Source organism: Phragmites australis, chromosome 4 (assembly GCF_958298935.1).
Source record: "Phragmites australis chromosome 4, lpPhrAust1.1, whole genome shotgun sequence".
Lineage (NCBI taxonomy): Eukaryota > Viridiplantae > Streptophyta > Magnoliopsida > Poales > Poaceae > Phragmites > Phragmites australis.
Window position 1 is genome coordinate 3,252,019 of NC_084924.1, and position 114,268 is coordinate 3,366,286.

General features: G+C 43.4%; 8 protein-coding genes and 3 pseudogenes across 12 annotated transcripts; 6 read left to right on the top strand and 5 right to left on the bottom strand.

The window, feature by feature from the left end:
* Positions 1–18,365: 18,365 nt before the first annotated feature.
* Positions 18,366–22,060, top strand: LOC133915250 (transcription factor MYB3R-4-like). 2 transcript variants are annotated; one of them, XM_062358338.1, is made up of 4 exons: positions 18,366–18,730; positions 19,556–19,914; positions 20,036–20,162; positions 21,095–22,060. In XM_062358338.1, exons 2-4 carry the CDS (start codon positions 19,631–19,633, stop codon positions 21,833–21,835), a joined length of 1,152 nt encoding a protein of 383 aa, XP_062214322.1. In that variant the 5' UTR covers positions 18,366–18,730; positions 19,556–19,630; the 3' UTR covers positions 21,836–22,060. The 2 variants fall into 2 exon arrangements, with proteins under 2 accessions (XP_062214322.1, XP_062214321.1); XM_062358337.1 differs by having other exon boundaries at positions 18,366–19,914.
* A 10,135-nt stretch (positions 22,061–32,195) lies between these two features.
* LOC133914076 (auxin-responsive protein IAA14-like) lies at positions 32,196–33,437 on the top strand. Its single transcript, XM_062357231.1, has 3 exons — positions 32,196–32,445; positions 32,580–32,876; positions 32,976–33,437. Exons 1-3 carry the CDS (start codon positions 32,288–32,290, stop codon positions 33,031–33,033), a joined length of 513 nt encoding a protein of 170 aa, XP_062213215.1. The 5' UTR covers positions 32,196–32,287; the 3' UTR covers positions 33,034–33,437.
* Positions 33,438–34,401: 964 nt separating this feature from the next.
* LOC133915251 (rRNA-processing protein EFG1-like) lies at positions 34,402–38,644 on the bottom strand. The gene is made up of 8 exons (XM_062358339.1): positions 38,358–38,644; positions 36,719–36,848; positions 36,505–36,617; positions 36,201–36,339; positions 35,983–36,091; positions 35,689–35,752; positions 35,349–35,588; positions 34,402–34,724 (listed from the first exon to the last, which is right to left on the bottom strand). The coding sequence occupies exons 1-8, from the start codon at positions 38,514–38,516 to the stop codon at positions 34,719–34,721; spliced, it is 960 nt and encodes a 319-aa protein (XP_062214323.1). The 5' UTR covers positions 38,517–38,644; the 3' UTR covers positions 34,402–34,718.
* A 2,149-nt stretch (positions 38,645–40,793) lies between these two features.
* On the bottom strand, positions 40,794–44,813 carry LOC133915252 (transcription factor UNE12-like). Of its 3 annotated transcripts, XR_009909313.1 has the most exons (8): positions 44,461–44,813; positions 44,258–44,350; positions 44,035–44,157; positions 43,329–43,394; positions 42,923–42,988; positions 42,762–42,836; positions 41,334–41,712; positions 40,794–41,029 (listed from the first exon to the last, which is right to left on the bottom strand). XR_009909313.1 is itself a non-coding variant. In XM_062358341.1 (7 exons), the coding sequence occupies exons 1-7, from the start codon at positions 44,668–44,670 to the stop codon at positions 41,482–41,484; spliced, it is 858 nt and encodes a 285-aa protein (XP_062214325.1). In that variant the 5' UTR covers positions 44,671–44,813; the 3' UTR covers positions 40,794–41,481. The 3 variants fall into 3 exon arrangements, 2 of the variants coding, with proteins under 2 accessions (XP_062214325.1, XP_062214324.1); XM_062358341.1 differs by having other exon boundaries at positions 40,794–41,712; positions 42,929–42,988; XM_062358340.1 differs by having other exon boundaries at positions 40,794–41,712.
* An 8,940-nt stretch (positions 44,814–53,753) lies between these two features.
* Positions 53,754–56,639, top strand: LOC133914077 (indole-3-glycerol phosphate lyase, chloroplastic-like; annotated as a pseudogene).
* A 2,516-nt stretch (positions 56,640–59,155) lies between these two features.
* On the top strand, positions 59,156–60,601 carry LOC133914078 (indole-3-glycerol phosphate lyase, chloroplastic-like; annotated as a pseudogene).
* A 2,145-nt stretch (positions 60,602–62,746) lies between these two features.
* Positions 62,747–67,767, top strand: LOC133915254 (bZIP transcription factor RISBZ2-like). The gene is made up of 6 exons (XM_062358342.1): positions 62,747–63,344; positions 65,136–65,229; positions 65,709–65,910; positions 66,607–66,682; positions 66,771–66,896; positions 67,101–67,767. The coding sequence occupies exons 1-6, from the start codon at positions 62,964–62,966 to the stop codon at positions 67,461–67,463; spliced, it is 1,242 nt and encodes a 413-aa protein (XP_062214326.1). The 5' UTR covers positions 62,747–62,963; the 3' UTR covers positions 67,464–67,767.
* Positions 67,768–68,029: 262 nt separating this feature from the next.
* On the bottom strand, positions 68,030–75,118 carry LOC133915255 (uncharacterized). The gene is made up of 16 exons (XM_062358343.1): positions 74,728–75,118; positions 73,544–73,646; positions 73,344–73,413; positions 73,214–73,252; positions 72,989–73,106; positions 72,770–72,892; positions 72,657–72,663; positions 72,513–72,573; positions 71,576–71,635; positions 71,447–71,466; positions 71,293–71,358; positions 70,909–71,076; positions 70,571–70,828; positions 69,947–70,159; positions 68,667–68,938; positions 68,030–68,586 (listed from the first exon to the last, which is right to left on the bottom strand). Exons 1-16 carry the CDS (start codon positions 74,883–74,885, stop codon positions 68,442–68,444), a joined length of 1,881 nt encoding a protein of 626 aa, XP_062214327.1. The 5' UTR covers positions 74,886–75,118; the 3' UTR covers positions 68,030–68,441.
* Positions 75,119–93,316: 18,198 nt separating this feature from the next.
* On the bottom strand, positions 93,317–95,438 carry LOC133915256 (uncharacterized). 2 transcript variants are annotated; one of them, XM_062358346.1, is made up of 3 exons: positions 94,769–95,437; positions 94,447–94,639; positions 93,317–94,365 (listed from the first exon to the last, which is right to left on the bottom strand). In XM_062358346.1, exons 1-3 carry the CDS (start codon positions 95,195–95,197, stop codon positions 93,827–93,829), a joined length of 1,161 nt encoding a protein of 386 aa, XP_062214330.1. In that variant the 5' UTR covers positions 95,198–95,437; the 3' UTR covers positions 93,317–93,826. The 2 variants fall into 2 exon arrangements, with proteins under 2 accessions (XP_062214330.1, XP_062214328.1); XM_062358344.1 differs by having other exon boundaries at positions 93,317–94,639; positions 94,769–95,438.
* A 13,818-nt stretch (positions 95,439–109,256) lies between these two features.
* LOC133914079 (pyruvate kinase isozyme A, chloroplastic-like) lies at positions 109,257–110,088 on the bottom strand (annotated as a pseudogene).
* A 264-nt stretch (positions 110,089–110,352) lies between these two features.
* Positions 110,353–113,885, top strand: LOC133915257 (large ribosomal subunit protein uL4z-like). Its single transcript, XM_062358347.1, has 2 exons — positions 110,353–111,520; positions 113,523–113,885. The coding sequence occupies exons 1-2, from the start codon at positions 110,420–110,422 to the stop codon at positions 113,634–113,636; spliced, it is 1,215 nt and encodes a 404-aa protein (XP_062214331.1). The 5' UTR covers positions 110,353–110,419; the 3' UTR covers positions 113,637–113,885.
* Positions 113,886–114,268: the final 383 nt, after the last annotated feature.

Here is a 114,268-nt window from a genome sequence, read left to right on the forward strand (position 1 = left end):
AGCAGGTTTTATGCAGGTATCAAGTTATATTCTCCACTGTTACCCTTTTGAAATAAACGCAACAAAGCTTTTGAAACAAAGGCAGGCATCTTCTGTTGGTACTGAGTATCACCTCAAGTCCCCAACGTATTAGAAGGTGACCTGGTAACAAGTTGTATCTGGGGGTTTTCAGTCCTGGGAGGGGCTATACCTCACTCCGCAGTCCCTTTTATCACATCTGGTGTACCTCTAGTACCACACAGCTTCTGGCGGATCGAGCCAGGAACCACATCACACGGACATCTAGTCCACACACTCACACATCAAGATGCACACACCCGGAGTCTATTCAAGTGAGGTCAATGCTTTGCATGTCCATGACCGTGGACACGGCTATTCGAATAGGTTTACACTCTGCAGAGGTTGTACAGCTTTACCCATACGATATGCTCAGCCTCCAACCGTTGCAAGCGGAGGAGCGAATCATACCGAGACTCTCCAAACACCTTTCCTGCCGGGCTTTTCCACGAGACACGCCAAGTTCCAGAGCTGCATGTTCCGAAGGCCAGCCTCCATTTTTAAGCCTAAGCCGGTCCCTGAACCTCCAAACAGCGGGACAGATAGACCCCTGGCTGCTCGTTGCTCTCAGCCTCCTGGTATGATGCCCAACTCAGTCTAGTGAAGGAAAATCAAGTCCTGCCCATACAGGACGCATGGTTGCACGGGGTGACTAAGCATGACGGCGCAAGACTCGGTCCTTAAGCGGCCGGGCTAGGCATCTTCATGGGCAATGAATACCATCATGTAACTCAAGCCCCCATGAGCATCCTCCCCGGAGGATCACTCTACCTGCCCGCGCCAAAACAGTTTTCACCCATTTTTACACATCACCTTCCATGTCCCACATGACATCAAGGATTTCTCGACCATCACGGAATTCACAACCATCAAGGAATCATGGTATATGAGTTATTGTTGATAATAGCAAATTGGTCTCTAAGAGAAGTGTTTTAAAAGCAATATCTCCGAGGAGACGTATTTTAAAAGCGACATCTCAGAGGAGATGTATTCAATCCTAAGCATGCTAGATATCAAGACGTCGTCCATCGTTAATATATTTAACAACAGGTATTCCTAGGGTGATATGTATTCTGGATGATGACATGTATGGCATGGCAGTGTTGATAGGGTTAACTACTACAAGTAGTTTGAAGGAAATGCAATATATAGCACATGCGATAATAAGTCCGATTTTAGTTGATCATGTATATTATTCGAAAACATAGGTTCAATATGATCAAGGAAATAGGACTTGCCTTCTCCGGAGTTTTCTTCAAAATCTTGGTTGTAATCGGGATCTTCTTCGCTTCTGATGCTTCCCGCGCAGCACTCACAGAATTCTGGCAGATCTGCAATTGCGACTAAGACCATTAACGAGCTATACTAGGGAAGAACCAATCACACCAATGGAAAACCAATGAGCCTTAACAAACATCATAATGCAACAGATAACTAGATCTCGATTTTAGATGAATTTTGGCGAAAGAATTGCCGAAATCGGAGCCAGAATGGAGTAGTTACGGCTCCCGGAAGATTTAATATAAAATTAAATCAGAAAATTATGAAATGACACTATTCATAGGTGGGACCCACATGAATAGTACCCAGTGGGCCTAATGGGCTCAGATTGGGCCGAATTTGGGCCTAGATGGGCCTGGGCTGGCTAGCTAACGGGCTAGAGGAGCTGGGCCGGCCCACGGTGCACGGCCTGCTGGCCAGGCCGGTCAGCCGGCCACTGGGCCGAGCCAGGCCGGCTGGCCAGGCCGAGGCATGGCCCAGTTGGCTTGCGCGAACGCGCCAGCGCGCGAACGCGCGCGAGCGGCGGAGCGGAGGGGAAACAAGCCGGCGGCGAGGAATCACGGCGGCGCAGCGCCGGAAAGCTCGCCGGGATCGAGTTTTCGCCGGAGTTTCACGACTATGAGTTAACGCCGGGCTTCTACGCGACATGGCGGACTCGGCAAGGATCATCTTGACGGCGACCGACGGAGAGAACGACGCCAGATCACCGCCGGAGAGGAGATGGCGGCGCGGCGCAACTGGGCAGCACCTCCCCCGCACGGAGAGGGGCCAATCCTGCAAGGAAAAGAGGCCTAATGCCTCTAGAGCATATGGCACGATGGTCGGATCACAGCACCGGGCAGAATCATGCCGGCGGCGAGCGCAACTGCGGCGGCGGAAACCAAAACACGGCGGCGCACGGTGAAAAGCTAAGGGAGAGCGCGAGGACACCTACACGCTATCTAGGAGGGGGGTGCTAGGGCTTGGGGTGCTCACCGAGCGCAGGAATGATGACGGGCGGGGTGGCGGCCGGCGATTCGTCAGAGAAATGGCGGCAGCGCAGCTCGGCTATCGGCACGGACGAGCTCCAGTCGAGCTTCCGGTGAACAAGCAGCGGCCCAGAGACGGCGGTAGTGTCCTGAAACTCCTTGACGGCACGTGGACGGTGAAGGGGTGACGGCGAGGTTGCAGCGGCGGAAATGGCGGTGGTGGTGGTACGGTGGCGCGGCGAAGGGGAGAAAAGGAGGGAGAGAGAAACGCAGGCTGCTCTACTTATAGACGGGAGGGAAGGCACGGGGAGGCGGTTCACGTGCTGGCGTCACAGGGACGTCGGTGGCGAGGTGGCGGCCGGCGCCCACCATTTTCCCCGGAGCATGGGCACTCTGCGCCGGCCAGCGCGTGGGCCGCGGAAATCACGGCGCAGAGGCATGGGTAGCAGGGAGAGAGAGAGAGAGCAGAGGGTGAGCGGGGACTGCGGAGAGTGGTCAGGCGTGCGCGAGATATTTCCCGGAGAGACGGCGACCGGCGATGTCGTCGTCGCGCTGGAGGGGAGAAGGAAGGAGAGGTGCGCGGACGCGTGCGGGCGGATCAGCGACGCGTGGCTCAGCGGACCGCCGAGGGCGTATGAGTGCGCGCGCGTGAGTGGGCCGATACGACGCAGCGAGCTGGGCCGGACGCAGCGCGTGGGAGAGAGGAGGCCGAGCTAGCCAGCTGGGCCAAGAAGGGAGAGGGAAGGGGAAAGCCGGCCCAGGGAGAAAAAGAAAAATGGAAGGAGGAAAAAGAAGGAGAGAAAGAAAAGGTTTTGGAATAATTCAAATTTGGAGAATTTGAATTTGGTTTTGACTTTGGATTCAACAACTCTATTTTGAATATTTGAACTTGGATCTCGAGATTTTCAAGACGATTTGAACCAAAGGATCCAACTAAATTTTTGGATTTGCGCTGAATAGAATCTAAAAGTATATTTTGAATTTGATCCTAGTGCACTTCGAATACTGCTGCAACTTAGCATAACTCACAACTACGAAAGTATACATATACTTGTATATATACATCCACACTCCTATTTTCTTAACCTTAATCAGCCTAATTTACCCTAAAAAGTTTCAATTTGGAGTGAGATTTGCACTAATTGGCAGGCTTAAACTCAGGATGTTACAAACCTACCCCACTTAAACGGAATCTCGACCCCGAGATTCGGAAAGCTCGTTAAATAGACTTGGGAACTCCTTCATTAGATCATCCTCGCGTTCCCATGTAGCTTCGGCTTCTGTGTGATTACTCCATTGTACTCGGCAGAATCTGATTGCGGTTCTTCTCGTTTGACGAGTCACTATGTCCAAGATCCGGATGGGTCTCTCTTTATACTGAAGATCTTGCTGCAAATCCACTACTTCCAAGGGAACTTGTTCTTCGGGAATCCTTAAACATTTCTTTAACTGTGATACATGGAACACACTGTGCACATCAGACATTTCCTCCGGTAGGGCTAACTCATATGCCGCCGCTCCAATCTTTTTCAATATTTCATACGGCCCCACATATCTGGGTGCCAATTTCCCATAAACTTGAAATCGTTGGGTGCCTCTTATTGGGGACACCTTAAGGTAGACATAGTCCCCGACCTTAAAAGTCAAGTCCCTTCTTCGGTTATTGGCATAACCTTTCTGCCTACTCTGAGCTGCTCTTAGATTTTCTCTGATTTTAGCAACTTGTTCTTCTGCGTCCTTGATTAACGCAGGTCCGAAGAGCGAACGCTCTCCTACTTCTGACCATAGTAGAGGTGTTCTACATTTCCTTCCATATAATGCCTCAAAAGGTGACATCTTCAGGCTAGCTTGAAAACTATTATTGTAGGAGAATTCTGCAAAGGATAGACTTTTCTCCCAGTCTTTTCCGTAGGTTATTACACAAGCTCTTAGAAGATCTTCCAGAATTTGGTTTACTCTTTCCGTCTGCCCATCAGTCTGTGGGTGGTAAGCAGAACTAAGGTCCAATTTAGTTCCAAGTGCGGTGTGGAGGCTTTTCCAAAACCTTGATGTGAACTGGGGTCCTCGATCAGAGACAATCCTGCTAGGAACTCCGTGAAGCCTCAGAATATTGTTAATATATAAATCTGCCAACTTATCTCCGCTATAAGTCGTCTTGACCGGTATGAAGTGGGCTACCTTGGTCAGGCGATCTACTATGACCCATATAGAGTTGTTACCCTTCTGAGTTCTGGGTAACCCAACTATGAAATCCATACCAATTTCATCCCATTTCCATGTCGGGACCTGCAATGGTTGCAGTAAACCTGCTGGTCTTTGGTGCTCTACTTTGACCCTTTGACATGTGTCACATCGAGCGACAAAACCTGCTATGTCCAAATTCATTCCCGTCCACCAGTATTTGGTCCTTATATCTGTGAACATCTTGGTACATCCAGGATGAATAGAATAAGAAGAGTTGTGGGCTTCATCCATGATTAATTCTCTAAGATTTTCCCGATCCGGTACGCATAACCGATCCTTGTACCACATAGTTCCTCGTGGATCTATTCTGAACCCTGGTGCTTTATTTAACCCGAGATTCTTCCTTAGTTCCAAAATCTCTTCGTCTTTTGACTGGGTCTCACGAATCTTATCCTCTAATGTTGGATGTACTACCAGAGTGTGAACTCGTTCTTGTGTTACGTGCAAGTTCAGACGTTGCATTTCGGCAATGAGTTCTGTCTTTAATTCCTGCACTTGTAGGTCATGACTGTAGACTTTCCTACTTAGGGCATCAGCCACCACATTAGCCTTACCTGGGTGATATTGGATACTTAGGTTGTAATCCTTTATCAACTCTAACCATCTTCGCTGCCTAAGATTTAGTTCAGACTGAGTGAAAATATACTTCAGGCTCTTGTGATCCGTATAGATTTCGCACTTATTCCCAAGAAGATAATGTCTCCAAATCTTAAGTGCATGTACCACTGCTGCTAATTCCAGGTCATGAGTTGGATAATTCTCCTCATGCGACTTCAGTTGCCTGGATGCATAAGCCACAACCTTGCCATCTTGCATTAGCACACATCCTAAACCTTGGCGTGATGCATCACAATATACTACAAAGTCATTTTGGATATCCGGCAATTTCAACACTGGGGCCGTAGTCAATCTCTTCTTTAGCTCTTGAAAACTCTCTTCGCAGGCTTCATTCCACACAAATCTAGCGTCTTTCTGGAGAAGCTTGGTCATTGGTTTAGCTATCTTCGAGAATCCCTCAATAAACTTACGGTAGTAACCTGCCAATCCAAGAAAACTTCTGATTTCTGAAACGTTGATTGGTTGAATCCAGTCAACTACCGCTTCAACCTTTGAAGGGTCCACTGATACTCCCTCTGCTGTTAGAACATGTCCAAGGAATGCCACTTCTTGAAGCCAAAATTCACATTTGCTAAACTTGGCGTATAGCTGATGTGCTCTTAACCTTTCCATAACCACCCTCAGATGTTGTTCGTGTTCTTCTGCACTCTTTGAGTATACAAGAATATCATCAATGAACACTATCACAAAATTATCTAATTCCTCCATAAATACCTTATTCATCAGATTCATGAAGTATGCTGGGGCATTTGTTAGTCCAAACGACATAACTGTAAACTCATACAACCCATACCTTGTTACAAAGGCAGTCTTCTGGATGTCACTTTTCCTAACCTTTAACTGATAGTATCCTGATCTCAAATCTATCTTGGAGAAGTACTTGGCTCCTCTTAACTGGTCGAATAAATCATCGATCCTTGGGAGTGGGTACTTGTTCTTAATAGTTACCTCATTTAGAGAACGGTAATCCACACACATCCTTTGACTTCCATCTTTCTTTTCCACAAATAGAACGGGTGATCCCCAAGGTGAAGAACTAGGTCTAATAAAACCGCTTGTTAGCAGCTCTTTAATTTGTTCCTTCAATAATTCTAGTTCATTGGCTGCCATCCTATAAGGTCTCTTGGCAATTGGGGCTGTTCCAGGTAAGAGATCAATAACGAACTCGATGTCACGGTCCGGTGGCATACCTGGTAACTCTTCTGGGAATACATCAAGGTATTCCTGTATTACTGGCACTTCCTCCACTGACTGGATAGACAAGTCGCAGGCCATTGGGTCAGACTTGGGTCCTTTGGGTTCAAACTCTATTTTGATTCCTTTATGATTAACCAGAGTAACTCTTCTACTAGCACATGCTATATTGCCTGTATGTTTGGTTAACCAATCCATTCCCAGAATGACATCTATTCCATTTGAATTCAGAACTACTAGGTTTGCTAGGAACTCTACCCCACTTAAACGGAGTTTGACCCGGGGGCATCCTAGACGACACAAGATATTTCCCGCAGGAGATCGAACCAACTTAGGATTCTTAAGTATCATAGTAGGTAGCTTATGTAGCGCAGCAAACTTTGAAGAAACAAATGAATGCGAAGCTCCAGAATCAAATAAAACTGTTGCAAGGGTTGAGTTGACGGGGAACTCACCGAGCACCACCTCCGGTGCTTCCTGAGCTTCCTGAGCGTCAATGTGGTTGACGCGGCCTCGTTCATAGTTCCGTGATTGCCCTGCTGATCGATTTCCTCCTCGACCTGCTCCTGCTACTGGAGCTGAACGAGCTGGTGCATTGTTCTGCTTGGCATTGGGGCAATCTTTCATGAAGTGCCCTGGCTGATGACAGATGAAGCACGTCTTCGGTGTTGCTACTGGAGTCTGAGCACTGCTCTGCTGAGACTGCCCTAGGTTGGAACTGCGAGAAGTAAATGTGGCTGCACGGGATGTGGATCCCGGAGTCGGGTATTGCATGGTGGACTGCTGTGGATACTGAATTTTCTGTCTTTGGTTGAATTTAGTCCCCTGGGATCTATTGCCATGCGGCCTTCGATCCGCGAACTTTCTCTTTCTTTCTGCCTCTATGGGTGCACGGGCTTCTTCTAGTAGGAGGGTCCTATTCATCAGGATATTGAAGTCGGGGTAGATAACAGGCACAAGCTGAACATATAAACTACGTTGCAGTCCCTTCTTGAAGCGATCCTGCTTCTTCTTATCCGTCGATACTTCCTCTGGCGCATAGCGGGAAAGGCGGATGAACTTCCGGATGTACTGGTTCACTGTCATTGACCCTTGTTTCAGCTCACGGAACTCGTCAGCCTTCATCTCCATAATCCCCGTTGGCACATGATACCTCCTGAATTCCTCACAGAATTCCTCCCAGGTAATGGCCTCGGCATCTGCCGATGCCTCGCAGTAATTTTCCCACCATTCTGCTGCTGACCCAGTGAGTTGGTGAGCGGCAAGCTTCACTCTGTCCTGGCCTTCACAGTTGATAACCTGCAGCTTCCTAGTGATTGCCCTGAGCCAATCATCAGCCTCAAGGGGATCATCAGTACTGTCGAAGCTTGGAGGTCTAACTCTCATGAATTCTCCTATCTTATTCTGAGGTCCATAACCTCTGTTATTGAATCCCGCTTGCGCGATTGCCTCCATCAGACGGGTCTGATTTGCCATTATTGCCACCAGATCATTCTCCGGTGGTGGGGGCAGCTGGGTCCTCTGACTGCTGTGGTGGCTCTGGAGAACTTCATGACTGGGCTGTGGACCAGCACTCCTATCTCTCCTTCTGTACTGTTCTCCTGAATTCCTCCCTCGGGATCCATCAGTACTACCCGAGCGAGATCCTCTCCTATGGACTTCACCAACAGGTACTATCTGGCGCTCCGCACGATGACGGGCAGATCCCTCAAACGAGTCCATCTGTTTCTGCGATAAGAGAGGGAGTAAAAGCTGAGATACAGCTATAAGGTAGGGGCAAGTAAGGTAGAAGCAAGGACATCCTTGCTAATCACACAATCAAAGATACAACAAGAAGCAACACCATATATCATATACAAGCAACATGTTCTAAACAAACCTAGGACTATCTCAACTAGGTCACTAGTACAAAAGCTCTCGATCCACAACGGTAAAAGCGTGCTTCGCAGAGCATCTGACTACATGGTTATCTACAACAAAAGCTATATCAGGGCCTATTCCTACTGCTAGCTGCACGTTATGCGACGCCCTCAAGTGTCGCTTGGGGACCTGTCAGCGGTACTACCAACGGCTGACTCAGTAGGCGAGTAAGTCCTGGCTGGTGTCGGGGTGGTGGCAAGGCCGGTGCCCCCGACTATGTCGAAGTCGTTGTCGTCATCAACGAGCTCACGCTCGCTGGGGTCCTCCTCCTCGGAGCCGTCGACTGGTAACTCTATGTCACCATCCTGGATCAGCTCCGCAGGCGCTAAACCTCCAGTGGCTGCTGGGACTGGGAAGGGTCCGACCCGGCCATCTGCTATGGCCTCTGCTATGCGAGCCGGTAAGAGGGGAACACCTGCGATGAAGACGTCCTGAGTCCGACTCACCGGTAGACGGTAGGTACTCTTCCTTGCGGTAGTCCTGGTCCGGGAGCCACTCATGGCGTGCCCTCTGTTGAGGTCCCGTGTGTGGGCCCTCACTGCTCTCTGCCAACCCTCGCGGTATCTCACTACGGTGTCCTCTGCGGCGGCTGCCTGGACCCTGGCCTCGTCTAGCAAGATACGGAGAGCTCGCTCCCGTATCTCCGACTCCACTGCCCTCTGATGGGCACCCTCAAACAGCCGGTAGTAGTCGTCGTACAGGTGCTCCTGAGCGTGGACGTACTGGGCTGTAACTACTGCAGTGGTGTCGTCCTCAACGTCTCCACGTTCGGAGTCCTCCATCGCTGACATACGCGCGCACCAGGCGACGTACTGGCCAGCACTCGCTGGAAGGTGCCTCATAGGTCCGCGAGTCACCTCCCGCACGTGACTCCCACAAAGGTGCTGGAGGGCCTGTCTGGCCGCCAACTGGTAGGTATCAGTGAACCGGACGCCTACGGTGTGGACGCGCCACGGCGGCAAACTGACGTCTCTCGAGCAGTCGAACACCTGTAGGTACACCTCACACATCTGGGAGCCATACTCCTCGTACTCGCGCCCAGTGTACTCGGGACGTTTGGTGTACCCCAAACGCATGCAGGCTTCCCACAACATCTTGGGAAAGTACGGCACCTGCTCACAACGGACTGTCGTCCAACCCTCGTCCTCCATCTGCCAGGAAAAAGGGCAGATCAAAACCAGAACAACAACTCCAATTAAACAGCCAGAAAGTATCGGAGAAGGGAGTTTTATAACATAGTTCTTTTTTTTTTTTTTGACAAGCACACCGACACGACAAAACTATCCTAAGGTCACGTCCTACAGCCAAGTATGGCTCTGATACCATGCCTGTCAGGACCCCGATCCCGGGTTCCCCTGTGCCTCCTGTATCAGTCCCTGGATCAAGTAGCTGATACGCACAGAATTCAACAGAATGATATCACAGTCAAACTTCGTGCATAATTAATATGGTTTAGAGTACAAAAGGTTACAACCCATACTGTATATTACATATCTGGCCTAGCGGCCATCAAAGCACACAGCGGAACAAAAGCTCAAGCCACAAGCAACGAGGGTGCGAACGCGACTTTAGATACTATTCTTCATTTCTGGCTTCTCCTCCGGCGAAGTCAGCATCGGCTTCTTCATCTGAATGACAGCAAGAGTGAGTACGGAAGGTACTCAACAAGTCCTATATTACTTCAAAGGGGTTGATAAATGCATAATGGATATTTTCAAGGATAAGGCTTTACGGCATAGTTTTAAGCGTAAAGCAGGTTTTATGCAGGTATCAAGTTATATTCTCCACTGTTACCCTTTTGAAATAAACGCAACAAAGCTTTTGAAACAAAGGCAGGCATCTTCTGTTGGTACTGAGTATCACCTCAAGTCCCCAACGTATTAGAAGGTGACCTGGTAACAAGTTGTATCTGGGGGTTTTCAGTCCTGGGAGGGGCTATACCTCACTCCGCAGTCCCTTTTATCACATCTGGTGTACCTCTAGTACCACACAGCTTCTGGCGGATCGAGCCAGGAACCACATCACACGGACATCTAGTCCACACACTCACACATCAAGATGCACACACCCGGAGTCTATTCAAGTGAGGTCAATGCTTTGCATGTCCATGACCGTGGACACGGCTATTCGAATAGGTTTACACTCTGCAGAGGTTGTACAGCTTTACCCATACGATATGCTCAGCCTCCAACCGTTGCAAGCGGAGGAGCGAATCATACCGAGACTCTCCAAACACCTTTCCTGCCGGGCTTTTCCACGAGACACGCCAAGTTCCAGAGCTGCATGTTCCGAAGGCCAGCCTCCATTTTTAAGCCTAAGCCGGTCCCTGAACCTCCAAACAGCGGGACAGATAGACCCCTGGCTGCTCGTTGCTCTCAGCCTCCTGGTATGATGCCCAACTCAGTCTAGTGAAGGAAAATCAAGTCCTGCCCATACAGGACGCATGGTTGCACGGGGTGACTAAGCATGACGGCGCAAGACTCGGTCCTTAAGCGGCCGGGCTAGGCATCTTCATGGGCAATGAATACCATCATGTAACTCAAGCCCCCATGAGCATCCTCCCCGGAGGATCACTCTACCTGCCCGCGCCAAAACAGTTTTCACCCATTTTTACACATCACCTTCCATGTCCCACATGACATCAAGGATTTCTCGACCATCACGGAATTCACAACCATCAAGGAATCATGGTATATGAGTTATTGTTGATAATAGCAAATTGGTCTCTAAGAGAAGTGTTTTAAAAGCAATATCTCCGAGGAGACGTATTTTAAAAGCGACATCTCAGAGGAGATGTATTCAATCCTAAGCATGCTAGATATCAAGACGTCGTCCATCGTTAATATATTTAACAACAGGTATTCCTAGGGTGATATGTATTCTGGATGATGACATGTATGGCATGGCAGTGTTGATAGGGTTAACTACTACAAGTAGTTTGAAGGAAATGCAATATATAGCACATGCGATAATAAGTCCGATTTTAGTTGATCATGTATATTATTCGAAAACATAGGTTCAATATGATCAAGGAAATAGGACTTGCCTTCTCCGGAGTTTTCTTCAAAATCTTGGTTGTAATCGGGATCTTCTTCGCTTCTGATGCTTCCCGCGCAGCACTCACAGAATTCTGGCAGATCTGCAATTGCGACTAAGACCATTAACGAGCTATACTAGGGAAGAACCAATCACACCAATGGAAAACCAATGAGCCTTAACAAACATCATAATGCAACAGATAACTAGATCTCGATTTTAGATGAATTTTGGCGAAAGAATTGCCGAAATCGGAGCCAGAATGGAGTAGTTACGGCTCCCGGAAGATTTAATATAAAATTAAATCAGAAAATTATGAAATGACACTATTCATAGGTGGGACCCACATGAATAGTACCCAGTGGGCCTAATGGGCTCAGATTGGGCCGAATTTGGGCCTAGATGGGCCTGGGCTGGCTAGCTAACGGGCTAGAGGAGCTGGGCCGGCCCACGGTGCACGGCCTGCTGGCCAGGCCGGTCAGCCGGCCACTGGGCCGAGCCAGGCCGGCTGGCCAGGCCGAGGCATGGCCCAGTTGGCTTGCGCGAACGCGCCAGCGCGCGAACGCGCGCGAGCGGCGGAGCGGAGGGGAAACAAGCCGGCGGCGAGGAATCACGGCGGCGCAGCGCCGGAAAGCTCGCCGGGATCGAGTTTTCGCCGGAGTTTCACGACTATGAGTTAACGCCGGGCTTCTACGCGACATGGCGGACTCAGCAAGGATCATCTTGACGGCGACCGGCGGAGAGAACGACGCCAGATCACTGCCGGAGAGGAGATGGCGGCACGGCGCAACTGGGCAGCACCTCCCCCGCACGGAGAGGGGCCAATCCTGCAAGGAAAAGAGGCCTAATGCCTCTAGAGCATATGGCACGATGGCCGGATCACAGCACCGGGCAGAATCATGCCGGCGGCGAGCGCAACTGCGGCGGCGGAAACCAAAACACGGCGGCGCACGGTGAAAAGCTAAGGGAGAGCGCGAGGACACCTACACGCTATCTAGGAGGGGGGTGCTAGGGCTTGGGGTGCTCACCGAGCGCAGGAATGATGACGGGCGGGGTGGCGGCTGGCGATTCGTCAGAGAAATGGCGGCAGCGCAGCTCGGCTATCGGCACGGACGAGCTCCAGTCGAGCTTCCGGTGAACAAGCAGCGGCCCAGAGACGGCGGTAGTGTCCTGAAACTCCTTGACGGCACGTGGACGGTGAAGGGGTGACGGCGAGGTTGCAGCGGCGGAAATGGCGGTGGTGGTGGTACGGTGGCGCGGCGAAGGGGAGAAAAGGAGGGAGAGAGAAACGCAGGCTGCTCTACTTATAGACGGGAGGGAAGGCACGGGGAGGCGGTTCACGTGCTGGCGTCACAGGGACGTCGGTGACGAGGTGGCGGCCGGCGCCCACCATTTTCCCCGGAGCATGGGCACTCTGCGCCGGCCAGCGCGTGGGCCGCGGAAATCACGGCGCAGAGGCATGGGTAGCAGGGAGAGAGAGAGAGAGAGCAGAGGGTGAGCGGGGACTGCGGAGAGTGGTCGGGCGTGCGCGAGATATTTCCCGGAGAGACGGCGACCGGCGATGTCGTCGTCGCGCTGGAGGGGAGAAGGAAGGAGAGGCGCGCGGACGCGTGCGGGCGGATCAGCGACGCGTGGCTCAGCGGACCGCCGAGGGCGTATGAGTGCGCGCGCGTGAGTGGGCCGATACGACGCAGCGAGCTGGGCCGGACGCAGCGCGTGGGAGAGAGGAGGCCGAGCTAGCCAGCTGGGCCAAGAAGGGAGAGGGAAGGGGAAAGCCGGCCCAGGGAGAAAAAGAAAAATGGAAGGAGAAAAAAGAAGGAGAGAAAGAAAAGGTTTTGGAATAATTCAAATTTGGAGAATTTGAATTTGGTTTTGACTTTGGATTCAACAACTCTATTTTGAATATTTGAACTTGGATCTCGAGATTTTCAAGACGATTTGAACCAAAGGATCCAACTAAATTTTTGGATTTGCGCTGAATAGAATCTAAAAGTATATTTTGAATTTGATCCTAGTGCACTTCGAATACTACTGCAACTTAGCATAACTCACAACTACGAAAGTATACATATACTTGTATATATACATCCACACTCCTATTTTCTTAACCTTAATCAGCCTAATTTACCCTAAAAAGTTTCAATTTGGAGTGAGATTTGCACTAATTGGCAGGCTTAAACTCAGGATGTTACAGTAAGATACCTGCATATGTAAAGAACAGGTGCTTTGATGCACATAAGTAATGCAAGCGTAAAGAAGATGAGTACTTCGGCAATTGTATGAAGAATAAACACTTCGATGCATATGTTATGCGAGTGTTTGAAAAAATAAACATACACGGAGAACAAATATCTCAATGCACTTATGCAATGCAAAACGTGCGGAGCGTATGCATCCCAAGTGATGATGCTATGCACACATATGAAAATTATGCGCTTCATCGCAAATGAGTAATATTGATATATAAATGCTTCGGCATTCATGTGAAGAATAGTTAGTTTGATGCACATATAATGCAAGTGTGCAAAAAATAAATACTTTGGCACGTAGATATGATGCACTCGTAGAGATAAATATTGCAACGCATAAGTGCAACGCATGCTTGTGAAAAGTAAATGCTCCGTGCGATGATGTGATGCATATTCATGAAAGGCGAAATTTATGTGGAAAGCAGCTTTAGTGTGGACTTATCTGCTATAGATTTCTTCCCAGTATGAAGGTCTACTGGTACGAAGCCCCTGCTGGTACGAAGTCCTGCTTGTACGAAGGCCCCTGCGGGTACGTTGCCCCTTCTAGTATGAAGGCCTACTTGTACGAAAGGGCCTGCTGGTACGAATCCCTTGTTGGTACGAAGGCCCTCTTGGTAGAAGCACCTATTGGTATGAAGCCCATGCTGGTACGAAGGCCTACTTATACAAAGGCCCCTGCTGGTATGAAGCCCCTACTGGTACAAAGGCCTACTTGTACGAAAGGCCCCCTGTTGGTACAAAGACCCTGCTTGTACGAATGCCCTTGCTTCTACGAAAGCCCTGCTGGTACGAAGGCCCCTGCTGGTATGAAGGCATGCTTGTACGAAGGGTTGTTCCCTGACGAAAGCTTGATGAATGGTTGTTTTTTTGAGGAAGGCCTGATGAATGGTTGTTCTTCAATGAAGGCCTGACGAAGTCCTTTTTCCTCGAAGAAGTCTTGATGAAGGGTTGCTCCTTGACGAAGGGTTGTTTTTTGATGAAGGCCTGACGAAGGGTTATTCCCTGACAAAGGGTTGCTCCCCGATGAAGGCTTGATGAATGGTTGTTTTTTTATGAAGGTCTAACGAAGGGTTGTTCTTTGACGAAGGCCTGATGAAGGGTTGCTCCCCAACGAAGGCTTGATGAAGGGTTGTTTTTTGATGAAGGCCTCACGAAGGGTTGTTCTTCGACGAAGGCCTAATGAAGTCATTTTTCCCTGATGAAGTCCTGACGAAGGGTTGCTCCCCGACGAAGGCTTGATGAATGGTTGTTTTTCAACAAAGGCCTAACGAAGGGTTGTTTGTCAACGAAGGCCTCATGAAGTCCTTTTTTCCCGATGAAGTCATGATGAAGGGTTGCTCCCCGACGAAGGCTTAACGAATGGTTGTTTTCGACAAAGGCCTGACGAAGGGTTGTTCTTCGATGAATGCCTAAAGAAGGGTTGTTTTCTGATGAAGTCCTGATGAAGGGTTGTTTTTCGATGAAGGTTTGATGAAGGGTTGCTCTTTGACAAAGGCCTGGCGAAGTCCTAATAAAGGGTTGCTCCTCGACGAAGGCTTGACGAAGGGTTGTTCTTCAACGAAGGCCTGATGAAGGGTTGTTTCCCTACGAAATCTTAATGAAGGGTTGTTTGTTGATGAAGGCCTAACGAAGGGTTGCTCTTCGATGAAGGCCTGACGAAGTCCTTTTTCCCCGATGAAGGGTTGCTCTCTGACAAAGGCTTGACGAAGGGTTGTTTTTTTATGAAGGCCTGATGAAGGGTTGTTCGTCGACAAATGCCTGATGAAGGGTTGTTCATCGACAAAGGTTTGACGAAGTTCTTTTTCCCCGACAAAGGGTTGCTTCCCGATGAAGGCTTGATGAATGGTTGTTTTTCAATGAAGGCATAACAAAGGGTTACTCTTCGACGAAGTCCTTTTTTCCCGACAAAGTCTTGACAAAGGGTTGCTCCCCGACGAAGGCTTGACAAAGTCATTTCCCCCCCCCCCCCCAACGAAGTCCTGACGAAGGGTTGTTCCCTGACGAAGGCTTGACGAAGGGTTGTTTTTCGATGAAGGTCTCCTCTGTACGAAGGGTCTTCTTTTATGAAGGCTCTTCTCTATACGAAGGGTCTTCTATGTACGAAGGGTCTTCTATGTACGAAGGGTTGAAACTTGTATGGTCTGAAGGTCTCCTCACTCTTTAGAACTAGATCCTTATGAATGGCGCCAATTGTTAGAACAATTTCCATCTATAGTAGTCGAATGAGTTCATTCCAAGTAAAAAGAAAGGAGTGGAGATGGAAAGAATTAACCTCCTCTGCCCTTGACTCTTGGGTCCTTTATATAGGTGGGGGAGAAAAGATAAATCTCTCTCTCTAGCTCTTGGTAGGGTACAAATATTACAAGAAGATTATTGGGCCTTTATATGGGCTGCTCAATTACATGGGCTTCTTTCTAAGCCTGAACCTTTTCCCAGCACCTGAAAAATGGTAGAATTGAGAATTTTAGGGTTTGAATAGGAAGATTAGTTCGAACACCCAATATTTAGTCATGTGGACATTCTGGAATTGATTTTGAGTACCATCTTATTCCACAGGTTTAGGGAGTGCCAATGCTAACAACGTGAAGCCGATTTCTCATAGGGATGACAACAGGTTAGTCGGATGAAGCAAAACCACGCCTAATCCGAAACTCACCAATATTAACCCGGCTTGAGCTCGAAATGAAAAACGGGTGAAAAATAGCACCCGAACCCGCACCCGCCGAGTGCCAGTCGGGTTTCGAAGTATCTCTGACAAATGCGGCCGGATCTGCGGCCATCGGGCGACGGGGAGGCCAGGTGGGGCGACGCCGTGGCGGGGAGGCTAGGATGGATCTGCGATAGTCGGGCGGGGCAGCACCACTGTAGGGACCGGGGACGCCAGATCTACGATCACCAGGCGACAAGGAGGCTGGGTGGGGCAGTAGAGGAGGTGCCATGGTGTGGCGCGGCTGGGCCTTGGGCGCATTAGGAATGGGGCGGTGTGAAGTAGAAGCTGGGTGGCGCTGCTGCATGAGTTGGCCACACGGTCCAAGTGAAATGGTGGATGGGGAAGGAAGACTGTAGGAAGAGAAATTGGGTTGAGTTGAGAGTTATTCTGGTGCCCACGGGTCATCCGCAGAGAAAATCCAAACCCGCACCCGCTACAGATCAGGTACCCGACCCGCTGGACCCTTGGGTGGGATTTAAAACTCGAACCCGCACCCACCAGATGCAGAACCCACGAGTCTGGCTACCATCCCTAATTTTTCACGATTAAAACAAGTGTGTAACAAACCTATTGATGTGTGTCGTATGCAGGGTTTACCAATTCGTCAAATACCAGTTACTATTTGTAAATTTTGGTCAATTCGCTGCGGTTCGATAACCAAAACCGGTGGGGAATTCTGTCAAATTCAATTGTTTGGCAAAATTTGTCTGAATTTTATCGGTTTTTGTCGGTTTTCGAGTGGTATTTGCAAAAATCGATGAAACCGCTGGGGATCGGTTTTCATCTAAGTTCGTTTTTTGAAACCCTGGCCGTATGGATTGGCTTCCTAGTTGTCAAATCTTCCATTTATGTGGTCCTGTAATAACATGATTCAAGTTTCCATGTGATGTTTTTTATATGTTTCATGATTCATGTCTTCGTGATGTCCATTCATATGCATGTGTGGACCGTAATCATTATATTCTTATTGGACTGTCCGCTTCTGACATGTTTTAATCTAATCTAGTACTATAACTTAAGTGTTTGTTTGTAATTCAGGAATCTTGCATAGGTTTATTGTCGAGAACTTGCAATTTACCTAAATGTTATCAAACAATCCAATTCCCATAATGTTGGTTTAAATTTTCCTTTTTCCGAACGATGCCTAACACTGACTAACCTCTTTCTGAACTTTTGCGGTTTATAGGCCCTGAACAAGCAAACATCCGAGAAATGGAATTTTAGGCTTAAATTTTTTTTCCCTGGAGAGGATTATGGGCTTTAGTTAGGCGTCTCAAGCATTAGATGGGCTAATTCGACTCGACCTGGCAAGCGTTTCGGGTTGGGGTTTGTGACGCGAAGCGAGCAATCAGCTCGAAATGCCCTGGCCCAACAATTAGTCAATTACCGATCGGGCCGACCCGACCTTGCAAAAAAAAAGTTTTTTTTAATTTTTAAAATTAGCAGTAATGTGTGTCTGTTTCCAAAAATTACAAAAATTAGTGTTTCTCCCTCGTTTACACGCGATCTATATTTCTCAATTGCTGAATGAGCGAGAAATGATGTGGCATATAAGTATCAGGTGTAGAGATACTTCTCAAACATATGGATGTCGTAAAATTGATCGTAGGTGCAACAGTTGAGAAGTGTTTATTTTATTACTTTACGAAATGGAGATATATTTTTGCTAATTTTGAAAATATAAAAATAAAGAACAATCCAAACTTGGGCCTGGGTAGTGGTTTGCGTCCCAAAATTAAGTTTTCATCGGCGTAGCCTGAAACTTCTGAAAGGTCATCCAGTTCCAAAGTTTTCGAGAGAAGAATTTAATTATATGTTCTAAAGTTGATCAATATTTATTAATATGTTCAAAATTAATCATCTTTTAATCATATATTTTATAGAAATTAATTTATAATAAAATTTCATATTGAGTAAGAGAAATATATAGTAAACTTTGTTACAAAGTACTTCCTATAAAACATAGAATCAAAAGACGATTAACTTTAAATATATTATTAAATATTAATTAACTTTGACAAATATAATCAAATTTCCCTTTCGAGACTCCTCCGATCGCCGTCGAACCTTCGCTGGCACGCCGGCAAAAAAGAAAAAACTTCACTGCCACGTCGGCATCCCTCGATCGAAAGGGTTTCCTTCTCGTCCCGTCGGCCGCGCTACCTCTTTTCTCGCCGCCCCGCTCCGATTCAATACTGCCGCCGCTCTCAGAGGCACATGCTCACACGGTCACGCCGGTGACCTCCAAGCATGATAGCGTCCGTGCAGATCGGCGGCGTGCACACACATGCATGGAAGTCGGACATCTCCACCAGCGCCGGAGGGTCTGGTGGCCGAGCCGCGCCTCTCCACCGCCGGATCGGCAACACCGCTCTTCTCCTCCGTTTGGTTGACGCTCGCCGCACCGTCCTCTCCGGGCTACAGCGTCGAACGGCCGCGGCACTTGAGTCCAGGTTTTTTTATTTCTTACCCCTTACTTTTTGCCAACAAACCTTGCTCTCAGCTCAAAAAAGAAAAAGAAAAAGAAACTTCCTCTCCTTTCTGGCCCAGCGATGGGATGAGTTTATCTCGTGCAGTTCAACTGTTCAAGCAAATGTTGCTACTAGTACGATGAGTCTGCCAGTCCATGGCACAATTAATAATTTGCTCGCTTGTCAGTGATCAACTCGGTGCATGTGGATACTGGTTTAACTCCGGAGTTTAGGGGCCAAGAAACGTTTCTTCTGTATTAACATACCTTGATCACAATAGCTTGAACGACGTTTGATTTTTCTTCTTCTTTTCCATGTGTGGATGCTCTCGAAGTTTGGGAATTGTACGATTCTGTTGCATCTACAAAATGCCGCATCTAAATTGCACTGTGTTATCACATGGCATTCACCTAGATATCGTACTAATGTATAAGATGTGTGTGTGTGTGTGTGTCAAGTTTGATATTAAAGGACACTTAATTACCTCTTACATGGAACTATGGAAGTCTAGAAGTCGTTTAGTATTAGCGATAGTAAAGAAGATTATTAATTATGCAATAAATAAATAAAACATTAAGCTTCATTAATTTGTTGTGTCGAAGGGAGCAAGTCTTGTCTAGAGCTCCATATATTATGGCATGCTGTGCCATTCTCTTTTCTGAGAGATGCAGGCGGATAACACAACTGTTACTATTCAATCTTTTTCTCTCTCTCCACCTATACAGCTTCTGAATCCCCATGGATTTCAGTTGCTTTCACCCCCATACAGGGAGCTGCAATTACATGCCATTTGATTCGTACATGCAGCCGAATGGACACTACGAGCTCCACCCTGTTGATCATTCATTTGAAGGCGTTGGAGAATATACACCTGCTGGTTCTATGGTACCCTCTGCAATCTTCAACGACTTTGGTCACCAGTACTACTCAGAAAGAGAAACCAAGATGACTGTCGTCAACCATGCTTCATCTATCGATCATAAAGTTGGATCTAACCTGCCTCTGCTGACGCCCAAAACTGAGGTTTCTCATCTCATTGAAAGTGACCTTGGATCATATAAGGCATTCGAGATGAATGGCAGGTTTGTGTCAAGAAAGAAAACCTCTTGTAATACATTGAAGAAAGCCAATGTTGTGAAAGGGCAATGGACACCAGTGGAAGACAGGTGAGTTCTGTTGATACTTCCTTGTTTTTTCCCCCTAAAAGTAAAAAATATTTCTACTTGAAGTCATGTCCTGTTCTCTCTTCAAGGGCTATCAATGAGTTCATTCTTGGAATTTTAACAGGAAGCTGGTAAAATTAGTGGAACAGTTTGGACTGAGGAAGTGGTCTTACATAGCACAAATGCTACCTGGAAGAGTGGGAAAGCAATGCAGAGAAAGATGGCACAACCATTTGAGACCTAACATCAAGGTGCATCCCCACTTCCTTTGGTTCAATGCTGATGGCACAATGGCACATAACCAATACTGTTTGTTCCTTCTCAATCTGTAGCGAAGTAAAAGTGTGGTGTTCATATCATTTATACTAGTATTTTCTATATTGCAGTGCTTGACATTTCTTCTTTGAGATCGCAGTGAAATTTTGATCTTAAATGGCAGAGGAACTGATCTCAACCATTCAGTAAAATTTGGCAAACATCATAGGATCAACATGCAATGCATTATGGGTGCACTAAATGCCGTGAGATACTAGTCAACCTTATTCTAAAGGCCAAATTTTTTGGCTGCGTATATATTAGATATTTAGATGAACTGGGTGCTTTTGTTTGCACTAAAGGCCAATTTTTTTGGTTGCACTAAATGCCGGGAGAAAAGTAGACAGAGAATCATACGTAGCGTAGTACTAACATGTTAATGCAATTTGGTTGTGCACACCCATTTTGTCCATTTACTGTCTCTTAGTACATAATTCGTCTTCAAATACAGGATAGTTTAATATGAATGTGTCAGTTCCATGCTTTTTTATATGTCCAGTAGTAAAAACTGAAGGATTCTTTTTAGCTTGACATGGAGCAGCCAAAAATATAAGAGGGACAGTTCGACAAATAGATGAAAGATTGTCACAAAATAGATGACAAACCCAAAAACAAAGCACAATTAAAGTCCATTACAATCAATGGGGGTTAGTAAAAGTTATTTATCTTTTTCCCTTAATGTGTTAATCAGCATTAGTAATCTATAAATTGTAGAGAATAGGAAAAAGACATGAAACTAATTGCCTAAAAATGGCCATTCAGATTTCTACAAAATAATTGGTATTTTATGATATAAAAACTTTCATGATATCTGAGTAGTACCATTCATGCATGGAGTAATCTCCTTTCTGTGGAACCACAAATGCAGAAAGATATTTGGAGTGATGAGGAAGACATGGTTCTAATACAAGCACACAAGGAAGTTGGCAACAGATGGGCAGAGATAGCTAAGCGCCTACCGGGTCGAACAGAAAACTCCATAAAAAATCATTGGAATGCAACAAAGAGAAGGCAATTTGCACGGAGACGGAGCCGTACTAGCTCCAAGGGCCCCAAGTCAGGTACTCTTCTACAAATCTACATCAAAGGCCTTGGAATTGGCCCAAGCAAGAACGCCGCACCTCTTGCTCAACCTGCATTGTCACCGTCCTCACTTGCACTTCCCAGAGCCACGTCAGCAAAGATGAATGATGAGAGGCTAGAACACAACCAATCCGACATACTGGTTACCCAAGGGATACACGAGAATAATTGTGGCGGAATTCACAAGAATAATTGGGGCCGAACTCACTCTTGTGAAGAACTTTTAGCTCCTATCTGTGATGATTTTTCAGTTGACATGTGTGACGGTCTGTTTGACACAAAGGAGGAGGCGTTCCAAGTTTACACTGTGGACGATGATGTCGACATGAACTATATCTTCAACCATCTCGACTATGCTATCAAGTGTGATCAGGAGATTGATGTGGACATGATGCAGGATGATGACGCCCTCGAATGTGTTGAACCAGGATCAGCTCAAAGCAAAACAATGCATGTGAAGGAGGAGATGGATCCGGTTGAGATGGTGGCAGCCACACAGAATTGCGCGGGGGCAGAGAGTAACTAAATATGTACATATATATGTTTTTTACAGATAACTCCACGACCTAAAGATGCAACTATATGATCTATAGATGACTGCACGACCTTTTGGATGTTTCCTTCCTGAGGATCCCTACAATAAGTAAATAAAGCCTGAAATGAAGCGCTTGGTTCGCATTTTATGGTGTCTGTCTGTGTATATATTTCAGTTGTTATTTAAAAAGTGCTTATATTGTTTGTCGAGAAATCTGGGCAGAGAAAGAAAGAAACACTTCGAATTCCAAGAATCCCATTTTCAAGGGAGCGTCACTCGGATAAGCACATAGATTGCTCTCCAACTTCTGAACAACACTTCTTTTTTGTGATCTTTGTAAACGAGCAGGAAATTCCAATTAATTATTCAACAACAATTTGTTTTCTATGTACACCTAATTTGAAAATAGTGGGCCCGCGGCTGTTCCTGAGGATCCCTACAATCAGTAAATAAAGCTTGAAATGAAGCGCTTGGTTCACATTTTATGGTGTGTGTATATATATTGCAGTTGTTATTTCAAACGTGCTTATATTGTCCTTTTTTGTGAATATATTTTTGTTATCTGTCCTCGTGGCTCATCAAGAACAATGTGAAGACGAATTACTAATTAATATCCTCCTTCCTGTTTCCTAACCACGTTAACCAACATTACGCACACCATCATTTCATATCACGAAATGCTGCCCATCCATCGATACTGACAGAGGTTGTGAACACTAGTCACAACTCGTAGATGATGGAGGAACGGTCCATGGCCTAGCCCAGCTATGAAGTACCAACCCAGGTCCGCCAGGAACACGCGCAGCAGAAGCTCGGCAGGCATTTGGGGCTTTGGGCAAGCAGTCCACCAAAGCAAACTACCCGGAAGCTGCAGCCTCGCGAGGTGCACACGGCGCGCTCGCGCGACCCGCAGGATCGAGCGAGCAGGGCGAGCCGGCGAACGGGCGAAGGCTCGGCTCAGTCACACATAAGAGTATTTGTTAGAGCTCTCCTTTATTTAAATTTTGAAAGAGAATATTTTTTAAGTAAAAAATATTTTACGGTTGAAAAATGATTTTATAGTGATTTTTAAGATAAACTCTATAGAGAAAATGATTTTAGGTGAGAAGTGAATCAGAGGAATCTACTTTTTTCAGCTCACAGAATCTAGTTCATTTCAGAGAATCACTCTCACAGATTCCACTCGAGGAGTTAAAAACTGAAAACAGCTGTTTGACAGACCTCTTCCTGATTCCACTCGAGGAGCTGCCCGAAAAGCTATGTAAAACATGCCCTAAAAGGGGCGGCGCGCGGCCGGGGCCCTTCGTAGTTCACGTCACCGAATACCGACGACGGTGCCATGTGGCAGTGCCAGCTAGCTCCTCTAGTCCCCCGCCCAAATACGCGGTGCACGCACGGACCAACGGTTCGGCCGGCATGAGCAGGCGGGAGGACGGATGTAGTACCATCAGTATCGGCTTATGCGAGGGCTGCACACGCACGTGATGTGACCTGTCGGCACTGGCGCTTGCACTGCTCTGCGGCCGTGCCACGCATCCCTCTGCATGCGTTGGGTTGGGTGGGTACGGCGTCATGTGCAGCTAGCGGTGCAGGGGATCGACAACTTGAGCTACCGGGGGACGGTGAATATATAGTACGCTCACCGACCATCGCGGTTTCACTTTTTATTGATCAAAACCTCGTGATTCCAAACATCACATCATGAGCAATTAGCTTCAACTAACATAGGCCAATCCTGATAAAATTTCGTGGCACTCCAATTACATTCATGTAACAATATGGGCTCGTGTATGGGGGCTGGCGAGCCAACAAGGGAGTAAAGAGGGCAGGTGTGCGTCAGCACACGAACAACCCAGCTGTGCGATAGTCATATCGACATGGTGCCAGCAGAGGCTTGCATGTGTTGTTCCACCCGCGTCCATGCTGCGGCTGGGTGGGGCTCGCAGCCGTGCACTGGACCCGCGGTTACGTTATGAACATGCAAGTGCATGCGCTCCCGTACGTGCATATGCTCGACCGACAATCGATTGTGTCAAGCCGCCTGGCTTCATGCATGCTGGAAGTACATGTCCACACACATCTTCCAAACCTTTTTACGATCGCGATGACATTAGCTTGCTATGGTGGGTATGGAGTGTTACATTCCCCAAGAGACATACTGCACCACACGTACGTCGTATATCCTGCACACACACCCAACATACACAACACCTCGTATGTAAGTGCAAGTGCAACCCCTCCCACATCACATATGCATTTACGTGTGGACATTTTGTCACGAAAAAAGAAACCATTGCTCGTATGACTTGGAAATTCCACACCAATCGTACTGAAGCTTCTCTTAGAATCTTTTGCATATATATGCAAGTGCAACCCCTCCCACATCACATATACATGCAGTGTTCGTGCTCGCATATCATTTCATAATGCCATCACTTGCGATGAATGGCCCTACTCCAACTTTCACGGATTGGCCAGATAGCAAGTACGTGGCTCGATCTCTCTCGCATGCATTGTTACCCAAGCATCTCAGCACACAGTTTCTCTCCACAATGTCGTGCGAGTAGCAGGGAGCCCCCTCGATCGACCATGCATGATGGACAGATTGCGCATGTCCCTCTCTTGCATGCACATGTCGAACAAACGACCGACCTACCGAACACTCAACATCGTGAACAACTGACACTGTGACTAACAATGCACACACAAGCATGTGCATGTTGGTTCGTTGTCACGAGGAGGGATAGGCACCAACTGGGCGATCGGGCAGGAAAAGCGTGCCTCGTCCGAGTCGTTCTTTGGGTTGGTGAATGCATGCAATTGATGCAAGCAAAACATGCATGATTTCGCTCGCGTGCTTGCTTGTTTGTTTTGTGTCTGTTGTAAAGAAGAAGAATCAAAGGGAGAAATAATTAAGGAATCCTGCACATCCAATCATGTGCATATTGCTAATTTATATAGACTGTCAGATGAGCCACAGTGACAACCAAAACATTCAGAGTCAGGCATTGAACTCCCTGCATGCCTGGGTTCAGTTAGTGCTATGACCGTTGTCGGAGGATGAACCCCTCAAGCGGGGATCCTGGGGGACCCCCTTTGAGATTCGGTAGGGGGGATGATTCTGAATCTACCTCGTACGTGAATTAAATGCGAGTATATGAGATGTAGGCGGGACAGATGATCGACTGCTAGTGAGAGTAAATGCTCAAGGGATTTTAGACAGGTTCGGGCCGCACGGAGCTTAATACCCTACTCCTGTGTGTATGCTATTATTGCTCTGGGAATGCCTCTATGTGGATCTCTTGTATTGCAAGATTTTCTGTCTAAGTCTAGAGCTTCGGTCTTGGTGAATCTCTGCTGGCTTCTCAGACTCGTGCTTGAGCTTCGGTGATCTTCTAAGACTTGTTAGCTTCGGTTCGGTTGTTAGACCTCAGAGCTTCTTCAACCTCTCTTTCTCCGGAGTGCACCCCCCCTCTTATACTGTCGGGGAGGCTTGGCGTGCCCAGAAAGGAGGGCACGAGTTCCCATGAGCCATAAATGGAAAGTAATCATCATGGGGCTGCAGCTTGATGTTACAGGGGGTGGAAAATCCGCCCTCGGCCGGTCTTGTCGCCCATTACGCCTATTTTTAGCCGGTGCAGTGGGGGGCCCATCCAGCAGCCGCCGAACAACCCCGCATGCCCGCTCGGTCAGAGCTAGTCTGACACAGCAGGGGGGCAGACGATATGCCTTGAGCCCAGCGACGACATATCCAAGCCGTTTCCTTCATGGGCCCCGCAGGGTGACGTGCGATGGGACCTGTCGCATTAAATGTCCCCACGCCCCTGCCAGACGGTGGTAGGGGCTGGCGTACTCAGTACGACAGGCGTGGGGGTGGTTGGAAGTGACAGGCCACACTCCCTCTTAAATGCAGCATCGGACCTTCCACCGATTGACACCTCACCGTTGAGCCCTTGTGGGGTCCACTGGCAAGGGGCTTCTTAGGTCCTCGGGGAACTGTGGGTGCTCGGGGACCACTGTTCATGGCCCCGAGCGCCCTCTCCCAGATATGTCTTTGCTCGGATCCTCGGGGAACTGTGGGTGCTCGGAGACCACTGTTCATGGCCCCGAGCGTCCTCTCCCGGAACTTGTACTTCTCGGGTCCTTGGGGAACTACGAGTACTCGGGGACCATTGTTCATGGCCCCGATTACCCCCTCCCGAAACTGGGTCTTCTCGGGCCTCAGGAAGATGATCCCCGAGCGAAGGCGCCACGTGGCATTCTGCTATCCTGGCCTTGGGACTCAGGGACTCCTGGTTCCCATGTCACCAACAACCGCATCATGATATCAACCAAGCTATATTCTAAGACCTATCTACGACGTGTTCACTTGTCTATTCAACGGATCAATCACCCAATCAGGTTTTGACTTCATCTCTTTTAACAACCTCCCTCAATCACAACCGTCTATTGTCATGTTGTGATGATTACACCTGAAGATAGTTAATTGTCCAGCAGTCAGCGACTTTGTGAACATACCTGCAACTTGATCTCGACTCAGTATAAACTGTATGTCCAATGCCTTCCTAGACACATGCTCTCGCACAAAATGGAAGTCAACTTCGATGTGCTTAGTTTGAGCATGAACCACCAAATTGGCAGATAGATAGGTTACCCCAAATTGTCGCACCACAAACATGACACCCTTCCTTAATAGACTTCGAGCTCGCCAAGGAGAGATTCAACCTAGATAAGCTCTAAAGTGGCATTTGCAAGGGCTTTATACTCTGATTCAGTGCTAGATCTTGAAACTGTATCTTGTTTCTGAGAGCTCCATGAAATGAGGTTGTTGCCAAAGTACACATTGAAGCAACTTGTTGATCTTCTGTCGTCGGGACACCCTGCCCAGCCAGCCTCCAGAAATGCTAAGAGCAAAGTGGAACTGGACTTAGTGAAGAGGAGCCCAGTTGTTGGAGTGAACTTGAGGTACCGAAGAATGTGTTTCATAGCCCCCCCCCCCCCATGAATCGTGGTTGGTGTCTGAAGAACTTGGCAGACACGATTCACTAAAAACGCTATATCTGGTCTTGTCAAAGTGAGGTATTGCAAGGCAACGATGCTGTGATATTTGAAGGTGTCTTCATGTGACAGTGATGTCCTTTCTATTTTGGTTAATTTCTCTGAAGCAGCCATAGGAAAAGTGATTGGTTTACATTATGTCATGTTGGATTTGTGTAATAGATATGAGAGATACCTAGTCTGAGTAAGAAGTAACCCATCAATTGTTTTAAAAACTTCAAGGTCCAGGAAGTAATTGAGTTCTCTCAAATCCTTGATGGCAAATTCTTACTGCAATTGATGAAGCAGATTGGCCATTGCTGCAGTAGAGGAAACTGTGACTATGATATCATCAACATAAACAAGCACATACATCACTGTTATAGCAGTTTTGAAGATGAACAATGAGGTATCAACTTGAGATGGCTTGATCCCCAATTCTTACAATTTGGAGCTGAGACGTGCATACCATGCACGAGGTTCCTGTTTAAGTCCATATAGTGCCTTTCTAAGTCGATAAACCAAATCTTTGTGAGTTGGATCAACATAGCCATGAGGTTGGTTCATATACACTTCTTCATCTAAGATGTCGTGAAGGAATGCATTCTGAACATCCAGCTGACGTAGGTTCCAACCTCGGGAGATAGCCAAGGAAAAGATAAGTTTGATGGTTGCAGGTTTGATTGCAGGACTAAATGTGTCCTCATAATCAATCTCATGTCTTTGCTTAAATCCTTTGGCTACTAATTGAGCTTTGAATATATCAATTGAATCATCAACTTTTCTTTTGATCTTGTAAACCCACTTAGAGTCAATGAGATTTATACCCATGGGTGGTTGAACTAGCTCCCATGTATCATTTTTCATCAATGATGTATATTTTGTATTCATTGCCTTCCTCCATCCTTCATGTTGAAGTGCTTCTTGGTGATCATAAGGTCCAGTCACAACAACACCTGCATATCTTACAGTTCCATCATGAAACTGTCTTGGCCTAGAAATATTGTCTCCAAGCCTTGTTCTCATGGGATGTTGTACAAATGTTGGTGAAGGTACTGAACTAGCAGTAGACTCAGATGGAGTGGAGAGATCAATTGGTGTTTGAGATTCTTCGGACTGGGTAGGAGTTTCAAAACTTGTGTGTGCTGGTTCAGGACTGGGTACAACAACAAAAGCTTGATTGTTATTGACAACAGCCTGACAGGGTTCAGATTTCTGCATGGGAGAGTTAGGCCACCTGAGATTCATAACTCCTCACTAGATGATCAGTAGAGACAGAGGGAATAAAGAGTTGAGATTCAGACATGATGAAGCTTGAATTTGGTGACAGTTCAGAAAAGGGAAAGAGTGTTTCATCAAATTTAACATTTCTTGAGATATACACTCTTCCTGCCTTAGGGTCTAGACATTTGTATCCCTTGTGAAGGCTATTGTATCCAATGAATACACATTGTGTGGATCTGAACTGGAGCTTATACTGGTTATATGGTCTGAGATTCGGTCAGCAAGCACAACCAAAGGTCCTTAGGAAGGAATAAGAGGGTTTGGTATTGAACAAGCGTTCTATAGGAGTAGAGGATTGAGTTGTTTTGCTGGGAAGTCTATTGATGAGATAGCAGGCTATTTGGAATGTTTCATCCCAAGATTTCAGTTGCATGTGAGCATGTGCAAGCAAAGACAAGCCTATTTCTACAATATGCATGTGCTTGCTTTCAGTAGTCTCATTCTGCTGATGGGTATGAGGGTAGGACACATGGCGGGATATACCAATTTGATTAAAGATAGAATGCAATTTTTGGTACTCCTCTCCCCAATCAGATTGAGCACATAGAATTTTTTTTTCAAAAGACGCTCAACATGACTCTGAAACTGAACAAATGTTCTCGCAACATTAGATTTCTTCTTTAAGAGATAAATCCAAGTGAATCTACGAAGTTCACTAGTCTATTAAACGGATCAATAACCTGATCAGACCTTGACTTCATCTCTTTTATCCTTCGTTAGACCATGGCATGCCGTGACGGACACAAACCCTGTGAGTAGGGGTCTCTATTCTTCCTTCTTCACCTCCACCTTCTTTTCTTCTCCTTCCTCCTTATACTTCACATCTAATCTTCAATGAAGTTGTAGTAGGTAGGAGAGAGGTGTAGTTCCGACCTTGATGCCCTGCCATGCTAGCATATATGCATGTGTGTATATATGATATACGCGAGATATGAGGAGCACTGCTGCATATCAGTTTGTTCTTTGCTGCAAGTATTATGTGGCTGGTTTATTATTGCTTAAGTGCTTTTGTTTAGCTTGATTCTAGGGATATTGTTCTTCCCAAGCTCAAACTAAATCAAATAATTGTGTTTGGAATCTAAGGATGTTGTTGGAATCTTGTGGAAATCAAATTGTTTTATGCGGAATTCTAAACACACTACCTCAGAATGGATTATCATAGATTGATGTTAAACCCTATCACAGACGAATATAAGTTTTGTCTATGCAAAAATATATATGATACAGAGCAGCCTAAGAACAGATTATCATATGCTTTAAGTTGTGTTTGGTTTGGCTTTTGCTGACTTCTACTTGTCATAAGCTAGAAACCCAATCAAGCAGTTGGCTGTTGAGTTGATTTTAAAAGGCTGAAAAACTAGTTTATGAGAAAATGACTAAAAGTTGATAAACAAACTGAAAAGAGCTTTTCTAACTTTTAAAGTGTTGAGAAGCTAAAAATTTATAAAAAAATTAAAAGCTAAAAACCTGAATCCAACTTAAAAAAAAAAAACTAAAAGCATCAGCCTAAACAAACATCTATTAATCTTTTGTTCATCTTGTCTCCCTCGAACGGCCACTAGGCCGTAGGCAACGTATTGTTAATCACTAGACACGTGTTCAAGGCCTGCGTAGAAATCTACTACAATGAGGCTGCACTGAGAGACCTCTTTTCTAAGTAGGAAAAAAACCTTTTTTGGAATGTGGAAGCAAGCCTGTTTGAATACGAAGGTTTAATTTGTTCTAAGATTTTCTAGAATTTAGTTCAGATTTAAAATCTCCAGACTGCCTCTGACACTCTTCCACGTAACTACCAGTAATCTACACTGTACTGTACCGTAAGCATCGGTAAACCTACACGTGTAACAAGTACGTGTCCGTAGAATCTGCTGTACCGTAGAATCGTTAACCCTACTGCGTCGACGTGGCCCATGAGCTGGCCCATGCCGATACATCCAAGCGAGGCCAGACTGGCCGAGCCGCGATACGTGTGAGCCCCGCGTGGTGGGCAGCAGCTCCTGGCCCACCGATCGCCGCGCCCACATGCGCTGCCCCCGATGCGCCACGCAACAGTCCCCGGGCATCGCGAGGAATCTATCCCCCGACCTGGTCCACCCTTCAGGCCTCACCTGTCGGCCGGGCCCCGGTCACATAACCCCCCGGCCCACGCCCGCCCGCCCTCTCTGTCTCAGGGCCCACCTGGCATAGCGGCTTGTCCTGACTACGGTTCACAAATGCGACGGTAACCGTCTAAAAATTATGGTTATCGAACTTTTCGGTCCGGTCTGGTTTCAGAAATCAAACGGTAACCGAATTTGAATTAAAAAATTCGAAAAAAAATTCAAAAATTCAAAAAAAATCAAAAATTCAAAAAAATCTTTAAAAAAACTAGACACAATTATAAGATATTCTGTGAATTTTTTTTCAAAAATAATATCGTTTGCATCATATTCTATAGGGAGGAAGTTTGAAAAAAATGAAAAAAATTGAAGCGTGCAGCTCAGTTATTAACTCATGTTAAGGAAAATTGTAACATGCAAACACATATTTTTTTGGTGTAAAATGTATTTTAAGAGAATCTTTAAAATTGATTTCACTTTATTTAGAGTTTTATTAATTTCTCTATGATTTTTACAAAGTTCACAAGCATAAAGTGAATATGTTAAGAAACAGTACTGTAATTAACTTTTTCATATCTACTATTATTTTTTCTACGTAAATCATAGTATAAATAAGCTAATGAAAGTGGTTTCACTAATTTTTGAGGTGTGATGGGTTAGTTATGAATTAATCTAGTCACAACATATTTACACAATCATGCATGTTACAATAACTAATTCATGAGTTCATGTATTTTTAAAAGACAGAGGATCATGTAAGAAGACTAACAAAATTAGTTTCATGATTTTTGGATTAGCAAAGAGTAAACTATGCAATTAACTTGGTTTAAAAAATACAATTTCTCACAGAAAATTTTGAACATTTTTATGAGTATAAATACTTTTATCATGTAGATCATGTCACAAGGAAACCAACAAAATTTATTTCACTTGATTTGAAGCTCAGATGAATTAGTTATTGATTTTAGAAGATTGAGATAATTTTTGGGTTTTTTGTTGAATTTCACTGAAAATCGAGAAAAACGCTCGATAAATCCAGAAAACCGAGCGGTTACCGAGAAAACCGAGCGGTTACCGACAATACGGAAAATTCGAGAAAACCGCTCGATAAATCGCAAAAACCGCGCGGTAACCGGTCCAAACCGACCAGTTACCGAACGGCTAAAATCACGATTTTTTTTCTAAATTTCAAATTTTGCCAAATGAATTTTCTCTGAATTTTTTGAATTTTTGACCGGTAACCGCGGTTATCGCGAATTTTCAGTTACTACCGAGTTCCGGTCGTTAAATTTAACCCTGGTCCTGGCACAGCACGAGCTGCTTGAACTGGACTCGAATAGCGGGAAAGGCAACTTCTTATGCCGCTGGCCAAGTATGATTTATCAGGTCTTTTATCTCTCATATAATATTTATTTATTTTTTTATTTTTTTATATATATTATGTTTTTTATTTTACTCTTATAATTATAAATCTTAACATAAATGAACAGTATTGATAAATCATACGTATGTTCAGAAACAACATAAGCTGCTTGAATTAGACTGGACTAGCCGGGAAAGTAACTCTGCATGTTTTTGCACATGCACAGTTTATCTTAGTCATGTATTTATTAATTGTCTTTTGTATCTTACAATTTTTTAATCTATTTTTTGACACGTGTCTCAACACAAATAAAGAATATTAATAAACTATGTGTCGGCATGTCGAGACAGTATGGTTATTTCATCGTTCTATTGATTAGAGGTAGTATTATTTTTTATTTTATTTTAGTATTTTTTGATTTATATGTAATAATAGACGTGAACAAAACAGAGTTGCTGCTTCATGGAGTTCTGTACTGGACTAGCGCACGCAACTGCTAGCTGCTAAGCAACCAACCGCCTCTATATATGCAAGGCGCCAAGGCACGGCAGGCACGCAACCGAAGCTCTCACGCTCTTCCCGTTTCTTCCCCTCTCTCTCTCTTATCTTGTGCGTCTCTGCGAGTTCGTTGGTGCATCCATTTTTTCTTCGCGATCGGCCATGGACATGATCGACGCGGAACTGCGGCTCGGCCCGCCCGGCAGCGCTGCCTTCGTCGTCGTGCAGCCGGCGGCGGCGAAACGGCGGCCGTCGTTGGCGGTGAAGAGTGAGGCGTCCGGGACAGATGACCATGATGCTGACGCCGCACCAGCCTCCAAGTAAGTTTTCCAGAGATTGCATATGCCTTTTCTTATCTGCTTCAAGCTTAATTTTCGTACACCGGTTGTGTCTCTGTGCGCAAGAGAATCCTACGTGGTCTGATGTTTTGCGGTTTCTGTACATGTCTGTGCAGGGTGCAGGTTGTGGGGTGGCCGCCGGTGAGGGCGTACCGGAAGAACGCGTTCCACTCGGCGGCGTCGACGAAGCCAAACGGCGAGCAGGGAGGTCTGTACGTGAAGGTGAGCATGGACGGGGCGCCCTACCTCCGGAAGGTCGACCTGCGGACGTACGGTGGGTACAGGGAGCTGAGGGACGCGCTGGACGCTCTTTTCGGCTGCTTCTCCTCCTCGGCCGACGGCGGCGCCCAGTTCACCGTCGCGTACGAGGACAAAGACGGCGACCTCATGCTCGCCGGCGACGTGCCCTGGGAGTAAGCACATATATACAACAATCTAAACTTTTGCGAGGAATGAAGGAAGAACGTACCAGCTGATCTGACGAGTTGCTGTCAACTTCTGTTGGTTTGCAGGATGTTCGTCTGTTCTTGCAAGAAGCTGAGAATCATGAGGGGGTCCGAAGCTAGATGATCAAGGAGACGTCCATTGCGAGCATGCAAGAAGTTGTTGGGCGCATGGAAATGGCCATATGACTCACGAGAGATCGATGGATCGAGACATGGGATCGAACGCGTTGCATACCTGCATGGGGAGGGCGGCCAGCCCATACGTGCGGACGTGCCCAGATGCATCGTGTTCTACGGCCAGCCGCCAGCCCATACACGCACAGACATATGGAGGTGATGGTTCGATCACGGCGAAGTACGCATGCTCTCGATCGTGTCGGATGGATGAGCTCCGCTGTGGCTGTACAGATCAGAGATTCAGCCAACAAGTAGCAGCTGGAGGAGTGTATATATATAAGCTGGAGCTTTTGTTTTGTACTCTAGGATTTCCCTTTCGTATGAATGAATGAAGAAGGCTGAGAAATGAGCGGAAAGAAAGAAAGAGGGGGAAATTTGACTCCAAACTTCTTTTTCTTGTCTCCTGATGACAAAAAGTCGCAGAAACTCGTGCCTCAACTGTTTGTCTGATAAAGCTGGAGTAGTTCTTTTCCGTTCTCTTAATCTCTACTCTTCTTTGTAAACGTTTTCGTTTCTTTTTCCAGTGGATGCCGTTGATCTCGTTACAGGAAAAAAGTCAATAGAAAAACATTGCAAGGCATCAGATCTGGGTATACTCGACAAGTCCTTTCTGGTAACTGATCACCCATCAATAATCACCGTCTATAATATGAGTACAACAAATTTGGTACGACATGGAGGTCGTCGTTAAGACAATGCCATACCTAATGAAGCACAACAAGATCACCGTCCATTCGTGCAACCATATACACCATACTGATATTAAAGATTCGTGCCAAAACTTGCGCAAGCAAGCGTTCAATTCTCCAAAAAGAAACATGCATGCATTCCCCGACCCTATTAGCCTTTTGTTCTGTTAAGAGTAAACTCAACTGCTCAAGACACATACTGATGGAGGTGCAAATAACAACAGAAGCATCCAAATGAACGCCACACATGCATGCTTATTATCGCATGAACATTTGAGGATGGCAGCACGTAACATGGAGCACAGCAGAAGATGCAAAGGAATCACTGGTGACTAGGTGAGTGATGATGATGGCACCAGGAGAGTTCCTTCAAGCATAATGTCACTGCAGCGCAGAGGCCATAGCCGGGACCTCCAGCTCCAGGGGCTATGCATGGCTGCACGAGAAACTCAGGCAGATGCATGACAACGAAATTTAACTGGCACTGTAACATCACTCGGCAAAGAAAAGAAAAAACAGAGCACTATAGCACACTAGTAAAAGTCCCCTTGCAACCGACGGTGAATGTTTCAGGTACGGACAACGTGCATAAGACCCACACAGTGATGCAAATCAGACAGCAGGGAGACAACGAAACATACGTATCATGCATCCAGGTCATGAAATCTCAGAGGCTGGCAGCAGACAACCAATTCATGGATCTGTCACTATTCCACCTTTTTCCAGTAACATAATTTCAAGAGAAAAATGAGCAAACATTCGTTCGACTGGCGAGCTCTAGGCACTGTAAATGGATGCAGAGTCATTTTACACCAGGAGAGAGCATACGAAATCATCAACTTGCTCAGGCACACATGCTTTGTTTTTGCTTTCCAAATTAACCAGGTCGAAAGTCAACCTTTGCTGGGAATCTCCGCCCCACGATTCACAGGCTTCGGAATATTCATGCCTGTTCAGATAGAGAAGTAGCACCGTGAGACTGCATATATTGATTAGTAGCATCAAGTACAAGTGACATTTCATCGCCAAAACTGTTTGGATATGGCAGACAAACTGTACACAACAAACCAACTGGCCATTACACCCAATGATATCATCACCAACTTGTGTAAAAATAAGTGAAGCATCCAACTTCCAGTCACACAAACATCATGTGACAAGATTTTCCTTCCTATTATTTTGGAAAAAAATGCTCAAGTTGTTTATATTTTATTACAACTACTGTTTATACAGATATCCACTTCAGATAAATGAATAGTACATACAACCTGAGTACACATCCTTAGGAGCGGACAGACAACAGATAAAGTTTAATAGTTTGGGCATACAGTGATAACAAAATACATAATTCACGGCAGCATCCAAGGGACCACAAGAATAATAGTATAATTTATGATTTATGCAAAAATACATATTCTGGTGATGGTGACATTAACAACTTGAATCTCATCGAGAAGTTTGAGAAAACAGGATGGATGCAAATTTTAGAAACAATCCATCATATGTTTTGTCAAATATGACCTCATTAAAAAGATACATGACAAAAGTCTATGGCGTGGATGCAAAGTTATACCAGCTTCTTTTTCTTCTTAGGCCTCCTTTTGCGACGTGGTTTATGAGCATCAGAATTTGAACTCAGATTGCTGTTATGATCTCCAGGATGATTTGGTACTCTTCTATTTTTGACCGAGTCACCGCTTGTGCTGTTTGAAGTATTGCTTGAGCTGTATATCACATGTTTATTTGCAGATCTAGCTCTATTTGGTGCTAATGAGCGAGGTGGTGGCATAAGAACTCGAGCATCTCTCTGACGCTGCAAAACATAATAAGTGGGGTTCAATACAAGGAAACAAAAACTGCAACAGCTTGCCATAACTCAGAAGAAACTTGAAGCGCTACTTATATATAAGTACCTGGTTCTTTTCATCGCTTGACATGCCAGATGCTGCCCTACCTGAAGCACTGGAAGCTGGTTCTCTGCAGAAAATTAGTACTAGTAACATTAGCACGCTGAGTAATGAAAATGAAAGAAAGAAAATTTGAACAGCAGCTGTAATGCACTTGCAGCACCAGAGCATAAAAGTTATTCGATTCGACTTTATATAAATAAGTATTAGCATTATAGCATAATAGCATGTTGCATGATATATCAGAGGGAACCTTAAAAGTATGTACAATAGCCAAGAGCTGTGGTTTGTGAGCCATACTTAGCACTTTTATCAGTCCACTCATCATCAGCCTCTTCATCACTTGAACTTCCAGACATAAAGAAATCATCATCACTCACATCCAAGGTATCATCGTCGCTTGCTGTCTCTGTTGGATGACAAGAATAAAGTTTAGTACTTAAGGTAGTAGATATCCAGTCCAAAAGGCAGTATAAATTTCAAAGGTCATCAAAAGAAACAGTAAAACAAACATGCACCTTCTAAATCTTTTCCGTTCGCTGCAGCAGCCATGAGATTTTCTTTGATCTGTTTACGCCACTTGTTCCTCTTCTCAACAATATCCAGGTTATTCCCTCCAGCAAACAACGATACATATTTCTCATTCTTTGGGAAAAACTACACATGAGTAAAGATATATAACCTTCAGCTGAAAAATCAAGCAGGTTCACATAAACAATGGTAGTTCAGACACGCCAATCTAATGCCAAGAGAACGATTCAGCAAGCAAAAGAAAGTTGTAATGATCCTTATATCATCAGGGAAGTACTGCAGTGAGCTTACTCTAACATATTCAAGATCTTCTCGTAATTTTGACAGCTTATTGCCGACATCATCAGCATTTGAACGTTGCTGCTTCTCAAGGCGCCTTATCATCCTCTCAATCTTTCGCCTCTCTTGTAGTTTGAACACCAACACCAAGAAAATGGTAAGTACAGGCAGGTAGAGAAAGAGCACTATGGATGAATATGAACAAAATAACTAAGTGATAACAGACCAAAGAATTTTATCTTTCTGTCTCTCAACTGTACTGTTCGTTGAACAGCCAGTTCATTCTGAAGCTCTTGCTGCCTCTTCAGATCTTCCAATTTCTTCTCTTGAGCAACCCTAATGTCATTAGGAAGGTCCTGAAAATTCAAATATACAGCATTTACATCTCAACAACATGGCTGAAAGAAAAGGGGGCTAATGATGTCTGTAGTCGGAAGAACAGAGAAAAATCTCGATTCACGAAAATCTCAAAGTGAAATGGCAACAATTACAGGAGAACCCAACAAGTGTATAACTTCTAAACATCGTCACTTTGGGAAAATTTTGAGCATGCAACTTAAAAGTGGGGCTAGTTTCACAATTGCTGTGAACATTCACAACGGGACAATCACCATGCAGAGTAAGGGCAGACAGCATGGCTTGAAGGACATTAGGATATTTTCAGGAGAGGTGCAGACATAAGACTAGGTAGAGTCGTAGAGAACAGTAGATGGGAGAGATTAAATTATCTTTTTTCTTGATTTCAACAGCGGAGAGGCCCTCCTGTTTGTATGGCAGACTGCACCTACCGAACTTGGCCTCTATGGAACTGACTCCAACTATAATTCTATCTGGACTCATAACTTATTACTTGAATAACTTCTGTACTCCAGCTCGAACATGACATGTGGCTCTTTTATCTTAACTACTTACTTCCCTAAGAGATCTAATATTCCTCCCGAACTCCAACTCAAATGCGACTGAACATGATGTATGCTTGCCACTGCACTGCTGCTGCTATTTCCATGATGTTCCTGCAGTCAGTGCCTTTCTCCACAACAACACAGATGGTTCAAGGTTTGATATATTTTTTCTTCCTAAGGGCGAATCCATCAAGCATATCAGACCAGTTTCTCACAGATAAGTGGACAGTACTATAGACATCATGCATCACGCATGCACAAGCAATGCCTCCAGTCATGAACATGGACACAATATCTTTTTCCTTATATAAGGCCTCACGAAAATCCCAGCTGACCTTGATTTAGAACAGTGCAGAACATGAATAAGCACAAGCCTCCTTGGATAGAAGTGACTTTATACAATCAGTTGTCATCTTAATCCTACTTATTTCCAATGTGAGTAAAGGTTTGGCCTACAATTGTATGTTGTCAATGCTAGGATAACAGACATATATCATTGAACAATCCCCACTTCTCCTTCGACAAGAACAAATGCAGACCTAACATTTTCTGATCGATCAAGTTTGGGCTGCACACTTAACGATATTTGAGTATTTGACATGATCGTTGTAAATGGCATCTACACAAGCTAACTGAACGAGCAGAAATCCAGCTATGCCATGAACTAATATACTGAACCGAATGCAACAAATGGAGGCCTCAGTTGAACCATCAATAAGCCCTATCCTAGCAACCAATGAACCAATACTCATGATTGAGTAATCCATCATCGCAGCTAAACTACTCTGCTCAAAGTCCAAGATACGATTGGCGAAATGTCCCAATTAACTAGATTACCGAGAAGGGTCCCAAACTAAAACCACCGCTCCACAGCCACGGCCAAACCCTATCCATGGGGACAGAACAACGAGCAGCGAGAGGGTCTCGAGCTCAGCCGAGGAGACCCCAGCGCTCAGTAAGTACCTTGCGGAGGAAGCGCTCAGTGGATCGGATCTGGTTCTTGAGGGTGGAGGTTTTGGAGGCGGCAGCCCGCTTACGCTTGCGGTCGGCAGCGGCGGCGGAGGCCGAGGACTTGGGGCGGCGGACGGCGGCGCCGCGGCGGGGATAGCCGCCGTGCGCCATCGCCGGAACCCTAGGCGGAGGCAGCAGGGGAGGGGGAGGGTTGCGTCCGCGCCTGCGAGGCGGGGGCTTGGACTGGGCCGGGTGGGATGTGTGGTTTCGCGCGTTTCCCTTCCGGTTCCAGTGGGGCTGCAATGGTTGGCGTCTAAAGTTATCGCGTCTAAAATAAATTATGTTATAATTTTTAATAACTATTTAATTGACTATTATAATTATAGCAAGTAATACTTTTTTGGTCTTGATCTACACGTTATACGCTTAGTTTTTTCACTAACTTTATCACATATATAATTAAGATCCACATTTTTTTATCAAGTCATACTGACTAATAGGCATGACAAACTTAGTCACGAACCAAACATACCTTTAATATGTCATGCATATCCAACTGAAATAGTCCACAGTAGTAAGACTATATTTGATAGAGTTTTAGCTCTAAAAATTTTAGAGCTGAATATTTCTAACTTCAGAAAATCATGGAGTTACAGTTATAGGTACATTAAGGATATTTTAAAAGAGCCATCTTATTTCTATTTTAAACTAAAAACTTATACTAAAATTACTTTATTTTAACCTATAATCTTAAAATCTAATGTAAAATTGAAATGTGAAGCTCTACCGAATATAGTCTAAGTGAAGATGATTTTCTCAAAATTTATGAAAGTTCATGTTAAAAAATTGTATGATTTTTTTTCAAACGCTCAATGGTGAATAGTGATGTTTTGGACGTGAGCATAGTTTTTGAAACAAAACTATTAACTATTGATGATCGAAAATGGAAGAGACGTGCCCAGTTTCATCTAAAGAATAGAAAAATGAAAAAAAAAAAAAAAAGGAAAGTCACCAAAGTTTGTTTCCCCACAAATATCTCATGTTTAGCAAAATCATCCCACACGCTCCACCACTATCGTCAGGTGTTTCACTCCATTTGATAGAACTAGATGACGCGAGAGTACATTGCCTGCGTAGCCAACTGGGTCGGGCCCGTGTCTCAAGAGCAACCTAGCGCAACAAATTACCTCTAAAAATATGTGAAATTTGAAGGGTTTAGAATGTTGCTCCTTGGCGTTTGCTCAATCTACCAAACACACGTATTTTCGAAGCTCAGGCATCTCATAATTTTACACCGAACCATCTTAACGAAGGTCAGAAACTCACCAGTCACCAGTAACCTCATCAACGGCGATGTATGAACACTGCAGCCCAACTGTTTCGTCCTTTGCCATGCACCATGCAGCAGAGAAACAAGCAAACCGTTTATACCATGAGCAGTTTCAATTTTCCACCCCGATCTTGCAGTTTCGAGTCAGGAATCGGTTCAGCAGTTTCAGAGCCCAATATGGAACCATTATGCCAAATAATGTGAGAAAGAAGAGCAAATGATGGCATGCCGTGAAATAGTCGCATCGCTGCCACTAAAAAGAACAGGATATTACAAAAACATCATCAGTTTCAGGCACATTAGAAGCTGTGTTAAGCATGGACCAACACTAGGTGTTGCAGAGCAGAATGATGTAATATCAGGATCAGGTTTCACACACAAACACACCAAAGAAATGTACTTCTAAGAAATACCAGATACAATTCTGTGAGAAATGAAAACACGAATGGTAAGTGATCCACATAAAAGGAATTTCCTGTGACTTTCAACTGAAGTCTCACCCTATCTTAGGCGGCCAAATTATGAACATCTGATATTGCTGAATAAATAAACAGAGAAGAATTTGGGAGAAATGATTGTAGTATAACATCACAGAGATAACGATGAATCCATTTGGACCACAGAAAACACCATACTAGAAACAGTTTTCGACAACACAGATCAAATAGGAACTGGCTGCAAACAGATGGCAGCAAATATACAGACCTCAGGCAGACATGAGGGCAACACTCTAATTTGTAAACCAACATTTCAAACTAGTAAAAATAAAAGAGGGGACTACCTCTTTCTTTAGTAAAAAGGCTCCCAGATAGCAGAGGCAATTCCACCAAACAACTTAACTTTTTCAATCAAGCAAGGGATAAAGTGCTTTGTGGAAATTTCTGAGGGGCATGTAGTCATAATAAAGCCCATGACCTACTGTCAACGAACAAACACACAATTCCGTGAACTATTTACAGAATCACGAAACAAACCATCAAGTCATGCAATCACTCATTTGCCCAGGTTGTAGATTCTCATAAGTAGTCCACAAACTCAGTAAACATGCCATTACAGGCAGTGAACAGTGCAAGAACAGCTGTTGTTCACAAATAAGTAGGCAAAACAATAACGGGGCAGACGATAACTCATCACAGAGGATGAGTACTTTTAAGGATTAATCTCATCCCAACTTTATATTGAAGTTCTTATCAAGAGTGTGTCTCAATAGAGATTAGGTAACACATGTAGATAGCAGACCCACTAGCAAGCTGATTAACGCATGCTCAGCCTCCATTGACCAAAGCCTCCGCCCTCCACTTTGGAAAAATGGAGAAGAACGAACATCAACATCAACATCATCTTCCATTTCATCCTGTATCCAGATTTTGTCAACCATTTGTGCAGGCCGCAGACACACACATACATCAATCCCTTTTGATTAGTCCATACACCCACTACCGAAAAAGCAGGCCCCACCACAAAGTGTATGGCTAGTGCACTACAGACCCGGAAAGAAACATTATGAGAGCATGACACTCTTTAGTAGCTCTCTCCATCGCTCACACTCATAGGGGCATTGAAAGATATAGGAGCATGATCAGGTTATTGCTTACCATATCCTTGCAATTAAAGCAACTTTGAACAAAAGATGGAAAGGGGGAAGTGACATGATATACCATTGGTACAACTTTAAGTGGAGAGGATCTTTTAGGTCTTTTCCTGCCTCCTTGTTAGTGAATCAAAACCAGAAGTTTTATCTTACACTTGATAGGTTGACACCTGCTAGTAGTTGTAAGGATGCATGTTACGGTTGTTGTTACTATACTAGGAAGGAGTGTTGGGTTCTGGCTTCACTGGTTGGCCATCCTGTGAATGTTGTGTGTCATAGATTGCCATGGCAAGCGAGATTGGCATCATGCAGAGTGCCTTGGATTGGAGAAATTGCATCGCTGCCCCAATGTCTTCTTCCATCAGCTTTGCAACTTGTCTTTCTGTGCCATCCGTTGACCACTTTTCCCAAATCTGCTGTTTGCTCCCACTATCACTTGTTTCCCCCTAAAGAAATTAAAGGAAGATACAATTCAACAACCAACAGATATGACAATATAGAGAAGGAAAAGGACACTCATATTCATTTTTCAAGTCAAGACACGATCATTCCAGAGAGAAATAAAGGTCATTATATTGCAGCTATTATGGAGCTAAGGCTGGGGATATGTGTGCCTTCAAAATTTGGACTTTGAAGCAGGGTATATGCCTATGATGAAGCGTACTGATAAAAAAACTTGATGACATAGAGATGGCAATGGCCAATCTAGAAAGTGTGTCTGAAATACTTCATCTAGCTGATGTTAGTAAAGATGGAATTATTCATTGGTTTGAACTGTAGAGCTACAGTGGTAGCCACTGAAAGCAAGGCGTATAAAAAGTTTGCAATGACATGGAAAAACATATCATAAAATGAATAAAAAGTTCAAATGAAACAAGATGATGAATTGTCACTGCCTTTCAACACCACTGCCTAGAAAAGAGGAAGTGAGAAATTTCAACAAGAGAAATATATATGTCAATGACAAATTTCTGAAGGCCTTTAGGAATTGGAACTGGAATTATTCTTGAAAGAAAAATGCACCCGAAATGCATATAGTATTCTGATAATAAGATACATAACATATATGAACCAAACCTGTTTTTAGTTGCAATACTAATAGTTATCAAGTGTAAGTAAAAAAATCACGATCAGAAATGTTTTGAGTTTGAACATCTGACTAAAGTACAAGGTTTATGTGTTCCCAATAAGCTGAACAGTCAGCAACTTCCACAAAACGAAAAAATACAAGCAAAGTGGCAATGGTTAGGAAAAAACTTTCAAGAATTATAATTAATGTTTTACAAAATCACACAAAAAGAGCAATTGCTTTAAGTTTTTACCAGTAATCGTGGTGATATAAATGATGATGCCTTGATTTTAATAAAACAGAACAAAAAAATCAAGAACTGGTGCTGCCTCATAATCCTATAGTAATCACAACATGGCAGTAAAAATGAAGTTGTCATAAGGTAATACTGCACAATCCTACATTAGTCATAGCTCACATGCTTACTTTAACTGAAAGTGGAATATCAGCAACCAGCTGTGCAACAGCACCAGCACCGCCCAGCCTGCTCATGCTTAGAACCTAACATCACAGAATCAAGGTCCCATCAAACAAGTAAAGACAACTGGTGGTTTATGCTTCATAAACAATAGCATAATGAACTGAACCTTAACTTGAAGCCTCAGAAACTTCACATAATCGAGGATCTCATCTAGCATAGCTGCCCTATCTGTCTGCATAGTATAAAAGGAAACATCATTTCAAAATTTCTTCTGGTTGTCATCTTTTGATGTTGCATGGCGACTGAAACTCTGGATCTGGGAATTACAAAATCATGAGTTGCCCCAAATATTTACATAATCCTAAGGATACATGCTTGCTTATCTCAAAGCAAAGGCATACTATGCTCACATAGTATTGTCAAATTGACAAGAAGCACATCAATAATATAATATTGTCAGCACATCATGACCCCAGACCACTTGCTGAAATTCTGTCAATGGCATGTGAACCATAGAACTATAGAAGTCTTTACCTTTATAATAACACCTACAAGTATAATAACATTGTTACCTTGTTTGTATTGGGGACCAATTCCTGCAGGTCCCTCATCCTTTCTGCTATTCTCTCTCTTCTTAGCTGCAGTAGAACAGATATGGTTCAAAATACTGCTGAATAAGCAGCTACAGGATTGTAAACGAAAAATGAAAAGTGAGGAAACGCAGCTTAAACTAAGGTTGGCATATATGCACCACAAAAAGCAGCACACATAATTCTACAGCTACCAGAAGCATGTTACTGAAGTTCAAAGCGAGCAGCCTACCCCAAATAAACCAAAAAAAATATGCATGGCAATTGTGAGACTTCAGAAAAAACACCATATGCTCCCCGCCAAACGGCCGCCATCATCTAGCTAATGCAACAGCCATCTTTAAAACCTGTGATTACTGATTGCTTGCACCGAAAGATAATGCACTGTATTCAATATGACCAGTTTTGATAACACAGCCGTTTCAGCACCAATTCGAAGCTGATTGCTCAATCGCAAAGTGCAAAGCAGGGCATGGGACGAATGATTGCCTGAGCATGTCGAACAAACACAACCTAAGAGCAAGCAACCCAATTCTGAACCATAAGAAACATCTCACAAAAATATAGCCCTTGATCCCCTTAGAAATGGCAGGTTACGACTTAAACAGATCAAAGATCACAACAACAAAATATTTCCGAAACAGAAGGCCCCAACCACACGATTTAACTGCAGAGATCGTTTCATTACCCTCTCTGCGATGCTGTGGGGGTCAGTTGCCTGCCCACGTCGCGCCCGCACCTTCGGCCTCGGTGCGGGCGGCTGCAGCCCGACAGCCGCCCCGCCCTGCTTCGGCTGCTGAGCGTGGAACACCTAAATACACCGCGAATACAGCACTATTAGCAAAAACCGGGCAAAAATCGCCACAAAAACATGCATAATTTGCACACCTGCGCTGCAGCATGCAAATTACCTGGGGAGACGGGCTGGGGCGGAGGTGCGGTGGCTGCACGCCGCCGCCGAACACCGGCGGGAAGAGCCCGGGGAGCTGCACGGCATCCCGATCCTACAGAGGCGAGCGAGAAGCTTAGCGCGTAGCGCGCGCGCACTAGTTTGTTTGGTGCAAAGGCGAAAGCCAGAAAGGGGAAAGCGTAGACGAGAGCCGGGGCCGCTCACCGCCTTGCCGCCGTCGGCGTCTCCGCCGAGGCGCTTCCCGCTGCCGGACGCCTCCGCTGCGGCGTCGAGGCTGAGCGCGAGGGAGAAGGGCTGGTCCCCCGCGGTGCGGCCGCCCCCCGCGGCCGCGGCGGAGTAGGAGCCGCCGGCCATGGAAAAGAACTGGTCGAGGAAGTCGTCCTCCGGGCCCTGCGGGGGCGGCTGCCCGGCCATGTCCCGCGACGTGGGACCCGTCCCGCCCGCCGGCGACGGCAAAAGCCTGCTTGCTGGCTCTCCAGCAGCCGCCGACGGCCCGGAACGGAAGCCGTTCACTCTGCGCGAGAGTGAAGTGGGGGGATCGAGGAGTGGTGGTCTGGTTGCTCGCTCGCTCGCCCGGCCCCCCTTTTATTCACTTTCTCGCCGGGAAAAATTAATTATATGTCTCAAACTTTCAACTTTGATAATAGGACCTATCAAAAACTGCAGATTTAGAATTATGATATTTACATCTATTTTAATAAAAATCTGAACATAAACATTTTATTTTATTTTTAGACTTATATATTTACATACACAACACTTATTTGTGATCAACTTCTATGCGTGAAAAAATAGAGAAAACGTTTAATAAAAAATCCATCTATTCATCTATTTTTTAAATGCAGTTACATAAGTAAATTTTTTGAAAATCATAAGCAAATTAGAATAGATTTGTGAGTCATTTAAAAAATAAGTTAAGATAATTCAAATCGGGTGTTTAAAAAATTTCATGAACAAAATAGAACTATTCAAAAGTAATATTAGATCTAGCTACTATATATTTTCAATAAAAAATAGAACAATTTGCGAACAATTTACTGCAAAGCAAATTTCAAAAAAGAAATTGGTTTAAACTCGCAAACAATTTTGTACTTTCAGAAGCAGAATATATGTGCATGCCATAAAACTAAAACATGCACGTATAATTTTTAGATTTTATCTTTATGATATATATAATGTTCATCATTCTTTGATCATATGCCTTAAAGAAATTTTATTATAAACTAGTATTTATAAGATATACGATCAAATGACCGTCAACCTCGAATATATTATAAAAATTGATCAGAATAATCAATTTTCACTCCTCGCGGTCCTACCATAGCAAGATGGGCCATGGGCCTCATGTGGGCTGAAACATGGGCCGATGGGCCTAGTTATGATGGTAATTTGAACGGGAGGGATGTGCTTCCTACATCAGAATTGACCCACAGTGAGACCCAAACCATGTGTATGTCAAATGGAAGCCCGGGGCGGGATAGAGAGCCCGATGGTGTTATAAGGCGTGAGTTTTTTTATTTTTATATTTTCTAATATTAATATTTAAATAAATAAAATTTAATGGAAAGAATTGTAAGAATAGACGTCTACCGTTCTTTTACCGTCGGTTAGACACTTAAGCAGTCCAGCGCACCGTGCATGGGCTAACAGACTCTTATAGGGTGAATAGTGTTTCGTAGAAATCATTTACAGTAGTGTTTTTCCCTCCCATATTCTTTATATAAAATTGTAGTCTTCTGCTGATCCAAAAATCCTAAAAAAATTTATACTTGTTTCATAATTTATGTGTGACCCATTTTAATTAGATTCACCTAAAAAGCATGTGTAGAATTTAAACTAAAATTCTCCAAAAAAAAGACTACTTTAATAACTTTTAACAATTTTTAGAGACTCAAATAAATTTCCAAAAATCTAAGAAAAATCAATAATATTCATCTTATGTGATGGACTAATTTTTAAAATTATTTCTAGCCCTAGGCTATATGGTTAAAAAGTGAGTTCCTTTGTAATGCTCTATTCACATGAAATGATAAAAATGCATAAAAAATAAAAAAAAATAAAAAAAAAACTCATAAGGCGTCACGGTCCATGATTAACCGCTAGCCGACGGTGACAATTTTCCATATTTTTCAAATAGGTCGGCATTAAGATGCACTAGGAAACACACAAAGTTGTTAAACTATAAGAAACAAAGACAAAGCAAACGGAGTACATAAAAAAGATGCACCACGCACATGTCACCTAGCATCAAAATTCATTTTGGCTGAATTTTGGTCCAAGACGGACGCCATAATTGCTACACCATGATAGATCGTTCTCACTTCACGCCATCCTTGACAATTAACATATTATTTGACATCAATAAAGGTATCATGATGATTTTCTCTAAAAAAGAGATATGGCAGGAAACCAAACTTTTAAATCACGACTTTTGCGGTTAGTCCCAAATAGCTATAGCAGTATGCAACCCAAATCCAGTCCAAAAACCAGCTATCGCAGACGAACCCAAAACAACCCATCAAGTTTTTTCGTCCAACCCAAATCTTTGAAATGGGTTCTAACCCATTCCTTCTCAACCTCCTTAATTGATGTTGCTCTTGCCCTTCCCTTGTACGTTCGCCTCCCTCCACCAGGGAGGAGCAGTGTGATGATGAGGAAGGTAACGATGAGGAATAAGGAGACGACGAGATCCGCTAGTGGAGAGAGAGAGAGAGAGAGAGAGAGAGAGAGAGAGAGAGAGAGAGAGCCAATTCCAACCCCTCCCTCTGTTGCATCGCGTGGCTGCCACCAATCATGGGATCCTCTTCCTCATCGCTGTAGAGTCGACTTGCGGCAGCTGGGGCTGGATCCCTCTGAGCTGCACAATCGTGATATTTATCACTGTGGAAACAAAGAGATTGACAATACAACTGGAAAAGAGAACTCAACTTTGGTACCAACCTTGCCTTGGAGCCATTGCTTCCTTTGGTGGCTTATATAGCAAAAGCAGAAGAAGTGTCACTAGGATCCTTGCTGTCAGCAAAACCTAAGACGCTAGCGAAACTAAAGACGTCATCAAACGGGAAGAAACTTCAATATCAAACTTGGAGCCATTTTTACCAAGAAAAGAAGAAGTGCGGAGCAAGACAATGAAATCAAACCTATTGATTGCAAGGATTCAGGGAGTAAGAACTCATTGAGATGTGTCACAACCCGACCGAAAATCGAGTTGGAAATCGAAAATCAAGCAAGAGCACGGGAAGAATTTGGGGGAACAATGAACTCAGACCGAGCCATCGCAATGAGTTTTTTTTCAGTATTTTTCTCCAGTATGTTCTGTTCCCACCTGTAACACCAGCTAAGTATCACATGGCGTGATTACAATCCTTTGTAATTAAGTATAAAGTGAGCTTAATTAAAGTAATTGGAGATTACAAGTCTTAATAACGGTAAAAATTGAATTAATTGTGTCTTATCTGGCACCAAGAACTCTTGGCGATAACTAGTAGCTGGAAGCCTTGGGTCTCAATTGAACCGGTATGCAATGCTTCTGAACCGTCTGATTGCTTGGTCTTGACAATTCTCCCTCCGTGAGACAACACTTGCCCTCAAGTGTTTCCTCCATTACCTGAATTAGATTGTACATCGCCAGGTATCGACTGTCGAGCCACCATTCCTTAATGATGGTCCAGTAGAAGCTCAGGAATGAAGATTTAATGAATGTTTTGTCTTCCCAAGTTGCTTCTTCAGGCGGCAATCCTTCCCATTGTACTAGCCATTAGGTCACCACAAAATGTCCTCGAGGCAGCATCCTTGGCTCCAGAACTACAACAGGAGTGAGTCAACCATTGGCAGATCTTCAGAAGGCATTGCATGAGCTCCCACATGTTTCTTAAGCTGGCTCACATGGAAGACCAGATGGATTTGGGCCTGAGATGGTAACTGGAGCTTGTATGCCACTGACCCAATTCTCTCAAGCACCAAAAAAGGACCATAATATTTAGTTGACATCTTGAATGAATTCCTTAACCCAAAAGTTGTTTGTCTATATGGCTGCATTTTCAAATAAATGATATCTCCCACATTGAGTTCCCTTTTTGTTATATTGAGATCAACATATCTTTTCATCCTTGCTTGTGCTTGTGACAAGTTCTCCTTCAGCTTAATGATCATATCTTGTTTCTCAGCTAAGAATGTGCTGGCTAGAGACTCAGGGCATGGAATGGATACCTCATTGATTACTAGTGGCTGGTATCCATAGAGTGCCTAAAATGGTGTGCATTTCAATGACGTATGGTAGTTTCTATTGTACCACCACTCAGCATGCACCTTAGGTAAGACTCAAGGCACTGGTTGACTCTCTTTGTCTGTACATCGCTTTGAGGATGATATGTTGTACTGAATTTGAGTGAAACTTTCCACGATTTGAACAGGGCTGGCCACAAGTCACTTGTAAATATCCTGTTCCTATCTGAAACAATAGCTGTTTGGCATTCCATGAAGCTTGAGTATGTTATCCAAGAAGACTTGTGCCACACCTACAGTAGTAATAGGATGAGATAGAGGAAGAAAGTGAGCATACTTTGTCAATCTATCAACTACCACCAAAATGATGTCCTTGCCATTTGATTTGGGCAATCCTTCAATGAAATCCATTGAGATATGTGCCCATGCCATATCTAGAACTGGCAATGGCTCAAGGAGTCTAGAGTAGTGACATTGTTCCCCTTTTGCTCTCTGATAGATTGGGCAGGATGTGACAAAATTCTCCACTGACTTATTCATTCTAGCCTAGTGGAACAATTCTCCACTGTCTAGATCCCACCACCACCATGCGCGCTCTACCACCATGCCTGCTCGACCCCCGTCGCCATTCCCCTCGCCTAGATCCACCCGCCACCGCCGTCATCCCCTCGCCTGGATCCATCTGCCCATGCCCCTCGCCTGGATCCCGCCCTGCACAAGAAAACACGGCGGCACAAAGGCTGTCGCCACAGCACACACGAAGGTTGACAACGAGCTCCCTGATGCAGCAGTGGTGCCCTTAGCTTCTCCAGCTCACGCCCTCCACCTCCTCCTTAAGCCCGCCGCCCTAGGGAGATCCATGCCCGAATCTTGCCGTGGATCTCGTGAGGGGAGGATGCTGGTGGGGAGAGGCGAGGGGAGTTTGTCGGCGAGGAGAGGAGGGTGCGACGATGGAGGAGTAGCACAACAAAGAGCGAGAGAGGCGACGGACTTCGGTGATAGGGACAACAGAGAGTGAGAAAGAGCAAGAGAGAGTGGGAAGGGGATGAAGAGAGAGAGAGAGAGAGAGAGAGAGAGAGAGAGAGAGAGAGATGCAAACAAATAAGGGAGAGGGAGAGAGCCAGACACGATCGAACGTGAGCCAAAACTCGATTCAAGTGGAATTTTGGGTCCAGACATGGCATCACTGCCGATTTTTATTACTAACCGGTAGTGATATTACTTATCAATGTCGGTTTTTATCTTAATGCACGGATGGATACCTGTTTTTGCTACGAACTGGCAATGATACCCTATCATGTCTATTTTAGCCGACCGATACTAATGAGCCGACATTTATAACTAGATCTATAGTAGTATAACCAACTAACTAACTACATAACATGATTAGAATCCTAATAATCATCTTGATGGAGTCAACAATCGTGGAGAGAAGAGGATGATGATTATAGCTTCTTACGGGTGCATGTGCCGTTGCCGATGAGGACATTACGGAGGGTGTCGTCGAGTCTAGTAGACGTCATATACCCAAAGAAGATCTACGATAGATAACCTCATCATCCGACTAGCACTACTACAGAAATAAGTTTATATACCGATCCATCACTGTCGGTTCCTTATGAGCCAACAGTGATGGAGTATCACTGATGGTTTGTATCAAGGACCGACACTAAAAAGTTATTCGAAAAGAACCGGTAGTGAAACTTGATTATCATTGTCGGTTGGTGGCTAGAGCCGGTAGTGATAGTCAAGGTTTTACTGCCGGCTCTAGTTACGAGCCGGCAGTGATAGTATTACTGCCGTTTTGTGGCTAGAGTCAGCAGCAATAGTGAATGACAGCTTATTTAAAAAAATTCATAATATTTTCATATGAAATTGGATGGGAACAAACTTTATATCAAAACTGTAGCCCTCAACGAGATCTACAACTTTATAGTTAAAACTTTTTCATTTGATGTCATTTAGATATCCAAATAATCATTTGAAGTTTCAGACAGAAGATGTCAAAACGATTGCATATGCTAATGGTATCACTAGTACTTCTATGGTGGGATGGTAATGACATATCGCGCGAGCTGAGAGTTTCCGGGTTCGAGTGCCACGAACCGCATGTGCGCATATTTCACGCGAAAAATCGCATGACTTGTGACTTGTGACGACGTGAGGGTTCCTCGGGTGCATTTTTTTTCAAATTTTTTGCCTCAAAAACATGGATTTAGCGCCCGACTATCACTGCCGACTGAAGCCTTCAACCGACAGTGATAGTCGATTATCACTGCCGACTGAAGCTTTCAGCCGGCAGTGATAACCCTTTCACTGTCGATCCCTGAGCCGGCAGTGATAGTCGGGAACTATCACTGTCCGTTGCCCACTACCGACTCTAAAACCGATAGTAAAATCCTTTTATGAACTGACAGTGAAGGATTTTTTTAGTGCAGGGCTAGAACCAAGAACACGACATAGTTCGTGTGTACTCTTAGGACTAGACACATCCACCCCTATGTTGTTGTAATATTTGTTCTAAAATAGTTAAAGCAAAAACATGACATTGAGTTGTTATCTTTAGAGATATCTGAATATGTATAAATTTGTGTCTCTTATGTGATACTAATTCTACGATATACATGTATTTATATTCTTTACAAATAAATCTATCAACAGTCGTTCACATATCATCGACAGCAGTAGTATGTGTTGTAGACTGCTCTATTGCTTTCATTGCGGTTGCTCTGATATATTGTTCTGACTCCACGCCAGCGCCATCCTTGGCAAACAGATGTGCCACGTAAAGAGCCCAAGGCTCAGGTCTTCGCTGAGATTATAAATGTCACGGCCCTCGTGGTTCTCGTGATTAAGCACGGTCTGGCTGTCGTGACAATTTCGCTGTAAGTAAATTATGAGCACTATTTCGTTCAAGAAAATAAATTACGAGCACTAAGGCGTCAAAAAAATTTATGGGCAATAACACATGTGTAATTCCATTATATGAAAACCAAGAAAACTCGGTGGGCGCCAGGTGCGTGTATTATTTAATTTCAATCGCAACTTATTATATTTTCTCTAGAACATGTGCAATTAAGCTTCTCGTGTCTTTGCATTCTTAATTTGCGCTAAGGACAAAAGATCGGTAGTACAATAGCACAGCATAGATCGCCACTGATCGAACGGGATGCGCCATGATACGATGTTCCATGGAAGCACTCTCTAGAGGCTAAGCATGCGGCAGGTGACCAACTGAACCGGTCAATCCTGCACATGTTGTTCACGGCGAGTAGTTGAGTAAAAATGCATGCTTTCGAAAATAAAAGAAATGGCGTCCAATCTATAAGTAAGTTATGCTGCTGATGAATATGGGCCGTTATTATATGATCTATGCTGGCATTACTGAACTATTTGATCGATTACAAATTAACTGCTGCAGTTGATTACATATCACAACTATAGATCGGACTAACACTGTCAGTTACAAATTGATCTTCACTGCCAGTTTTGCTTCCGGCAATGAATACTCGATAGTAAAAATCAAGTGCTATCGCTGCCGGTTGTGAACCAGTAATGAAACCATTTTCTAGAAGAAGAAAAATATGAGCTCAAGCGGGCACTCAAGCCGAAGCCACTCGAGCCCGCCGTCATGCCACTGGTCGTTGTAGAGCTCGGGTCGCTGGTGTGGACCTCGTCGAACACACCGCCTCGCATGAACCCCCCACTGTCGCCCGTGCCAGCTCGACGTCCCACACTGTGGTGCCCATGATGCGCGGGGAGCGGTCTTCGATGGTGGCGAGCTTGGCAAGCCCAAAGTCAGAGAGCCTGAGGCAAAGGGCGATGTCGAGGAGGGTGTTGGAGGACTTGAGGTCGTGGTAGATGACTGGCGGGTTGGTCGTCTCATGCAGGTACTAGAGGCCCCAGGCGGCGCCCAGCACAACGCGCATATGTGTCTCCCACATTACGTAAGAAATCAACAAAGGAGACACCATATTACTGACAATTGCTCAATACGCGTCACTAATGTGCTTTATGATCGGGACCGGATATTGATCCGACACTAATGAGTGGTCATTAGTGATAGGTCGTAACATGATAATAGTGATAGGTCAAGTTGTGATTCGTCACTAATGACTAACCATCAGTGATGAATCGTCCTAGGACAGTTATTAGTGACAGATCGCTCTAGGTTAGTCATTAATGATGAGTCATAACTTGACCTATCACTAATAATCCACTCATCAGTGACGAGTCGTCCTATGCCAGTCATTAGTGATATATCAACTTATAATCTGTTACTAATGACTAACTCTAATCATTAATTAAGTTATTCGTACATATTTTTATTTTTATTTTTTTTCTCTTATTTTTTCCCACCTCAGCAGCACTAGAATAGAAACCATTATATATTTCTGGTCAAATTTGATGTAAGGTGTGGTGGCTATGGACATAAACATGTGTTTTGAAAACGGTGCAGAAATTTTCTGAGGCGAGAACTCAATCTTTCAAGCCATTTTTGGCCTCAAAAATTCTCTAAACCCAATAAAATGGGGGGAGAAACGGATGTAACTTTTTATTGTAGATATTCGTAGAGTCAAAAAATATCGATATCGAAGTTCGTATGCAAAAATTATACATGTTTTACCTAATACACTCTGGATCACCTATCAAATTATAACTCTCGATGAAATTTAGCAAAATTAATCATTAGTGACGGATCATGGTTATGACGCATAACTAATGATCTTTGGCAAATAATGTTAAAATGATAAAATATCCTGTTTCTATCGTAACTATGTGATAGTAGAGGTGTTAAGGTGGCTACATGTGAGGTCGCGGATTCGATTCCTATAGAACACAAACTTGAAAATGATATAAAAAATATAGCTTGTGAGGCATATGAGATGGAATTACGTTGGGTGGCTCGGGTGAAAAAATATTTTTTAACTTTTTTTATTAAAAAATACGAAAAATATTTATCTGTCATCAGTGACGGGTCAAGATTACAATATATCACTAATATTCAGTTAATAGTGACATATCACGATTACGACCTATCACTAATGACTGAATATTAATGACAAATCATCATCCATCATTAATAACATATCATTAATAACATGATAAAAATAACGGTTACATAACCCATCACTAATATTGATTATCATCCATCACTAATATTTTTTTTTATAGTGTCAGCTGAGCGCACGCTGCTACTGCTACTAGGGGTGTTGTCCAGCTGCAGTTGTCGGCGAGGGAGCCCAGCGCCATGTACTCGTAGACGAGCAGACGTTGCTCGCCGTCGGCGCAGCAGTCTACTGTATGGCACAGCAGTCTACTGTTTTCCACGTGAATCATCCCATCTCAATAATCGACGCACGCGCACGTACACCATCTCTTCCACGCTGGCAAATTCAACCCAGGCCGCTGCCGCTGTATAAACGTGGGCACAAGCACCCCATCCCTGCACCAAGAACTCAAGAAAGGCCAAGCATTGAGTGCTCGAGAAAGAAGCACGACCACAGTAGCTAGGAGCAAGCCACAGTGATCAGGTGCCCGACCCACGAGATCGCGCGATTGATCAGGCCACGGTTGCGCACCAGCTACCGATCGCGATAACAGGTAGCTAGCTAGCTGCTGGCGACATGGCTTTCACGATCAAGGCATCTCCCTCTTGCTGCGCGTCGTCTTCCCCGGCTCCGTTGCCGCTCCCGGGGCGAGCGGCAACGGTGGTGACGACGCCGGGGCGGAGGAGGGCTGTGGCGGCCGTCCCGGCGGTTGCAGCGCCGGCCAAGCCCGCCGGTGCCGGCGAGCGCTGCCTGCCGGTGTCGCAGACCCTGTCCAGGCTCAGGGCAAAGGGCAAGGTACGCGTGCGTGTGTCGCCTGGTTTGCGTGTACGCACGGTATGATACGTACGGAATTCTGACTGGAGCTTTGGTGTGCCGTGATCGCAGACGGCGCTCATCCCGTACATCACCGCCGGCGACCCCGACCTGGCGACGACGGCGGCGGCGCTGCGGCTCCTGGATGCCTGCGGTGCAGACGTCATCGAGCTCGGCGTGCCCTTCTCCGACCCCCACGCCGACGGGCCGGTCATCCAGGCACGCAGGCACAACTAGCAAGCTACACGATCGCTCTCTCGCCTGCGCGTGCATGAGCTTATTAGTTTGACGATGCACAAGTGCTCTAACTGGTCTGCAGGCTTCGACGGCGCGGGCGCTGGCGGGCGGCGTTACCCCGGACGGCGTGCTGGCGATGCTCAAGGAGGTGACGCCGGAGCTGTCCTGCCCGGTGGTGCTCTTCTCCTACTTCAACCAAATCGTGCGGCGAGGGCTGGCCAACTTCGCCGCCGCCGTCAAAGAAGCCGGTGCAGACGGTAACTAACCCGACTTCCCCGTACGGGATGGATTTCTTCACTTGGCATGTTGCATCCATGGCCTAGTTTCATGTCCATATTAATTTCAGAAACTGATATCTAGATTCTGAAGCTATATATATACATGCTTGCACTTTCTTCACTTCAAGATCTTTTGTATCATGTCATTCCGAAAAATGATTCATTTTTAATCATTGTGAGTTGTGACAATGGAGTTTTGTTGACTCGGTTTTTGTAATGTTCCAGGTCTTATAGTGCCTGATCTTCCTTACGTGGCTACATGTGTTATGAGGAGTGAAGCCATGAAGAACAACCTAGAGCTGGTAGGCCCATTCATCAATTCAATTAGAGCTCACAAAGTGTCTACTATTCCTTCATATTGTCTGGCTATATATTGCACTGCTGAAATTTAAATTAAAAAACAAGTACTGTACCGGCTACTAGCAATTAAGCTCCGTCTGAAATGAACAATGGCTGCACGCAGGTGCTGCTCACAACACCAGCCACACCAGCAGAGAGGATGAAGGAGATCACAAAAGCTTCAGAAGGATTTGTTTATCTGGTAAGTGCCAGTATATAGGAGAGAAACCCTAACTGTTTGTTGAAAGATTAGCTTGTGCCTTGACTTGATAATATAAGATTTCCTTCTCCTGATTAATCGTATTACGTAGGTGAGCGTCAATGGAGTTACAGGTCCCCGTGCTGCCGTGCATACGTGAACACACGTGTCGAGTCTCTTATCCAGGAGGTTAAACAGGTATACATTTTACAAAAAGAAATAAAAATGGGAATGCTTTTCTTATCAGCAAGCAGGAATACTATTACAATGGAAGTGCTAATTAAGTCATCTTGTGCTGAACAAGTGAAAAGTCAAGAGTAACCAGAGCTTGTGTTGCTGTTTGCAGGTCACTGACAAACCTGTGGCTGTTGGCTTTGGCATATCCAAACCTGAGCATGTAAAACAGGTAAAAAAACGTCTTGTGAAATCAAATTACCAGCTAAAATTCTTGTGTATTGCAAATTTAACTTTTTTTTTTTCTAAATCAATTGTAAACGGACACAGATTGCAGAGTGGGGTGCAGACGGAGTAATCATGGGCAGTGCAATGGTGAGGCAGTTAGGTGAAGCAGCTTCCCCCAAAGAAGGGTTGAGAAGGCTAGAGAAATATGTTAGGAGCATGAAAAACGCACTGTCATGATATGTAGGTACACGACCAGTAAATTATTCGTTGCTAGACAAATAAAGAGGACAGGAAGAACTGAAGCGGCCTTTTCGTTTGTTCTGGCAGGGAATTGGAGTACTACTGCTCCAGTCAGGAACTCGGAATCATCATTTGCATCTTACTACTCTACGGTTAGATCATTACTAGGTTATTAGCGTGTACATTAGAAATAATCAACCTGGCAGGATCAAGATCATATAAAGCTAGCTAGTTTTCTTGTAAGCTGTAACTGTAATAACTAGTCAACGCTATAATATATACAAGATTCATGACGCTGCAAATGGTGCTGATGCTTCTGCTGACAGTCCACCACTCCGATACATGTGGTCTCAGGGTGGCTGCTTCCTGACAAACAGTGACTTATGCTCCTCCTTGCAGTTAATTTCTTCCGATATCTCCATCATTTTCACAGTGCCTAATCGCCAATTAACCACCGGTCTTTGTCCGTTAATTAAGCTCGACTACTTCTCCTTCCTCGCAAAAATAAATAAATAAAGTATTGGCTTCTCCTTCATCCTGTCGTCGTCGATTGGACGGGAATAACCAGCAGGTCCTCTTCGCAAACCAAACTCGAAATATACATCGTCGCGCCATTGCTTTAAAGATGCTAGCTGCGAATAATAATAAATCCCCGTAAGAATCCATGAAAAACATGTAGCCAAAAACACCGTTCGACTGGCCAGCCAGCGTCGATCAAGCAATGTCCGGCAAGACAAATTATAGGTAATCCCAGCTCCGGATTTCTCCCCGGCCAGCGGCTTCCGGAGAGCGAGGAACCGGAGCTGCTGCACTGCGTGCGTTTGGAGTCGATCACACAGCCACACAGGGCATGGCAATGTTGGGCAGGCCACAGGAACTGATGGGTAAGTTTGTTGTTGATAGGATCGCAGGCGTCCGTCCCTACCGTTCTGTTGTGGCCATGTCCTTCTCAGCAAGCAAGCCAAAAGGTGTGAGGGAGCAGCTCTGACAGATTTGGAACCGCATGCGTGGAAGGGGACGGCGGTGTGCACATGTTTCACGCGCATGCAACCTGTAACGATGAAGTTAAATTTCAGTATATAAGTACTTCCGACATGTTCCGTCGTACTCTGATTCATTTGTATTTTTTTTTTCATCATGTAGCTTAAGTATTCTGACGTGAGAAATTTAAGTATCACTTTGATACTTTGAAGTCAGCTTATAAGTTTTGCGCTCCAAATATATTACCTCTAGGTCAATCATTTTACACGAAGCGATAACAAAAATGTAATAGATGTGCTATACATATATGGTTTCACTCTACAAGTGGATTGAACTATAAGTAAATTTTAGAGACTGTGTTACATATGATATTAGAACCAACTCTTATTACACGAGTGTATGCGTGTCAATCTATGAAGGGGTCATAATATGATTGTGATATTGAGGGGAGATATTATATTTATCTATCGTGTACATAGTAAGCTGCCGAGGGCGTCAGCCCTGAAGGGAGAGAGTGTAATACACTATTAGTGTTTCTGATTTCGGCTCGTATACTCCAAGTGTTACGGTGTGATATGTTTAATATAACTTTGATAGTTTAAATAAGTTAGGACACACTTATAAGCCTTACCGCTGCAAACATAGCACATTTGAGTTATCTCTTTTTATACAAAGTGATGATGAAAGTGTAAGAGATATGTTATGTGTATGCAGGCCTGCCTCATATGTGAGCTGAGATGTAAGCTAATTTTGGAGGTGGGGTGCTATATGTTCGCTCGGCAGAACTTACATGGCACATCAACATCTTTATATCTTAAATTTATAATTAATGTTATTATATTTAATATTTATATTTATATTATAATATATAGGTATTTAGCTAGTTTTCATTTGAATTGATGGTTAAACCGTTGACCCAATGGTCTGACTAGAGAACCGTTGAACCAGTGTGTTCACCAGTCCGTTTTTCCGTTATATGCACGTCGCAAGTCCACTATGCACTTGCTTAGTCCGGCCCGTGAATGCTAATCTTCTTTTGGAGTTTATTATTGGCACATAGTTTGACACATTTAAAGGTAGTAAGGTTTGATCAGTTTAGATATATGTTTGTTTATAATTATAATTATGATAATATTCTATTTCAGCTGCTATAGTTTCGCATGTCAATGACTTAAAAAAGTGTGCTAAGATTCTCTTAATCTTATCAAAATATGACGAAGATTTTGACCGACTAACCTTAGATAAGTATAACAAATAATAGCAAGATTAGTATGCGAACTAAATAGACCCAAACTAAATTCGAAGGATTTTGACTAAGGCAAGTTACTTTGGACAGATGTGATTCTATAGATACTTTTAGAGCTTAGTTCATCTGAACCAAATTCAAATGATTTTTATCCATACTCTCTGCCAAGCATATGCACTAGTAGGGCCTCTTCTACAAATTCATCGATTTTTTTTAAAGGATTTGTATCCATACTCTCTCTCAAGCGTATGCACGGGAAGGAGTTTATTTGTTACGAAAGAAACTAGTTCTTTAAATAATTCTCAATTATTATAAAATAATAAATTATTTTAAAGATAAAAAACTAACAAAACACATATATATATACATTAAAATTTATTTATTAATATTAATTTCTCATTCTCTTTTCTCTTAAACATCACTGGGAACAAAATATTAGGGTAACCTCAGATGCTATTCCTTTGTGGCAAGTAGTGTTTTTGGGTGAGGAATTTAGTTTAAACTGCCTGTCTAACCCTTGAAAATTTCAGATTGCGTTCATCCCGTTCATCACCGCGGGTGATCCTGACTTGGCAACAACATCGTAAGCATTGAAGATCCTTGATTCCTGCGGTTCGGATGTGATTGAGGTCGGTGTTCCATACTCGGATCCATTGGCTGGCTGATGGGCCGGTTATTCAGGTATGTGTGTGATTGTGTGAACGTCTTTTCTTTCACCAGCTGAAACATATGTGGCTTGCTACAGCTTGTAACACATCATTTCAGGCTTCTGCAACACGGGCACTTAAGAAAGGCACTACACTCGATTCTCTCATAGAGATGCTGAAAGGGGGTTATACATGAGCTGTCTTGCCCTATAGTTCTCTTCACATACTACAATCCTAGCGTGGGGTGCAAAACTTCATGGCTACTATCAAACAATCTAGCGTACATGGTAAGTTTCCTTACATAGTGAGTCGTACAAAGTTTGGTTGTTCCGTACTTTCTATTACTACAAGAGATTAAGAGGTTTCTGGGTCTTTCATCTTCTGTTTAGCATAAATATGATTGACACTTGATTCACGAGTTTGTGGTTTAGTCATGATGGTGGACTGATAAACATACGAGATATCATGAGTTTCAGCCATTTAGCAATATAGATTTTGCATGATTTGCTCGCAAGTGCTTCTTACAATGCCAACCACACCAATAGAAAGGATGAAGGAAATCACAAAAGTTTCAGAAGGATTTGTTTATCTTGTGAGTATCTGGAATATCCCAACTATTTGTTCGAAGTTTGTCACCAGTTCCAGGCATCTTTCATTTATTTCCTAGTTAAAAAAAAAATTCGTCCTGAACTAGTGCATAGTACATAGGGAGGAATCGTGAAGTAGTACATGACTGCATTAATGAAACACCATACAAATAGTCATCTCAGGATTGCTCTGAAGTTCATTTCACTGCCATGTTTATACAGAAAAATACAAAGGAAAGTAGAGAGAATCGAGGTTTTGGGGGAAATTATGGCATCTCAAACACCATATTCTTCCTTTGCACTTGAATTTGCTTTAGTGATTAGTGACACTGACTTGTATGTGTCATTACTAAGTTGTATGTTATCTAGGTGAGTGCTGTTGGAGTTACAGGTGCACGCTCAAATTGTAAACTCACGCGTAGAACATCTTCAGGAGATCAAGCAGGTTAGAAAACTGTAACCTATTTCTCATCAGCAAAGTAGTATACAGTGAAGTAGTTCAAGTACACAAACATCGCTGTAGAAATTTGTGTTCATTCAAGAATGCTTTTTCTTCCTGACTCTACAGGTTACAAGCAAACCTGTGGCTGTTGGCTTTGGCGTATCGACTCCAGAGCATGTGAAACAGGTGAATTAGACTCAAGCAACATTCTACTCAAAAAGAAAAAGACTCAAGCAACATTCTTTTAAGCATGAGTTACACTATTATCTGTGTTGCATATTTTCAACAACTTCACTATTTACAATACAGATCACAGACTGGGGAGCAGATGGTGTGATCATTGGCATCACAATTGTTAGACAGTTGTGTGAAGCTTCTACTCCTGAAGAAGGACTGAATAGGCTAGAGGAGTACAGCAAGAATATAAAGGCCGCTATCCCATGAGATGATCACTCCCATAGTCTGGTCAAGGGTTTAGCATCCATTTTTCATCTAGTGTTCTTTGGTATTTTCCGGTGTTGATAACAACTCTATCCTTGCCTAGAACGCACAAATGAATAAAGGTGGTAGTTATTGCTTGCTTGCTTGTTTTGGTGTTGAGGAAAACGATTGTGAAATACTGTGTTAATAATTCATAACCAGATCCTATTTGTCTGAAAGATGGAATATTGGAATGATTTTGTCCTGACTCCTGAGAGGATAGGAACAAGAGGATAAGGTCATGATCATTTATATGGCTGGCTTGTGGTCTGTGATTTGAACCCAACAGTTGGTGTCCATGGATGAGGCAGCACAATGGCTGCGCCGAAAATGACATTGCCTCCAGACTATTCTTCTTGCTCTCTTCTGGAGGGATCCAAGGTCCACGTCCTTCAGGCTGGGGCACATAATGATCATTGATCCTGATCTCAATGGTCCCAGATGCAGGAACCTTTTTGTTGTCTATCTATGAAAATCTTTTATGAATCAACTATGTAGCTTGCCATGTCAACATGAAAGAGCAGAAGCATATCTGGATGTGAAGAAGCAGTGTAAATATTGAATCGTCCATGTACAAGTTGCTGCATATGGCTTACTCCTATAGCATCTTTGCAGCTGTGCATTGACGAGGAACAAGTGAAATTGGATGTGTTACCCATGAAAAAAAAAGGTCAATTGCTTGTGCCAAGACGTATCCGGCAAATGGCATGCTGCCATGATCTCGCGTTCAAGTGGATCCCAAAACCCAGCTTTAAAGGGAAAGAAAGACGATGAACATGTAGGATCATCATGTGAGTTCGACTAGGGCGTTTACTTGGATTGGTAGAAACTTGTATTGTTTGTGATATCGAAACATAAGGCTTCAAAGGTAGCACATGTTTGGGCAGGCACACAAGAAGCATTCACTCGCAACAATAGAGAAATAGTGTCCATTGATGTATTCTTGAGCTAAAAAAAATGGAGAATCTAGCGGAAACTCAATTTTGGGTGGAACTATGAGCTGTTGTGGTTTAGGCAGCCACATAGTCTATGGACTGTTTCATCACCAGTTAAAGTTATATAGCTATGAATTTGCTGGCAATTTACATAAAGGTGATTAAATTGAAAAACACATGTATACGCATTTATTTATTTTTTGTTGATCTGATGTCTAAATTCAAACCAATAAGAAAAAAGAGGACCGAGAGTGCGCAAATGGAGACATAAATAAGTCTTTATCTGTGGAAAGAATTCGATGGCTTTTGCTTTTTGGATGAGACTAAATTCTCAAACAGGCAATAACAAGGATATCCCTCCATTCGGAAACGGGAAAGGGAGGATTCAAGAATCTGTGCCTGCACTTTGGTCATGTCAGTAGTGCTGCAGAAAAGGGGATAAGCATGGGGGATAAGCATGGATCGCGTAGTGATTGAGCTTGTCCACGTTGCGTTATAATCGATCGTGATTCGCGTATATCGACACCATGTCACCACCGCAGTATACATTGAGCTAAAACTTATATAGCTGCGGTCTATTTCTTGTTTCAGTTCAAGAGATCGTATGAAAAAAAAAATGCAAACGCTACTTGTTAGTACAACGGCAACGGTTCAATTTATGATGTTACATTTCCCGCGCGAAAATAAACAATTACGATGCCACCTAAGTTTTATGGTTAAGCGGACAGATAAGGAGCTCAGTAACAAAGCTCAGTGGTAGAGTTAAGCCCGTTAGAGTTCGATCTCCTGGCGTCGTATCCCCTTTTAGCCTCCAATGAAGACTCCAGGTAAAAGGAGATTCGGTGTAAAAAAAAAGTTTTATGTTAATTCCTAAGCTGGTGTTCGGATGTAGGTTGGAACGGGAAAGGATCAAAGGAATATGATCATGTGGGTTCTGGATTGGGAAATAAAAATCTTTTCCATTCCCATGTTTGACTGCATTAGATTATGAACGATGGGAAATAAGCCTATGATATTCCTATCCTAGATTTTACTTTTTTCCCAAACCTATAATCCAAACGTTGGGAAAAAAAACTTATCCTTACAACTATTTCCCATTCCCACCCCTTGTTTCCCAAAGTCCAAACGCCATCTAATATCATGAGTCCTATTTCCCACGTGAAAACAAACACATATAATGGTTTTAAAAAATAAACACAAAATATGGGTGTAAGAAAATCTCACAAAGAAATATATGTAAGAAAATAAAAAGTTCATGTCCACGAGACGTAGGAATAAAATCACTGAATAATTATTCAGTTGTCACTAATAATTACTGTTGAATAAGATATACGAGTCATCTCGAACCTATATATACAGGACAGAGTGATAAATGGATGGGTTGCCGGTGGAAAAAAAAAACGAATGCTCGCAAAATCGCGTGCGTAGAGCCGTGAACCACCTTCCAATCCTCCTCTCTTCTTCTTCCATTTCTCTTCCCTTCCCTCCCTCCAAACCCAGCCGAATTTCTTTCCAAAATTTCCAGATCAAGCCCTCGAATCCTCCGAACCCTGGCGAATCCGCCCGGAATTCGCACCCCCCGCGTCGCGATCCCGGTCGATCCCGCATGGAGCGCGTCTTCTCCGTGGAGGAGATCCCCAGCCCCTACTGGGCCCCGCCGCAGCCTCAAGCGCCGGCCACCGGCGCCGTTGCTGCGCCAGGAGGAGGAGGAGGAGCGGGGGGAGCTGGCGGTGGCGGCGCGGCGGGCGCGATGAACAGGTGCCCTTCGGAGTGGTACTTCCAGAAGTTCCTGGAGGAGGCCGTGCTCGACAGCCCGAGGCCCGGCGTGGGCGTGGGGAGGGGCTTGGGCGGAGTGGAGGCGGCGGAGAGCAAGCCGCCGGTGGGGGCGCAAGGGGCAGCGTCGAGCGCGGTGGTGGACCCGGTGGAGTACAACGCGATGCTGAAGCAGAAGCTGGAGAAGGACCTCGCTGCCGTCGCCATGTGGATGGTACGAGCACTTGTCTTTAGCTCTCGACCGCTGTCCACCTGCAATGCTCTTTGATCTGAATGTTTAGGGCGCTTATTGCTTGCTTGTGTTCTTTTGAGGGGAAATACAGCAAGGGAAGCCCCTGCTGTGGTAAATATATTAGAGAAACAGAGGTAAAAACACTGTACAGGAGAGAGAACTTACAGCCGGCTAGAAAGCCACGAAGAGGTGTTAAGTAAGACTAAGGGGATGCTTCATCCTATGTACATGTAAATTTACATTATGAACAAAACGGTCCTTCCAAGAAGAAAAGGAGTGAGCCTCTCCTTGAAAGATGCAGTTATTTCTTTGTTTCCAAGTTTCCCAATTTGATGATGAAAATCTCCATGAGGAATTGATGATGAAAATCAGTTCTTGCTTTCTGCATGTGTCAAAGAAATTGATGGAGTGATCCCAAGTAATGCCAACAAAATTCCAACATCTTACACTGAAGGGGCACTCAAAGAAAAGGTGATATGTGGTTTCCTCCAAGCTGAGGTTGCGAAGAGCACAGTTGTAATTATTCCCTTCAATTCTGTAATTTTTCGTTTTAAGAAGGTTTATAGAGTTGAGCCCATCTTTGTAAAGTAGCCAAGTGAAAATTTTCAGCTTCTTGCAGCACTTTGATTTCCAAATCCAAATGAAGGGAGTTGGTGGTGTAATCGATCTGAAAGCAATCAGATAAAATTTTCTTGAGGAATAGGAGGCATTGTCCCAACAGTATTGCCAAGAATAATTCTGATTACTATTATGTTGCATCTGCTCCATCTTTGTTTGTAAAAGATGCAATTCCTCCAGGGCTTGCTGAGTCAAAGGAGTGTGAAAGTGGACCTGAGGAGTGCTGTCTGCCAGAAACTGAGCCAGGGACACATTTTCATTTTTAGCGAAAGAGAAAAGCCTAGGACATTGATCCCTTAAGTAGCAACCATTCCAAACATCATTCCAAAGCAAAATTGTTTTTCCATTTCCTGCGGTGGCTGCTGCAATTCCTCTATAATGATCACAAAAACTCATAATGTTTCTCCACCAAAAGGAACCTCTATCTGTAGAAGCATGATGAATCCGACCATAGCCATAATGAGTGTTCCAAATCAGATTGGCCCATGGAATATCCATCTTATTGTAGAACTTATGCAGATGCTTGAGTAGAAGAGCTTCAATTTGAATGCGCATAGTGCTGTGCTGCTCTGCCCAGTTTTTTTGGGGATCTGTAGATGATACAAAACATCCATTCATATTTATAGCCCTTTGCGATGCGATGGTGGTGTTAGCGACCAGCATGTAGGAAATGTGTAATTCGTGGAGCATCCCTGTGTTTAGGGTATTGGGTAGTTGCATAGATGCTAGATTGTGTTGTACATTTGCTATCGTGTCATTTTATGTGTGGTTGGGTGTTAAATGCGACTATGCTGTCGTGTATCATTTCATAGGTGCTTGTGCTTTAGTAAGTACATGAATGATATCAGCTTGATTTGTCTGCTGTACATTATTCTCGTTTCTGTGATAAATGAATTAGCTTTACACACTTCGGCATTATATAATCCTGTGCTGAGTGCTCTTTCATGATATTATTTTGCGACCCGGTATGTTGATCAGAAGCGAGTTTTCTATCCCAAACATTTGTAGTTGAATCATGTCATGTTTCGCGCTTAGCAATTAAGTTCTACTGTAAAATGAACTGGGAGTACAACATGCATTGCTTCATTTTTCTCTTGTAGCTCTTTCTGGATGTATGTTGGTTTATAATATTTCCCATACCATTTTCATCGGCAGGCCTCTGGTCCAATGCCTCCAGAACATTCTTCAGCCGGTTCATCCTTGACAAATATGGATGTTTCGCATGCGGGCCCTCTTAATTCCATTGGAGGTACTCATATCCTCTTGCCACATCTTTCAACTAGCTGTGAAACTGGGCTCTAATGTAAGTCCCAATCTCCATGTTTGCATAATGATTGTTGGACCTTCAGTTTGTCACATTTCTTTCTCTGTATTCTTGTAAACATCATAATACTTTTTTTAGATTAAGAATATCTTTTTCAATACTCTTGTTATGTAGCAGCCATGTTTTGGTGCTTTAGTTAAGTGTGGAGAACTTAATATCCTGGTTTGAATGCTCAAAGGAAATCAACCTGTTATGATTGGTAAAACCTGCATGGCTGTATCCTTAGGGCCTTGCTTCAGAATTGGACCAAGTAGCCGAAGTCATTATTCCACTATCATCATGTTATGTGGTTTGGTTTAACATGCACAGAACTGTAAATGCTGGTTTTGACTTCTTAATGACATGTTTGGCTGAATGGCTGTACTGTGCTCTGACTTGGATCATGTACACATATCACTAATCAGGTAATGGGATTCCGGCTGTTCAAACCAAGATAGCTGGTGGCTCAAGAGGGGGATCAGGTCCACAGTTGGTACAAAATCCCGATGTTCTTGTTAAGCAAGCCACTAGCTCTTCCTCACGGGAGCAATCAGACGATGATGACATGGAAGGAGAAGCTGAGACTACTGGAAATGCAAACCCTGTTCAACAAAGACTGCAGAGGAGGTGATTTTTTTTACCTGAATGTGAAATGTATATGCATCATTACTCATTATCTTGCAATTGTGATGTATGCATAGCCCCCTATCCTCAAGTTTAACACTTTCTCTAGGATTTTTACCCCTCATTTCGTTGCTCCTCCAACTTCTTACAATGTTAGTTTTCTGTATGGCAGACATTGTAGATTTGTAGTTGAGTACCACTACAAGTATATTTTGTATGGCTTTTTTTTTCTTGTTGATGGACATAGGTCAGATTGTTCTTTCCTTATAGGATCTAGTATTAGTTAGTGCCCTAATTCTTTGGATTGATTAATTCAGGATTCAAAGCACGTTTCTTAGAAGCTCAAGTTGTTTGAAGCTGATATAATCGAGTCTAATCACCAAAAGTCATAATAGTGGTTTGTTTATTTTGAAATTGGCAATTCTCTTAGCTTGCCAGTCCTGCCAGCCAAAATTGTGTTGGCATAGTGCCACAGTCAAACACATGTATAGAGAGGATATAATGGTATGGTGAGCTACACAATATAGTTAACTTTCACATCTCTATCGCTGGCATCAAAGGGTATTCTGCAAATCTGTGTGCTGTATTATACTACTTGTCCTAGATAATAAATTCGTATGTTCTGTTGGGTTCTTTTCTATGAGGATGTTGAGCATGCGATTCTTGGATATCATGCTAGTTTTTCTTGACTGTTTCCAGGAAGCAATCCAACCGGGAATCAGCCAGGCGTTCAAGAAGCAGAAAGGCAGCTCACCTGAATGAACTGGAGGCACAGGTATGATGGTTTATGTTATTGTTTTGACTTGTTGAGAATGTTCTAAAATGCTTGGCTGGTGAGTTAAGTGTTGGATTGCTTATTACAGGTAGCACAGTTAAGAGTTGAAAACTCCTCACTGTTAAGGCGCCTTGCGGATGTTAACCAGAAGTTCAATGATGCTGCTGTTGACAATAGGGTGTTAAAAGCGGATGTTGAAACCTTAAGAGCAAAGGTATGCTGCTGTGTTATACACTGGTTTAGCCCTGAATCTGTTGAATTGACCACTTTGGTTTGTTTCAAATGCTAGCATTATGTGAATTATGCACACTTGTTTTTAGAGGGACAATCCGAAGTATTGTTGCATCGTACAGACCTTCCAAACACGGTTATGAGCGTTCCTGGTCACTCATAATGCGGGATTGCATCATGTTTGCAGGTGAAGATGGCAGAGGACTCTGTGAAGCGGGTGACAGGCATGAACGCTTTGTTCCCTGTCGTGTCTGATATGTCCTCCCTCAGCATGCCATTCAATGGCTCCCCATCTGACTCCACCTCTGATGCTGCCGTCCCCATCCAAGATGACCCGAACAGTTACTTCGCCACTCCAAGTGAAGTCGGAGCTGACAACAGTTACATGCCAGAGATAGATTCCTCGCCGCAAGAGGATGACGATTTCATCAACGCGACCGTGGCTGCTGGCAAGATGGGCAGAGCAGCCTCGCTGCAGCGGGTGGCGAGCCTGGAGCATCTCCAGAAGAGGATGTGCGGAGGTCCGGCTTCATCTGGGTCGACTTCCTAGGAATCTTCTCTAGGAATCTTCTCCGTTTGGATCAGAAAGACCCTGAGAGCAAGAATGATAAATTGACGTCTCGACATATATTGTGGTGGGCATTGCTAATCCTGCGATGCTGTTTTGTTCCTTGTGGTCAACTGGTCATTGACTTATTGTGAATTCTTTGAGTGGATCTGTTCGTGGAACATAACATATTAGCAAAATATGCTATGTTGCCGTCCCCACTCTGGTCCACTGATATCGGGCAACCGCTGTCATTATGTTCGCTAGTTTGATTTTGATCGAAGCCTATACTCGATGCTTTTCTTTTCGTGACTCATGGGTGGTTACCTAACAATCCAAGAGAACTGACCGATAGTCAGTTTGGCTTGGTAGGTGTGCTGTGCGTATGTACTATCGACTCCGCCGGTCAGTGTTCGAATCTTGGCTCAGCAGCTTGTGCCCGGTGCAAAATCATAGCCAGAGCTCGTAATCAAAATTCAAAGACTGAAAAAGAAAGAAAAGAAAAGAAAAGGCAATGCAAGGATGGATGTAGTGTACAGAAGAGGGCACCCACAAATAAACAAGGCTGGTTTCCAAACTCCGCATGCTATCATTTTGAACTCATTATGACTGTCACATTCACAGTACACGCTATTACAATTACTTGATGATTTGTCAAGAACGAAAATCTTGTAAAATTGTGGTGGATGTGAACAATAATCAATGAATGAGATCGTGACTCGTAAGAACAACCTAGCTACAAAAGATGACTAAATACTCTTGGATTACAACAGAGGATTGCAGGGCTACCCCACGCCAGCGGCTTCACTACCTTCATCCATCAAAAAGAATTGGAGATACATTGCCAGGGCACCATCAAAACAACTAAACAAGCTCATCCAACGGCATGAATCGGATGAACCCCAACAGGCAGTTTACCCTCTTCTATAGTTCGATATTTTGTACCATCCTTTCAAAAAAAGCATTAGGCATTGCATATCACTAGTCTGATCTTGGGCGGCTTGAGTTCTTGTAAGAGTTCTTGTACAGCGGCAGGAGTGAACGGCTGGACCGTTTCCTTCTACCACCGAAGCACCGCCAATAAATAACCGCAAACGATAGCATTATGACAATGGGGATAGCCCATCTGTGCAAAGAGTTTCGTATTATAGACAAAAACAGCATGGTGAGCTAATATACACGATTTACATGAACTAAGAAGAATACCTGTCCAGATCAAGAATAGGGCTGTATACAATAGTTTCCCAGGAAGAGACGATGATGTGCCAAGCTGGATTGTAGTAGAGCGACTCTGCTGACCAGAACATTCTCGTGTACGTCTCCAGGAAGATAAACATCACCCAGGCAACAATTTCAAGTAAGAAGAACTTAATGACAAAGCGCCCCACGACCACCATGACTAAGGAGAAGGTCACCAACCAATTGAAGAGCTTGTTGTTGTACTCCTTGATAAAAAGAGAACGGGACTTGGCAAGCATCTGAATGCAATATCGAGTTATAATTTATTTCATATAAATAAACCATAACAAGTTTCAAAGAGTAGTAGTCTGTTTATTGAACTAGAAGAGGTAGAAGACATCAACATGCAAAAATCTGTAACAGACACTTCGCCCCTGCTTTTGAAGCACAGCATTTCATCTTATTGTTTGTGCATCAGTCTTTTTATACCGTTATTACTTTTATTTTTTACTATTACTAATACATTTATTATCATTATTATTTTTTATCATCTTTTTAGTTGTTGGTTTCATTTCTAACCTACCCAACTTGCTTGGGACAAAGGCTTGGTTGTTATGCATCAATCTTTTTATACCGTTATTATGAGAAAATAAAAGGCTTGGTTTCATCTTATTGTTTATGCATCAGTCTTTTTATACCGTTATTACTTTTATTTTTTACTATTACTAATATATTTATTATCATTATTATTTTCTCATCATCTTTTTAGTTGTTGGTTTCATTTCTAACCTACCTAACTTGTTTGAGACAAAGGCTTGGTTCTAACCTACCCTAACTTGCTTGGGACAAAGGCTTGGTTGTTGTTGTTGTTGTTGTTTATGCATGTGTTCATTACCTTGCATGTTTCCTTTGATATTCACAAATAAGGAAAAGGTTTTTAGAGTTATCAGGTTGCAAAATAAGGTTAACCTTCAACTGGGGAAAACTTTCTGCCAGTATGTAAATAACCGAATTTCTGGGCGGGCATCTAGATGAGATGAAACATGACATAGTACAGATTAAGTAGCAGAAAGAGGTCTGCTTTGCTGTGAACAACTAAGGGTCTGTTTGTAAAGGAAGGATTGGGATCCTAAAAATTGTTAGAGCAATCCCCTTTTACAAACGGGCCCTGAGTTGTAAAATATATGCATGGCAGTGAAACTATGGCAATATAGCAAGGTTACAACAAGCAAACTAAATTTCATGATTCCACCCTTTTAGCCCCTTCATTGCTGAAACGAAATCTATCTTGGAATTTAGGAGGAAACCTTTGACATTCTACGTTCATAGCTTTCTTTCGCAGGCCCCACACAATCCCTTACAAAACTTTGGTTGCAGTGAACAAAGCCTGCATTAAATTTTGCCATTGATGGAAGCTTCAAGACTTGAAGATGGTCCATTTTATCTTCACACTCCGAAAAACGTGCTTCGCACAGCTTTGACGATTGATACTCATTAGCTAGAAGGAAGTTTCTGTACACCTACAAGGTACATCCTGTAAGTATGTAAAGTATATCATCTTCTAAAGGTGAAGAACGTGAAAATTAATTTCAAGGCATGTAAAAGATGCCAGAGAGTTTCAGTAGGGTTCGCCCCTACTATTCTTAAGGAAAAAGAGAGGCACCAGAGGGGAACTAAAAGGCCTTCACCACAACATGCCAAATGAAAATTCCAAACTGTACTAGTGGAATTATGATTTCGTAACAAGGTTAGAAACAACAAAAATAATCGAGAATTTGTCGTGTGAAGATACCTGGCAACCCATGACAATACTAATTGGGCGCAAATTACATATCAATGCAGGCTCTCAATACATCAAAAAACAATAATACTGTTTAGACTATATGCATATTACATATTCATCCCAAAAAGAGAAAGTAACGTTTACGAACCTTTTTTATCTCATCCTCAAGCTTGAGGATTGACTGAGCAGCATGATGTTTACCAAAGTGCTGCTTATCAAAGATTATTCTAGCTTGATCATTTGCCATCTCATGAACTTGCTGCAGTTTGTCTACTGGTACTGGTAGACCTAAGCCATCAATTTTCTCCCTATACACCTTCAGACAGCGTTCAAGAATGGCTTTATTGAAAATTTCAACAAGAGATCCCGTTGATGGAATTTCACCTTTATTCAAAGCCTCAAGAATCTGAAACACAGAAGGAAAAGTTACCAATAGTTCAATGGATCAGATACATGTCAACGATGACCCCATAAAAAATATTTTACCTGCTGCAGGAAAGACACAATGTCCTTCCCATTTAGAGTTCTCCCCTGCACGATTTTTGGTTTTATAATGGATGCAACAAGCTGCTTTAATTGCTCCCGCCTTTGTACATATAAGGGTTCAAGCTCTTTGTCCTCCAAGTCACATAACTTTGTTCTTTGCAGATGTGGCTGTACAAACAAAATCAGTGTCCAAATGGTTTATGGGTATACACAGCACGACACAGAAGCATCAACATTAGTTGGCACCATACATAACAAATGGTACCAGGTACATAACTACATACAAACAACAATGTTAAACACTCTAAAGTGCTACTGTTGAGCAGTCAATGACAATGTAAATAATTGAAGTCGGATGCAGCAAGGAAGTCATCAGAAATGCACCTGCGGCAAGCTAAAAGCAGTGCTGTTGTTGCCCATAACTGCCAAAGAATCTCTTATTTGATTGACCTAAAAAAACATATAGAAAGCAAATTCTGTAGCAGAGTTCAGATAACATCTTCTGGTTAAAAGTGTAGATTTCATAAACAAAGTATACCTCATCAATATATCTGTCCCCTGCAGAAATAAATACAAAAAACCACATCAATTCAACTACACATGAGACATCTCTAGATGCTCAAATATCATTAACCTAACAACAGTCAGTAAGGCTGCTTGAACTAACCATTATCATTAGGCACCCGTTGGAGGGCTTCATTGACCATCTGTTGAACAGATTTTCCTTCTGTTCACAATGTTAAAGTACCCACTGTTAGAGAAAATTTGCATATTTAGCACAACTAAATATGGTTTACCAGTAATAAAAGGGTGATAAGCAAAATACAAGACACACAAATGAAAAAATAGGGGCACAATTCCAGTGATTAGAACCAAATTATCGTGTCCAATGTATATTTGATCTACCAAGTATTAAGCCCCTACTTACATGATAAGTTCATAGGCATCACAGAACAGTAGAATATGTACAAATAATTCATATCAACGTGGGTGTTACAGCAGCAGCTATTGATTGAAACCCATTCGTTGAGCAAGCCACTGTGGCAAAATGGCTGAACTTTATTAAGTACAGGGCAATTGCCCCCATCAATTAGATTAACAGATAGTACAAGGAATATAATAACGATCACCTCATACTATTTGACCAAAATTCATTACCCTAGCAGTGGCAAATGGGAAAAAGGCATATAACATTGCGCTATCCCACACTTTTTCCAATAGAAAGCTAGGACAAATAGTCAGTTTTAGGAATTACGTTTTTGTTCATAAAACAACACAGTTTTGGTGCAGATGAAGCCACTCATTTTAATTACATGTGACCACAAAATAACTGAGGTGGCAAGAATTACAGGTCTTACAGGTTATTCATGTTACCATTTCTCTTATTCTCTCTAGCACAATGTTGCATGCTACGTTTTGTAAATGACTATTAACACACATTGAGACCCAAATAGAATTGATTAACTGCTATTACATGCAGTGCGGACTGCAGAACAATTCATATCAAGGAAGTCAGTCTGAAGGTCGAGCTTTTGCATTCTCAAACAAATGGAACTGTTTCACAAATAATGTTAATAGAGAGAACCATTCAAGAAGCAACTTACGGAGGAAATCTCTCTGGATAAGCCAGAGAAGCTTTGCTGGCTCAAAAGCAACATCTTGGCCCTGAAGAAACAAGAAGCATGTTCTGTCAAAAAGCTGTCTATTTTCCTATTTTGCAGGCTCGTATTCATGAAAATGAGCATTACCTTCACTCTGCTCACCACCATGCAGCATAACAAAACAAATTGAGGAAAAACGTTAGTGTTGCAGCCTTGCAGATTGAAGTGCAAAAAACAGCACAGAACATAGATAAGCAAACCTTCCGTAGAATTCTTCGGCAATTTCAACAGCAAATGAGAGCCTAGATATATCAGCTTCACGCACCGTCTCAGGAAGGTTGTAGATAAGCACCGAACTTAAGACAGTTGCCAAAGCAAATATCCTACCATGAAAGGAAAAAAAAGGGTCCCCAACAAAAATAGTGAACTCTCCATCATAGGAAAAGTAAACTAGAAATAGGTCATTTCTAGGCACGAACCTATCATCATACACATTTGATTTCCCTATACTCTCAAATCCTTCAGTGTCTAGATAAAGGACAGAAACTTTGGAACCATCAATCTCCATCTCAACAGGTGTACCCCAAATCCATATACCTGCAATAATAGAAAATTGTACAATAATTGTTTTATTAAATTTAATAAGAAAATAGACAAGATAGCTACAAGGAAACAAATCCAAGAACATTGGGAAACCACCTCACCTTTGGTTTTAGTATCTCGCATATGACCAACTCCAAAACCTGCATAGTGAAGTTTGTCACATCCCCAAATAGTCCTAGTATGCATTTTAGTAAATCTGTGTATATAATATCAGAAACAGCAGCTGACTACCTTTATCACATGATAAGGAGAGAAGCTGGTTAAGGAGAAAAGACTTTCCGGATCGATACGGACCAATGACCTGAGTTCACAAGCAGTTGACCGTTGAGGTCTCAATATTGCGATAAGCAATCCTTATCATGATCGGCCTTATTTGAGAATGTAAAATAATGAACAACTCCAGCTCTTCTGAATTATAAGTTCAAACTTACACCAACAATGGCGATAGGAGTTTCAATCCGCCGAATTGCTTCTAGACCTTGTTCTGAGAGACGAAGTTTAGTGTGGCCATAATCTGGCTCTACTATTGGAAACCTGTATAAGTATATACAGTCAATAGTTGATAGGAAGGCTGACACAATGAGAAGCATATGCTCCATCATATGCTTCCTTGAGAAGCATCAATAACGAATATATTAATGTTAAATATTTGCAGTCAAAAGTTCAAAAGAATAGTAGCAGATAGTAGTTGCAGCAAGGTCCCATGAGAGGGCAGAAGCAAGTGGTCTCTCACTCAATGACTCCATACCACATAAATTGTGGGTGTACGGTGCGCCCTCGTCTATTTAGCATCTGTAGTCTCTAAAAAGAGAAATGTATGGGCTTCGTAACATTTAGAAATATTGGAGACAAATAACTGTTAACCTAATATCAGCATGAACCATAAGCTTAAACATTCTACATGAATTTCATAAAGTACAAAAAAGGAAGGAAAAATAGAGCTGCAATTTTCACTAAAAGCTCTAAAACAAGCATACTTTGAACTGTCCTGAATGATATGCATATTGTGGCTGTGCATTGTGTCCTCGTCTATGAGGATTGCATGTTCACTTAATTGAAAGGGTCGACATCTAGCAATCTCTGAAGGATGTGAAGTAGGTAACCAAGTAGCTATTCAAACTAACCATAAATTAGCCCATCTCTTCACCAATTTATGTAAAGGCACCAAAATAATTCAAGCAGCAATATTTTTAAAACAACTATACAACATCCAATCGGTCATTATCCAGCCAAAGTCCAAATTTCAATACTGCTCGCAAGCCGCAACACTTGCACCCATTCGTCAATCATTCACTAACAAAATGCCAAAAACATCCTTCCGCTTGGCCTTCTACATGTACAAGCCACAGAGTACCAACCACCTATTATTCCTCGACATCGCACCTAACTTAATTCTTTTAACTTCCCTCCAGTGCGACATGATAAACACATGACAGAACAAGGCGGGGTTGGGAGATGAGAAGTGAGCCAGTACTATCCCAAATTGAATGGCATGCATCGCCGACACCTGATCATCGCGTTGCATGCATCGCCAGGAAGGCACAGGCTTCCAGCAGTCAACGCGATTGATGACAGCACCGACAGAGCAGATACGCGGGGCCGAACTGAAACTTACGCGCGCTCGAGCTCGTCGGAATCGGGAACTCCCGCGGCGACTCTAGCCACCGCCGCCGCGAGCAGGACCAGCGCCATCGCGCAGATCCCCGGGGCCCACCGCCCCCGGCCCATCCCCTGCGCCCACGGCCAATCACCTCCTGCTCCTCCTCCTACCATATATCCACCCCGCGAGCGAAGGCAACACCCTGGGCGTCCCAATGCGGCGAGGCGAAGCGAGCGGCAATGGCCGGCGGGGCCGCCGTCGCCCGGACGCCGGGCGAGGCGCCGGATCCAGCAACGGGCGAGGGGCGAGCACGAGACCCCGGGGGATCTGGGTTTTGGCGTGCGGATTCGGGGTTGCTTCGGAGAGAGGGGGTGAATGGGAAGAATTTGGGTGGGCTGTTTGGTTCTTCCCGTAAAGGCAAGCTAAAATTTGGCCATGTTCAGTAAATTTGATTTTCATTGGTTTTAGGGTTAAATTTTGATTGTATTTTTTAAAATTTAGCCTATTAAATTTAAATTTTTTCTATAGTAAAGCTAGATAAGATTTTAACATCTAAAATGATCATCCTGATTTTTAACTGATTAAAATTTTAGCTTGGTTTCAAATAAAACACTACTTGACATGACTAAATTTTGATATGACCTTAGTTTTAACACGAATAAATTTTGACTTGACTTCTCAGGAACGAGAACCAAACAACTTGAGACAAGACGGAGATAGACTTCAAAGGTCGGGTCAGGCTAGATTTTGAAAAGCCTAACAGGAAAATCATAGACCTGAGCCTAGCGCCGACGTAGTTTTTTGAACTAGGCTCAGGTTTTTCCAGGTTTGGAGTTATTTTTCAAGTTCAAGCACGGTTTTAAAAAATCTACTAGGGAGATCATGGGAGGTAGAGCGGACCCACAGTGGTGGCACGCACGAGAAACTCCACCTGTTGAGGATGATCAATGAGTGATGCTTAGAACAAGGTCTAATAGAGCCGGATTAGTACGGCGATCTTTGCACCGTTTGATCACGATGAGACGAACATGAGAACCTTCCTCTCGAGTTCGTTCTTCTTAGCGCCGACCACACAGCCCACCTCCTTCCTATCCTTGACTAAAATATTGGCATCGCCTCTACCTTCCATCGTCCTCGCGACCTCCTGCGAAATTCCAATGCACCACCGTTTAGAAGGAGCAGCAGTACAAAGGAAGCTCCAGAGGAAGAGGATCAGTAGAGATGCAGAGGGAAGGCCAGAGGAAGAAGACGAGCCGAGGAAGAACCGAAGAAGAGGAACAGGAAAGGGGATTCGGTTTCTGTAATTTCTTCGACACCCTTCTACGCTGCTGAGGCCGGGCTCTTTGTATTGTTTGCCTCCATCGTAGCTCTCTCGGGCCTTGACTTGGCTAGTGCACAACGGCCCATTGCTATCGGTGCAGTCGATGCCAATCCATCCAGAATGTAAGATCATCTGTAATTATATTCCCTTCATTTCGTTCTCTTCCCGATTCTCTTTCTCATTTCCATTCCCTTTATCTTCTCTCATCTCCAACAGTTTCCCTTCGAAGGGAATCGCGAAGGAAAAAGAGAAAGAATCTCGTTCTGAAGAGAATTAACTTAAGAATCCTTTCGTGATGAAAAACTTAACGAAAAATAGTTGGAGCGCTGAAGGAAACGAAAATTACTTCGAAATGAGAATTTCAACCCCAAAAAAAGCCCTTAAAGATGGCCTAATGTCTTCTGGAGATGGACATCAGATGGCAGGTAGGACGCCAAATCTGCATGTAATGTTCAGTTTCATGGTTCCTTTTGTCGCTTCAAACCGCGTTTAATTTGGAAGGCTCAAGTGGAGAACAATGGCAAATTCTTTGCACTGCTATGTTGAAACTCTCATTTCCTGTAGTTCAAATGCCACTATCGTGTCTGCAAAAGCTTGAATACTGTAGTATCATACTGGTGACGAAGCCTCCTAGCTTTTTGTTTTTTGAGAAGGGGTGAAGCATTTCACAACAAACAAAAGAGAAACCTGTATGCACAGAATTATCTATCACCGATACAATGAAATACAATCGAATCTATAACGACGCCACGTAAACAGCAAATAGCACAACACATCTTGTGGCCATGTCTATACACTTTGTTATCCCGTCTTTTTACATGACAGGTGCTTACCTTCGTCTCCGTGTGCACAGAGAGCTAAATTTGCTGGCTGAAAAGATGGTAAAAATCGAAAAATAGATAACATATGTTATTATATTTAAAAAAATAGATAACATATCGACGTATTTACAAATCTAGTATCTGTATTCGGCATCTCAAACATCAAAAAATCGATTTTGATACCTGAAGCACCGAAAAACGATAAATCCGACCTGTGATCAACACCTGATGTGCCGCCACTGTGCACCGTATTCGACATCTTAGGTGCTGAATATAGGCTAAGCGTGTTTTTTCGTCACTCACGTCGCGTCTTGTCGTGTATTATTTCGGGGCTAAATAAAGTATAGTAACACAACTTTGTTTTATCATGACATGAGCGAATAAATAAATAAAGAAAATTGATGAGTGAGTGTATGTCATTTTATATCATCTCTCTACATAGAGTGCAGTAACGCAGTAACTACTGATGACAGTGAGGCTGAATAGAGTGCAGTAGCACAACTTTATTTTATCAATACATGAGCGAATAAATAAACAAAGGAACTAGATGAGTGAGTGTGTGTAAAAATTTTTTAACGTAATTTTATCGAAATTTTATTATTCATTTAATGTATTTGTGTAGGTAAATTTTTAGTGAAGTAACGTTGAGATGATACAAATTCTATTTTGTCTAACAATAATAGTTGTGAAGTATGATTATCATATAACCCGATATAGAGGTTACAAACGCTGATAAATATTACATGGGATATTGGGTTTTTCGTCGCTGCGCGAATAGACTCCAACAATAAAGAGGTGATGATAACAAATGTTGGTACGTACGATACGCCTAAAGACTAATTTAATAGCGTACCACTGCTAAACCAAACATGTATTAGGGAATAAAAATGGACCGGGTTACAATAGATGCTCTCTACTGAGTGCACCTAGGATATTTGTCCTTTCACAGGGCATCGCGGCCCTCCGCTTTAGCGCGACAGGCCCTCTCATGCTTCCTTTCACTCTTTGCTTTACGTATCTCAACTGCGGCGCGCTCATTCACTGCCTTTCTCATACGCTCCTCCTCCTGACGCTTAAGTCGTAGTTCCTCCTATTGTTGCTTGTACTCTTGATATTCGTACGCTCATATCCTCCACCGTATGCTCATGTCGACCCACCGCTTTTGATACGTATTTTGTTCCATATCCAGTTATTCCATGAAGTCACAGATAGGTGGAGGGAACTGGACAAATGAAACAAGATGAGAGATTAGTAAGACAGTGCATGAAATCGTACAGAAAGTGCCACATTAGTGATATACATCACTATACTTGTGGGTACTCGTATGGTCCATATCAAGGCTTGTCGTACTAGTAGTTGGCACATATGAAGAAGCATATGTCATAGGTGTAGGAGATATCATGAGACTCATAAAGCCTACAAGGGTCACTACAGAAGCACATCGGCAGTTCAACCTCCTGGAGGATGAAAATTTCCTAATATTTCTTAGGTGGGCTTGGTGGAGCTGAGGAAGACATTACAGCTGAGAGAACTGAGGAATAAGTGGTATATCCATGGATGAGGGTAGAGTTATTTATATTGGCTGGGGGCTAATGAATGGATTAGGTGCATAGGCTTGACTGTGTGTTCAAGTATAAGATTCCCTGTGAAAGCTAGAAAAGTTGTGACATTGATGCTTGGCAGAGATTCCCTGTGAAAGATGTTGCTTGATGTGGTTATTTCATTCTGCAAAAGTTCGGCAATGAGTTATTATTGCATCTGTATGGAGCTATAGAATCCTATGAAAGTATTCCCTGTGAAAGCTGTTGATTTTGAGTAGGTGTAGAAGTAGCATATACCCCTTTGATCTTAACCCAAAGTCAAAGCCCGCTTTAAGCATTTATCCTAAAGCAAGCACAGCTCGAGATTGAACGGTTCAGACAATCACATGGTTGATGCTAGAGATATAATTAATGTTAGCCCTCGAGATGCTGGTGATACAACCCTAGCCTATGCCAGTCCCAAGATGCTTGTGCTACAACATTAGTCATAAGAGAACACTAGCATAAGTATTGGCGTGTCTAAAGGCTAAGTTCACAAATACTTTTCATATGTTAGAAAGAATTATACTTGAATAATACGTTAATATAATGAACTTACCATCACATTGATTAGACATAGAGTTTACAAATAGCTTGGAACATAGTATGTTAATATAAGACACTAATCATATACCCATCGAACTAAACTAATAAAATGGAAAGGTAAACAAAATAAATAATATTATCTGGTATTTGTATAGTGCATGGTGCATAGATGTTGAATACCTAGATCATATCAAAATGGTGGAGGAAGTGGCGATGCAAATTAGCGAAAGAATGCTAGCTGTGCCAATCAATGCTATCAAGTTAAGATAGTTGTCGTCTCCGATGTGGTAATGGAAAGTTGTAAGGATGGGTACTAGCAAATTCATCATCATTTTCAGATCATCAATGCCTTTCAGAGATTGAGACCTCAGGGAGAGGGGTCGTTGTGGCATAAAATTGTTGTCGTTATCGTCATCTTAAGCTATCACGGTAGTAGCATGTCCTATGTCATCTCAATGTGGTACATGAACGTCCTCTTGCAATAATCATTGAACCTTCTCCTGTATTACTGCTAGAATGTTGAGCCATTAGGGATATGAAATCATCATCCTTATCGTCCTCATCATTTTCTAGATGAGTAGCAGAGAGCGCCCATGTACCCCTTAGGTTCACCGACCGTCGTCGTCTTCTAGGCGAACTAGGCATGACACTCTCGTCGAAGAGCATATATATCACCAAGAAGTTTGTGATGTCTTTGTTGATCAATTGTGCGTCTTTTGGGAACACCTAACGCAAAAGAGGAGCATTTGAATCAATGGGGAAAAAAGATATGTAGGGTGAGCAAATAGGAAATTACGAACCTGAATGTGGGATGCATGCTGGTCGAGCGACATCACTATCGTTCTTTGCCTCCTAGAGAAACCTAGAACAGAAGGATGATCAGCCAGTTCGCATACCCTGAGATGTGTTTGACGCTGCTTATGCAAAAGGACTCTAAGGTCCTCGATAGTTACATGTTGGAGCGGAGCAGTTAACGCAGAAAAGAAGGGTCTTGCATGCAATTTGGTCACGGCTTGAATTAGGTTGTTCTCCTTAAAGGGATCATCCTTCTCTTCACGTACAACCGGCAAGGAGGCATTAAGTGCTATATATATCGTTATAGGTTTCTATAAAAAACGTGTACTTCAAGATCCCACCATAGATTTATCAATCCTTCACTGCAATGTTATGGCTCTGCATCAAAGCACGAATCTCTGATTATTTAAGAAATATTAAACAAGTATTAAACTAATTAAATAATCTAACTACACTAACTAATTAAATTCACGCTAATTACTATTATACAATCTACTTACTCTGACAAAGAAAATACTTACTATTATACAAATTCACGCTTATTACTATTATACAAATTCACGCTAATTACTATTACACCGACTAAGCAAATAATCAAATTCATATAATCAAACTAAGCAAATAATTAAACAAATGTAATTGAACGGATTAAACAATCTACTTACTTTACTTACTATCATTGTTGTAAGTATTAATTAAATACATAACTTAAGTACTTACTATAACTCACGTTGATGCTCCTCCTCGCATCGGGCTAATTCTCCTCTCCTCGCGCTGCTGCTTCTCCTCTCCTCCTTTGCTCGTGATGCTCGTCTACTCTCTTCTTGTGATGCATCTCATTACCAGTGTGTTGCGTCTCCTTATAGTGGAACACGGTAGCACGGGGGCTAAGACATGCGAGCACATGGGGACATCAGTGCGTGGGGTGACAAAAGTGAAAGTGACCGGCGCATCGAAAGCGGTGACACGATGTGACGTGAAGGGACAACGCACCACGCCGGACCTGTATTCAACACCTAAGGTGCCGAATACGGTACTATACGCCGTATTCGACACCTGAGGTGCCAAATATATAGCGTTTTCGGCACATGAGGTGTCGAATACAGTACTTAGTGCCATATTGAGCACCTCAGGTGCCGAACACAGGCCGAGCCCATCGTTTTTCAATGCCTCAGGTACCAGAATCGATTTTTCGGTGTTTGAGGTGCCAAATACATGTGCTATATTTACAAATACCATGATATGTTGTCTATTTTGGCAAATACGATAGCATATGTCGTCTATTTTTCAATTTTTGCCCTAAAAAGAACTCAAGAAGTGCGAGCTGCACGGCAAGAGAAGATATCGATGATTCATACATTTCATGCTCATTTTAGCTCATTTCGTTTCATGTTGTCTACTTCTTCGTATACTTGTCTTACGCCAAAATTATTGCAATTACCATGAACTGAAAACTACTTCAAATACGCTAGGCTCGAGACACGATAAGATGTAGAGAGAATGAGATATTTTAGCTCTTTTTTTAGCTATTTTAGCTCACCGGATTCTCCCGCTCCTTCTTCCTTTTCCCATCTTCTTTTTCTCTTATTTTTTCTCCTCCTCCTTCTCTTCTTCTTCCTCTTATATGTCCAAAACTAAAGGGTCTAACCATGCGAATGGAACCATCATGAGCCCCTCGCTCTGGTGACCCCGTCGCCTCCCCCTCGAACCCTCCCACCTCAGCCAAAATCCAAGACTAAATCCCTCAAATCCAACCTAAACCACCCGCTATCACTTTTCGCACCTTTGGATACGTCGGATCTGAGGTTCTCCCCATGATTTTTACCACAAAACCTCCCATTTCAGATGCTCACGTGACGTGTGTGAATGAAGATCTGCATCGATCCCTAATTGGCGTAGTTCCAAGTCGATCCAATGAACCAATGGTGTCCCTCTCCAGTTCTCAACGGCGCGGGCTTGGCTTCCTCGGGCTTAGCCTTCCCAACTTGGCGGTCTTCCTCGGTTGCTTAGATTTGCAACCAATCCAGATGGATCTGCTATGTCTTTCACAAGATTTTCTTGCAGGGGTAGCAAGTTTGTTCTTGGCCGCTGCACGGATTTATTGCATCTGCAGCAGATAGAACTTCAATGTTCCAGGTCGCAATCCTCCACCGTGCCTTCAAGTCAAAGGACAACACAAAGCGAGCAGAGCTCCACCATACCAATACAGCATTTGAGGTCACCAATGACTGAACACTCTTTCACCACGCAGCTCACTCCTCCTTCTAGGGCTCACGCTGGAATTCATTCCGCCCAGCTTGATTAGACCTGCCAACCTCCGGCCTCTGGTTCTTTGTGCAACAGTGTAGCCATTTCTCATAAAAGAGAAGACAACATAAGATCCGACAAAGATTTCACCTTCAAGAGCTCTCATCAGCAGAGCAGCTATTTTCATTTTGCAGAATCCTCTGCCATGGTTGAGCATTGGGCTCTAGATGACCATGCTTTTGGAAAGGAGGATAGATGGCAAACTGTAAAATCAAAGTTCTGGTGGCGCAGAGAGAGATCCTTTTAAATGAAGGAGTCAAGAACTCACCAACCTGGTGGTCAGAAGGCTATCATGGATCACTACAAAAAGTTAATGCATGGTAAATGCCTCAATTATCTTGCTCGAGATCACAAGGTTGCTTAATGTAGGGATCCAACGAGATGCTAGCGTTGCATGAAATCAGGCCACCACACAGCAGTTTGCAACAATGTCTTTAAGGTGCAACTACCAACACCCTCACTGGCTTCTTATACGACAAGTCCCTCTTCAACTCTACAGTCTACAGCCCGTTCCTACAATCAAGCGTTGCTCTTTAGGACACCAGGCCTTCCTCAACAGCCATCCCCAACTTAGCGCCCTCCCTTTGGCAAACCTATGGCGGCCTTCCCAGGCGACCCTTCAGTGCGCCCCCTCCAGGAGTTTGCAGCCATCTTAGCTACAGGTGTTGTGGTCGCGGAGCTTGATGACCTGCTTAGCCGTGTGGCTATGTGCTGGCTGGCGGGTAACCGTCTGACGATGACCACAGAAGACTATCACTTGTTTGATGCGCTCTCTTAGGAGTTCCATGTGGTTGTCCATCAGTGCTAGATTGTCAAACACCACCAGGAAGACTTCCTCATTATCTTCAATAACTAGCGCATCCGAGACGATGTTGTCAGAAGCCATCAACTCCTTTGCCGTGTCCGAGACTTTCTAGGGAATGAGAGAAGGTATACTAACACTGCTGAGTTTGATTTCCATGTCAGGCTGAGGATTGAAGGACTCCTAGTGCATGCTTGCCTAGAAGAGATTGCCGCACAAGTTATCGACAATAGATGTGTTGTGCACTATGTCAAGGAGTACTCTAGAAGGCGCGAGCGGACCAGGACGTACTACCTCTAGGTTTAGTGCAGCAATCCATCCCTCATCCTGAAGATTGTTTGGCTGGCCATCACTGAGCCAGACATAGCACTGTCCTCGCCTTCCATTCTGCTGCCACTGGTCGAGATCTGCCACGACGAACCTACCGGTCCAAAGGCTGGGTAGACGAGGTCATCCAAGACCTTACCTTCCTCTCTAACAATCAGCGCAACTAAGGCCATCAGAGCAGGAGATGGGAGTGAATCCTCAATTAGAGCTATGGCATCCCCGATGGCGGTGTGGAGCCCAACTTCATTCCAAACTCATGCAGCTACAGAGTGCCTAACGATGGGAGGCATAGGAGGGAAGATGATGGCGTAGATGATGGGGGGCACGACATCACTTGAGCCGCTCCCCGTGGTTGCACCTGTCACAGCCGTGCTGGGAGTCCAGGGGTTTTGTTCGTGAAAATGAGAGGCACTAGCGAGAAAAGCACAGTAGGCGGCAGGTCACCCAGGCCTCGCCTTCACCACCACATTCCCCTGTCTGTATGGGGTGTGGTTGCCACCCACGGGTGTGGTTCGCTTCGCCTGTGGCGGCCCTCATTCCTCAAGACCGCCAATATGCAAGGAGACTGCTCCATCACCATATGCTTTTCGACCATGACCTGTTGGATCTGGTGGACCGTCATGGCAAGGTTGGCGCAGATGGGGACCTAACGCCATTGACCCAATGTTGACAGAATCTTCAGTTGTTGACATGGATGGAGGCTCCCAGACAGCTTCACCAAGCTCGGACAGTCCCAGGGCCCCTTGCCTGAGTACATCCCAACTCCAGAGGCCTTGACCTGGATGCAGATGGAGCTCTAGCATGCTGCCTTTGAACATGTCCATGGAGAAAATACCAACCTGATGAACAACAGTCAAGGAAACATCCCTCCAGCAAAACCTGAAGGTCAAGTTGACAACAACAATGAGCTTGACACCCCATATGAGGTACCGGCGGTTCATGCATTTATTCAGTCTGTTACCAACCAGTTAGAGCAACCCTTGCTACAAAATGTTCCTCAGATCAAAACTCTAGACCATCTCTGCACAGCCCATTTTGCCTCAAATTCCCCATGCATAAGTGATAGACTTGCCAGCAAAGCAATGTTGGGCAAAAATACTTTGCAGTATGCACAGGATTTGTTAGCTAGCAAGTTGGGAGATCTCTCACCCAAACAGCTCTTTATGTAAAAATCTGAGAAACTTTCATCCTACTTGCAGTGCTTCGAGCAGCCCCTGTCAAAGGCTACCATTGAGGTGATCACCACTCTAGTGGACAAGGGAGAAGATCGGAAGAAGAAGAAGAGGAAGGTGGTAAGGAGGATCGCGCTAGAACCGCACCTTGGGATGGAGCTTGTGCAGCTTGTAGAATCTTGAAGCTTAGGATGTGCAGGCCAGTAGCAAGCATTGTTTCGTCTATGCAAGCTATATTTAGTTCTTCACTTTGGTCAATGTAGCATGCCAGACTTAGTAAGTTTGTGTCGTATTCTAGTGCAACCACGAGCCACCTATGTGATGGACTTTTGCCTTCGGTGAATCATCAGGCTTACCATACCCATTTGTCTTTCTGTCAAGGCCTACGTCCTCATCGAGATCAAGGGTCGCTCCGTCCTCAACCCATACAAGACCCTTGCTCTCCTTTGGTCCAGCTCCTGGTGGCTACAGTCACAATCATTGTTTCTATCTGTGAGCTTTATGTATTCACTCTAACTTTAGTTGCTCTGTACTTCGTCCATGTCACAACGTAATGCAACAATCTTATGTTGTAACGTTCGAGGTTTGAACTCGGCAGCAAAACGAGCAAGCATCAGAAATCTGGTGATGACTACAAGAGCAATGACCATCTACTTTTAGGAAACTAAAACCCACATTAGGAATGATAATCTTGTGTTTGAATCCCTTGGCCAAAACTTTGTCAGAATCTATGTTGTTCTGCCGTCAAATGGCACAAGCGGTGGTATCCTGTTGGCATGCAACAAAAACTACTTTACTCTTTCAAACCGCCACACAACAGAGCACACTCTGTCATTCACCATCACCATGCTAGCAGATAATAAGAGCTGGTCTCTAACTACCATATATGGGCCTCGGCGAGATGAGGAAAAAATTCAGTTTCTGAATGAGATTGTTGCCCTGCAACCTTTGATGATGCCTCAATGGCTAATCAATGGTGACTTCAACTTTATCTATCAGGCTCAAGATAAAAACAACAACCGTCTTAACCTTCGCATGATGAGAAAATTCAAGAAAGCAATCAACGATTTGAATCTGAACAAGCTGAAGCTTCATGGACGCAAGTTCACGTGGAGCAATGATCAAGCCCACCCCACCATGACCAGAATTGCTTCTGCACTGCCAATTGGGACCTGCTTTTCCCGATGGCACACCTCACGAGCCTTTCGTCCAATGACTCGGACCACAACCCTATGTTCCTCAACGGAGAGGCCCTTGTACATAAATACTTTGGGTTTAGAATGGAGTCATTTTGGATGTCTTTGCCGGGGTTCTAGGAAATAGTACATAATACATGGAAGTAGCCAGTCCTTATCTCTGACAACATTCTCAGACTGCATGTCAAGCTTAATAGGACGGCCAAAGCCTTAAAGCATTGGAGAAAACAAAATATTGGCGACCTAAAAATGTGCCTTCAGGTGGCACGCGAGGTGATCCTCAGGCTAGATGTCACACAGGAAACTCGAATCTTATCATAAGAAGAAAGAGACCTTCACAGGTGCCTCAAGCAGAAGGTTATTGCCCTGGCTGTCCTGGAAAAGAACCGTGCTAGGCAACACGCGAGGTTAACTTGTATCAGGCTGTCGAATGCTAACACAAAGTTCTTCCACATTAAGGCAAATGCCAAAGGGAGAAAGAAATTCATCCCAACCTTAACCACTGATGATGGAATCATAACGTCTCATGAGCAGAAAGAATCTTTGTTGCACAAGCACTTCACTGATCACCTTGGCACATTCCAAACCAGTGAGCTTACTATAAATTGGGAAGCGCTGAGCTATCGGCCTCACGACCTTTCGCACCTGGAAGTCCCCTTTGATGAAGAGAAAATTCGCAATACAGTCAATGAGTTTGCACCCCAAAAAAGCCCAGGGCCCAGATGGGTTTATAGATTCTTTTTTAAAACAATGCTGGGAAATAGACAAGGATGATTTCATTCATGCCATGAACAGATTCCATTGCCTTGGATAAAAAAAAACTCAATTTGATCAATGAGTCACATATTGTTCTACTACAAAAAAAAAGGGATCCCAATCGGTTACAGATTGTAGGCTGATAAGCCTCATCAGTATCGTCTCCAAAATCATCACGAAGTTGCTCGCGAATAGACTTGCACCTCATCTTCAACAACTAGTACCTAAAAGCTAAAGTGCTTTTATAAAGAGGTGATGCATACATGAAAATTTCTTATATGTTCAGAATGTGATCAAAGAATTACACGGAGCAAAAAATCCAGCTCTTTTCGTCAAATTGGACATTTCCAAAGCTTTTGACTCTATCAGCTGGTCTTACCTGTTGGATATCCTTCATGCCCTGGGTTTCGAAAAGAGGTGGACGGACTAGGTATCAACAATTTTGGCAACCTCCTCCTCAAGGGTCATTCTCAATGGGATCCCAGGCCCTACTTTCTGACATGCCAGAGGCTTGAGGCAAGGAGACCCCCTGTCGCCGATGTTATTTATCCTGGATATTGGCCCTCTTCACAGACTCATCAATGAGGGAGCTAGAGCCAACTTTTTCAAACCAATTTTGCCGAGAGCGGCAAGCCTTCGTGCTCCCTATACGCAAATGACGCTGCCATTTTCGCCAACCCATACAGGAATGAGCTCCTTGCTCTTCGTGTGATCTTAGACGCTTTTGGCAAGTGTTCAGGGCTGGTAACAAATTTGGAGAAAAATAAAACTCTACCCAATCCACTGTGAAAACATCAACTTGGAGGAAGCCTTAGGTGGCTTCTCGGGGAAAATTGGGACTTTCCCTTGCAAATACCTGGGGCTACCTCTGCACACAAGGTGGCTAAGGAAATTCGATGTTCAACCTCTAATAGACAAGGTCGGCAACAAGCTTCCAGGATGGAAAGGAGAGCTTTTCTCCATCGCAGGAAGAGAGACCCTAGTCAAATCTATTCTCTCCTCAAACAACCTACCATATGACGGTCCTACCTCTGCAAAGATGGCTTAAAAAGAATATTGACTGCATACGAAGGAGTTTTCTATGGAAGGGAGAGGAGCCTGACAACGAATGTGGTGGCCACTACCTGGTAAATTGGGCGGCCATAACCAAACCAAAAATGAATGGAGGTCTTGGGATTACTAATGTTAAGAGATTTGCAAGGGCTCTCCGTCTACGCTGGTTTTGGCTTCAATGGCAGGACAATGATCGTCCTTTGAATGGACTCTGGCTACCGTGTGACAGGTCTGACCATGACCTCTTTTATGCTTCCACAGTCGTATCAGTTGGTAATGGTGAGAAAGCCGATTTTTGGAAATACAGTTGGATCAATGGTCTTGTACCAAGGAATTTTGCCCCTCTCAAATCTAGGAGGAGAACTTCCCGGTAAAACAAGGCCTTCGCAACCATCAATGGCTTTCATACCTCGACGAAATCAGCACACGGGAAGAGCTTACGAAATTAACAAAAATCCGGGAAAGAATACAACAAGTTACTCTCATACAAGAACAAACCGTGATGGAGATGGTCGTCGAATGGAGAATACATAGCTAGCAGCGCTTACAAAGTTCAATTCCATGGAACCACTTCGAAGATCAACATGAAATTGGTCTTGAATGCCAAAGTGCAACAAAAATGCAGAACCTTTGTATGGATTCTCCTACAACAAAAGATTCTGACATCGAAAAATTTAGCAAAAAAGAGGATGGCCTCAGATCGGACCTGTCAACTTTGCAATCAAGATGAAGAAACCCCATCACACATTTGTGAAGGCTGCGTGTTTGCAAAAGAGGTATGGTCGCGCCTCCTTTCCTAGCTACAGCTTGGTAACTTGCCTAAGATGGATCTATTACGTACCCTCTACGGTTAGTGGCAGGCAGCCTCAAGAACTATTGACAAACACCTAACGCGCCAATTCAACAGGCTCGTGATCATCTTTTGGTGGAATGTTTGGAAGGAGAGGAATGCGAGAATCTTCCAAAATACAACCTCCTCAGCGTTGGATGTACCCTTTAAGATCAAAGAAGTTTAGTCAAAATCTATTCGTTGTAGGCCTTGCATAGCCGTTGTGTGTGCACGGGCATTGTTTTCTTCCTTCTCAGTTGTTTTCCTGTCATCCTGGAGTGTACGTGCTCCTATTTATGAGTTTTCTTTCTTTTTGTTTAACTTCTGTTTTTATTTCTTCTCTAATAAAATCGGCATAGCTCGTACTGTCTTTCTAAAAGAACTAAAGGGGCTTAGGAGACTCTCAAATACGTCCAGGGTAGAGAGCTTAAGCCGTTAGATCCGCTGCTGCTCACCGGCATTGTTTCTCTTCTCCTGAGGATGAGCCTCTCAAAAGGGTTGGGCGGGTCAGAAATCAAAGCAAGTGCCTCTCGTGAAAGGGAAAGCAAATGCTTTTCGTTTTTATTTCATTTCCTATCAGTTTTTTCGCTCACGTCTTGGATTCTTTTCCCCGACCGTACGTTTCCCGTTTGATTCCGTTCTTCGGAAAGTTTTCATCTCCATGCTCGTTTGCTTCCACTCTTTTCCTTTTTATTCTCAAGCCCCTCCCGTGAACAGAAAGATGAGGCAACGCCTTTCCTTTTGCTTTTACTCGAGTTTTTCTTTTCTTTTCTTTCCCAAGTTATTTTCTACTTTATTTTTTTATTGGAGGGTTAAAGTTGTTAAGACTTATAATGTGCACAAAATTACCAGTACGGTGTTCCGGAAAACATGCTGATGAAAACTTGTAACGGATCGATCGATAGTTTCTATAAGGATATTATATTATTTAAGAAAAGATATGTCTATGGATATGATTTGGCATCCTTGCTTGTCAAACACAGCTGTAGTGAAAAGAGGAGGAATTATGCTGAGTCGCCTTCAAGAAAAAGGACACATGTGATTTTTCACTTTTCATTTTATTTGACTTTCTCTTGCGAAGCATCATTCATTCACTTTATTTAAGATAAAAAATAGTTATTTATCTGGCTTTTATTAACAGGTTACGTTTTGGCTCCTATTAAGTTCCAAATTTAAAAGGATAACAAGAAGGTTGGAGTCTGGTTAAGGCAAGTACACCATTGCCTATCATCGGAGGCTTGCTTAGCTAGAGATTAAAATTTCAGCGAAATTTCATAGATTTTGGAGGAGAACAAAATATTTAATTTTAAAATTTTCTTTCACTGATATGTGGGACTCGCAGAGCAGAGAAAAGAAAATGACCAGATTTTCGTGAATTTCAGTCCTTTCGTCAGTGAGTGAAAAAAATTATAAAACGAAATTGAAATCAGCACATACCAAGTGTGCAGCCTCACATGCTACAAATCTGGGCATTCCACCTCGTTTCAAGAGCTAAAGTTTAACAATCTCACCTTGTTCACCGCATATCCATCCCAACCAAAGTTTATGATCACATGCCACAAGCATTTCACCTCTTTCGGAGAGGAAAAGAACCAAAGAATTTCCTTCCCTACCCGGTCAATTAGGCAATTACACCACTCTCATGAGAGATGATAGGAAAGACCTAACCCCTTTTTTTCTCTTTTCCTTCATAACCATCTCTCTCTTTTGAACCGAGAGCCTTTTCCTTTTCCGGGGCCTCAGGCAGGTGGTCGTTCTCCTCTCCCTTTTTCACGCCTTGTGGTGGTGGTTTTCGGTCTCTTTTCCCCTCTCTGAGCCCGTTCCTTGCCCGTGAAGCTGAAGAGAGTGCAATGATTCGGAGAGAGAGAGAGAGAGAGAGAGAGAGAGCAGAAGCTGCAGGAGGAGGAGCAGCAGCGGGTGGCGCGTACCTTTGGTGAAAGCAAGACGTGCGAACTGTTTCCGGGCACTGGCACCTGCTACGCCCAGCAATCCTCCTCCTGCACCTGTCACTCTCCACCACCACAGTATCTAGCAGTCACGCGACTACGACTACGCGAGAGACCGAGAGGCCGCATCCAACGGTTAACGCGGGCCCCCATCCGTCCGTCCCGTCTCAGAGGGAATCGATAGTACTCGTACGTACGCGCCCGCGGGGTCGGGTGGAACTTTTGGAGTGTGCCGCTTCTCAGAAACTTTGCATGAATTTACGGAAAACAATATCTAAAAGTAAATCTTTTTATGGCGTAATGACTATCGATGTTGTTATTAAATAGCATGGTACAGTGACGATGACAATAGAAGATATGATAACTGTAATATGTAATTTTGCAAGTTCAATATAGAAGATTATATATGAAATAGTTATCGTGATGTTAATTGTTATGCTATCATGCTATTCAATCACGACGCTAAATATTGTGTTGTCATGAAAAAAGATCTATTTTCAAGAATTATAAAAATATTTGTAAAAATAGTCAAAATGTAAAAACTGTAGGCAGTAAATCGAGCCAAAGTTACTGAAGACGGAACACAAAGAGGAACTTTTGTTACCGGTGGGTGGTTACATGATGGGACTGTCTGTCTGTCAGATGGTGCGGTATGTATCAAGCGGTAGGCGCCTCACGCACAAGTCTCCACTTGGCGGAACGCAACTGTTATATGGTCAAAAGTTCCGACGCCACCAGAAAATAATCATATATGGTGTATTTGACTGCCTAATTATCTTTAGTCTCATTCGGTAGATGTGTATAAAATGTTTTTGGTTATTTAAATTTCTCTTAATTTAATTTGGTGGATGTGTATAATCTTAGGAAGAAACGTGTTTGGCTATATTTATTTGTTGTTTTCATCTACACGAGTAGATATAAATATACGGTTTTATCCTGACTGAGGAGTGAAGTTCAATTTGAGTTTCGCTCCTCATCCTGACTAAGCGGATATAGGCTCTGTACCTGCTTATACAGACAATCCTAGTTATCAGTGCCATAAAATCATCTTCATATGAGTAAACATTCACAATATCAACTCTGACATCAGCTCATTCAGCTTCAAATTCAGTCAACCAAATAAAAAATTAGATCAATCTGTCTAGACAGATACAACCAACCAAACACTATTTTTTTCAACATATATGACTCCACTAAGTTTGCTTCCCATCATACTGCTTATAAGATGTAGCTCTACAAATCACCGTTCAATCAACCAAACACATCCATAATCTTAGTAAGAAGCGAGTTTGATTATCTACATCCACTGTGCATACATGCATGAGCGGATGCAAATATACGTCATCATCCTAATTGAGGAGTGAAGCTCATCCTGGCGGAGTGGATGCAGAACCTACACCAACTCATATAGGTAGGCTCATTTGTCAATGCCACAAAATCATCTTTATACGAGTAATTAATCACAATTTCAATTTTTGCATCTGCTTATGCGACCTCATATTCAGTCAACCAAACAAAAAATCCACTCAACCTGTTCAGACAGATATAACTAACCAAATACTCTTCTTTTCAACCCACATGACTTCACTTAATCTGTTCCCCTTAGCCTGTTTATACGATACAACTTTACAAAACCCCGTTAATACGATGCAACTTTACAAAACCTCATTAGAGCAACCAAACACACTCATAAGATCTGGTTTCATCTATACTCCTATAAAATATACGAGTTATGGCGTAATTGATATCTTCACTGTCCGTCCGAGTTGATCAAATAGTCACAATGCAAATGTTATCCTCATTCCTTCTTCCAAAAATATATATAATCTTGAATTAATTGTAGATCATATCTAGACGTCTAATATCTCCTATACATTTAATATCTTTTTTTGTTTTTTATACATAGACGTTCAATATTTACCTTCTATATATTACTATATTATAGATTAATTTTATATATAAAACATGTGTGTAATTACCAGTGTATTTAAAGGCTATACTCAATTCATAATGTGACATGTGTAGTAAGTTACCATATAACATATGGATAAATCGGAAAAAATTATTAGTGAAAAAATAAAAAATAAAATAAAATATCACATATCATATTATAAATTGAGTCTACCGCTTAAATATATAATACCATAATATCTTATACGATTATTTTTCGACGCGAATTGCACAGCCAACTGCCACGCACGCAGCTTTCCCCCTGCTCGGCTCCTCCACTCGCCTCCGCTGACGCATTTGCCTCTCTGCTCCGTCGCCGAGAACGACGCCGCCATTTCTTTTCTTCAGCTTCGCCGAGGCCTGCGCTCCGCTCCCCTTGCCCTGATGCATCAGACAGACACCGGGGGGGGGGGGGGGGGGGGCAGTGCACGCCGAGCACGACGCAGTTCTCCGGTGCCGAGGCCGCACACATGAACCAGTTCTTGGTTTCGGTTATACTTTTACATTTCCCAGCACTCCCAAACGATTCACGAGGATCCTGATAACCCACATCCTTTTCTTTTTGTTTCTGATACTGCAAAAAGAAAAGGAAAACAAATCCAGCCCTTTCTCCCCGTGTTTCAACGGCCGTACTTTCAAGTTCCAACTAGTACTGCTCCCAAAAAAAACTTTTTTACTGCAGTGAACAGGTGAATTGCAAGGGAGGTATGGTAAGTAAAGTGTGTGCGTGAGAGACAGCAGGGACAGGGTCACGGCGTTCCCATGGGCAGGGCACTCGCAGTTCAGTGCTGGCATCGATGCAGGGGAGCTGGGTGGGCCGGCAGCGGGCACGCCTCTCGAGACTGCACGAGCGTGAGTGTGCCAGGCCATGGCCATGGCGTCGATCGAGTGCAGTTTTCCGCATTCCCCTGCTTATTTTATGTTTATTTCCCTCTGTTCTCGCGCAAGGGGACGACGGTGCCGTCCTATCTGCTGCAACTGACTGCCCTCTCGCTTCTTCCCTGATCAGGTGGATGATCTGTTCAGCTGTTCGTGCCACCGCCCAAGTTATTCTATACTAGCCTAATCTGTCAGTCTGGATCGAAGCATCAGAGATCACAATCCAATTTCATGTGTACTGATCATGAGTGTACTGATCATGATGTGCTGGTAATATAGAAGATGGCAGGAAATGAGCACAAAATCTGTGGCAAATTGTCAATATACTATTTGCAATACTCATTGTTCATATCTGATGATCCTCTTGCATAGCAGTAACAAGTAGCAGTACTCATTGTTCATCTCTTCCATAGCAACAACAAGTTCAAGTACTAGCACAGGAGGTAAGTAATAATTGCTCCGACAAGTAGGCAACCAGATGATCATGAGGCATGCATCAAGCAAGCAACCAGATGATCATGACCATTTTTCTTGCAACTAAAACTATTACTACTTGGCAGAAGGGATCACAAGCCCCTGATGCCAAGGCCAAAAATTACAAGGGTCAGAAAGAAAAGGGGAGGTTCTAGTAGGACGGCAAAATAGGAGGTGAGTGTTTTTTTTTCTCTTTCCCGAACAAAAATCCCGGAAAACACCAAAAACTAGATCCCCAAACGGATCGAGAGGCGTGAGAAAAAGAAACGAAAAAGAGGAGGGAAAATTTGGGATGGGGGAGTAGTGGTGGTAGTAGTTGAGCTGCTACTAGTAGTAGTTATTCTGTCCACCACGCCACGCTCAGAGGACGGCGGCGAGCCCCGTGACGACCTTCGCCTTGGGCACCTGCTGCTTCTTGCTGGCCTCCTCCGTCGGGCGCCACGGCGACACCACCACCGTGATCTTGTCGACGCCACCGCCCTCCGCGGCGGCGGCGGCACTGCTTGGCTTCCTGTCGAACAGGAGCTCGAACTCGCCGGAGAAGCTCGCCGCTTGGACCGGCGTAGCCGCGGACGGAGCGGCGGGGCCCGGGACGACAACCTTGTCGCCGCCGCAGCGGACGTGAGGGGAGAGCCACTTGGCGCGCATGTACTCCGGCTTGCGCCAAGGCGGGAAGTGCAGCCCCTTCTTCTTGAGGCTCTGCCGCGCCGCCTCCGCTACGACGGACACGATCTTCCCGAGCCGGTCCGGCGTCCCAGCGAACAGCGGCGGCAGCACCTGCAGCGCCGCGCGGTACGCCTTGGTCGAACGCGCCAGCTCGAACTGCGACCGGAAGTCCACCTCCACGATCAGCCTCACATCCTCCGCCCCCACCACCGCGTCGATGTACTCGTGCTCCCCTGCGCAGATTGATTCCACCCCCGCGGTCAGCAACGGTCGGACGCAAAGGGGATATCTTTTGAACCGAACTGCCTGAGTACCTGCGGGGTAGGTTGGGGTCTTCTCCCAACGCGACTTGCACACGGCGGCGTCGTAGCCGAGGGCCCGGAGGCCGTCGGCCAACGCGCGGCGGCACTCCGCCTTGCCCTTGCAGCTCTTGCCGCACCGCTCCGCGATGCTGGACGCGTCCGCGAGGAGGTTCCGCTCCACGACGTTCGTGCTTTGCACCAGGCCCTGGCAAGAATCGCACGCAAAAAAGACAACCCCTTCACCATTTGGATCCATGTGGATTGCAAAGGGGAAAACTACAATTTTTCCCTAAATTCGAGGGGGTTCAAGAGCGCCGTGCAAGAAATTTCGCACCTTGAGAGCCTCCAAAGTGTCGCCGCCGGCGGCGACTACGGACGCGGAGGCGTGCTCGGAGGGGAGGAAGTCGAACTCCTCCTCGTCGCTCTCCTCGTGGTTGCTGCCGTTGAAGCAGTTGCACCGCCCGCGCGGCGGCCGCTCGACGGCCGCGGTCTCCTCCATGAAGCTCAGCACCATGCGGTCAAGCCCGACGGACCCCGCCACCTCCGCCTCTCCGGCGACGGGCGGCTGCGTCTTCTCGTCTTTCTCCCTCTCCTTGCCATCCGCGGCGAACCTCTCCGACGCGGACACCCTCACCAGGAGCCTCCGGAACCTCGACACCCTTGGCGGCGCAGGATGCTGCTGCTGCTGCGGCGGCGGCCTCCCCTCCATGGCGGCACCGTGGTGGTGGTGACCGTTCTTGAGCTGGAACGGTATCGATCGCATGAAGCGCGGCCACTACAACCACACCATCTCGCCCAAGTAACCAACCAAGAACCAACCGCACCAACACACCACCGGCCTAAACCAACCACACCAGCCTCAACACACTACTGCCCGTGCACCGGCGGTTCGCCGGACGCGGCGGCCGTTTCCGGCGAACAGCGGGGACGCTCTCTCTCCTTTTTTCCCAGTTCACACGCGACGCAAAGGAAAAAGAACACCGAGCGAGCGGAGTTCAAACGAGAGGAGCCTCGTTGAATTTAAAGGAGGTGAGGGCTGAAGGACGCAAGTGGGCCCGTCGTGACGTTGCCATTCGGTGGGTCCGGGCACGCAGTGGTACGTGGCGGAGCCGGTCGCGCCGTGGGTCGCAGCCTCGCAGGCGCGGGGTGGCACGCGTCCCGCACGGAGGGATCACGGCGTTGCCGGTCGTGCAGGGGGAACGCGAAATGACGGCAGGGCCCCGGCGACGGATGGTGGTTTCCTCGCCGTGTTTTGGGCGGCGAGGGGCAGGATTGGTATTTTGCAAAGCGAGGGGTGAATGGTGTGCGGACGTGGGGACTGGCCGCAGCGGACAACGGACTCGGTAGTGTACCGACTACCGGGCTGTTCGAGATTTCCTTCTGTGGATAGTGCTATTATTTTAAATATAAAGGCAAAATTTGATGATACTATATTAAAAATATTTATATTAAAAAATATAATTAACTGTAAAGATAATAAGTAGATCTAGGGTCTGTACGTCATCTTTATATTAATAATATTTTTTAACTTTTTACAATTTTACGATAGTATCTAACAAATTATCTTAAATATAAATAGTGAGAGTACTAAAATACTTATTTTTAAAAATAATACTGGTGCAACTCGTAGACAATGGCACATCTTTATCTTATCACACTCACGCACAGCCTGACCCAAATAGAGCAGTGGAATAAATAATATTACGTGGGATGATAAATAGTATTTTAAAACACCATTTATTACCCTATCGTCTCAAAGACTTCCCATGATCTAAAACTAAAATAAATGTGTCATAAATAGAGCTTAATATTTCTAAACAGTTCTAAAAAGGAAATCGGATGTATTGCTCATGAAAAACCTTTTAAGGCGTAATAAAGCCTTTAAAACAGCTCATGCTGTACTAACTGGCCAGTGGAGCCGCGGGCCGGCAAATTAAATTAACCGCGCATTTAAGCTATAGCTGCCTTTCATCGTCCTCACTCGCGCGCATGATTGCGTAACAAACAGTACCTACAAGTGAATTGAGCTTAACTTAAGCTTAGTTGTTTAGGGTTTTAGGTTGAATCTATTTATGTGGGTTTAAATCTTAGGCTTGACATGTATGTTTATATTTTTGGATTAAATTTTGAAAGAAATAGTAGTATATATGACCGTGAGTGCGCTCGTGGTTAAAGCATGTGAGTCCTAGATTTGATATAAGTATTTGTATTTTTGATTAAATCTTAAAAATATATAATATACATACGTGGATGCGTTCAATGATCAAAATATATACCCATGCTATATGGATTATGTATCTGTTCATTTAGATGTATGCTAGAATGCACTTATATGTGTGGTAGTGTGGGCTCGTGTTTGAGGTTATGCTTCTAATTTTATTTAGATGTATTATTTATATGCACGTGAATGTGAGTATAATATACTTGTGTAAGTGTGTCCGACTTTGCTTGAAAAATAGTATCTGCAAGAGGGACCGATTAGTTGTTAATTCTGTCGCGGGACCCTGCTCGATCCGTCTTTGGAAACTGAGAGGGGTACTGATAATTCGGGTTATCCGAGGGTAAACCTTGGCCGCAAGTTACTGATATTTTTTTTATGACGCGGAGGTACACAATGGTCCATTCAGACAATTTTTATTATTATAAAAAATGAGTGTGCAGAAAGAACAAATCGAGCTCCCATGGTGAACGTTGTTTTCCTCGTTTGAAATGGATAAGGCGCAATAATCTAGTGCTTGCAACCTTTCAGATGACGTAGGATTAATTAATTAAGATAACCCCGATCCTGTAAGATTAATTAAGCGACGATTAGAAATGGCTAAATGGGATGCCCTGCCCTGCACGGCTTGGACTCGGTTAGATATGACTCATTTAGACATGCCAATTCGCGTGCTGAGCGTTCAGCTCAGACACAATCCACTTGAAGTCGGGCTATATCATGGGTTGGCATGATATATTTTATAATCTATTTTATTAATACGTAAAAAATCAGAAAATATGACACTCGTAAAAACAGAACATACGATCTACCACTTTCAAGCCAGATGTATTACTATTGTACCGTGGATGCTATATACTACTAAATCTAAATAAATTATATATGTTTTTATAAAAATAAAAATATTTAAACGGACCGTGAGGTATCAGCCCGACTTACCGTGGCTTTGTCCAGACATGATCGGTCTAGCCGTGCCGTATCAGTCTAACCCATTTCCTATTAGGCGGAGTCAAAAATATCGTGACTAGTGTTGGCCCATTTAACTCCATCCATTTGGACACTCTAGTTGCGACCTTACGGAGGAAGCGACTCTAGCTAGCTAGCTTGGTTGGGTTGGATGAGTGACGCTCACGAGTATTCGCTGTCGCGGTGAATTGTTAACCCGTCAATCATTCTAATTAGCCGAGTTCATGACCGGGAAAAGGATAGGGTAATGGAGATTAACAACACAAAGCAAGCCTCTCTTACGCTGGGAGGACTCGAATTAAGATACGAGATATGGAACAAGGTAAATCACATCCAAACGTCATGATTGTTACTCGATCAAAAATATATTTTTTTTAAATGACATCATAAACATAGCAAGGTCTTTGATGCATAACTTTGATCATTATTTTTAATTAGAATATGTTTATATTATCTAATAAGTTTATGATATTTTGAAAATATTTTTGAAGACAAATTCACACTTGTAATTTTTATATTTTAAAACTAAATATTTCAAAAGTTATTGATGGTCAAAATTTTAAAAATTTGACTCATTCTTATTCAAAACGTCATGCGTTTATGATAGATGAGTAAATCTCTTTTTTTTAAAAAAAAATGGATAACTCTCATTCTATTTCTTTTTATTTATTTGAACTGTTGTATGTTCGTACACCATTTTCAGGAAAACTAAAATAAGGACATGTTTATTTTAGCTATAGATCATGAAAAATAGCTTATAAATTTTTTATTATAAGAAGTTAAATTGTAAAAGCTGAATTATAAAAATTAGATTGTATAATATGTATAAACTAGTGGAACATAAATTGCTCGATCGTTACAATCTGGGGGTTAGATTGTTGTAATCTGGGATTGTGATATGGAATGATTGTTTCACTTTGCAGAATATGAATCACAATCTAACAACTAATCTAGAGTGTTTCTTTTAGCTTGGGATTGCAGATTGTGAATCATAATTCACAATCTCTGGTTGAAATAAACATAGCTTACATATGGTTGTAGAAGCTGCACAAGAAACCAGACAAAAACGAATTAAAAGAAACTCATCAACAGTAGCCATCCTACAATTTTCTTTTACAGGAGAACGACTCTGTTTCTATTAAAAACCAAATAATAGTTTACATTCACCTGATTAGATAAACTAGAGATGCTGAGACACACTCAACAAACCAAACAAATTACAGTTCCACTATATCAAAATGGGTAATCGAACTTGGCTGGAAATTGTTGTATCGCTCCACGAGATGATCAAGAGCTGGATTAAGCATATCCTTATCGTCTTCCTTAAGCTAGATTTTTCAACTCTGTAAGTTAAGAAAGGCCTTTGAGAAGAGTATTAATCGGCTTGTTGGGAAGACCTTTTCAATTATCATCTTGTTTCGAGTACACCACATCGTCTAGCTAATGTCTAGCTAAGCTCTGCAAAAACGAAGAGACATACTTTCACAAGCATATTCAGATTTTATTTCAACCATCCAGGAGCAAGTTCATCAAGGGTCCTGAGTTGTTTCACCTAACCAAAGCACTCTATAGTAACATTGTATGAAGTTAGTCAAGACACACTAGAAGAAAATATGATCGTTGGTTTCCTTTTTACCGTATAGATAGTAGAATTCGCTGCTCTTTCAGCCTCTTCGTTTTAGAGAGGTTGTGGTTTAGAGTCTATCATTAAACATCTGTCAGAGAAAAATCTTAATTTTCTAAGAGACTTTGCATTTTCATATTTTTCCACTGATCTTGCTTCTTATGCCACCATCTGTGATAAAATGGTAAAAGAATTTAGTGATGAAGTTCCTGAATTTCTCCAAGTCACTCTCCGGATTATGCCCATAATTCCGCTTCTTTTTTCTAGGTCAATCAACGCAAGTAAAAGATCACCCAAGTGTATGCGATGGCATAACAGACATCGGAATTTCTGCGAAATGTGGTTTAAATATACTTGACCGAGACGTTTGCAACATCTCAGTCGATTGAGATGTAGCAAAAGTGATAAAAAAAAAATAGTAGTAAATACAGGGTCGCGTGCATGGATATTGTGTGTAGTTTTCTTTCCCATATAATACGAATTCACAACCAATAAACTTGTACTAGTGAACTACTAGCTTCAAGCTAACAAGAAAATGTGTTATAGAAAACTAGCTTCTCTGTCATCTCTCTCTCTATGACGTTGGACAATGGCTTAAAGCTTTAAACAACTATTTGGGCTAGGAGATGGAGAGCCGCTCCTATGGACTCGGTGGTTGCAATCACAAGTGTCATGGCCCCTAGTTTTTGATCATCATGTGAGCTCATTTGAAAGATTAGCTAATGGATAAAAAGGCACATCAACCTTACGTGTACGAGCGTGTGCACGAGTGCTGAATTCGTAAGCTGCGTGATTGAGTAATGAACTAAAATATCTCACTCCGTCACTGAATAGTACCGGCAGATTACTATATGCTCATTTCGATGCTTTGTTTACACAGCTTGCAGAATAAGTTTAGGGCCTACTCTAAACCGTCAGGGGAAGTTACCTTGTGCTACCGGATTCTGAAGTTGTAAAGTAAAGACACTGAACAGTACCCTGCCATTATTCTATTGTTTATAGAGATACTTTAACAGATAATCTGGTACGTCCGTTTCGAATCTAACGATTTAGGAGAGCTAATGTCATAGCACTGTTTATTCTATGACATTACTTCAGTAAAATAAGAGGATACGAATCCTATGTTATCATGGTGCTCGTACACCACGGTATGTAGAAGAAGAAAAAACTATTAACTGACTCATATTTACCGTATATTACTTTTAAAAATATGTATGCTGCTTAATGTACTGTAAAATGGTGTACAACTATCGTTTTAGCGTTAGCTTCGCCGCTGTGAAACCGCTGCACCACGAGCCACACTTGTTGAAGATCTTACCACCAAAAACAGAAATTCTAGCTCTGCGGAATCCTTCTTACGCCTGTTTGGATAACGGAGGCTCTAAATCGTACTATTTCGTTCAAATCTAACGTAAGCTGTCAAAACAATTTAGATAATGCAAAAGGGTTTATCCAAGCTAGATTCTTAGCAGCTAGGTAGGTGGTCTCAGTAGTACTATCCCTAGGCAGCTGCTCTATGTGGTCTCCTCTCCTGGACCTGCACCAGCAAGTCGGTCTGCAAGCTGTTGGATCTGCAAACGCACTAGCATCATCTGCTGCTCTCGAGGTAACAACAGTTCATCGGCTGCCTGGGCCACACTGCTGCTGTTGTTTTGTTTCGTGCAACGGTATAAACGTATGAGCGAACATAGAGTGCTTCAGATTCCCACCAGGACCACGCACACACAAAACACAATTTCTGCTTCCTTCGGATCACAGCATCATCCATCACAATTCACAAACACACGCATGCATTCAGACGCATATGCGTACAGCTCTGCATCTCTGCCTGAAGCGATGCAACTGCAGCGGCTGTCATCGCTACCATGCAGGCAGGGGCCAGGGAGAGCCAGTGCATGCAGATGCAGTGCAAACAGCAGCAGCAATGTCTCTGGCTCTCTGGACTCTGCTGCCAAGGTGAATGGACCTGTGGCCACTTGGGGCATTGCCCTGGGCCAGGGCTCAGGTATGCAATGCCCATTGCATGGAGGTTTGTTTAGTTCTTCTGACGAAGTTTTATAGAGCTATATTATATAAATAGGTTAAGAGAAAGTATGTTGAGTGAAATCATATTTATTAAAAAGAAAATTATTTAGTTGGTTGTATATATCAGGATAAGATAAGCTAAGTTACTATTTGGTTAACTAAATCTGAGACCGTATGAGCGGATGTAAGAGTTTAAATTCTGTTTTGTTACTTATATGAAGATGATCTTGTGATACTGATAAGTGAGTCCGCCTACATAAGCAACTGCAAAACCTGCATCTATCAGGTCAAACTGTGGAGTAAAACTTGTATCGAGCTTCATTCTCTGATCAGGATGAGACCGTATATTTGCACTCATCAGGCCAAACTATAACAATAAATATAGGCAACAAACAGGCATCTTTTTGAGATTCTAAGCATTTGCTGGTCCAAGATAGGGAGGTACGGAGAACCAAACATAACTTTAGTGGCGGACTTATACCCATGGATAAGTAGTTTCTCTCTTCTTCTTTCTCCTCAATTTTATCTTTTTCTTCCCATTCCTCCTCTTACTTGTCTATAATCTTAGGTCTCGTTTAGCATAGTTCTAGATCTAATATTTTTTAAGATGGTCAAATCTAATTTTAAGAAATCTTGGATCTAAAGATGTGGTTGAATTGAAAGTATTTAGTTAGGTCATCTAATTTTTACTTCAAACAAAAATAAAAATTTAAAAAACTTTATTTTATCGTAAAAACTAGAAAATCTAGTGTCGAATGCGCAAACTGCGACAGTGGACCTGCCTACTCTACTTGCATGCGTGGGTCCAGATGGGGTGTGCGGGCCCGCTTGATATCACTCTGGCTCCGACCGTACATCTTGGATCGGACGGCATTGGCGGGCCCCCGACTGTGACACGAGGTGTGCCGTGCGGGCCCTCCTCGAGGTTAACCTGTGCAAATTGTAGCATCACGGATTGGATTCAGGAGACTTTGGTTTTCCAAAAGATTACTAGGCCTGAAAATTGCCAATTTGTTATAGCAATCACCCATGGAAGCAGTATTGTCAGCGTGTTTGTGAGGCACAGTAATACGGAAGGAAATTATATAAGATCTGGTCTCACAGAAAACTCTTTTTATATATCACGTGTTTCTCTTTTTCTTCTCAGTAACACGTATCAGCCGTTGGATTAGAAAAGGACGGTATAGTTTAAAATCTGGTAAGAATCTTTCGGTGAATAGTCTCATAAAATTTTCTTTCCCGTGATAAAGGAGAAATAGCAGACATGCGGCATGGAGAGAGTTTTGGCATTGAGCAACAAGCTTGCATTGTTGCAAGCGTACTGTAGCTAGCGAGGTCAATTGGAGGGGCCCGATAAATAATAGTAGGAGCCTGACCCCAGCCCCCATGGGTGGAGAGCTCACATCAGGTGCTGTTACTTCCACGGAAAAGCAAGACAGTGACGACTGTTACCTCTTCACATCAACCATGGCAATGCCGTCCTCATCAGGATCTTTACAAGATTTATTTAGCCTAGTTTTACTTTGATTTCTGAGGTATCACGGCAAACAAAAATGTAAACACGACAATGGTTTATTTATTTATTCATTCATTCATTCGAATAAGACATTGATTTATTTAGTTGGTACGGTAAGAGTTAAGACTTTTGGGATAAATTATAGAGTAGGAAATTTTTTCCTCACAAAAAAACAACTATGCGAGAGATTGGGTCGAATGGTAGATTCTTCCTCCCATGGCTTTTCATGTAGTTGCACTCCAAAGTGGGCCCAGTATGATCACCAATGAGCCCTGGCCCACATGCCAGGGCATTTTTTTTTTTCAGCATATATTCATGCAATGCAAGGGCATGGCAGAATTTGTCCAAATCCAAGCTTTGATAACCTACCTGTTTCTAGGCTTCATTGCATGTCTCTTGTTTGTTTCTCTTGTCAAGAAAAGACTTCCATGGATGGTCTAAACTCTAAACTCCAACAGGGCATCACTTCATATTTCATTGCCACAATACATACTACAAGCGACAAAGACCCTTCTCAAGTAATCCTACTGTATATGGTGGTTTGATGTGATGATACTTCAGGTGGTTTGATGCGATGATACTTCAGCAACAACAAATTAATTGTTCTTAGTAGGATAGAGCCCTCCACGAATTGATGTCGTAGTTATCTGCAATGGTTAAAGATGAATATATGTTTGTATCCAGTTTATCTGCAATGACTGAACAGTTGGAGTTGTTGTTGATCTTATTTTTCTGTTCTTAATTCATGTCGGGAACTATGGATATGCATCGTTTCTAAGCAATACTAGCACGTACTCGTACTTTGCTGCAGAAATATTTTCTTCTCTTTCTATTTATTGCAAAGTCTAGCCTACGTAAACTTGTACTTTGCAGAATTTCTGTTCTTTAGAGTCTCGTAACAAACTTACTCAATTCAATTTTTATAAGGATTAATCTATATATAAAAATTTAATTTGGGCATTAACAGATAAAGTAGAAAAATCATCACAAAAATGTGGGTGTAAGTCCAATAATCTGGTAATACTTCACTCACTATCTAATTTAAGGTTAATAGTAAAATAAATAAAGATCAAATATGAAAGCAACATTGGATGGGAACAACTTTTCAAATTTTTTTTATCTCTCTTCATTTAAAATGAGAAGAGATGTGTGAGGGACTTGAGGTGTGCAATAATATCACAGTTATGCATCATGCATGCAGGATGTGGATTAGAGTGCGTTTTAACAAACAAACGATTCAACGAAGGAGATGAAATATGTGTAACTATTTGGAGTGCTTGGTTGTGATCTATCCATTTTCTAGTCTGTTCTACCGTATTGATTCGGTGCTTTGGTGGCACGCGTGTCCATGTGTCCGACAGTAAACCATAATGTGTGTCTTGTTTCAACATGTGCAGAACATCTATTTATTGTTATGGTTGCTTTTGTGTCCATGTATCCATGTTTGAGCAGTACGTACAACAAAACATTAGCAATAATCTCCACTGTTGTTCTTCCATGGCATGGCATTTTCTGTTCTTGTTGCATTTTTAGGGTCAGCTTTAGATGAAAAGTAAAAGATGTGCTTCTTAATCACAAAACAGTGGTCAATAGGGATAGAGGCGATGGTGGTATTGCAGGGAGGGTGAGAGGACTCAGTTCTGGTGTCAAGAAAGTTTATCATTTGCGCCTCTTTCACAATGGAGTCTAGATATGTTTGTGTAGGGAGAGTCCCCCCCCCCCCTCCTTTTTTTATCTTATCTTCAGACCAATTACTTTTCGAGATAGCTTAGGTAGTGTTTGGTTAGAGAGCGAGGTGGGATGGGATGATTTCATTCATGTATTTAGGGATGGAATTGGATGGTCCAGAATCAGATGTTTGTTTGGTGGGTGGGATGGAACGAGTCCATTTTAGATTTCGGGCCCACCGTCAGTGACCCGTCCCAAGTGGGATGGCTGCGTTCAGCTTTTTTTTTGGAACGGATCCGTCCCGAATCTTTGAAGAATATTCTCTGATTCAGAACCATCCCATCCCACTGAACTCCAACCAAACAGCTCAAAAACGGGATGGAACCGCTCCGTCCCACCCCGTCCCACGAACCAAACACTACCTTACTAAGTCAGTGCTTTCATAAACGGTAAGCTCATAAGCATATGCGACTAAAAACTAATGTAGGAAACTGAGGTTCCAAATTTAAGAGAACAAGACTCGAATGGGCTGCAAAATGCCCAAAAAATACCAACCTTTTAAACAAAGCCTTAGTTGGAATAATCAATACAAAAATGAGATCCAAATTAGTTTTACAACTCTTGGTGTTAGAATAATTGCGGACGTGGGGTTATCAGTTCCCCTTAGCACTCAATGAAGTTTGTTGCGGCTAGCTAATATAAGGGTTTGTTTGTTTTCCCTGCGGATTGTGAGAATCTTGATTCTGAATTATTGATTGTAGAAGCTACTCTGAGGTGGATTGTGGATTGTGCCACAATTTAGGTTTGGATTGTTGCAATCTGCTTCCAGAATCCGTCCATTTGTTTGTATAATCCGATTATGGAGCACAATCTAAAATCCAAAATCTAAAACAAACAGACCCTAAGATCATAACCAACAGATGTATACTAAAGCGCACGTAAACCAATAAGTCGCCAAAGTGCAGGTAAACCAATAGCTTGCCCAAGGCCATCATCCCCCATCTCTCAAAAGGCTCTCTTTAGCAAACATATCCTCAGAGAGATTGTAATGATCATATTTGGAATATGTATGTGATTTTGATGATTAATGATAGCGGTCCCTAGCAGGATATGTCGACTTTCAAGTATACATAAAGATCATATCGGCTGAACCTTGATATACACATGCACTACTTCCTTTATCTCACGATACCAGTCAAGCTCAAGGCGAAATACGTGTCACCTTTTGTGATAGCTCAACCATTCACTCAATCGAGTTGTGGATTATCAAAAATCATGATTAACTCTTTAATCACATTGGCATGATCTTGCACTTTCTTATCCAACGATATTGAGTGGCCCAGAGATATCTCTCCTGTTATTAAGGATGGGCAAATTCCATCTTGATCGCTCACACCCCATGATCTGTTTTATAGCAAACTTGAAAACTACCTTTAGAACTACCCAGTTATGGTGTAGCATTTGACAACCCTAAAATATGTCACTACACATTTTGTAATCAATAACGATCTCAGGTTTAAGGATCCTATAGATACACCATTTGAGATAACAACTGATGGCACATCATATATAATAATTCTAGCAGTATCTCAAGGTGGGTCTATCGAATATCATGTTCTCAAACATAAATGTTCACATTATTGATTCAATATCTCTATACCTATGATCTGTGAAATATGATCATCAATCAATACATGTGCTGGTCTTATGAATCATCACAATGATATGTGACTAAGGATCAATTTAGAATAACATTATGATACAAATAAAGAGTTCTACGAATAAGTCATGTACTTTCTAATCAATATAAATGATAGTCATTCTTAGAATAATACATTATTCAGAAGTGTATAAACATGCACTTGATATAATCATCTCCATAATTGTCTTTAGAACATATCACCTTCACAAGCAATGTGGCTAGACCTATTACAATACAGGGGATTAGATCTAGACTAATCTAGGGTTGAAGTCACCGAGTATCTCCAATTGCTAGGATCTTGGAATCACTTGTGTTGAGAAGTGTCTACCCAGACTGTTCTCTGAGTCCCCCTCCCCAGGGTCAGGGACCCCGCCTTATATATGGGTCCTAACACTACTTTTGTTCTGGTCGTAGTCGATAAGGAGTTCTTCATCTTGTCAGCCAAGGCAAAGCAGCCAAATTTAACTTGGATACTGGTCATACTCGAGTTGGATGATCCAATCGAGACCTTACTAGTATATGTCTCCGAGATCTTCATGAATACCGGGTTTCGCAGATTTGGATCCGTAATATCCATAATAACTAAGCATATGTATAGTGTATCATATCCATATATGATGTATTCATTATACTTATATACCTGTAGTTAGATATTTGGCACCATATTCATGTAGTCCTATTGTTAAACTAGTTTAACACGACTATCTCATATTCCTGTAGTGATAAGTGAGCTTCTCAGTGATCATGCCCTTCTATCCGTGACAACTAAGGCCATGTATGGAATGCGACACCTTTGCTGTATTCAAATCCTGCGTTGCAAACATGTCCGAACTAAGAAACTTAAATTCACTAGCAGAGTGTAGAGGGTCACAAGTAAACTGACCATGCACATATTCTATTTTCGAGGAATAAATCCACCGTCTTTTGTCTTTTGATGCCACTCCGAAAGGCGAATACTGAATATGTTCAATGATAATGCAGACAATACCAACACAGCAAGTGAGCATAATTGCTGTAAATATAGAGTCTAACATACATATATACTAGCCTTGATGGGAACTGCAAAGTAGAATCGTTGCCACTATGTTCATTCCTGTTATCAACAGACTGGTATCAGAAAGCAACCAAAAAAATGATACGGAGGGAAAATCTTCTGAATATCAAACCGTAATTCCTTTTGTCCCTATGTATGTACAGACAAGAAGTAAAAAAGGCAGATATTCTTAATTTCTCGTGACTTCTTGAGGCGTGGAAGTTGGTTCTAAGACTTCATTTTTTTCTTGACCACATTTTTTTATCGCGGCAAGTGAATAGACGTGCTGTGTAATTCGTCTACTAAATTCCTGACCACATTTTTTTTCTTACAAAAACCTTGAAAATAAATTCATCACTCAAGAAATGGAATTAGGCTTCTGATTAATATCGTTATGTACATAGAAAAGTTGTCCACCTGAGTGATCCCTCGGGTAAGCTTGTCTTGTGCATATACTACTCAAATATGTGGAATCAGGGAAGCCTGAATTGCACTTTGGTTGACCAGATTTGGCATGACTAGAGGGCAAATTTCACTGGCATTTCGTTCTTCCTGCAGCTCATGTCAAAACAAAACCTCAAATCTCCAAATTTGTGCGGGTTTCCTGCTACGGACGGTTTGAAAGAATTTGAACTGCAGTTCTTCTATGAGACATCCAGTTCCATATGACAAGGCACTTTGGCTCAATCCACAGTTCTACAAAGGGCCTGAATCATTGATTATTTTCACTGTTCCAAACACAAATTGTCACCGGCAGCTTCGACAAATTGACGACGCTTCTACAGCTTCCGGCAGCGGCGGCGATGGAGGAATACACCGGCGATTGGGTCGGCAGCGAGTTCGGGAGGCACCGAGGCGCTGAGCTCCAGGTTCAGGCTGAAGCCCAACTCATGGTTCGAGATTCGTGCAGTGCTAGGCTGAGTTTTCAATGTCCGTCCAGTCTAGTTCAGGAGCACGTCTGCAATTTGAGAAAATATCAGGCTACAAAACGAAATTTTCTTCCAATTCTAAAACGCCCAATAAAAAGAAATTTATGAGCTTATTATGCTTGGGCGTTGAGATTTATGTGATTGCCCTTTCAGTAAATTGTTTTTTTTTACCTGAAACCATAGGATGTCCCCTCAACATATATATTATTATTAATAAAAAGAGTTTATGGACAACAGAACTTACATAAACAACCACAAACGAAGAGATTACAAGGAGTCTAACCAAATATATATATTATGTTTTTTAGAAACCACATTACAACACGCATACGCATACTCACACCACACACATACGTACTCACACAATGCCTATTGAAGATAAGATTATGTTTAAAGCTAGCATTGTGTAACTTCCTCTTCAGCTGAAGAGACTAGGGATTTCATTTCTGAAAATTTTTGCCATTGCGTTCAATCCAAATGTTCTATGCTCCCACGATGATTTGCCATTAAATAAATAGCTTCTACAATCCTCATGTTTATGCCAGCATTGTTGCTCCATTGGAGACCTACCGTTGACAAGGCAGATTGGCCGAACTGATAAAAGAACATTTGATCTGAAGTCTCCTCCACCCTTCTGTCACATAGAACACAACTGCATTTGCTTTGTATGTGTATGTACCTCATGCGCAACATGTTTCTTGTATTGAGCCTGTCTACTATCAGAAATCATGCAAATTCCAGCTACTTGTGGGCACAACAATTTAGGATCTGCTTGAAATTTTAGTTCAAATTCGAACTAGATCGTAAGGATTTAAAAACTAGTCAATTCAAGACAGCAGGCGGCGACGCGCGAGTCCAGTCTATTCAAGTGACGAATGCTCGGTTCTGTTTGAAGTCGAGTGATCAGTGATATCCTCTGAGCTGAAGGCTGAAGCACACCAATGCACATCGATATACAACAAGCTCTCAAGTTTCCACCCTCCACCACAGGTAGAAACATGCACATATTATTGCCGTAAGGTCACAAGATACACAACTGACGAAAAAAAATGTCCTTCCATGCTACAATACAGCTCAGGTTCAAAATTGGGCAGAAGAATAACAATGCAGGAAACAGCTGGGTATGGGGATCCTATTCTTCCTAGGGCACATTCATCACTTGGATGGACTGCAGCATGTCAGAAAGCGCGATCACCAGGTCACCGGCCTGCACCATGCCCCTGGCCTTGAGCAGGGAGAAGGTGCGGCTCAGGTTGCTCTCCATGTCGTCGGAGTCGCTGAGCCGGAACGGGATAAGACCCCATTGGAGATTCAGCCGTCTCCTGACGGATGTCGAGGAGGTGAACGCAAATATTGGGCAGTCAGGGCGGCATCGCGAGAGCAAGGAGGCCATGTGACCATCCTTTGTGTAGACAAAAACAGCATCGACTCCCAATTTGTTGGCTGCAAATAAGCAAGGCACGCAAGTAAGTGCAAAAGGTGCATCCAGATGTTTCTGTAGAGATCATCACGATACACAAAACAGGATGAAAAGCACCAGAACTAGTTCAAATATAAGCCCGCAAATTGGCTTCTTGGTTAATCTGAAGAGTAAGAGAAGATGAATTGAAATATAGCAGCTTTTATATGCTTCTGGAATAAATTTCCATAGTTATTGATGAAGTGATTGCAGGACGTACCCATTTTAGCTGCTGAATTGCATATTTCCTCTGATATCTTATCAGAGAAGGAAGACGACACATCTTGAAGCTCCAGCGCCTCATGGCGCTTCTCCTCTCTCCACCACCTTTCAATCCTTAGGCTAACACTCCTAAGGACACTGAGAGCCTTCTCTGGATACGTCCCCATGGCTGACTCACCAGAAAGCATGAGAGCATCCGGCGGACGGCTTCAGAAACATCAGCAACCTCAGCCCTAGTGGGTGTAGGATACTCGGTCATTGATTCCAGAAGCTGAGAAGCAACAATAACTGGCTTGTTTTTTTATCACAAAATTTATCAAGCTATAAGTATGGCTAACACCTAAAGTTAAACATGGCAGGCCAACTAAAAAAGGCTATTCAGAACGTTGTACAAACCTACCAAACCCAGCCCATCAGCAAGGCCCAACCCAACTTACTCACCGTTCCACCATCAGATCACACCACCCACTAAAAAGTTAAAACCAACGGGCCAGATCTCATCTCCAAAACCCTAGCCCTCACACCCCAACCTTCATATAAGTTCGCTCACTCCCTCCCCGCCTCCACCCTTTCTACGCCGCCGCCGAAGCCGCGCCGCACCGCCGAAGCCGCCGCCGCCGCAAATGGCCGCCGCCGCTCGACCCCTGGTCTCCGTGAGGCCCCTGGAGGGCGACATGGCCACGGACTCCGCCGGCGCCCCGCTGCCCGACGTCCTCCGCGCGCCGATCCGCCCCGACATCGTCCGCTTCGTCCACAAGCTCCTGTCCTGCAACAGCCGCCAGCCCTACGCTGTGTCGCGCCGCGCTGGCCACCAGACCTCCGCCGAGTCCTGGGGCACAGGGCGTGCGGTCTCCCGTATCCCCCGTGTTCCAGGCGGTGGTACCCACCGCGCCGGCCAGGGAGCATTCGGCAACATGTGCCGGGGCGGACGCATGTTCGCGCCCACCAAGATCTGGCGCCGCTGGCACCGCCGCGTCAACGTGCACCTCCGCCGCGTTGCCGTCGCATCTGCCCTCGCCGCCACCGCCGTCCCATCCCTCGTACTCGCCCGCGGCCATCGCGTCGAGTCCGTCCCCGAGCTCCCTTTGGTCGTCTCCGACTCCGCCGAGTCCATTGAGAAGACCGCCCAGGCCATCAAGATCCTCAAGCAGCTCGGTGCCTACGCTGATGCCGAGAAGGCCAAGGATTCGGTTGGCATCCGCCCTGGCAAGGGGAAGATGCGCAACCGCCGCTACATTAACCGCAAGGGTCCCCTCATTGTCTACGGCACCGAGGGCTCCAAGATCGTCAAGGCTTTCCGCAACCTCCCTGGCGTTGATGTTGCCAATGTGGAGCGCCTTAACCTGCTCGACCTCGCCCCTGGTGGCCACCTTGGCCGGTTCGTGATCTGGACCGAGTGCGCGTTCAAGAAGCTGGACGAGGTGTACGGGACCTTCGAAACGCCATCGGTAAAGAAGAAGGGTTTCGTGCTCCCGAGGCCTAAGATGGCCAACGCTGATCTGTCCAGGCTCATCAACTCGGACGAGGTGCAGTCGGTGGTGAAGCCCATCAACAAGGAGGTGAAGCGCAGGGAACCTAGGAAGAACCCGCTGAAGAATATGGCCGCTGTGCTCAAGCTGAACCCGTACTTTGGGACTGCACGCAAGATGGCAGCCCTTGCTGAGGCAGCGCGTGTCAAGGCCAGGAAGGAGAAGCTTGACTCCAAGAGGACCAAGCTCAGCCCAGTATGATAATCCTTTCCTCTGTTTCTTTTCTCTCGTGTCTTCGTATATAGTTCTTTTTGCTTTTCACTTAATGGACTGCATGTATATTTAGGTACATATTATGCTACATTTCATGTACATTGTTTAGTATTGCATAGATTATGTTGCTTTAGTTATACATTGTATCATTTCTTTGCCGTCGTTGCTTTATTGGACATGACACGATTTCTCATGCATGGTACCAGTATTGTACATGCCACAGTACTTGAATTAGGTTGTATTGTATCATAACTGGGGGTAACAAGTTTGTTGTGATCACTAGTGTTTCTCGCTGCAGTTTTTAGGAGTATGTTGAGTTAACATGCATCTCACACTGAACCCATTATGAGGATTGTAATTGGTAATCATGCTGTATTTGCTGTGGACCACTTAAGCTGTTGATATATTATCGTTAGTATAACCATCTCCCACCATCCGTTTTAGAATTTGCTTTAGTTTCTATACTGCTTCAACTTGATTGCTCTATTTTGTGGGGAACACTAAGCTGCCAATAATTTATTTTCCAATTGTGTTTTGCTATAGTTATTACTGTGGTATTAATTTCTGGTGGAACTGTTCATCTTGTCTATTCAGTTTCTTAGTGTTCTTCATGGTGACTATTATATAATGGCATTATTATGTGGTTGCATGTATGGATGCCTTAACCTGTGGCATGTAGTGTTTTTTTAATTCTGGTTTAGCCTGCTGATTTCCATTTATTGTGCTTGTATTAATTATCTTTATTCGTGAGATAATTCCCTGTGTGCCACTGAAAGTTAACAAAACTCTCGATTTGCCACTAAAAAAATCATGGTCCCTTCCATGCCATCACTTAATTTTTTCCTTTCCTTGTGTGCCATCGCTGTCATAATGGAGGTGACGGCAGCGGCCCCTGTGTGCCGCTGCCATCAACTCCGTTATGACGGCAATGGCACTTAGGGGATGAAAAAACTAAATTGGTGGCATGGAAGGGACCATGATTTTTATCAGCGGCAAATCGAGAATTTCATTATTATTCAGTGGCACACAAGGAATTATCTCTTAGTTGATTGTGTTAACGTATGTCATTAACTTGCTATGATGATACCTAGCATGTTATATGGTCTAAGACGATTCATTGCTTCAAAATTCGTTATGTAACCTGAAATATTTATTTGCGAGAACTTCTATTAGTACCAATTAACCTGAAATATTTACATGCATATTGTAGTTACAATATGCATGTACTTCTCTGTTACTAAGGGCGTCTCCAACAATACATATCAGCTAGCTATAAGGCTACTCACATCAGATTTTTGTCTATGTGGAGGAGAGAGTTTTGAGAGATAAAAGTTAGACTGCTAACCATTAGATAGTCTACTAATTTAATCCATTGATCATGCGCATTGCATGTGAGCCTACATTAATTTTATAGACAATGCTACATTGAAGCTACTGGGGAGGTTGCATATGATATTATCTATTGTTGACATGTACAACTCTTATAGATAGCAGCTATCTATATTGTTGTAGATGCTCTAACCATGTTGTGGCATGCTGTAGTGGCCGAATATCTGTAGTTTAGTGTTCCCTTTTCTATTTAGGATTTTTTTGCTAAGTATCCGAACTATCCATGATTGCAGAAGGTCTATATCCCATTAGCAGTTCTTCATATGTTTCAGTGCAGCTTAATTATTTGGCACATAAATAGCTGTGGACTTAATGACGGTATTATTTAGCCATTATTCCTGAAGTTTTTGGCCATGTCACTATGCTCAATCATTTCTTTTCGAGTTATTTTCTGTTTGTTTTGTATTCATATTGATGTTCATATATGGTAGGTTGATGGTGTTAGAACTGTGAATTCAGTGACTAGATTATATTGTTTATTTCCTACATTTATGTGCTGTAATTGTGTATTCCATTTTGTATAGTCTTGCCCTTTAATGTGGCTATATTCAGTTTTAATCAATATTCTCATTGTGTTTTTGAAATTTTCTTGTAGGAGGAGGCTTCAAAGGTCAAGGCTGCTGGAAAGGCGTGGTACAAGACCATGATCTCCGACAGTGACTACACAGAGTTTGAGAACTTCTCCAAGTGGCTTGGTGTTACACAGTGATCTTCTGATCGAAGCTTTAGTAGCTTATTATCACTTTAAGTCAGGAACTATGATTTTGGTTACTGTTATCTTATGTCATTTGTTATTGGGAGTTTCAGACATGGTATGTCGTTTTGCTAGTTGTTTGTCGCCGGACCTTTACTTCCATATACCTTTTATGAGACAGCATATGGCATATTTCAACACTAATTGGTGCCGTCTTTTGTGGGCGTATTGGTTGACTTTATTATATTTTCATGTTTACTCTTATCATTTCTTGGGAATTGGTTCTTGCAATGTCTTGATGGTTATCAATGTCACAATGATTCTGATTATCCTTGCGTTCGTGTTTTCTCGTAGTCTGTTCTGCTTCGCAGCAATGTTTTCAGATGGAAGGTAGGGCTCAATGCTGTCTGCTATCACTGCGTCTTATGTTCAGTTCTTACTCTAGGTTTGGGAGACACGTCAACCTGCAGTTTGTGAAAGCTTCTTCTCAAGATGTATTGTTAGGAACAGCCAATGACCCCTTAGAATTTATTCGCTGCTTGGCAACGCTATTAAACTTTATGCATATTCTTTCTTTCTGGACTAGGTGGATCTAGCTTTTGTGCTTATCTGATGTACTTCACCTGTGCAAGTTGCCAATCATCCTA

Coding starts and splice junctions, on each gene's coding strand:
- LOC133915251 (XM_062358339.1), bottom strand. CDS start 38,516: ATGGCGCACGGCGGCTATCCCCGCCGCGGCGCCGCCGTCCGCCGCCCC. Junction 36,340..36,504: donor AAGATCTTGAATATGTTAGA/GTAAGCTCACTG, acceptor ACTCATGTGTAG/TTTTTCCCAAAGAATGAGAA. Junction 35,753..35,982: donor TGGACTGATAAAAGTGCTAA/GTATGGCTCACA, acceptor AATTTTCTGCAG/AGAACCAGCTTCCAGTGCTT.
- LOC133915250 (XM_062358337.1), top strand. CDS start 19,487: ATGGATTTCAGTTGCTTTCACCCCCATACAGGGAGCTGCAATTACATG. Junction 19,915..20,035: donor TGGACACCAGTGGAAGACAG/GTGAGTTCTGTT, acceptor GAATTTTAACAG/GAAGCTGGTAAAATTAGTGG. Junction 20,163..21,094: donor ATTTGAGACCTAACATCAAG/GTGCATCCCCAC, acceptor CCACAAATGCAG/AAAGATATTTGGAGTGATGA.
- LOC133915256 (XM_062358344.1), bottom strand. CDS start 95,197: ATGCGATCGATACCGTTCCAGCTCAAGAACGGTCACCACCACCACGGT. Junction 94,640..94,768: donor ACACTTTGGAGGCTCTCAAG/GTGCGAAATTTC, acceptor GATTCTTGCCAG/GGCCTGGTGCAAAGCACGAA.
- LOC133915255 (XM_062358343.1), bottom strand. CDS start 74,885: ATGGTAGGAGGAGGAGCAGGAGGTGATTGGCCGTGGGCGCAGGGGATG. Junction 73,414..73,543: donor CTCCTATCGCCATTGTTGGT/GTAAGTTTGAAC, acceptor TTGTGAACTCAG/GTCATTGGTCCGTATCGATC. Junction 72,893..72,988: donor TCAAATGTGTATGATGATAG/GTTCGTGCCTAG, acceptor CTTTCATGGTAG/GATATTTGCTTTGGCAACTG.
- LOC133915254 (XM_062358342.1), top strand. CDS start 62,964: ATGGAGCGCGTCTTCTCCGTGGAGGAGATCCCCAGCCCCTACTGGGCC. Junction 65,230..65,708: donor CCCTCTTAATTCCATTGGAG/GTACTCATATCC, acceptor ATCACTAATCAG/GTAATGGGATTCCGGCTGTT. Junction 66,683..66,770: donor TGAATGAACTGGAGGCACAG/GTATGATGGTTT, acceptor TGCTTATTACAG/GTAGCACAGTTAAGAGTTGA.
- LOC133915252 (XM_062358340.1), bottom strand. CDS start 44,670: ATGGCCGGGCAGCCGCCCCCGCAGGGCCCGGAGGACGACTTCCTCGAC. Junction 43,395..44,034: donor CCCACAGCATCGCAGAGAGG/GTAATGAAACGA, acceptor GTTCTACTGCAG/CTAAGAAGAGAGAGAATAGC. Junction 42,989..43,328: donor TGGTCCCCAATACAAACAAG/GTAACAATGTTA, acceptor TATACTATGCAG/ACAGATAGGGCAGCTATGCT.
- LOC133914076 (XM_062357231.1), top strand. CDS start 32,288: ATGGACATGATCGACGCGGAACTGCGGCTCGGCCCGCCCGGCAGCGCT. Junction 32,446..32,579: donor GACGCCGCACCAGCCTCCAA/GTAAGTTTTCCA, acceptor ATGTCTGTGCAG/GGTGCAGGTTGTGGGGTGGC. Junction 32,877..32,975: donor GCCGGCGACGTGCCCTGGGA/GTAAGCACATAT, acceptor GTTGGTTTGCAG/GATGTTCGTCTGTTCTTGCA.
- LOC133915257 (XM_062358347.1), top strand. CDS start 110,420: ATGGCCGCCGCCGCTCGACCCCTGGTCTCCGTGAGGCCCCTGGAGGGC. Junction 111,521..113,522: donor AGAGGACCAAGCTCAGCCCA/GTATGATAATCC, acceptor ATTTTCTTGTAG/GAGGAGGCTTCAAAGGTCAA.